This window comes from Schistocerca americana, chromosome 9 (assembly GCF_021461395.2).
Source record: "Schistocerca americana isolate TAMUIC-IGC-003095 chromosome 9, iqSchAmer2.1, whole genome shotgun sequence".
In the NCBI taxonomy this organism is placed as follows: Eukaryota; Metazoa; Arthropoda; class Insecta; order Orthoptera; family Acrididae; genus Schistocerca; species Schistocerca americana.
The window spans coordinates 38,519,437-38,663,615 of NC_060127.1; the positions used below are offsets into that span (position 1 = coordinate 38,519,437).

Consider the following 144,179-nt stretch of genomic DNA (forward strand, 5'->3'; position numbering starts at 1 on the left):
CTGATTGTGTCCCAGATAGAAAAGCTATTTAACTGTGGGTGTCAAACTTTAGAAAGACAGGCTCAGCACTGAAAAGTAAACCTACTGGCCGTCCTTGGACTGCAACAGCGCCGGAAAATGTGGCACATGTAAGAGTGTCTGTGCAACAGTCACCAGTGCATTCAGCACTTAAAAATGCAGCTGCCCCGAGATTATGTGTGAGGAGTGTTAAGAAGAATTCTTCATAGAGAACTTCATACGCACCCCTTCAAAATGATGGTTACCCAGGAATTAAGTGAAAGAGATTTTTAAATGTGCAGAGCTGCATGTGAGGAAATTCTTTGAAACAAACATTCCACCTGGTGCTTTGTTTATTTATTTGAATGAGACCCATTTCCACTTATCACGAACTGTAAACAAACAGAATTTCTGCTACTGGGCTGCAGAAAACCCTCCTGAAATTCATCAGTGACCACTACACAACTCTCAGCTGACAGTTTGGTGCGCCATTGCTGTATGTTTCGTGTGGGGAATGTATGAAATGTGGCAATATTGTTAAAAGTTCGCTCACATGAACAAACTGTTATTTTCACATGCTAGAGACCTTCCTCAAACCTAGGCTAAACTAGTTTATTGCAGATCACGAAGATCAAGAAGTGTTGTTCCAGCAAGACGGAGCAACATCCCACACCTCTTGGCATTCTATGGAAATGTTGCGCGAGTTGGTTCGTGGTCATCTTGTCTCTTTGCGACAAGACATCGCGTGCTCCTCGAGGTCGCCCGATTTACCGCCATGTAATTTTTTTCTTTGGGGCCATTTAAAGGCTCTAGTGTACAAACAGCATCCCACAACACTTGAAGCACTTTAAGAGGCCATTACCCAAGAAGTGGCAGCCATTCCAAGAGAAATGACATGAAGATGTACAGAAAACTTTTTGACAGACTTCGTCAATGTGTTAACGATGGTGGACATTGTTTAGCGGATATAATTTTTAAAACCAAATAATCCAAAATATGTATTTTTCATAAATAAAAGTAATTTTTCTCTATCACATTTACTTTTTCTGTGAAAACCTATATATATCAGGAAAGTTTTATTGCTGGACCCTGTAAATGTCCATTCAGGCTCTGCTGGGGATGACAGTAGATAAGTTCTGATGCTGCCTTGAGGCATAATTGTTACACGCTCACTGTGAAACTGGTCAGATGCTGTGTGACTCAGTGCAGATACTGGCTGAGTGGAACTGTGTGTCCACTTAGTACATAGATGAGCATTCATTTGAGAACTATTTGTGTGATGTCAGATGTAAGCAGGGTACAGTCCGTGTTTGGCATGCCCTCTACGGCACTGGACCATAACTGTGGCAGGTAGAGAGGACTATTTTAGTGATGTATGCTAGAAGCATAACACAGTCCATGTCTTGTTTGTCCTTTATGGTGATTGACCATAACTGTCTTCTACCACAACAGATGATGGCATTGCCGTGTGGCATCCTCTTTGTGTATGGCTGTGTACCGTCTCTACTGGTGAACACACATCAAAACCATTATTTATGAAAAATAGGATTTCCATTGTTTGATTGTGGCACTTTTACATTTATATGTTTATTGGCAGAAACACAAATTTTAACTATTAAGTAATGACTAGTTTTGTAAACTCCCAGGTGACAGTTTATTATGACTTTAACCCTTCCACACTAGCACTAACCATACAGTGTGGCTTCACATGGCACAGAATCGTCTGCACCACACATGAGCTCTGCCATTTTTCCTTCCCCCTCCCCCCCCCCCCCTCCTTCCTCTCTCTCTCTCTCTCTCTCTCTCTCTCTCTCTCTCTCTCTCTCTCTCTCTCCTCCCTGTCCCTCCCCCACTCCCTCTCTCTGTCCTCCCCTCCATTAGTCATCTGACTAGTTTGATGAGACCCACCGCAACTTTTTCTCCTGTGCCAGCCTTTTCGTATCAGAGTAGCACTTGTATCCTATGTCCTCAATTATTTGTTGGATTTATCCCAATCTCCTCCTCCTACAGTTTTTACTGTCTACAGCTCTCTCTGGTACCATGGACATTATTTCATGATGTCTTAACATATGTCCTGTCATCCTGACCTTTATTCTTGTTAATGTTTTCCACATATTTCTGTCCTTTCAAATACTGCAGAGAACCTCTCATTCCTTATCTTATTAGTCTCACTAATGTGCAGCACTGTTCTATATCACCAAATCTCAAACATTTTTGATTCTCTTGTTTTCCAACATTATCGTAGTTCATGATTCACTACCACACAATTCTGTGCTACAAATGGCTTTCCCACTGCCTGCTATACACAGAAGTAATGTATCAGCAAAAAGATGCAATGAAATAAAGTACATACACTCTCAGACAAAAAAAAAAGCACCACGAAGGAGTTATGCAAATTGGTCACAAATTGATATGGGTATTGACAATAAATGCAAATTTGTAAACTTTGGTGGGCAATGGATGGGTGCATGATGCTGCAGCACAATTTCACCATACAGCTGCTGAGCATAGTAAATAGGGGACTTGCCAATACCATGGCATAACATCTTTGTGAATCTTATTCCGTCTACTCAACTGGACAGTAACTGTGCCTCACAGACAGGCACATAAGTAACATAAGCAGATGTCAGCACTTAAGAGAGGACATGTAGGAGGGCTCATAGCGGCCAGTTGGTGTACTAAGTGAATTGCTTGAGATTTGAATAGGAGCGTTGCCACTATTTGACAATGTTGGCAGGAATAGATGAACTATGGCCAAACACAGTGTCAAAAAGGATGCAGTCATCCTAGATGGACGACAGTACATGAGGACCAAGCAGTCATCAGAGAGTCAATCATTAGCATCGATCCAGCATGCAACGGGTGCTTCAGTGACTACAAGGGGCATTAATAAATGGCTCACAGAAAGGGGGCTGAGCTCATGATGCCTTTTATGCTGACTACCATTGACCTCCATACACCGACAAGTGCATTTGCTGTGGTGTGGGGCACATTCAGCCTGGAGTCTCATTCACTGGAGTAGAATTGTCTTCAGTGCTGTTTCCCGCCTCAAACTGAGCCTCATGACCAGTAAAGATATGTCTGTCCATTGGCCAGAAGTGGTGGTATGGAGTGCCATTTCATTTCATAGCAGGGATCCTTTGACGGTCATCTACAGCACCCTTACAACACAGTAGTACGTCAGTGATATTCTACACCCTGTTTCATTGCTCTTCATGGCAAGCCATATTGGGCCTACATTTCAGCAAGATAATGCCTATCTGCACACAGTGAGAGTTTCCCCAGCTAGGCTTCATGCTTGCCAAACCTTGGCCAGCTAGGTTGCCGGATCTCTCCCCAGTTCAGAATGTTAGGAGCATTATGAGTGAGGTCCTTCAACCAGTTCAGTATTTTGACTAGCTTACGCATCAGTTGGACAGAATTCGGCATGGTATCACTCAGGGGGACATACAACAACTGTATCAATCAATGCCAAGCCAAATAACTGCTTGCATAAAGGCCAGAGGTGAACCAATGTGTTACTGACTTGCTCAATTTATGAAGTTCTTTTTCTTGAGTAAATCATCCAATTTTTCTGAAATTGTAATCATTTGTTTGTTTGTACATGTAGATCCCATCTACCGATCTCCATCCCGTTCAGATATTTCTTTCATCGTACGTCCGTTATTTTCCCCCTTAAGAGTGTAGTTCGCAAGCTCCTTTTCGATCTGAGCTTTCACTCAGCACTGGCTACATTATAAGTAAACATTTATACTAATTCTTATATTTTAACTTCTCACATAAAACAGTCAATTTTATATAACAAGGGTAAATACATTTTACTACATCTTCATTTAGATCAATTCAGAAAAATTGTGTGTGTAGAGTGATTCAGCTGCCTCTGTCTGTGGGTTTTATGCAACTTGCAATGCCTTCAAGTGCCGTATACAAGATTTTCATGTTCTCTCTCTTGCTACACGCAAACTATTAGTCCTATAGAAAAAAACTAACAGAACCTTCTAGTAGGAAATTCAATGTAGTTCAATTTTGTACTGGGATACATTTTCACTAGAGGCTGTAGTTTTTTAATTATTCAAGAAAAAGTTAGCTTAAAACATATTTTTCTTGAATAACTCGAAAACCATGACCTACAACAAAAATGTATCACAGTACAAAATTTACTACGTGAAATTTCCTACAAAAAGGCCTTGTTCATTTTTTCTGTAGGACTAATAGTTTGCATGTAGCGAGTGAGAGAATATGAAATTTCACATGTGGTTTTTGAAGGCATTGCAAGTTGCATAAAACTTATTGGTAGGGGCAGCTGAATCATCCTGTATATTACTCTGTTTGTAACACATCACCAATGGTTGTCTGGGTTACATTGTATAAACTGATAATACTGAACATCGTTAAAATTGTGTTTTGTCTCATAGTGATAACGCAGTTTTGGTCAGTCATATGGTGCACCTCGTAGCAAGTGCATGCTCTTGGTCCATTTTATGAAAGGCCTTGGTGTTAAAGTTTTACACTTATAGACACCTCTCTTCTTCAGAGAGGGCAGTCTGCTACTTGGCCTCACAATCAGTGAAGAATAAACTACAGCTGCACTCTTTTCTTCAAGAAAACTCTCACATGAAATAAATAATCAGGAATAATGAATGGACATAAAAACTGTCTCTTTGCCCTGAGGAGTTTGCTAATTTTTGTTGAACCTATGCTTCTTTGGGCGCTGTCAGAGAATATTTGTGGACATAAACTATTAACTGTTAAACAATTTGAAAGCTTTGAGGCATTCTATTATCTCATGCTAGTCTCCCTATATTTGTTAGTAACTGTTCCATTGCTGATTTCAGGGAAGTCAGGCTTTTTTCTGAGAGTTATAGTACTTATTAATGTAACAGTACTATGAAAAGGATAGTTGCTACTCACCATATAGCAAAGATGCTGAGCCACAGATAGGCACAACAAGAAGACTGTCACAAAATGAGCTTTCGGCCACAAGACCGTTGTAAAAAATAGATGACACACACAAACTCAAGCAAATACAAGTCAAACACATGACTACAATCTCTGGCAGCTGAAGCCAGAAGTTGGGTATTTTGTGACAGTCTTTTCGTTGTGCCTATCTGCGACTCAGCATCTGTGCTATATGGTGAGTAGCAACTATCCTTTTCATAATACTGTTACATTCCAGCCTGGATTTTCCATGTTTGACATACTAATGTAATTATGTTAATGGAAAAAAACAAATTTTTGAAAACACTTATGAAGAGCTGATTCAGAAAAGGAAATTCCTGTTTAGAGCAATAAGTAAAATAAGGGAAAGGCAACCACTCACCTGTAGTGGACCAATGTATGGAGCACAGAAATATGGCCCAGGGAACAGAATTCACACAAACTTTCCAGCTCTTGCTCTTTTTTTGCAAAAGTACACACATTCACTCACACAACCACACAGACATCCAAACACACACTTCCTTGGCCACATGAGTCTTGTCATGGCCACAAGAGTGTGTGTTTGGGTGTCTGTGAGGTTGTGTGTGTGAATGCGTGTACTTTTGCTATAAAAAGAGCAAGAGCTTGAAACCTACTGTGAATGCTGTTTCCTGTTACACGTTTCTGTGCTCCAAGCATTGGTCTGCGATAGATGAGTGGTTGCCTTTCCCTTATTTTAGGTATTGATTCAGGAAAAGTAATGATTAAAAGCACCATGTGGGAACAAAGTAGAAATCCCATGTTATTGTTGTTGTTGTTTTCTTCAGTCCAGTCCAGTCCAGTCTGAAGACTGGTCTGATGCAGGTCTCCATGCTACTCTATCCTGTGCAAGCATCTTCATCTCTGATTAACTACTGCAACCTCCATCTTTCTGAGTCTGCTTACTGTATTCATCTCCTACTATGATTTTTACGCTCAAATGCTAAACTGGTGATCCCTTGATGTCGCAAATGTGCCCTATCAACTGATCCCATCTTTTAGTCAAGTTGTGCCACAAATTTATTGTCTCCCAAATTGTACTCAGTACGTCCTCATTAGTTACCTGATCATCCTATCTAATCTTCAACATTCTTCTGTAGCACCACATTTCAAAAGCTCCTGTTCTCTTTTTGTCTAACATTTCATCGTCTGTGTTTCACTTCCATACATGTGTGGTGCCGATGTGATCGACACCAGTATCGATCTTAGTATCATCTTTGGACTAAGCAAAACATTATCTTTGTGTAGTTCCGCCATCCAGTTCTGTGTAATCCTTTCTTGTGTGAAGATGTGAATAAATGAACTTCTAATTATAAGGTGTTGATTGGTGTATCTCACCTGAGCATCCACCTCACTGGTGACCTGGAGTTGTAACGTCTTCCGTTTTCGCCGTTTTACTGTGTCCACGGCCTCCGTGTCAGTTATTTTCGCGTGTATTACATCAACACAACATTCGAACAATGGCTTCGGCCCAACACCTAACGCCGGATTTTGTGATCGACATGCATGGTGTTGCAGCCGATGTACACCCGCCAGGACTGCAACACAATGCCTCTCACTCGTTGATTACGCCGATTTCGCCGGACGTTTTCATGCCTGCAATAATAAGTGAGGTTAGGAGTGTGCACGACTCTGGCTATCAGACGCCTCTGTTCCCGCAACATCCCTCTGCCTGCCAGCCATTCCCGCCCTAAGGTTCACGTCCCGAAATCTCTGAACAATTGCGAGGGCATCATGCTCCGAGATGACACTGTCCGTGTTCCCCTCCAACCCCCATATACTGGCCCATGCCGAGTCCTCTGGCGCTCAGCCAACACCTATGAAAACCAGATAAAAGATTCAGCTGTTACAGTCTCTCTCAACAGACTTAAGCCTGCTCATTGTTGTGGCTCACCGACGCTCCGACCACTCCCTCCACGTTGGACTTACTCTCTCAGTCGAGTGACATCCAGCTCCAATTGTCGAGCTCTTCTCCGAACTCGCCCTCTACTCTGGTCTCACGCACTCTGTTGAGTGATCACATGCTCCCCACATTGAGCTTACCTACGATCACAGCCTCGCTGCCGGGCCCTTCTCCGGTCCCTTCGTCCTCTCCCCCATCGCCGTTCTGGACACGAGTGTGCATGCGCGACGAGCATCATGTGTTCTCGAACTGACGGTTCCTACCCATCCCCGTGGGCAGCACCTCAAACTATGCAACTCCGGCTCCTGCGTGCCACCGTGAGACCGCCACTGACAACACAAACAGTGCACTCGCGCCTATCGCTTCACCCGTGACAGTGCTGTCACAGGCCACACCCTCAGACAACGGACTCACTAACGCTTCACGAGCTCTACCGAGCTCACCCGACCACAGTGCCGCTGCTTCGGGCCGGCGGCCATCTTGTCACGTTGACTCCTGGGACACTTCGCCGCCTCGGCTCCCATTGGATCCACCGAGTGGCTCCGAACACCACAACCTCGCCTTGCCTGCCCCGCCCGCCGCACATTGTAAACAAACCGCCCCCCGTGCTGCTGGCAATATTTCCGTCATCACCAAAGGCACAATTCACAAGCTTCGCCTCACACCAGGCTCCCCGATCTCCAGTAAACCACGTCGACTTTGTCCCGAGCACCTCTCCGACCTTAAAAATTGGATTTCTGAACTTCTAAGCTCTGGCGTCATCGAACCCTCTGCCAGCAGCTGGTCTACGCCCATTCATATGACACCCAAGAAAGACGGGTCCTGGCGCATGTGCAGAGACTACCATTGACTAAACGCACGAACAATCACGGACACCTACCCCATACCCAACATTGTTGACTTTACCAGTTCCCTCGCAGGTGACACCACATTCTCTGTCATTGATTGCAAACGGGCCTACCACCAGATCCCCATGGCTCCTGAAGACATCGAGAAGACAGCAATCACCACCCCAATTGGGTTATTTCAATTTCGATTCATGCCCTTCGGTCTGAAAAACGCAACCCAGACCTGGCAACGCTTCATCAATGAAGTGCTATTCGAACTAAAATTCTGTTTGCATATCTTGATGACATTCTTGTGTTCAGCTCCTCCGTCGAGGACAACATTCAGCATGTGCAAACTGTTTTGGACACTCTCGCGGCAGCAGGCATTGAGACCAACCAGGACAAATTGCAGCTATATCAACCCACTGTCACTTTTCTAGGTTTTCGGGTCTCTGCCGACAGCATTTCACCACCCCCTGACAAAGTACAAACAATACTAAACTTACCCAGACCTTCATCATTCAAAGAACTCTGGTGCTTTCTGGGGACGGTTAATTATTATCGCTGTCATCTACCTCGGGCTGCGGATATTCAGGCTCCACTGATGGATGCTTTGGCAGGCAACAAGACTTCTTGATCTCGGCCCTTTCCATGGACCCCTGCTATGACTGACTCTTTCGCTGTCCTCAAAAATCTTCTTGCCAAGGCCTGCACCATCGCGCATCCTCATCCCAATGCGCAGCTTTTCATCACCACAGATGCGAGTGATACTGCCATTGGCATTGTCCTTAGCCAGACAGTCAATGGCCAAACTTCGCCTCTGAAGCTCTTCTCGCGCAAGTTGACCAATGCACAACGGAAATATTCCGTGTTTGCCAGGGGGTTGCTCGCGGTCTACGAAGCGATCAAGCATTTTAAGACCGATGGTGAGGGACACCCTTTCTATGTTTTAACAGACCACAAGCCCCTGGCTGCAGCCATTTCAAACCCGCCAGCTGACCCGCCTCCTCGCCATTTCAGATTCATGGATTTCATATCTCAGTTCACCACTGATGTCAGACACATAAAGGGTGCCGACAATATAGTTGCTGATTTCCTTTCACATGTCGACGCCATTCATTCACTGTTAGACCTCTCTGAACTGCCTAACCTCCAACCCGCTGACGAGGACACACAAAATCTGTTTTCAGACTCTACCTCTTCACTACACTTTGTCCGCACAAACTTGCCTGGCATTTGTGGTGAGATCTGGTGCGACGACAGTACGGGCACGTTACAGCCCCTCATCCCAACCACGCTCCGTTGAGCTGTCTTCAACGCACTGCATAATTTAGCCCACCCTGGTGTTCATGCATCTGCCTGCCTCGTAGCGGAGCACTTTGTGTGGAGAAATGCCAACAGGGACTGTCAACAATGGGGGCACACTCCTGCATCGCGTGCCAACGCTTCAAAGTACACAAGAACACTTCACCCCCCCTCGGCACCTTTTTGATCCCTCCTGGGCATTTCCAGCATATTCACATTGACATTGTCGGCCCTCTGCCCCCCCCCCCCCCCTCTAACCGCTTTCATTATGTTCTCTCGTCTATCGACTGAACAACTCGCTGGGTCGAGGCTGTCCCCCTCCCCAATATCACGGCAGAAACTGTTGCTCGAGCATTCGTCAAGTCATGGGTATCGCATTTCGGATGTCCAGCTGTCGTCATGACTGACCAGGGCAGACAATTTGAGTCGGCCCTGTTCAACAAGATTTGTAACATTTGGCGCATCCATACCATAGCATATCACCCGCAAAGTAACAGGCTAGTTGAGTGATGGCACCGCTCTTTCAAGGCGACTCTTCGATGCCACGACTCTCTTTGGACAGAGGCCCTTCCCCTTGTGCTACTCGGCATTCGTGCGATCTATAAGGAAGACCTCAAAGGCACAATAGCCGAGTTCGTATACAGCCAGAACATTGTTCTCCCTGGCGAACTGCTTCTCTCCCTCAGTCTGACTTACCTTCCTTCGTGGACCGCGTCAGACGCCACTTCATCAATCTCCACATCCCTCCGCCCTCCAGCCATTCCTGCCCTAAGGTTCACGTCCCGAAATCTCTGAACAATTGCGAGTACGTCATGCTTCGAGATGACACTGTCCGTGGTCCCTTCCAACCCCCATATACCGGCCTGTATCAAGTTCTCTGGCAGTCAGCCAACACCTATGACATCCAGATAAAAGATGCAGCTGTTACAGTCTCTCTCAAGCCTGCTCATGTCGAGCCCGCTTCTACCCCACTTCAGGCCATGACCATGCCACTCACTGTTGTGGTTCACAACGCTCCGACGACTCCCTCCACGTTGGACTTACTCACTCAGTCGAGTGACTTCCAGCTCCAATTGTCGAGCTCTTCTCCAGCCTCGCCCTCTACTCCGGTCTGACGCACTCCATCGAGTGATCACATGCTCCCCACGTCGAGCTTCCCTATGATCATGCCCTCACCGCTGGGCCCCTCTCTGGTCCCTTCGACCTCTCCCCTGTCGCCTGCCTCGCCCTGTCGAGGTTTCTCACCCCCCCCCCCCCCCCCCAATCTTGAACGTGCCCTCCCTCGAGCTCGAGGTGTTTGTGCCTGTACCCCCGGACATAATCCACGAGTTCTCTACAATACTACGCGATGACACACTGTTCGTCGTGTGTTTCCCTTCATCCGGTGCTCATGACACAACCTCCGCCATTCCCTGCCATGGTGAAGTGTGTTACCCTCTTGCCTGATGTCATCCTCCCCCCCCCCCCCCCCCCGGTTTCTCAGAAGTACTCCGCACTGCGGGGGGGGGGGGGGGGGGGGGGGCTATGTGGCGCCAATAAAATCAACACCAGTATCGATCTTAGTATCATCTTTGGACTAAGCAAAACATTATCTTTATGTAGTTCCACCATCCAGTTCTATGTAATCCTTTCTTGAGTGAAGATGTGAATAAATGAACTCCTCATTATAAGGTGTTGTTTGGTGTATCTCACCCGAGCGTCCACCTCACATGGCTACACTCCAGACAAATACCTTCAAAAAAGACTTCCTAACATTTACATCTATATTCGATGTTGATAAATTTCTCTTCTACAGAAATGTTTTTCTTGCAATTGGCAGTCTACTTTTGATATCCTCTCTAGTATGGCCATCATCAGTTATTTTGATATCCAAATAGCAAAACTCATGTACTTCGTTCAAGTCTCTCATTTCCTAATCTTATTCCCGCAGCATCGCCTGATTTAATTCAGCTATGTTCCATTATCCTTGTTTTGCTTTCGTTGATGTTCATCTTACATCTTCCCTTCAAGACACTGTCCATTCTATTCAACTGCTCTTCCAAGTCTTTTGCTGTCTCTGACAGAATTACAATGTGATTGGCAATCCTCAAAGTTTTTATTTATTCTCTTTGAACTTTAATTCCTTCACAAATTATTTCTTTTGCTTACTTTACTGTTTGTTCAATGTGCATAGTGAGTAACATTAGGAATAGGATACAAATCTGTCTCACTCCATTCTCAACTACTGCTCCCCTTTCATGCCCCTCAACTCTGATAACAACCGTATGGTTTATATACAAAGTTGTAAATAGCCCTTTGCTCCCTGTATTTTATCCATGCTATCTTCAGAATTTCAAAGAGAATATCCCAGTCAACATTGTCAAAAGCCGTCTCCAAGTCTAAAAATATTATAAATGTAGGTTTGCCTTTCCTTAACCTATCTTCTAAGATAAGTCATAGGATCAGTGTTGCCTCGTGTGTTCCTACATTTCTCCAGAATCCAAACTGATCTTCCCCAAGGTCAGCTTTTACCAATTTTTCCATTCTTCTGTAAAGAATTTATTGCTAGTATTATGCAACTGTGACTTATTAAACTGATAGTTTGGTAATTTTCTCAATTGTCAGCACCTGCTTTCTTTGGAATTGGAATTACTACATTCTTCTTGAAGTCTGAGGGTACTCTGCCTGTCTCATACATCTTGCACACCAGATGGAAGAGCTTTCTCATGGCTGGCTCTTCCAAGACTATCAATAGTTCTGACAGTGTGTCATCTACTCCCTTGTTTCAAAAATGTTTTTGCAAAACATAACCTCAAAAACAGGCAGAATGATATAGTTATTAGCTCAAACAAATGAGGCTGCTGTACATAAGAAAGAAACTCGTATGGAAGTCGCAAGAACCAAAAATAAATACAAGGGGACAAGTGTAACTTACAGTAAACAAATTCAAAATGTCTCACTAATGAAAAATAGAGTGAAAAAAATGAATTCCTTGTTATAGGTGATTTTCTGCTGAAAAATGTGGTAGTGCCAAATTCCACAATAGATGTTCATCCAGGAATCAAGAACCACCAGTTGAGGAAACGCTTTAGCAACGTATGTAGCTCACAGGATGGTTCAGCAGAGGCATCTCAGAAGAATTACAAAGGACAAAGGAGTCTTCATCCACATAGGTAGAAATTTTCTTAGAAGCAGCACTGATGAGTAAACTGTAAGTGAAACAAAAAATTTAATTCGATCGGCCAGTAACCTCTACAAAATCAGGGTGAGCGGTATTTATCTACAGACCAGTCAGTGATCAATATGTTGAGAGAATAAACCATGATTTAAACAAAAACTGTAATAATCTAGGAGCTGTGTTTATAAATCTGAACAAATTCTTAGGCAATACATGCTTGGCTAAAGACGGTCTGCATTTAAATAGGTTAGGATCCAAAATTTTTTGTAAAATGTTCACTGATACATATAAAATTCTGCAAAATAGGGGAAACATATACCAAATGATGGGGACAAGAAACAGTGTTTGGTAACGAAAACAGCAAGGCTGAAATGGTACCCAAGAAAGAGTATGCTTGAGACAATAAATAGAAAAAAATGACACTACATAATGCACTTGAACTTAAATGGTCCAAGTGCTGCCTTTTCAAATAGAGTCGTAAAGTGGACAAACTACAAATTATTCTATCTGAATGTAGAAATATCAAAGTTATTTGCCTCAATGAATATTGGCTTACATCTAACAACATTAAAATTCTTAATAAAATTTAAAGTTTCGAATTAGCCAACCGCTTTCGTAGATGAGAGAAATCACATGGAGTCTCTTACATACTTACTCATTCTGATATAAAATATGAAAAAAGAAATGATTTTAAATCATTTGAATGAAGAGTGTATATTTGAAAGCTGCTGTATCGAGTTGAGGGATCTAAATGTCGCAGTAATTTCTATTTATAGAGTACCAGAGAAAGCTACAATTAAAGATTTTCTGGTGAAATTTCATTGGCTGTTTGAAAAAGTCAGTAAAAAAAAAAAGCAAAAAGATAGTAATAGCTGCTGACTTTAATATTAATATCATAGTTGAAAGCAATGCACAGTCGCGGCACTCCTCCAGAAATTCAAATGGGAGGTTCTCAGCTATCCTCCATACAGTCCGGACCTCTCTCCCTGTGATTATGCCATTCTTGGCCCCCTTAAAAAGGTTCTGAGGGGCAAACAATTCACCTCAGACGATGACGTGCCAAACTGGTTAACATCGCAGCCCCAGGAATTTTATGAGACAGCCATTCACTGCCTTGTGTCACAGTGGGACAAGTGTCTCAACAGCCAGGGGTCAATATTTCTAACACACAGGTAATGGTTTCTGTAATTACACCTCTGGCTCGTTTCTTTTTGAATGGCCCTTATAGTACGCACATAAAGTTTCTGTGATTTGCTTGTGCCCACTCACATCTATTGTGGTGTTACCTGCAAGAGTAAGCAAATGTTGTTCAGTTAAACTGAACAACAACAAAAAAAGTGTCTGCTATCTTCCCAATAGCTACGTGCAACTACTTATTGAACTATATTGTTAGGTTAATGATAGTTGGTGTTAGTGCACTTTACAGAAGTATCAGGGTGTGGTTGCGTGTCGTTCCACACCCCTGAAGGCTCTCTTGCATGGTGGGATATAGGAAACAGGATATGTGAATGACTCTGGCTTTTAATCAATGTATTAGTGTCAGACCATTTTTATTCATGAAATCATTGACAGTTTTTGCCAGCAGTCATCAAACTGATCACTTTTGCAAACATAAAAGGTACATATACAATGTTCCCATACTGCTTGAATAAAAATGTTTGTGAAAAAAAGCTGAAGCATTAGTTGCACTATTCTTCTAACTAGGTTTTAAATGAATGAAAGGATTTGCTTAGTGTGAAACAATGAATTAACAGTAACACCCAATGAAATTCTTTAATGAACACAGGCAGGGTCTTTTTGAAAACAACAAATAAATAAGAAGGCTTAGTTTGCTCAATTACACTTACTTAATGCCTGTTCGACTTACACACTGGCTGTTGTTCACCTTTTACTTCTGTCACTCTTGAATATGTTATGTTATTTCTGTAATTTGTAGAGCAGAATGTATTTGGGCTTCTGCTCTAGCTACTGGTATAAATACGGTATGGTAAGATAGTAAGCGAATGATGGTACCCCTTAGGGAAACGGCAGCAAGGGACAGGAAAGGACAGCAGGTGCACTCATATGCCTGGGGGCCTCATTTAACATGCTTAAGAGGTTATTCCAGTAGCCACTGAGGGAACGGGGTACAACCAACTGCAGATTGTGGCGCACGTTGGAACAAATGACGCGCATTGTCTGGGCGCCAAGGTCACACTTGGGTCATTCCAGCAACTGACAGAAAAGGTTGAGAAGACGAGCCTTGTGCACAGAGTGTCAATGAAGCTCACAATTTGCAGCATTGTCCCCAGAACTGATTGTGGCCCTTTGGTTCTGAGTTGAGGGGAAGGAATGTTTGGATGGTTCTGTGCTAAGTTAAGCTGCGACTTCCTGCACTGGTGCCATAGGGTTAAGAACTGTAGTGTTCCCGTAAATAGGTGAGGTGTGCACCACACACCAGAGGCTGCTACTCAGAAAGCTGACTCTGTGTGGGGTGCACACAAGGTTTGTTTTTGGATTAGGTGACCCTTCGTCCAATCCAGATGACGATGGCTGTAGGAAACCCACAGGCGAGAGTATTAAAAGTCTATTTGTTACAGGTTGAAGCACTTCCAACAAATTGTCAGAGTTTGAAGTGCTTCTGAAAAGCACTGAAGCAAACGTAATACTGGGTACAGGAAGCTGATTGAAACCTGAAACTGATAGCAGTGAGATTTTTGGGAAAAACGTAAGTGTGTGTAAAAAGGATAAGCAAATGTGAAATGGAGGTGGTGCATTTGCCGCAGTAGACAAGAAACTCAAATCCACAGAGATAGAAATTGAAACTGCATGTGTGATTGTTTGAGTAACACTCAGTATTAGAGGTGTGTATAAAATGATACCTGGATCCTTCTGTCACCCACCAGACTCATCTTTTGATGTAACTGAAAACTTTAGAGAAAACTTCAGTTCATTTGTACATAAATTCCCCAGTCATACTGTAATCATCAGTGGAGACATTAATCATCCAACAATAGGGAAAATTACAATTTTGTTAGTGGTGGGCGTGATAAAACATCCTGTGAAACTTTACTAAATGTCTTCTCTGAAAACTACTTAGAAGAGATGGAAATATGTTGACCTCTTTGAGGACGTCCACATCAAAATCAGTGACTATGACTTGGTTGTGGCAACAATGGTTGCCAAAGTACTAAGGTACTAAGGACAACTAAGCCAAGTGTGTGTGTGTGGGTGGGTGTGTGTGTGTGTGTTTTCAGTAAACTAGATAAAAAAAATCAGTAATGTCATCTCTCAGCACATGTCAGGTGGATGTAGAGGAAGTCTCGCTCAGGCCTAAAAGAATAACTGACCAGGCACTGGTTAGATATGCGCCCAGTAGAACAGTTCATATGTGAATGACCCATCATGGTATACATCACTGTTAAGAAACTTCTGTAAAGAAACAGAGATTACTGCATAATAGGTGTAAAACAAAGCAGGGGGCTGTAGATAGGGAAACGCTGAATGAAGTGCATCTGGCTGTCAAGGGAGTGATGTCTGAAGTCTTCAGTGACTACCGTAGCAACAAATTCTCAAATGATCTTTCACAGAACCGAAAGAAATTCTGGTTGTTGTAAAGGCTGTTAGTGACACCACAGTTAGTGTCAGGTCCCTAGTGAAAGGGCAGCAGAAGTGATCCACTAAACTACTGTCCAATACCCTTGACACTGATTTGTTGCAGAACCTTATAACATAAAGAGGTATCTAGAACAGAATGACCTCCTTCATGCCAACCAGCATGGATTCCAAAAACACTTGTCATGTGAAACCCTGCACACACTTTTCTCACACTCGCACTTTTCTCACATGACATACTGAAAGCTTTGGAACAAGGCAACCAGATAGATGCAGTATTTCTTGATTTCAGAAAAGTGTTTGACTCAGTACCATATCTATGCTTATTGTCAAAAGTATGATAATGTGGGGTCTCAAGTGAAATTTCTGACTGGACTGAGGACTTTTTGATAGGGAGGATGCACCATGTTATTTTGGATGGAGAGTCATTGTCAGATGTAGAAGTAACTTTGGGTGTGCCTCAGGGAAGTGCGTTGGGACCCTTGCTGTTCATGGGATCATAAGGATAAGATTACAATAATTACAGCATGCACAATCAATCATTCTTCCCACGTTCCATATGAAAACGGAACGGGATGAAACCCAAACAACTGGGACAGTGGGACGTACCCTCTGCCATGTACTTCACATGATTTGCAGTGTAGGTGCAGATGCAGGTTTCCTCAAGGGGGCGGGCAAGGGGAGCACTTGCCGCCCATCTCCCCCTTTCCCGACGAATCTTGAGTACTAATTTTTTTTTCTATTGCGTTATGGCCATCAATTGTCTGCATATAGAGAGTTTTTTGTGCCATCAATAAAATTTAGTTCTTATGGCTTGACATGTCACGAAATTGGCCAAGACATACAAAAAATGGCAGTTCCCCCCCCCCTCCTCCCCGCTTGGAAAAATTTCTGCGCACACCCGTTAAGTAACACGACATTCCGAGAACCGAGTGACAAATTCCTTGCGGTATGTTCCTGTTACTTATATTAACATGAGATTAAGCGAGCGTGACAGTACGAACACTGCTGTCAAATTTTGTTACGGCGTCTACTGTGTGCAAGCGTTCTTATACTGGAACAGAATTTTCGGCTCGATGAATGATTCCGGCTTTGAAAATTATCCAAAGAAATATATTCCACTATAGTGTGATGGCATATGTCGCAATAGTGCAAAAAATGAGCGTAAAATCGGATCTGAGAGACCATTCTACCAAAATGCACTAGAAATAACTCGAGTTACAAATTACACGAAATAACACTTTGAGGAATAGTGTACAGCGACAATGCTACGCATTTCACTCATTTCCATACACGAGACAGTAAGGACATCCGAAGAGGACAAATGGGAGAATTCTCGTACAATCTAACTTTTCCGCAACCATCTTCCACTAGCTTCGTTTCGCTCTTTTTTTCACCAGATGTCTTTTTTGCAGGTTATGTTGGCTATGCTGCAAAAGTATGTTACTTCTGCTTTCGAAGTACAAACGAGTTTCGTTGAAAGCATTGTTGGATAACGCAACAGGTTATTACATTCTTGTCGGTCAATAATTGATAGAGGAAAGTTTTATTAAAATGACTTGATAACTTTGACCCTGAAATGTGTGTTGGTCTCAGTAATGGAAAAGAAATGACTGGCCGCAGGTGTGAATGCTCGACGTTTCTATATACATATATTTTTGTGTCGTGTTTTTGTTCAGTTTTTGTGAAGTTGACAGTTTTACTAATGCAGCTAAGACGAAGAATCTTTATACTTATATTACAACACATAACCTGTATAGTTGTATTGCTCTCGAAAATTTGTGGAAAACGCACCCAATGTATTTTATTCCATAGTGTAAGAAACACACCTTTACATTTTAAGGAACTTTAAGTTAGCGAAAACGCGTCAGAACCTGATGGATGCCTTGTTGTTTCCAGATAACTCAAATTTTGAGGCTGCAAACGAACGCGCTATGTACAATGGCATCGCCTGTAAAAAGAGTAAGTTACTCCATGTTAAAATAACGGTGGAGGATATAGTCTAATGTGTGATTGCACTGCAACACTTCAGTAATATCTAATTAATTCTGCGGATCTTCTAACTAAAGAACAGATATTTGTTGTAAATCATAACAAATACCATGATCTGTATAATTGTCTTTCCATTGCTTTATAATCTGAGCAGTTACGTTTGTGTAAGCCCCTTTCATATTTAGTTTTAATCGTTGTTTTCATCTTGTAAGATACAGGAGTTCTTAAAAATTTAGTTAACGGGAACCTATCAATTGTTGGTGTCCACACCGATGAGCTTCTCTAGGAGAATTCCCTTGTCCCTTTGAAATCTGAACTTAATAGCCTATGTACTCACACGTACTGGACATACTATCGTTATTAGCCCTACAAGCTGAGTGGGGTCGTAATCATGTTACTTTCAGTGGAATGAATTGAAGTTTGTTGTAATAAATAGATACTGTTATGTCACATTTCTGGGAGCTGTATGCTCATTTTGATATGTGTAGTTCGAACTTGATTGTGCATCATTCTGTAGCTCTGCAAAGACTGCAGATATTCACCTTGATGATTTATCCAGTCAGTGACATGACTCCTTTCTTAGCTCTGTTCTAAGTGCCGTTTCACTTTATGTCAGATAATGGCACATTGTTTCAAAGTAAAGAGTTCCCTGTGAATGTCAGAAAGAGAAAGTGTCCTGGAATTGTATGGAAAAGGGTCACACTGAATAATAACACTGATGTTACAGCATGTTGTGTTGTTTTTTCTGTCATTCCTCCCAGAAGTTTATGATGAATGTTCTGAACATAATTAATAATGAAACAAAATTATGCAATTTAAAACTGATCATGACTTGTTAGTATTAAGGTTTTTATTTTCCACAATGAAATTAAATTATAAACATTGTAAAATAGCTTGCAGCAGTGCATTGGTTGGCAGAACATCTATTTATAATGTTAAGGTATCAACTGTCATTTGACAGAAGTAATGGCATGGTGTTTCTCACCATATCATCTTAAGGTCCTCACTTTTTCTTGTGTAGTAAGTACTTGCAGCTCAGAATCAGTGTAAAGGCTTCCGAGTAGCCTATGCATAAAATATAAAAGGACACAAAACAGAACAGGTTGACAGCCACATTGTCATGGGATTATAACTTTTAAAATCCTGACACACACACACACACACACTCTCTTTCTGTCGATAATGTTGTAAACATCAACTTTTGGATTACGTCTCAAAGCATGTAATGTATGTGTGTATTCAAACCCATTACCTGTTTAAAAAGTTACGAGTAATAACTGTGGCTTCCCAGTATATTTTTAATGAAACTTGTAAACAGTGTGTGCTCCTTTTGAACCAACAACTTGACGTTCATAGACTCAATACCAGGAAAATAGTTTCCTTTATTCAGAAGCACACGTTTTTAGTAATTTGTCAGAAAGCATGAAAAGTTCAGAAACTATTAAAAGTAGAGTTAAAAACAAGCTTGAAGAATTTCTTGGTGTCTGCCTCCATTTACAAGTTGCGTAACAGGATTGATTGGTGTTTTAATACAAATACGTTGACAGGTGTGGGGCCACTGGCGGGCACAGCGGGTGACAGATCCGCCACGAGTGGATTCGTGACAGTCAACGAGTTAATAACAAAATAATGTAATGTGAAATCCATATGATGTTCAGCTGCCACACAGCTTAGGGTTAGCTGCGTTATTGGTAACACTACGCTGATGACATGTAGATTCTAGACTGCTATAAATCTTTCATTCTGACACCATTTGAGAGGCTTTTGTTTATCACTTTCAATACTAAACTTGCGAGGCAGCTTCATAATTTGGACTCAACTGAGCTTTGCAGAACTCCCCAACCTGGAAACATCCGTGGTGGTCACTGGAGATTAGATTCAAGAACTTCCCATTAGCAGGTACTGACAATAACTAGTAGATCACAGAGGCAGTAGACAGTGTCAGTAAATGGTAGGCATAAATTGTGCTGGAATATCAGTAAAACTGAAAACTCGTGCATCTGGTGATACACATTTGTGTAATGGTTACATTGCATAAAATAAATAATTGACGCTTTAATTGGTACAGGTGAATGATACCATCATCACATTTAGCATTAAGTTACTTATTAGTACAGAGTTGGCGGGAGAGTTATGTTTGCAACATGTGACTCACTAACATTCCCAATTTTAATGATCACTTTCAGCACATGATGCAGAAAATTGAGGTGCATGTAAACTTGTAATTTGTTTGGATTACTTTTCTTGTTACTGTGCATACTTGTTCCTCATAAATGGAAGTACAAGCAGTGCAGAGAGATCCCATTCCAAACATCTACATCTATCGTGCGCAAAAACACAGAGAAGGGTATGGTGGCATTTTGTTCCATTCGTATATGGAGCAGGAAAGAATAATCGTATAAAAGCCTCAGTGAATGCTGTAATTAGTGTCTGACAAGTAGCATGTAATACCATGTGACTATTATATTCATTCTTCTATGATCCCACGTCACTTAATTACACGGTTTTGCTCACGTGTTGTGGCACATAATAGTCCATTCACTGCTGTGAGCCTTGTCGAGAGAGTTTAAGAAACGTGATAGGTGTATTTGTATATATTAAACCAAATGATATGTTATTGCACATTGCTCATCGTCAGTGTTTTGTCTGAGAGGAGAGCAATGACTGTATTTTCACTGAAATTTCTCCTTCTATCCCTATATGGGATAGAAAGGAAACTTTACTGCAAGAGTAAGCTAACTTCTGTTTTTGAAGCGTGAATGAGTTTTGTTGATAGCGCATTTGGTTAATTATTACATGCTTGCTCATCAGTATTTGGTAGAGGAACCTGATGAATCATTTTATTTGTTCGGTTTTTCGCTTTTCATGTACTCTGTTGGCCAAAATCCCCAGGAATTTAACATATTTTGTTGTTAAGCTGTGTATGCAAGGGCATTTAAGTGTAGGTAGATTACATCAATATTGAGAACCTTTTAACTTTCAGACTGAGTCAACATAGAGAACTGAGTGAGTTTGTACTTAGACTTGAATACAGATTTCAACTAATTTGGGAAATCAGTTACAGATATCTTACAGGAATTGTATGTTACTAAGTCAACGTTAGAGATGATACAGTTGACTGGAATGCCAAGGTAGGCTGATGAAGTTGACTAGCAGAGTCTGCTAAAACTGTAAAATACAGTGTATGAAGCAATAGCCAAAAATGCTTGTCATCTTTTTCACAGGACTTCTATTGTCACGAAGGCACAGAGAAAGAATGATCACTAGAGAGACATTTACATTATCTAAAGCAGGTAAATTTCCTCATGATGCTTTCCTCTGTGGAATGGTGATTTATACACATCAGCCATTTGACATTGACTGCTGGATAAATGTCTTTTCTACACTTTTCCATGCATTACAATCTTTTTAAATATTCAAAAAACAAAGATGATGTGACCCACCAAACAAAAGCGCTGGCAGGTCGATAGACACACAAACATACACACAAAATTCAAGCCTTCGCAACAAACGGCCGCCCCATCAGGAAAGACGGAAGGAGAGGGAAAGACGAACGGATGTGGGTTTCAAGGGAGAGGGCAAGGAGTCAAAGGAGCCACCCCAATCCCGGGAGCAGAAAGACCCACGCTAGGGGGGAAAAAAAAGGACAGGTACACACACACACACACACACACACACACACACACACACACATATCCATCCGCACACACACAGACACAAGCAGACATCTTGTTACAACATTGTTTTTTAATGCCATCTACATACCTTCCATTAGATCGTGGTCTCTTGTCTTTCCTTATCTCAGCACAATGGACTCGCATGATGGTTCAAATCTGTGTCCGGCCATCCAGATTTAGGTTTTCTGTGATTTTACTAAATGGCTCCAGGCAAATGCTGGGATGGTTCCTTTGAAAGGATATGGCTGATTTCCTTCCCTACCCTTGCCACTCTCCAACCGTGTGCTCTGTCTCTAATGATCATGATGTCGAAGTGATTTAAACCCAATCTTCCTTTCCTTTCCACTGTGCATCTCTCAATTGCACACCCACAACAATGGAGCCCCTCCATGCCTTCACTTGTGTGGTGACCATGATAAAAAGTTCTTCTATCACCTCCACGACAGGGTTAGTTTTCTGTTGGATTCAGTGGATGCAGGTCTCTGTCGATGGACCTGGTTCTGTATGTTCATTAATGTGGTACTGTCTAGGAGGTGGTAGACAAGAAGATTTTTGAAGGTAGTGGTTTCGGGTGCGATATCCTGCTTGCCCTTAACTGTGATATCAGGTGGTGAAGTAAAGACTGATCAGGAGCTAAGACTTCCTATTAGTCGATCATGCTTACCTTATTATTTCCGCACATTTGCCAATATCTTTTGATTGAACTCAATTTCTCAAAGTTCTACAGTTGCTGCTGGAAGTTAAGAGTATAAATCCAACATCCAATTCTCAAAATACAGTGCTTCTCATAAACATTGTATCATGTATTATACTTTTGTTTACAGTTACCCATGCATTGCATAGTTCCTTCATTATTCAGGACATCATGAGTGCACTGATAAGGTCTAAGTTCATAAATGGTCTTACTTATTTAATAGATTCCAACTGAGTAAGTATGTATGTTTTCTTTTATCCCCATGTCGTCTCCTACGCATTTTCACAGCCAGTGCTTCTCCATGGCTTGCACCATATCTCCAAGGGAGGGCCCATCAACACCCAACCAGCATGTACCGCGAACATGATAATGATGTTTATTATTGTCCCAGCTTACAGGTACACTACGTTCATCCATTTCATAATACATATACATAAATGAAGAAACATGCATCCAAAGAGTAGCTTACAGCTAAATCATTACAAAAATAAACTTTTTCTGGTGGTGATATTGATTACGAAAATAATTTTTTCTGTTGGCGATCATCATTTGTCAGTTTTGAAAAATGCTAGTGGATCATTCCATCCCAAGTGATCACATTTTTCAAACGTTTCCCACCCTTCCATTTCTGATTTTGTTTAAATTTACCATGGGTTCACATGTACCATAAAAATTAACTCATGCAAAATTTGAGCTCATAATACCCAATATGTTGGAAACTGCGGCCCTATGTTTGAGAAGCTCTTTGACAATGGTGTGGTGAAAGCAAGCAAATCCCAAAGTTTGAACCTTACTTAATACATTTACGTCTGTACTCTGCAAACAAGTGTGAAGTGCATAGCAGAGGGTTCACCCTATTGTACCGGTTATCATGGTTTCTTCACGTTCCATTCATGCATGGAGCATGGGAAGAATGATTGTCTCTGTGTATGCTGTAATTATTCTAATATTATCCACACGATCCCTGTGTGAGCAATATGTAGGGGGTTGTTGCATATTCCTAGAGCAATCACTTAAAGCAATTTCTCGAAACAGTGTTAGCAGACTTTCTCCGGATAGTTTACGTCTATCTTCAAGAGGCTGCCAGTTCAGTTTCTTCAGTATCTCTCTGACACTCTCCCATGGATTAAACAAACGTGTCCATTCTTGCTGCCCTTCTTTGCATACGTTCAATATCCCCTGCTAGTCCTACCTGGTACGAGTCCCACACAGTTGAGCAATATTCTCGAACCAGTCACACGAGTGATTTGTAAGCAATATCCTTTGTAGACTGATTGTACTTCCCCAGTATTCCACCAGTAAACCGAAGTTTACCACCTGCTTTACCCACGACTGAACCTGTGCGATCATTCCATTTCATATCCCTACAAAGTGTCAAAGCCAGGTATTTGTATGAGTTGGCTGATTCCAACAGTGATTCATTGATATTATAGTCATACAATATCACTTTTTTTTTTTTTTTTTTTTTTTTTTTTTCATTTTTCAAAATTTTACATTTCTGAATATTTAGAGCAAGTTGCCAACCTCTTGCACCCTGTTGAAATCTTATCAAGATCTGACTCAGTACTTATGCAGCTTCTTTCAGATAGTACTTCATTGTAGACAACTGCATCATCTGCAAAAAAAAAAAGCCTGATTTTACTATTAATATTTTCTGCAAGGTCGTTAATGTACAACATGAACAGCAAGGGTCCCAACAGACTTCCCTGGGGGACACCTGAAGTTACTTCTACATCTGATGATGGCTCTCCATCCAAGATAACATGCTATGCCCTCCCTACCAAAAAGGCCTCAATGAACTCACAAGTTCTGGCTCAAGTTTAAAAGAATAGTTGACAATGCACTGGATAGATATGTACCCAGTAGAACAGTTCATAATGGGAGGAACCTCCATGGTATAAAGTCACTGTGGAGAAACTTCTAAAGAAACAGAGAGTACTTCATAATAGGTATAAAAGAAAGCATAGGGGTACAGATAGAGCGATGCTGAATGAAATGCATTTGGCCATCAACACAGCAACGCACGATGCCTTCAATGACTACTGTAGAGAATATTATCACATGATGTTTCACAGAACCAAAAGAAATTCTGGTAATACATAATGGCTGTTAGTGGCACCACAGTTAGTGGCACCTCCTGTGATCGTTCTTTTGACAATAAGTGTAGGTGTGGTACTGAGTCAAATGCTTTTTGGAAATCAAGAAATACTGCATCTACCTGGTTGCCCTGATCCAAAGCTTGCAGTATGTCATGAGGAAAGTGCGAGTTGAATTTCACATGGCCACTGGCATGGAGGAGGTAAGTCTGTTCTACATACCTCATTATGTTATGCTCAGAATATCTTATAAGATTCTACAACAAATTGATGTCAAGGATATTGGATGGTAGTTTTGTGAATCACTTCTACTGCTCTTCTTGTAGGTGGGTTTGACTTGTGCCTTTGTCGAAGAACTGGGCACAGTTTTTTGTTGAGTGAGCTACAATACAATAGATTATAGTTAGAAGAGGGGCTAACTCAGCTGAAAATTCAGTGTAGAATCTGACAGGGATTCCATCAGGCACTGGAGCTGTGTTCAATTTTAATGATTTCAGCTATTTCTTAACACCACTAACACTAATACTTATTTCATCCATCTTTTCAGTGGTATGAGGATTAAACTGGGACAACTCTTGTGGGTTCCCTCTGTAAATGAACGTTTGAAAATGGAGTTGAGCATTTCAGCTTTTGCTGTGCTACCCTCAATTTCAGTTCCTGTCTCATTTGCTAGGAACTGAAAATAACTGTGGTGCCACTAACAGCCTTTATGTATGACCAGAATTTCTTTTGGTTCTGTGAAATATCGTGATATTATTTTCTACAGTAGTCATTGAAGGCATTGTGCATTGCTGTCGTGGTGGCCAAATGCGTTTCTTACAGCATCGCTCTATCTGTACCCCTATGCTTTGTTTATGATGTAATATCTATTTCTTTAGAAGTTTCTCTACAGTGACTTTATACCAGGGAGGTTCCTCCCATTATGAACTGTTCTATTGGGTACGTATCTATCCAGTACATTGTCAACTATTCTTTTAAACTTGATCCATAATTGCTCTACGTGCTCCTCCCTTGTGCTGAAAGTTTCAAATTCATCATTGAGATGCGACGCTAGTGATATTTTATCTAATTTGCGGAACATATGTATCTCTTTGCTTATTTTAATTGTCCTTTGTGCTGTGCCAGTCATTGTCACTACAACCATGTCATGGTCATTTTGTTGTGGACATCCTCAAAGAAGTCAGGTCTATTTGTTGCCATTAGAGGCAGTATATTTCCATCATGAGTGGGCTTCCTAACTCTCTGTCCTAGTTAGTTTTCAGAGATGGCATTTAGCAGAGTTTCACAGGATGTCTTATTTCGACCCACCACTAACAAAACTGTAATGTTCCAAATTAATTGTTGGATGATTAAAATATTAACTGATGATTACAGATGATTGGGGAACTTACAGACAAGTGAACTGAGATTTTCTCTAAAGTTTTCAGCTACATCAGGAGATGAGGCTTGTGGGTGATAAAAGGATCCAATTATCGTTTTATACTGAACTTGGCTCATTTATTGTAATTTTAAATTCAATGCCCTGTTTGTGATTGAGTATAATCAAAAATAATGGACTAAGCAGGAAGATATGCCAATAGAATCGCATCCCAGGCATTGTCAACAAATGTGCCAAGTTGTAGTTCCTTTGCATTTTATCTTCCTGAGATATCTGACTCCAAAGAGGATAAAAAAATCTGTGAATTTTTCTCTGCAGGTTTTTTGGGTCACTTTATTGCATTATGCTGGTTCAAAAAATTCTTTACATTCTATCGCACTGTAGTTTTTTGATTCATATCCAAAAGTTACCCTGGACCTGAAGGTAAGAGTTTCATACATGCTTTTGTCTTGTAATGAAAGAGATTCAAACAGTGGGTTTTGTTCATTTTCATGCACGTTTTTCGAAAAGCCATCCAAACAGAAGACCACTGTTTCTCATATACTTAAGCTAATGATTTAAAATTTTGCACAGATTCATTTTTAGGATAAATCTACCCCTGCAGCAAATTTCAGGAAAATTGAAACTCAAGGAGTGAGAGGTCTATCATTGTATAGTGACCATTGCATTTAGGCACTGACGATATCTCTTGAGCCAACTGCAACATCCTCATTCCATGTAACAAACCAAGATCATCACTAGAGAGGTCAGTTTGATTATAAAATGGTGTAGAAAGTCATGTGGGTTTTGTTTGCATTTAGGTGTGTTTGACTTTTCTGTCAAAGCCAGGTGGTAAACTAAGCGCAGCTGGCGGTGCAAGTCAGATTTTCTGTGATAAGACGACTACACCATATTGCGTCGTCTGCATGCTCAGTTTAAGCTCCTCGTAGACATTTACCAATCCCTAAGGAAAAGTGTTCTTGGCCTTTTAGGCTTCCGCCTGTGGTTACGATTGTAGTTCCCCAGATTGAAGATGAAGGGGTCGTTCAAATGTCTCAACTTTCTATCCAGTTATGTTGTGAGTTTCTCAAATACCTCCACAAAGGTCTCAAAGTGGAATCCATTGTGCACTTCAATATTGTATGTGTATTATGAAGTGTCTCATATTATTTGTAGGACCTTCTTCTGTATGGCCTGCAGGCCACGCAGATGTATTAGGGCTGTGTGTGTCATCATCGGTCTAATGAGAGTGATGTTACATAGACTCTTTACATCCAGGTCATTCTATACCAAGTGATCCAGGAAAAAAAAAAAAATTGGTTGTTCGACCATGTCAGAAAAATTTCATATTTGTTGGGTGAATTCCCTAATGTTTAGTGGGCTCAAAAACATTTTTAAATTTTTTTTATTGTTTGTCATTTAAAAACTGACCATTTTTGTTTCAGTCTGCAACTAGTTTTTTTGCATTTACAAGCATCTGCAGTTTTTTAAATTATTCAAATTATTGAATAATTTAAAAAATTTCCCCAGACCTTACAAATAAAGAAGTATTTAGTTCAGTACACACTGGACTATAAATTAAAACCATGGTCACCTATCTGCATTTGTTCCTTAATATATTTTGATGGCTCAAAGTTATTGGTTACAGATTAAAAAACTCATTTTTGAACTGTATTTTTCTAAAGAAGGAGTAATTTCTCAGCCTTAATATTTTTTTGTGCTATTGCTCTACGCAGTATAGTTGCTTTTTTGTAGAGTATCAATGGTGAGAAGCTTACACTTTTTTCCATCTTTGCATCTTTTTTTTTGGGGGGGGGGGGGGGGGGGGTCAGATAAAAATCTGAAAATTACACATTTAATAGACCTTTATGATATCAAACTTCAGTATAAAGTAAAACTTCGAGATTCGATGGGACTAATGAAAAAAGTATATCAATTATATAATTTAAACACATGAAAAAATACATGAAACTAAAGTAATGAATGATTATTTATTGAAATAGTCCTCTGCAGAATGTTTCAGCAGGCTAGCGGATAGTATCTGCAACTCTGTATAGGCTTACAGACAAGTTGGTACAAGTCTGTGCATTGTCTTTCCCCTTCCACCAACATCTGTTAACAATGAGCTCTTGAAGTGTGCAGTTTAACAGTGGAGTCTCAGTGTTCTACAGGTGTTCTTATTAATAAAGCCTGCCATAAAAGTGTGTGGAGTGTTTCCTTAAGACATTGCTTTATTTAGAGATTACAGTGAAGAAGAAAGAGTGTTTTATTTACGAGTTAGCTCAGAGGTTAACTCAACTTTCAAGTACAGTGAATTTAAATACTTAAAGAAATTTCAAAACCTTTTTAGCCTGTCTTGCTTGGACCCTTTCAAGAAACATAAGAAGCCAATAACAGAAGTTCTGAAAGAAATAACATTTGATCATTATTTTGAAAATAAAAGCCTTTTTATCAATAAAATACCAGGAAAGTCATTGTGTCCAACATGTTATTCAAAGATATTTGTCATTAACAAAGGAGGGGATGGTGATAGTTTAGATAAAGAATTTTGTGACTCAAGAGAAACTATGAAAAAAGTAGATTTACCTTGTAAAATCCTAGGTGCATCACCTACCAGTAAAACAAGAAAACTAAGTGAAGAAAAAAGTACATTTGCATTGATTGCAAAAATTGAAAAAGTGGCAACTGTTGTCAGAAGAAAAGTTGCATGAAACCAGATGGAAGTTCTAAAAATTCTCGGAGCGAATATAATGATTTGATAGAAAAGCTAAAAACTAAATGTCATATTTCAAACAAAGAGAAAAAAGTTAAAATTACCAGTTTACTACCAAATTCTTGGAGTTGAGCAAAAGTTAGTGACATTTAATGAGTCAGAACATTGGTCAAATTAACAGTGCAGTTAGTAAGTAAAGCTGCAGAGAGTTTCACCAGTGCTACAAAAGAAAACTGCATCTAATGTCATAGATGCAAACAGGATTGAAAAAGTTATTAGGTTTTATGAAGATGACAATAACAGCCATTTGATGCCTGGAAGAAAAGATTGTGTTTCTGTGGAAGAAAATGGTACTAAGAAGCAGAGACAAAAAAGATAAATATTGCGCAATTTAAATGAACTGTTCACTGAGAATTCAAAAAAGAAAATTGTGACATTAAAGTTGGAAGGTCGAAATTTTGTGAGTTGATACTGACATGGTGTATTGTTGCTGGGGTATCTAGCTCCCATAATGTTTATGTTTGTTTGTATCGCCAGAATATAAAGTTGGTGAAAATATTGGACCTATCTTAGAGTTGACTACAAAGACCTTTTGGAAGTTCTGGTTTGCAATATTGACAGTTATAGTTGTTTGATCATGGAGAAATGTCAAGATTGTCCAGACAAACAGGCTTTACTTGACATATTTGTAGAATCAGAAGACAGTTTGATGCCTGACAGTATAGAATAAAAGCAATGGGTTACACAAGGCAGAACGGAAATTGTGACAATTACAAAACAACAAGAATAGTTTTTTTTGAAGTGTTGGTACCTAACCTTGAAAATCTGAAAATCCATTATTTTACTGTCAAAGCTCATGGTAAATTTCTGCTAAAAGCTAAAAGCAAACTTTGGCAGTTGATGAATACTTAGTTCTTGCCAACTTTTCTGAAAACTATTCCTTTGTTGTTCAAGATGTTAGAATAGTTAGGAAGTATGTGATAATGGAGGGTTTTTGTATTTTTGACATGTCCTATATTACATGCACGTTCACTGTACACCATGTAATCATACAGGATCAAATAAAATTCAATTATAATTCAAGATCAAGTACAAGGGCACCATGGGATAAACAAACAGGCCACAGCTCATCCATTTGTGTTCTAATATAAAGATCAAGGTAAACTAAAGATCCACAGTTTTTGTTTCAGAGGAGACTACATTGACCACAATGTGACAGCAGTGCATACTTTTCAGCTGCAATTAAGAAACTACATAAAACAGCACCACTCTTCTATAAACAAACAGATCTACTTCTGCGATGGTGCTGCGAGCCAATATACAAACAAAAAATTTTTTAACTTCTCCTTTCACAAAGAAGACTGTCGACTTCATGCAGAATGGCACTTTTTTGCATCATGCCATGGGAAGAATGCGTGTGGATGGTGTCAGTGGTACAAAAAAGTTAGCTGTCATAAAAGCTAGTCTGCAGAAGACCTATGAGAACCAGATCTTGACACTTCAAGAAATGTTTAAATTCTGTAAAGAACTGGTAAAAGGGATTGCAAATGTTTTTGTAAATTGTGAGGAAATACAAGAACTCACTGCCATTGTCTTGGAAGAAAGATCCAACACTTGTCAGAAGATTAAAGGCACCCTGTCTTTTCTTTGTTTTGTACACTATGCGATCAAAAGTATCCGGACACCTGGCTGAAAATGACTTAAAAGTTCGTGGCACCCTCCATCAGTAATTCTGGAATTCACAGTGGTGTTGGCCCACCCTTAGCCTTGATGACAGCTTCCACTCTTGCAGGCATATGTTCAATTAGGTGCTGGGAGATTTCTTGGTGAATGGCAGCCCATTCTTCACGGAGGAAAGGTATCGATGTTGGTCGGTTAGCCCTGGCACGAAGTTGGCAGTCAAAAACATCCCAAAGGTGTTCTATAGGATTCAGGTCAGGACTCTGTGCACGCAGTCCATTACAGGGATATTATTTTTGTGTAACCACCCCGTCATAGGCCATGCATTATGAACAGGTGCTCGATCGTGTTGAAAGATGTAATCGCCATCCCCGAATTGCTCTTCAACAGTGGGAAGCAAGAAGGTGCTTAAAACATAAATCTAGGTCTGTACTGTGATAGTGCCATTCAAAACAACAATGTTACTGTTGGCACTACACATGCTGGTAGGTGACATTCACTGGGCATTTGCCATACCCACACCCTGCCATCAGATTGCCACATTGTGTACCATGATTCGCCAGTGCACACAACGCTTTTCCACTGTTCAGTCGTCCAATGTTTACGCTCCTTACATCAAGTGAGGCGTCGTTTGGCATTTGCTGGTGTGATGTGTGGCTTATGAGCAGCCCCACGACCATGAAATCGAAGTTTTCTGACCTCCCACCTAACTGTCATAGTACTTGCAGTGGATCCTGATGCAGTTTGGAATTCCTGTGTGATGGTGTGCATAGATGTCTGTCTGTTACACGTTACGACCCTCTTCAACTGTCGGCAGTCTGTGTTTCAACAGACAAGGTCAGCCTGTACACTTTTGTGCTGTACATGCCCCTTCACATTTCCACTTCACTATCACCTCGGAAGCAGTGGACCTAGGAGTGTTTAGGAATGTGGAAATCTTGCGTACAGATGTATGACACAAGTGACACCCAATCACCTGACCACATTTGAAGTCCGTGAGTTCCGCAGAGCGCCCCCTTGCGCTCTCTCATGTTGTCTAATGATTACCGAGGCCGCTGATATACAATGCACCTGATATGAAAAATATATGTTTTTGGGGTTGTCTGCATACTTATGACCACATAGTGTTCCTCAGTCACATATCTTGCTCATGTGTAAGTTCATGTCAGCATCCCCTTATAGTGAACTTCATCGATGTGGAAAACTTGCAGCACTGACACTTGAAAATAAGGACATAGTGGCTTATATTTATGGTGGACAGTGGCGGAGTGCTGAAGTTGATAATATTGATTGTAAAACCAAGACGTGCTTGTTACATTTTACCACCCACAAGAACTGAAGACCTAGTTTAAAAAATCTGAAAAGGATCAAGTCTGGATGCAGGTTAAAAATGTACTGAAGAAGCTGTCTCCCCTGGAATTTACAGCTGCAACTGGGTAAACTTTTAATGTAATGCCCAAACGGAGCGAAGGAATTTCTCTGTTGTTCAGTGAACAATGTACGAGGGTCAGTCAAAAAGTAATGCCTCCTATTTTTTTTTCTACGTTTAATTGTCAGGAAATTTAAATGCAATTACATAGGTTGAAAACCACAACATTGAGGATCATTTTGTCATTTTTCAATGTAATCTCCGCCCATCTCTACAGTTTTGGTCCATCTTTGAACAAGGGCATGTATCCCAGCACGGTAAAAATCACAGCTCTGCTTCCTAAGCCATTGACGCACGGATGTTTTGACGGCCTCCTCATCTTCAAAATGAATCCCACGATGAGCTTCTTTTAGTGGCCCGAACAGATGGAAGTCTGATGGTGCCAGGTCAGGGCTGTATGGGGGATGAGGCAAAACTTCCCATCCAATTTTGACAATCTCGTCAGAGGTGTGACGACTGGTGTGTGGTCTTGCATTGTCATGCAAAAGAAGAACATCTGCCATTGATTTTGTTGGGCGAACTCGCTGAAGACGTGCTTTAAGTTTGTTGAGGGTTGTGACGTATTGAACAGAATTTATTGTGCATCCCTGCTCCAAAAAATCAACCAGAATCACACCCTCTGTATCCCAGAAAACTGTTGCCATAACTTTCCCTGCCGATCGCACAGTTTTGAATTTTTTCTTCCTCGGCGAGCTTGTGTGACGCCACTCCATTGACTGCCTCTTTGATTCGGGTTCAAAAAAATGCACCCATGTTTTGTCCCCGGTCACAATTTTTTTCAGAAACTCATCTCCCTCCAAACGGAAGCGCTGCAAGTGTTGGGAGGCTATTGTTTTCCTTGCCTCTTTATTCTGATCGGTTAACATTCTTGGAACCCACCGTGCACAAACTTTTGAGTACCCCAATTGTTTAATAATCGTGATCACACTGCCTTTACTAAGAGAAATAATGCGACACACTTCATCTGCAGTCACCCGACGGTCACCACGAATGATGTCATCAACTTGCTGAATGTTGTGTGGAGTCACTGCACTCACCGGCCTGCCGCTCCGCTTTTCGTCAGTCAACGGTGTTTGCCCTTCAGCTTCCTTACAACGACGAACCCATCGTCTAACAGTGCTGACATCCACTGTCACAACACCATACACCTTCTTCAGTCTTTCATGAATGCGTATGGGCGTTTCACCTTCTGCATTCAAGAATTCAATCACACAACGCTGTCTCAAACGAACATCGATGTCGGCCATCTTACAAACTTCTGCTGTGCTGCCACCTGTTGACACAGAAAGTTACTACTGCAGTGGATTGCAGAAGAAGGTTTGAGGAATGGCGCCAAATTCAAATTTTTCACTTAACTTAATTTCTTTAAGTAGAAAAAAAATGGGAGGCATTACTTTTTGACCGACCCTCGTAGTAAAAACAAATAAGGTGAGAACAAGATATTGTAATGAATTGTCTCTCTCTCTTCTTCTTCTTCTTCTTTTTCTTCTCCTTTTTTTAAGTGAACATAGATATGTTTAAATTATGTAACTGATACACTTTATCCATTACTCCTGGTATTGCAGATGCTAAAAAATCTTTTTGATTCATATTTGTAACTTTTTTATAACTTCCCATTGAATCTCAAGAGTTGAAATTTATACTGAAGTTTGATATCAAAAAGGCATGTTGAGTGTGTAATTTTCAGATATTTCTGTGGCATGATTCTAAAAGGGCCAATGTCAAGAATCTTTGTTTTAAGTTATAAGCGTCTTAATATTTTCTGTATATCTAAAAACAAAGATGATGTGACTTACCAAAGCGCTGGCACGTCGATAGACACACAAACAAACACAAACATACACACAAAATTCAAGCTTTCGCAACAGACTGTTGCCTCATCAGGAAAGAGGGAAGGAGAGGGAAAGACGAAAGGATTTGGGTTTTAAGGGAGAGGGTAAGGAGTCATTCCAATCCCGGGAGCGGAAAGACTTACCTCGGGGGGAAAAAAGGACGGGTATACACTCGCGCGCACACACACACATATCCATCCACACATATACAGACACAAGCAGACATATACAGAGGCAAAGAGTTTCCTTTTTTCCCCCTGAGGTAAGTCTTTCGCTCCCGGGATTGGAATGACTCCTTACCCTCTCCCTTAAAACCCAAATCCTTTCGTCTTTCCCTCTCCTTCCCTCTTTCCTGATGAGGCAACAGTTTGTTGCGAAAGCTTGAATTTTGTGTGTATGTTTGTGTTTGTTTGTGTGTCTATCGACGTGCCAGCGTTTTGGTAAGTCACATCATCTTTGTTTTTAGATATATTTTTTTCCCCACGTGGAATGTTTCCTTCTATTATATTCATATCATTAATATTTTCTGTCATTTTCTGACAACTATTGACAGTATATTTTGGGTTGTTTGTTACTATCATTATAGTAAATCATCTTAACTAATGCTTATTTTGAAATAATAAATTTCTAGAACTTTAAGCCTCAAAATTAAAGGACTTAAGACATTGGCCTTTTTTAAAATCAAGAACTCTCTTAAATTATTTGAAATTGGCCCTTTGGACATGAGGGTCAGGTACACTGAATAACCAGAAACAGGTAATTTTAAGATAAATATGTCCTTGTACTCATTAATTAAATCACTTTATTCATTCCTCTAGAATTTAATAACTGATAGCAACTCTTACATGTTCCCAAAATCACATTTTATCACCGTAAATCATGAAAACACTGTGTGGTCTCGTAATCATGGGGGAAAATTTATTCACAATTCTTAATATCATACAAATTATTTGCATTACACTACGGTTGATACTGTAAAAGGGGAGAGAAAAAAATATATCACCCGTTTCCGTCATCACCATCCTCATACTTCCCTTTGTAGGATATCTGTTTATCTCTTTCATCTGTCTCTGTATTGGCTCTCAGGTGATTGATGAACTGCATGTAGAATGGACAACTGCTTACATTGATGTGTGGAAGGAGATCCCTTAAGTCCTTTAATTTCTTTTCTGAATTATGTACACGTCTAAGTGAATCGGGGTTGGCAGAAACCGTATTTCCTCTAGCCTTAACTTTGAAAGGGGGGAGGAGGAGGTAAGTGCCCCCTTGCCCCTCCCATCCACTGATGGGGTAACACAAATGGATTGCTAACCATAAAGCACATTAATGACTTTTCTTTCTTTCCTCTCAGTTGAGGTACACCAACCATAAACAATAAACTGCAGTTTAACACAGATAATTTATGTGGAATAATATTCATATAATTAACACACTTTGAAATATTAAGTATTCTAAAATTTGTGATTTACAAAAGTCAATAAAATTAAATTTCAATGCTTCATGACAAACACAGAATTCTGCAAAATTTTATGAAATTCCTAAAAGTTCGTAGATTTCTCTTATTTTTTTCAGGTAAAATGTAATTCCTCGAGAATTCCAGATTTTCCTGAAGAATCACCCTGATTACGTACACTGATTCAAGTTTATATGTTACATTCATGGCTATTCAATACCTATTGAGATCCAAAATAAAAAAATTAAAAGTAATAAGAAGAGTGCTCATGGTAAAATGAATAGGTGTTTCAAAGCCAAAATTACAATGTCCTACAAAAAGAGAAGTTAACAATCAGTATTTATTACCAGTCTTAGCTTATATCAGTATGGCATGGGTTTTAAATTTGAAAACTATTTAAAAACATAGACTGTAACAACTGCACAAACATCAACACTGCAGATAAATTATGTTACAAACATTACAATTCCACCACCTCAGTGTCTGGTTCGACTGGACACTAAGGGGGACGATTCAGAATACACTGCCAACAGAGCAGATACAAGGCTTGAACAATTCTACCCAATGCTTAACCAGCAGAATACACAAACATGAGGATGGGTCAATCCATTCCAAGTGGACCAGCTACTGGTTGCTTGACCATCTCACAAAAAATTGATATTCGTTGGGTGAATTCCCTCATGTTTGGTAGACTCAAAAATATTTTTATTGGTTATCATTTAGAAACAGCCACAAGCATTTTTTTGCATTTACAATCATCTGCGGTTTTTAAATTATTCAGTAATGAGTTGCTCCAGACCTTTCAGACAAGAAGCACATAGTTACGCACACAATGGACTATAAATTAAAACCATGATCACCTAACTGATTGTATTCCTTAATATATTTTTAATGGTTCAAAGTTATTGGTTCCAAAGGTATTTTTCCAAAGTTACTTTTTAGAGTATCAATGGCGAGAAGCTTGCACTTACAAAATACGTTATTAAAAAAACAGATTTTTTGAATTTTTTTCATTTTTTGGTTTGCAATATCTTTGTTAGGGGACCAGATAAATCTGTGGCTTGGTTCTAAAAGGGCCAATGTCAATATTTGTCAGCACTGGTTTTATTGGTGTACACCATATGCTCTTCATTATATTAAAATGGTCAATGTCTAAGCCACATAGGATGAGAGATACTGGGGTTTTAAGTTGTAAGCCCCAAAGTGTTTTATCAAGTTTCCAATTGGCCTTTTACTAACAGATGGTTTCAACAACTGAAACAGTGCTGTGACATTGGACCTAAATCTGGTGGGAATACACAATAATAAGAGTTGTTCCTTTAAAAATTCCTGTTACCATTCGGCTCATTGTTAGTGAGGAGTCTAGACAGTCTCGGTGGGCACAAACATGTTTCACAGAGGCGATAAGGAAGAGCTTGAGGAACAAACTGCATCTGAAATATCACCGCTAAAGCCATCACTTTGCCTTGAAGGTAAGTTTGCTAAAATAAACTGGTATCACGAGCATTTATCTCTAATTTTTCCAGTACAAGACCGTAAATTGACTGGTATCTCTACTTAATGCCGATCTAAAATATCATCTACTGCCTTTTAAATTTATTTCATTTTTATTTGCTTTAAGATCATCCCAGTACCAGTACAGAAGGAAATGCATGTTCATCATTATTGGTAGACGTGATTTCAAGTTCTGATGAAGATTTATTTGAAGATTCTGATGAATATGTTCCAAATGGTAGCAAAAGTAGTGATGAAAGCAATGATGGAGGGAATATAGCTGTACAAAAGACAGTTAAGAAATCTTCAAGGATTGAAGGAATTGATCTAATTCAACAGCAGCCTGGCAATGAAACAAGGAAGTTCAGTGGAAGGGGAGGAAGAATTGTGATCCACAGGATTCATCCAGAATTAATTGCATCAGAAATAGGTGCAAGTTTGGGCATAGACAAGCATCGAGTTTTCTTTCTGTTCAGATCTATCATCTAGAATGGTTCTTCTGAGGAGCAACTGTGTTTGTAGGAGACAATTCCCGACATACCTGAGTGATACTTCATCCATTTTATCTTGTTCCAAGCAATAGGATTCCTTTCTGTGTTAATTTTCTTGAATTCTCATCAGGTCTTTAAAGTTGTAGAAGTCCTTTTGCTCCAGCTCTATTGCAGTTATGGGTGGCTTTCGGGGAACCTTGCATAATTTGGCCCAGTCTCTTGGCAGTTCTACTTCAACAGTTGTTGTTTTCTTTGTCTTCTCAATGGCTGTGTGAATTGAGTCAGCTTCCAGCTGAGTATGTCCAACTTTAAGAAACTTATGGTTGATTTCCAAAAGTCTTCCCTGAATCATGAATTCTTCCACTACTCTCAGAAACATGATGGCAATAAAATATTTCTGTTTTGTCCGGTACATGAATCGCTGTACAGGTGTACCTCAACAATTTCATTGGCCAGTTTCATCAAATAATCATATAGATAAGAAGCTATTTCTTGGTCACCTCTTCCTGCCATTGTTTCATTCCAAATGTAACATACTGGAGAACATTGTTTATGTGTCTTTACATAGATGGTTGAAGGTCCAAAGTTATCTTATGTAAAATCCCACGCCACATTGCTGTGCTGGTACTGCGAACGGCTGAAAGCAAGGGGAAACTACAGCCGTAATTTTTCCCGAGGACATGCAGCTTTACTGTATGATTAAATGATGATGGCGTCCTCTTGGGTAAAATATTCCGGAGGTAAAATAGTCCCCCATTCGGATCTCCGGGTGGGGACTACTCAAGAGGACGTCGTTATCAGGAGAAAGAAAACTGGCATTCTACGGATCAGAGCGTGGAATGTCAGATCCCTTAATCGGGCAGGTAGGTTAGAAAATTTAAAAAGGGAAATGGATAGGTTAAAGTTAGATATAGTGGGAATTAGTGAAGTTCGGTGGCAGGAGGAACAAGACTTTTGGTCAGGTGATTACAGGGTTATAAATACAAAATCAAATAGGGGTAATGCAGGAGTAGGTTTAATAATTAATAAAAAAAAATAGGAGTGCGAGTTAGCTACTACAAACAGCATAGTGAACGCATTATTGTGGCCAAGATAGACACAAGGCCCATGCCTACTACAGTAGTACAAGTTTATATGCCAACTAGCTCTGCAGATGATGAAGAAATTGATGAAATGTATGACGAGATAAAAGAAATTATTCAGGTAGTGAAGGGAGACGAAAATTTAATAGTCATGGGTGACTGGGATTCGTCAGTAGGAAAAGGGAGAGAAGGAAATATAGTAGGTGAATATGGATTGGGGGGAAGAAATGAAAGAGGAAGCCGCCTTGTAGAATTTTGCACAGAGCATAACTTAATCATAGCTAACACTTGGTTCAAGAATCATGAAAGAAGGTTGTATACCTGGAAGAATCCTGGAGATACTAAAAGGTATCAGATAGATTACATAATGGTAAGACAGAGATTTAGGAACCAGGTTTTAAATTGTAAGACATTTCCAGGGGCAGATGTGGATTCTGACCACAATCTAGTGGTTATGAACTGCAGATTGAAACTGAAGAAACTGCAAAAAGGCGGGAATTTAAGGAGATGGAACCTGGCTAAACTGAAAGAACCAGAGGTTGTAGAGAGTTTCAGGGAGAGCATAAGGGAACAATTGACAGGAATGGGGGAAAGAAATACAGTAGAAGAAGAATGGGTAGCTCTGAGGGATGAAGTAGTGAAGGCAGCAGAGGATCAAGTAGGTAAAAAGACGAGGGCTAATAGAAATCCTTGGGTAATAGAAGAAATATTGAATTTAATTGATGAAAGGAGAAAATATAAAAATGCAGTAAATGAAGCAGGCAAAAAGGAATACAAACGTCTCAAAAATGAGATTGACAGGAAGTGCAAAATGGCTAAGCAGGGATGGCTAGAGTACAAATGTAAGGATGTAGAGGCTTGTCTCACTAGGGGTAAGATAGATACTGCCTACAGGAAAATTAAAGAGACCTTTGGAGAGAAGAGAACCACTTGTATGAATATCAAGAGCTCAGATGGCAACCCAGTTCTAAGCAAAGAAGGGAAGGCAGAAAGGTGGAAGGAGTATATAGAGGGTTTATACAAGGGCGATGTACTTGAGGACAATATTATGGAAATGGAAGAGGATGTAGATGAAGATGAAATGGGAGATAAGAAACTGCGTGAAGAGTTTGACAGAGCACTGAAAGACCTGAGTCGAAACAAGGCCCCGGGAGTAGACAACATTCCATTAGAACTACTGATGGCCTTGGGAGAGCCAGTCATGACAAAACTCTACCATCTGGTGCGCAAGATGTATGAGACAGGCGAAATACCCACAGACTTCAAGAAGAATATAATAATTCCAATCCCAAAGAAAGCAGGTGTTGACAGATGTGAAAATTACCGAACTATCAGTTTAATAAGTCACAGCTGCAAAATACTAACGCGAATTCTTTACAGACGAATGGAAACACTGGTAGAAGCGGACCTCGGGGAGGATCAGTTTGGATTCCGTAGAAATGTTGGAACACGTGAGGCAATACTAACCTTACGACTTATCTTAGAAGAAAGATTAAGAAAAGGCAAACCTACGTTTCTAGCATTTGTAGACTTAGAGAAAGCTTTTGACAACGTTAACTGGAATACTCTCTTTCAAATTCTGAAGGTGGCAGGGGTAAAATACAGGGACCGAAAGGCTATTTACAATTTGTACAGAAACCAGATGGCAGTTATAAGAGTCGAGGGGCATGAAAGGGAAGCAGTGGTTGGGAAAGGAGTGAGACAGGGTTGTAGCCTCTCCCTGATGTTATTCAATCTGTATATTGAGCAAGCAGTAGAGGAAACAAAAGAAAAATTCGGAGTAGGTATTAAAATTCATGGAGAAGAAGTAAAAACTTTGAGGTTTGCCGATGACATTGTAATTCTGTCAGAGACAGCAAAGGACTTGGAAGAGCAGTTGAACGGAATGGACAGTGTCTTGAAAGGAGGATATAAGATGAACATCAACAAAAGCAAAACGAGGATAATGGAATGTAGTCAAATTAAATCGGGTGATGCTGAGGGGATTAGATTAGGAAATGAGACACTTAAAGTAGTAAAGGAGTGTTGCTATTTAGGGAGTAAAATAACTGATGATGGTCGAAGTAGAGAGGATATAAAATGTAGACTGGCAATGGCAAGGAAATCGTTTCTGAAGAAGAGAAATTTGTTAACATCGAGTATAGATTTAAGTGTCAGGAAGTCGTTTCTGAAAGTATTTGTGTGGAGTGTAGCCATGTATGGAAGTGAAACATGGGCGATAACCAGTTTGGACAAGAAGAGAATAGAAGCTTTCGAAATGTGGTGCTACAGAAGAATGCTGAAGATAAGGTGGGTAGATCACGTAACTAATGAGGAGGTATTGAATAGGATTGGGGAGAAGAGAAGTTTGTGGCACAACTTGACTAGAAGAAGGGATCGGTTGGTAGGACATGTTTTGAGGCATCAAGGGATCACAAATTTAGCATTGGAGGGCAGTGTGGAGGGTAAAAATCGTAGAGGGAGACCAAGAGATCAATACACTAAGCAGATTCAGAAGGATGTAGGTTGCAGTAGGTACTGGGAGATGAAGAAGCTTGCACAGGATAGAGTAGCATGGAGAGCTGCATCAAACCAGTCTCAGGACTGAAGACCACAACAACAACAATGTCGTCATAGCAACTATGGTTACGAAAGTTAATAAACGAGTCAAGAGGGCTAGGAGAGTGTTTCTGCTAGAAAGAGCAAATAAACAGTGTTGGCATCTCACTTAGACAATGAACTGCTTCATTTAGTTCCAGAATGGTGGCCATAATGAATTATGAGCAAAGCACAAACAGATTGAAAATCGTGCTGTGGACAAGTATGTGATTAGTAAGTGGGTGGAGGACGGAAAAGACCCAGTGTGGTTTAATAACGATATTTGGAAAATGCTGCGGAAGCAAAGGCTGTTGCACTTTCTGTTCAAAAGAGGATGTGTGAATGATGACAGGCAAAGATTAGCTTAGATTTGTGTGTCAGTGAAAAGATCTATGCGTGAAGCATGCAACAGCTACCACCGTCTTACCTTGGCTAAAGATCTGGCAGAGAACCCAAAAACATTCTGGTCCTAAGTAAAATCACGAAGCAAGTCGCTAAGGCTTCCGTCCAGTCACTTGTTGACCAGTATGGATCGGCAGTAGAAGATAGCAAAAGGCAGGCTGAAGTTTTGAATTCCACATTTAAGAAATTGTTCATGCAGGAAAATTGTACAAACATACTGTTGTTTGACCATTGCACGGAATCCCATATGAATGACATAGTAATAAGTATCCATGGCATAGACAAACAGCTGAAAGAGTTGAAAATAAATAAGTCTCCAGGTCCAAATGGAATCCCAGTTCTGTTTTACAAAGATTACTCTACATCATAGGCCCCTTATTTAATTTGCATTTATCGCAAATCTCTCGACCAGCACAAAGTGCCAAGTGACTAGGAAAAAGTACAGGTGCCAGCTGTATGTAATAAGGGTAAAAAAACGGACTCATAAAAGTACAGACCAATATCCTTAACATTGGTTTGCTGCGGAATTGTAGAGCATGTTCTGAGTTTGAATATAATAAATTTTCTAGAGACCGCAAATCTCATGTCCACAAACCATTATTGCTTTAGAAAGCATCACTTGTGTGAAACCCAGCTTGCTCTTTTCTCACATAATGTTTGCAAACTATTGATGAAGAGCAACAAGCAATCCATATTTATAGATTTCCAAAATGCATTCGACACTATCCCACTGCAGACTGTTAACAAAGTTACATGCATATGGAATAGGCTCCCAGCTATGTGAGTGGCTCAAAGACTTATTATGTAATAGAACCCAGTATGTTGTCCTCAGTGGCGAGCGTTCATCGGAGAGATGGGTAACACCAGGAGTGCCACAGGGAAGTGTGATAAGACAGTTGCTATTTTCTGTATACATAAATAATCTGCCAGTCAAGGTTGGTAGCAATCTGTAGTTGTTCGCTGATGACGTTGTGGTTTACAGGAAGGTGTCAAAGATAAATAACTATAGGTTGATACAAGATGACCTAGACAAAATTTCTAGACGGTGCGAGAATGGTAGCTGTTTCTTGATGTAGAAAACTGTGAGGTAATGCGGATGAGTAGAAAAACAGACCTGTAGTGTTCGCGTACAGCATGAGTAGTGTCCTGCTTGACACAGTCACGTTGTTTAAATATCTGGTTGTAATGACGTGAAGCGATATGAAATGGAACGAACATTGAGGGTTGTGGTAGGGAAGGCGAATGGTCGACTTTGGTTTATTGGGAAAATTTTAGTAAAGTGTTGTTCATTTGTAAAGGAGGCTTCATATAGGATGCTAGTGCGATCTATTCTTGAGTACTGCTCAAGTGTTTGGGATCTGCACCAGGTCAGATTGGAAGAAGACATCAAAGCATTTTAAGGCAAGCTGCTAGTTGTGATACCGGTAGGCTTGATCAGCATACAAGTGTTATGGATTTGCTTCAGGTGCTCAAGTGGAAGGCCTTGGAGTGATGAAGACATTAATTTCGATAAACACTTCTGAGAAAATTCAGAGAATCGACGTTTGAAGCAGACTGCAGAACAATCCTACTGCCACCAACATACATTTCACATAGGGACCACGCAGATAAGAGGCAAGAAATGAGGGCTCATCTCATACAGAGGCATATAGACAGTCGTTTTTCCCTCACTTTGTCTGCAAGTGGAAAGGAAACAACTAGTTGTGGTAAAGGGTAAGCTCCACCACACACTGTACGGTATCTTGCAGAGTATGTATGTGTATGTAGATGTAAATAGCTATAAGCACCATACTGGTAAATATCAGTTCACTGAGGTTCATGGGTTGAACTAAGAGGTCATGAAACGATCACTGGAAACGTCATAATTCAGTTCATCGGAGACATTGTGCAGCAAATAAAAGGTTCTCCACGTTATGGAATTACGCCAGATTCTATGAGAGACATGACTAGTCAGGAGCAGTTCACTCTTCATGTATGGTGCTTCAACCCAGAAATGCTCAAAGTAAGAGAATATTTTCTAGGGTTATACAGTCTACTGGACTTGGGGGCAGAATTGCTTTCAAAAAATAATCTTTCTAAGTGAGAGTAGAGTTTCTACATACCCATTGTTTAGCTGGTGCAGCCAACATGTCTGTGCAGAACAAGGGTATGAAGGAAATCTTTTCTTCAAGACCAGCCAAAGAGCTGTTGTACCTACTGCAGTAATCATTGTTTGGATCTTGCTCTACTGGAGGTTTCAAAAATCTGTGATCCATTGTGTGATGTCTTGGTAACTGTCAAAGACATCTCAGATTTAGTTATTTAATCCCCAAAAATGAAAAATATGTACGCTGTCGTTGTGCTACCATCTGGTGCCGCTAAGATGAATCCAGATCCACAACTTCAGTGGCTAATTACGATGTTACCGACTCAGAGAGCTGTAAGGCTAAAATTTTTGAAATATTTTAGGATAAACTATAACCAGGACTAGGAAACAGTAACTGACATATTGAATGGAGAGAAATGACAGTCAGTCCTGCGGGGTAGGTGAATTGGCTTGGGAAGTGTAAGTTAAATTTTTTAAATGAGAGTCACTGTTGACGCGTTTGGTCCATGCTAAGAACCGGCCAGATGTGCATAGAATCCAATTTTTAGTGCAGTAAGACAGAGCTCTTGCAAATCTTAGAACTGCATAAGCGTTTGGTGTGCTATTAGAAAAAGCCACAGATTATTCTAAGTACCTAGATCTGAAAGACGTAAATACCCCATCAATTCAAAAAGTTTTAAGACTGGATTAATAAAAATTATAAGGAAGTTTAAAAAGGCTGTTTTAATGCTTCAGGTGCTCCACATAGCCTCCTCCCTCCCCAATCCTCTACACACACACACACACACACACACACACACACACACACACACACACAAAATTAAGTACAAAGCACATAACATTAATACAATCATGTGAAACTGTCTCTTTGTGGAATGTTGTCACATGTCACACTGGTTTGAATGACAATTACATCGTCAGATTGTTGACCCATTGTGTGAATTTCTGCACTTTGCCATTTTGTGTTAGATTTGTGTTGATAACACTTAGTCTCAGCACCTGTGGTGATTTTTTACAGAAAAGCATGTCCTCAAGTTGTGGCAGGCATCCACGCATTGCTTTTGTTTGGTAGTTAAGGCGTACAGGACAACTTTTTACACAGTTTTGTCTTCTTCAAAACCCTCTGGAGAATGTTTTGAACTCTTAATTTAGGGGTGTTGCCATATTGAGATTTGTCACACAACAGTATTGACACACTATGGCCACACGCTCACTGCTTCACACAAGTCCATACCTGTTGTTTACAGTTGTTAGCTCAAGTAAGCAGTGTACTTAACTGTGCTGACATTGCTTGTACGCCAAGAAGGAAATCAGTCTTGGAACTTTTTGGGTGGACTGTGTATCTCACAGCTAAGAAACATACTAGTGGGATTGAAACACACGGAAACATCTTCTGTTCTTGAAGAATTGTTTCATGGATATCGTTTTATGGAAAATGTGTTTAAAATTCTAGATCTGATTCTGAAAGGGATTGAGCGAAGATTCAACCGAGAGGATCGAAAGCGACTATCCCACTTTGAAGAGATACTTGTTAGGCCCTCCCACACAACTTCTCCATATGCAAGACATTTAGAAGAGTTGCGTGGAGAACACACACAACAGATTTTAACCTCTACAGGCTTCATACACAATTTTAAATGCTGTCAACCATTATGACTGGTGTAACACCACGCAATGTCTCATCTGCTGGAAAACAATTTAGTCTTGAATGGGTTAAGGAACTGTTTCAAGAATCTGTTTGCTCAGTTATTCTGATTAAGGCTGTTGATAACATATCGATATTGACAGTTTTTCCAAAAAATATCGATATTTATCGGTGATATTTTTCCCCGATATATTGATATCAAAATGGAAATATCGAGTGCTGATATTTTTATTTTATATATATATTTTTTTCAGTATTTTCATTTAATATTTGGAGTTATGCTTTTGAAACCGCAGTAAAACATAATTTTAATTTCACTGTTTGAAAGGGTCTTACCATTTTTTGAGCTTCCATCACATCCAATCTATTTCTTTGACTCAACAATATTATGAAAAGGAAAGTTGCTCCTCACAATATAGCGGAGATGCTAAGTCACAGATCACAAACAAGCTTTCCACCAGCAAGGGCTTTGAAAAATAGACCACACACACACACACAAACACACACACACACACACACACACACACACACGCAATTCACCCACACACGACTGCAGTCTCTGGTAACTGAAGCAACACTGCAAGCAGCAGCACCAGAGCATGATGGAAGTGGTGGTGGGGGGGGGGGGGGGGGGGTTACCATGGTGAATGGAATAACATTATTTCCAATATGAAGAAATAACACACCAGTTGCATTAAAAACAGTTTTTAATGCAACTAGTGTGCTATTTCTTCACATCGGCATTCTTCAAAAACAGCTGCTAAAAATGATGAACAAAACTCTAAATGATAAGATTGATTTTTATGGTGGGTGGAGACATGTCAGGGGAAATGCTGATGTAATTGGCACTCGGCGCTACCAACAGGAACTGCAGTGTTTAGGATCACCACACAATTTTGACACAACAACTGCTAGGTCACTGGCATTTGCAGAAATGAAGAAACAGGGAAGTCAACATGAACTGTTATGGACAAATCCGATGCGTGACAAAACCAAACGACGGACCCATCAGACACCTTTTGTTGTATCACTTAATGCAGTTACCATTGTTATCAAAGTGATTATCATCAAGTGTGAATGTGCATTGTTTTCCTTTCAGTTCCTGCTCTAAGGGGGATTGGCAGGCTGTTAGCTTGTTGATGCACAGAGTATCTAATAATAATACGTAAATATACAGCTCTAAAACTAGCAGTACATTTACAATGTGCAGTTGATATTTTTATAGTCAGGTATGTCGAATTTTTTTCTGTCAGTATACTGATACATCAGATCCCCGATATTTTTAAAAATATCAACAGTTCTAATTCTGACCCACCCAGCTATGAGTCCTTCATCTTCGTCAAGGCAGGACTGGGTTAACTTGACCATATGGATGTCCTGAAAGAGTTTGTTCACCATGTTGTGGGAAGGAAAGCTATGTTCAGAATTATTATTATTCTGGATTTACAATGTGAGTACATTTTTTCCAGCACCTATTCTAGATTACAGTAAGTCACTAATTATTGTTCTCCACTCTTCTCTATTTGTCCATAAATCTTCAGGAATGTTGTTCTTCCTCATTGCTGACTAAACTCCCTGTATCCATGTATCAGGTGGTCGTCCCCTTTTTCTTCTTCCAATTGGTACCCAGTCAATTATGCATTTTGGTAGCCTTTCCTGTTCCATTCGTCTGATGTGTCCATACCATTTAAGTTGTTTGTGCTCGATGAAATCAATAATTGAATTTTTAACTTTCATCTTGTCTCTGATTACTTCATTTCTTATTCTTTCTCGTCTTGATATTCTTGCTGAACGTCTCCAGAAATCCATTTCTGTGGCTAATAATTTTGATTTCAGCTGCCATTTTGTTGTCCACACTTCTGAATCATATGTAATAATGCTCCTAACTATTGTTTTAAAAATCCTTATTTTGTTATCAGTTGTTATGTGTTTGTCCCAGAGAATTCCATTCAATAAAGAGAATGTCGTCTTTCCAGAATTTATTCTTGATCTAATTTCTTTGTCCTGTTTCCCATCATTTGTAATTTTCACACCTAAATATTTATATTCCTCCGTAGCTGTTATTGTTCCCATCCCTTCTTCTAATATTAAGTCTCCATTCACTCCACCAATTACCATGTACTTTGTTTTATTCATGTTTACATTTAGACCTGATTTTTTTATATTCTTGAATCAATTTTCTGGTCATATACTCTATGTCCTCACAGTCTTGGGCTATAATCAGTTGGTCATCTGCAAATTGTAACGAGTATATTGTTCTATCATTTATTGGTATTCCCATAGCGTGACATTTTTTCTTCCAATTCTGTAAAGTTACTTCTGTATATATTTTATACACTGTAGGTGAGATGCTACATCCTTGACGTAATCCTTTTGTGACTTGGAATCCATGTGATAGATATTTACCAATTTTTATTTTTGAAATAGAATTTTTATATACATTTTGAATTGCTTTAATTATTCTTGGATTTATTCCTATTGATATTAAAGCTTTCCATAAACTGGATAAAGGCACACTATGTTCAGAAATTCTATATAAAATTTTTTGCGTCTAAAAAGAATCAAAATAAGTACCTTCTTCATTTTCAAAGAAATTATGATTTTCTTCCAATAAGACAACACACAGTGTTTCTGATAGTGTAGTAGTAGTAGCAGTAGTAGTAGCAACAACAACAATAAAGTTATCGACAGCTGATTGTTATGGTGGTCTACAGTAATTCTGAACTACTGTTTGTAAGAGGTCTCAGAGAAGCAGAATTAATGATTTCCCACTATGTGATGTCTTTTTGAAAATTAAGTGAATGAAATTTTTTCTGTGCAGCAGGACTTATAAAATTGGGTCTGTATTTTCTTCATAGAACAACATAGCCTTGCCTACCTAGTATCTTCTCACACTATTAGTACACGTGTTTGATTAACAGTTGTTAATTAAACAGAAACAGTGCATAGGTTTGACCACCTCCTCCCCCTTCCCAAATAAAATAATAGTTGGTACTCCACTCCCCTACACACACACACACACACACACACACACACACACAAACATTATACAATGGTTATCAGTGTCAGCTTAAAAAAGTTAAATACAGTTGCATCACATTATAAGGTGACAAGTCTGTTACGTATAGAGGCATGGCCATTGAAGCCAACAGAGGGCAGCCAATGTTGACAAGATGTTGCAGAAGTTGACTTGCAGTATCCTGTCTATTCAGGGAGGCAATTGCATAATGGGGATGTCACCAAGCCAATGTGATGGTGTTTCCTGTAGCAACTGTGGTTGGGCATGAGATTTGTTCTAGTGTTCTAGTGGAGCACTGATGTGTCTCTTTTCAGAATTTAGTCAGCAGTACCACAGTAATCCTGGAACAATCTGTATGTATTGTGTTTGTATGATTCTTGCTATTCTGTGTCCACTTCTCTGTTTTTACTAGATTGATGATGTTTAAAAAATTTGCAAAAAGATTTGCAGCTGGTACTCCTGCACATTCCCTCTCTCCATCCTAGACGGCTGCTTTATCGATCTTGCCTGTCAGTTCATTTTCAGGAATGACATAATGAGCTTTTACTCTGTACATGTTTCCTAGTTGTGAGTTCTAACATCAAGTTCTCGATGTCATAAGCCACAGGATTGTGCACTGTAAACATTGTGCACTGTAAACATATTTCAGTAATTGAAGTGGAAGGTTGGAATCACAGAGGATAGCAACCTAATCATGCATATGCTTATCAGTGTTCAGAGAGTAAGCGTTGTTTATTTGTGGGCTCAGCTTTTTATGTTCTTGATCTTGATATCATGTAAGGATATTTTTGGACTCATACTCTGACAGCACTTTTATTGCTGTTAAGAGAATCTGTACCACAGTTCTAACCTCTGTAGAATAACAAAGAAGTCGTTTGTGTCAATAATCCATATACTGAAGTTACAGAAATAGATGTAGGTACACACGTCATTCTTCTGGAGTGTTATGTCTACAAGCTGCGTTTGCAGTAAGTGCAACCATGTCCACCTTGTCATGCCCACACAGGCGCTTTCAGCTGTCCTAAACACAAAAACATATCAGCTGGACCTATGACTTGGCTGTGAATTTGTATTACTATTTTTTCGATGTGTTCATTCTTATTTAAGTTGAATTTCAGGCCTACTTACAGGCTTGTTCTATTAAGTACTTCTATTTGTTGTCCCACCACCATAGCTGAGGTCACTGATGCACATCTTTGCAGTGACGCTCGACTCTGAGGTAAACCGGTTTGGATCCTGATGGTGGAAAATTTTCACTACCAGTATTTGTCCGGCAAGAGGAGGAGGGATGATGGCGTAAAGTTCCTAATCACCAGACTTTGTGCGGATGTCTGGATTAAATTCCAATCCTCTCCATCGTTTCTCATGAGATGGGGGAATGTGACACTGTTGATGGTGATCTATCTGCTACACAGGTATGTTTAGTTTGGCAGCTCCCTCTGGGCTAACCAAGAGGAGTAGGATAGGTCTGGGCACTGGGTTTCATCCTCTCCCTTCCCTTCATTCACAACAACACAAACCCAACACTACACTATACAAGCCTCATCACAGTCATCCACAAGAGGACGACGGTTCAAAGCCGCATCCGGCCATCCAGATCTAGGTTTTCCGCAGTTTCCCTAAATCGCTCCAGGCAGATGCTGGGATGGTTCCTTTGAAAGGGGGTGGCCAATTTTCTTCCCCGTTCTTGGCACAATCTGAGCTTGCTCTCAGTCTCTAATGATCTCGATGTCGACGGTACATTAAACCCAATCTTTCTTCCTTTCCATCATCTGCAAGACACAATACACACTTGGCGCTTCATATCAGGCCAGGGGAAGGGTATGGCAAGCTACCTGCACTAAAGCCTCACTTAGAGTGATGATGCTGGATTCCTGCACCATGCCCATTCCCTGGATGTGGTACAGCTTCTACTTTTTGGGTTTATTTTTGAAGTCTATCTATGCAAGAGGCAAACAGTACAGTGCCAATAGCAAAGTTGAAGTGATTGATTAAGATTTGATATATTGTCAAATGGAAACATGTGGCCGTATGAATGTTCATATGATTAGTTCATATAATTGTTAATTACTTTAGGATTGCCTAATTACAACCAATAGTCACATTACTGGTTCAGCATTTTATTGCCTTATTCAGATATGATCATAAACTACAAACGGATTCTTCATGATATACAGATTGTAGTTATAAATGTAGTGAACTTCTTGAAAAATGGTATAACATATGTCAATAAAATATGCACCATTTCATTACTTTGTGTAAGAGACTCTTTTATCATGTCACAGCGAGATGCGTGCTCAATTGATGTGTTTTATATCATTGTCACTATGTTCGTACATATAGCTGTAAAACATGGTGAAACAGTTGGTGGATTTTTGTTGCATCTGAAAATGGCAATAAATTTCCGAAAATCATGATTTCAGTGTTTACAGTAATGTGGTGATGTATACATACTAAATTATTATACAAAAGTGGTTAGTATACTATGCAATAAGACAGAATATGCCTTCATTTCTCAATTTGTGCATCTAAAACTTTCTCTAGAGATGTTGAGAATAGTTTTGGTGATAAGGAATCTCCTCACGTCTCCTCTTTCAGTTACGATTTCCTTACTATCGTGGTGTAAATTAATGGAAGTTACAGCATTGACATATGCATTCTTTAGTATATCTTGCTAGTATACCCATATTGCAATGGAAGTCTCAAGGTTTTGGTTTATGTAACTTTTCTTAGTATTTTTATTTCGAAGATATAAAGATGGACATTTGAGAATAGGTGAGAATGGATACATTCATGACAGACTTACACATAGAGGTGAACACACAATAAACTATGTAAAGATAATGGACTAAATTGATACACAGATAGGAAGATGAAGATGATCAAAGTATGAGAGCCCCTCAGTATTTAGTTTTGTTTATTGTATACCAGAATAACTGGCAACTACAACAATAATAAACAAGCAAAGAAATCAGTGGGAAATCGTGCCAGTTCTGTAAATTTTCACAATAGTGTTTTGTGCAAAGATCGTGTTCTTCGCTCCAAGGATTCCTGTTAGTTCATTGAGAAATTCCGAAATACTTTCTTATTGATTGAACCTACTGGTAACAAATTTAGCAGCACGCCTGTGATTGCTTCAACATCTTCCTTTAATTTAATCTGATAGTGTACCCTAACACTCGAGCAGCACTCAACTATGGCTTGCAGTAGGTTTCTGTACACAGACACCTGTGGAAATGAACTACACTTCTGTAGATTTTCCCCAACAAACTGAAGAGTTGACCATTCGCTTTCTCTATTATCGACCTTATATGCTCACTCCATTTTTTGTCACTTTGCAACATTACACCTGGATATTTAATTAACGTGACTGTCAAGCAGCACATCACTAATACTGTTTTAAAAACGACAGGATTGTTTTTCTTATTCATTTCCATTATCTTACATTTTTCTGTATTTTGAGGAAGCTGCCATCCATCACACCAAATAACAATTCTGTGGAAATCATCCTGAGTTGTCCTACAATCACTCAGTGATGACACTTTTCCATACACTTAGCATCATCAGCAAACAGTTTCAGAGTGCTGCTCAGCCCATCCATCTGATTGTTCATATACAGGGTGTTTATACATTAGTTATACAAAAGTAACCTGTGATTGTGAAAATGTAAATAACTTACAGAAATGTCTGATGTAGACTGAATGCAGTATATCGTCAAGTTTTATTTACAAATGGTAATGTGGTTACCTTTTGTAATGCATGAAATGTCCTATCTGTAATGAATTTGATGCCAAATCCTATGAAGCCAGTCTTAATGTATGGTGGCAGTTGTTACCCATTGACACAGCTCGTTTTCTGGAAGTGGAGAAACAAACCCTCTGTCTTTAATGTAACACCATACACATAAGTCCATTATGGTTAAATGAGGTAATCATGGTGGCCATGCTCTGCATTGTTATACAACTCCATGATGAATGCTGGAATAACTCATTTGTGCATGCCACCTAACAAGAACATTGGGAACTAACAGTTAGGCGGGAATAAAACTTTAAAGTATATTGCATTCAGTGCTGTATCTAACATTTATATAAATGGAAACTCCAGGTAGGAATATCAACAGTATAAGGAAAGAAATAGAGTGCTACTCATCATAAAGATGATACATTGAGTTGCAGATAGGCACAATGAAAAGACTTTTACATGTTTAGCTTTTGGCCAAAGCCTGCTTCAGAAAAGTAAACACAAACACACAATGGACCAGAATGCCAGTCCAAGCTGCCAGAGATGCCACTTGTGTGTGCATAAGGTGTGCTTATTTGTGTGAATGTGTCTGTGTTTTCTTTTCTGAAGAAGGCTTTGGCCAAAACTAAATGTGTAAAAATCTTTTTGCTGTGCCTGTTTGCAACTCTGCATGCGAGTAGCAATCTGTCCTTTTCCTTGTATTGTAAACATTTCTATAAGTTATTTACCCTTTTCAAAATTAAAGATTACTCTTTTGTAAGTAATTTATAAACACCCTCTATATAGAATCAATGTTCCCTCAGTTGACACTACTTAAGGAGATCACTGAGGATGTGGAACATGTTACATTAGGATAGATCTAAAGATTCTAAGTGAAATGCTCCTGAACGGTGTGGAATACTATTGCCCTGAAATACATGTAGGTCATTAAAAAACTGAAATACAGGCAGTTGGTGATTTTGTATTAATAATTTTTGTATTTTGTTCACTTTCATTCAGATAAAGGATTTGATTTGCTTAAAAATATTGTTTTCCTTGGTTTGTTTACTAATATTGAATATATTGTAATTGATTTGTCTTTATTTTATTTTTTATTTGTCTGTTGATACAGGAAATGGTATACATTGAGGACCCCCTTGCACTTACTCAAGCTGATGTAAAACAAGAGAATTCGTTCGATGTTAGTATTACGCATGTTTCATTGTCTATTATGGACAATTTACTTTATAAATAACATAGTTCGGCTCATGTCTGTCATAGAGCTCATTATATTTTCTTTATATATTTGTAGATAACAACAGAATGCAGCATAGAAGACAACAGTTCACAAGATTGGCAAAACTCAGTCCTGATAAAGGAGGAGATTGAGGTACCGTGTTTAGAATACATTTCCGTGTAATGACTCATTTTAAGAAGAGTAACATGTTGAGCTTCTGAGTTTGTAGAGCATTATTTTCCTGTATTTTCCTAGTAAAACTGTATTAAATGGCTGTTGCTTAATTTCATTGCAATCTCTTTCAGATTGCAGAGGGCTGGGAACTAGCTGGAGAAGAAGCAAGTATATATTTCGAACCAGAGATGTGCATTACAGTGAGTTTTTGAAAACTCAGCATCCTTAAATTTTTGTTGTCTCAAATTACATGATACATATGTCCTTCAGATTTGTAGCTGCCTGAAAACAATGTTGTGGGATTTATGTGATCAAAGTCAGTGAGAAAAAAACTGTATGTGTAGTAGTAGTAGTAGTAGTAGTAGTAGTAGTAATTTTGGAAGTGGATCAAATTGTTTGACAAGATTGGATCCAACTTATTTAATTTTTTTGTGTCCAGAAAATTTCCTCTGAAGTTTTTCAGCCAAATATCGGGACATAGCCAGTGCTTCTTTCTTGTCAAGCCATGGGTTGTCAAGGGCACATCTTGTTAGACAACTGGGACATTGCAGATGATGTTCCATGTCCTGGACTTGACCACAGGCATGTTTGTTGTCTGCTTCATCTTTAAGGCTCCTTTTAATTAGATTTGTTTTGAGTGGTGCTACACTCATTCTGATGTGATTCAGCATTCTCCAAATCTTTCAGCTTGATATATTGTCACTGGACATCTTTTTGTGAGCCTGGATAATCCTTTGCGGGTTTCTTTAGGTCAGTATTATAAGGGATCTCTTGTGGAATTTAAGCCTGCCAAGTCTGCACGTAGCACTGTGTGTGCGGTGGCAGTCATTGAAAGTCTGTTTAAATTATTCTGTATGCTCATGTACAGTTCTTCTCAATTCAGAATCAGAGAATCTGGTTGCTTACATAGCTTCCCAAGCTGCGCAATTCAATTGGTTAGATAAAAAATATACTCACCAAGTGGTGGCATGAGAAAACACACATAAAAGTTAAGGAAGTGTGCAAGCTTTCAGAGTCAGTAGCTCTTTCTTCTGGCAGAAAAGTTGAAACGGAAAGAAGAGGAATGAAGGAAAAGAACTGACAAATTTTAGGAAGTGGGGACTGTTGTGTTCTGCCTACTCATCTGATATAGGGTGCCTAGGAAAGTTGCTTTTTCGGATCGCTAGACAACAGTTAAAGAAAAAATTAATAAAGTTTATTACAGTAAGATAAATGACAATACTTAACTTTGTGTATCCACAAAGGTGTGTCGCAAGCAAGTGGCAATATGCAATTAATCAATGTTCTTTGGTATATACAAATCCAATGCAAGCAAATCAATACAGTTCATAAGTCACTGCTGTAGCGTTCGGAGGACAGCTCGTTTTCAACTCGGGCCGCGGCCAGGCGTAGCAGCGCTTACCTTCTCTTCGTGTAGAGGTTGCTCCTGTCTCAGTGTCATCCTAGAGAGGGGCCCCATCAGTGTACTGTTGGGTGACGTCGTCTCAAAGCCCTCTCTACTGTAATGTTCCAGGCTGACGTGCCAGCACTGGATGTTTCACTGGAACAGGGGAGTGGTGGAAAAGTTGCACAGATCTGTGGGTAAGGGGAGACTTACCGGATAGAACGAGAAGGAAAGTCTTATTGTTGGGGACTGCACTGGGCAAGATTTGAAAACCTGAGAGCTTAAACTTTGAATTCAGTAATTTCTGTATTGCTTAATATCCTGTCTTCCACCTGTAAGCTCTCAGATTTTGAAATCTCTTGGTGCAGTCGCCAACAATCAGTCTGTCCTTCCCATCTCACCCAGCAAATCACCACTGATCTGGGCAACTTTTTCATAACTTTCCCATTTCCTAACCTTGCCAGTACTTTTCCTTCATCTCTCTTCCTTCCTATTCAAATCTTCCACTAGCCCTGAAAGCTTGCACATTTCCTTAACTTCTATGTGTGTTTTCTCCTGCCACCGCATGATGACTAGATTTTTTTATCAATCCAAATATATTTTCAAAAACTGATTGTTCTTGTTGATCCCAAAGAGGTTTGAGTTTCACGCATGCTGTTGTTAGCCTATGTATGTCTTATTAAACTTGTATCGACCTTTATGGCATGTGCGAATCTGGACCATATGGTGCATGCATATTCTGCCATGGAGAAGCAAAGTGTTATTGATAATATTCAGATGAGATGTTAATGAGTTTTCTAGTTCCATTCTACTTCTTCAAAGATGTTTCTTTGTGTGGTAATAGCCAGATCATTTGCACACAAAGAAATAGGTAGTATGGACTGGTGTTGGTTGATTGTTTGCCTATAGGTTAAATAAAAGAAGAATACAACCTGAAACACAGTATCAATGTTAGTACATAGTATCAATGTTAGTACAGCAAACCACATTAAGGTGTGTGGTGGAATATACTTTTTGTACCATTATCGGCATCTAGTACCCCCACCCCTTTTCATATTTTATTCACGACTGGTGTTTGGAGAGGACAACAGTCAGTAAGCCTTTGTATGAGTACTGATCTCTCGACTCTTCTGGGAATGGATACTCTCAGAATTTTGACAGTAAACCTTTTCATGATGCACAACACCTCTCTTGTAAGGTCCGCACTGGAGTTTGTCGAAAATCTCTGTGTTGCTCTCACACTTAGTAAATGATCTTGTTTTCTAATCTTCATTATCATACCTGTTAAACCGCCCTGGTAAGGACGCAAACTGAGGAGGAATATTCAAATATCGGTCAAACTGCCTTGATGCTGTTGTATCAGTAGTTCATATGAGGTGGTGTGTTCATCTAAATTAGTCCAAACATTTATTAAGTAGATAAAACACAAGCATATTTATTTACACATGTACGAGGCAGTTGAAAATATATGTAATTTTGATATCCTTGGTTGTATTTGTTCCACACTGGTTCTGGTACAGTAAAGTTGATCACTTGCTGGCTGTTTCAGTATACTGTTACTTGCTAGCTGTTACAATATTAGGAGTGTCATACTTGGTACATAGTAGTTATCTCATTGCCAGTCTTCCAAAATTGGGTGGAGCTCTGAGTGCGGCATGTTAAAATGACACACGGACAGATACACTTCCTTGGAGTGAGTAGAAGCAAAGAACAGAAGGGAGAACCGATAGAAGTACTCAAGGTACCCCGCACCACACACTGCCAGGTGGCTGCGGAGTATGGATGTAGATGTAGATGGTGTGCTCTGATGACGTTCATAGCCCACTACATAGGAAGGCAGCTAGCTAGCCCTGGAGAGAGCTTTGCTCGTGGTAGTACAATGGTGGCCTATTTAAATTTATCTTCTTCCACAGAGATGTGAGCCGTGTACCATGTTAGGTCGCAAAGACACCGTTGATACTGCAGTAATGAAGTATTGTCTGGAAAAAGGTGCTGAAATATTCAGTCAGATCTTTGATAACACCGTGCAGTGGTGTGAAGATTGTCAGCTTGCTTTAAATGAGCAGAAACGTAAAATTATGTACTACACAAAACGAAAATACTTAATATCCTGTGACTACAATATGAATAATTCACAATTAGAATCAGTCAACTTGTACAAATACCTGTGCTTAACAATTTGTAGATATATTAAATGGAATTTTCACCTAGGCCCAGTTACAGGAAGGTGGCAGGCTTTGGTTCATTGACAGGATGTTGGGAAGATGCAGTCAGTCTACAAGGACATTTGTGTACAGATCTCTTGTTTGTCCCATCTTAGAATACTGCTAGAGTGTGTGGGACCCGTCCTAAAAAGTACAGGGAATACAGAAGGTTTACAAAGAAGGGAGCACGAATAATCACAGGTTTGTTTGACTCACGGGCAAGCATTATTGAAATGTTGAAAAATCTAAATTGGTGTACTCTTGGAGGTGAAAGAAAATTATCCTGCAGAAGCCTATTTGCAGAATTTAAAAAACTGGTATTAAATGAAGAATCTAGATATATTCTTCACTCGCCTACATATCACTACTGTGAGGATCGTGAGGACAAGATTAGACTAATTAGGACATGCCCAGAGGCATTTTAGCAGGCATTCTTCTATGCTCCGTACACAGTTGGAACAGGAAGAAACCCCAACATATTGTTTCGTGGTAAGTAACCTGTTTTACTTTGTTTTTCAGAGTAGATATCCAGATGTAGAGCTAGTGTTTTGTAAGCAATTTTTTTCATAAATGAATTGCAGTGTGTGCAGCTTCTTTCATTGAGTCTTGGCCTGGCAGCTACTTTTCCTGTATTAGTTTTTGCACTTTAGGTTGCTCTAAATGGTAAGTCCTAATCCATGTACTGACCAAGCCTGGTAGCATTGCTCTAAATGGCTACTAATCCGTGTACTGACCGAGTGTGTCTGCCACGTGTAGCAGTTTGTATGCAGCAAACCTGTGCATGCTCATGACTGACAGCCTCACTTTGTTGAAATGTGGCAGGTGCCCACTGCTGATTGCTAGTTGTTCATTGCGTGCAAGAACACTCTCAATACCAAACATGTATCAGCTGCCTACATACTGATGTATAACATCAAAACCAATAGGAAACCAAAATGAAAATTGCATTGGTGGATGAGAGAATTCTATTGCCAAAGAATACAGAATGAAAACAGACTTATGCAAGATACGAATTTTGAAGTGATAAAGTTTACTCAGTTGTCCTTACATGATTTTGAACAATTAAATGCGGTGATAGGGGGAGGGGGGTGGGGGGGAGGGGAAGCAGTAATCTGAGGGAGAGGTTCTTCTCTCTTCTCGAAGAAGCCAGTAAAAAATATTTTCTTTTTTAGTTCCTGAATTGGCATCTTCATTTAGTTGCTTATCCTTTTCCACCCTGGCCTGCACTATTGTGCAGGTTTTGTTATAAATTTGCTGCAGCTCAACTACATCACTTTTTTGCATCACTCCAGGCTGCAATGGTCGTGCGAGTTCCTGGCTTTTGTTTGGCAGCTGTTTGCCTTCATATTGTGACCACCAGAGTGCAACAGATCATTTCAAACTTCAATGAAAAGACGAAGTCATGGGTACCAAAGATAAACCAATATATTATCTTACATTTCATTAGTTTGAGGCAATTCCTGGATTATTTTAGAGTGATAATGTTTCATTTAATGTATGTAATGTGTCTAAACAAATGTGTGAAGTGCTAGTTGGATTTTAGGTGTATTTGTATTTTGACTTTTTGAACAAACTATCACCACGAAAATTTTTTTGTATGATGTACAGATCATAATATATGGAAATTGGCACATTTTGGATAAAGCTTTAAAAATTTTTCCCCTCAGGGAGGAAAGGGGTATGTCCATCTGTGCATCCTCAAGCTTATTTTTGTTGTGGTTGTTTCTGTCCTTTGGATTGTGTGACACCTCTTGTTTTATAGAGCTGTGTCAGGACAGAACCATATCTTGATTTTCATTTTTGTCATGCGTGAACAGCAGAACTACCGTCTCAACTGCACAAGTGGAGCACTCTGAACTCTCTGTACTGTAGGATGATAGACCTCTGTGATTCATATCAGTGTGCCGCAAGTTTGACTGTGGAAGCCACGGGCTGCAACACGGTATCAACTGCGTGAGGCACAGCTGCAAATACTGCTGCGAGTTGCTGCGCTGTGAATCGCTGCCCCACTCAGCAGATATGCGGATACATGCGTTTTATGATAGATTATATTTCCAGCACTTTATGGTTAATAGTGCAATCAAATAATAATGGCCCCCCTCTGTATATTTCTGCACAGAATTGCATTTATTTACATTGAGTGTCAGCTATCACGTCCAACATCAAGGATCCTCAGCATGTCCTCCTGAATTTTGGTACAGTTATCTGGCATTGTTGCTTCCCTGTATGCAACAGCATCATCTGTGAGTAACCTCGAGAAGCTTCCTATGTTATCTACCAACTCATTTATGTGTATAATGAACAGTTTGATAAATATGCCTAATCCGTTCCCACTACTTTACTCACGCCAGATTTATGCTCTTCCTTGTTATTACAGGAGGACCAGTGGACACTAGAGAATTTGCAGGACAAATTTCCTAATGGAGAAAATAGGTTAGCTGCTCAAAGTAATCAGAAGGAGAGCTGTGGTGATGATATTGAAGTCATTGACTTGGCCTCTGATGATAATGTTGAGGAAACAACAATGGATGTTAAACCTAAAACTGGTAATAATAAACTGACAAATAGCCAGTATTTAGCTAGTTGTATTTTAATATATCATTAAAGAGTTAAAATATTTTTTGGAGTGCTGTTTCTGTGGATCACGCACATGTTATAATAATAACATTGAAATGTGCTAAGAGAAAGGGGGTGAGGGAGGCTACCAGTGCATTTCTGTTTGATATATTTTATTCAATCATCATTGCATTGTCCTTGATGCTTAACCCTTTCACTGCTGTGGATGTGTATACACACCCTGCTCCACCATTCCCCAGGCACTGTTCACATGCATATGCATGCCGCTTAGGTTTTCCTACAGTGCTGTTGAAGTCTGTATGTGTCCTGAGCCACTGACATCTCACTGTTGCTGGTGCGTTACTTCCACATCTCAGTGATTAAAAAAGTTGTGAGAATTTATCATAAAACATATGTGCCTCTTTGTGTGGTATTATTTGCAAAAAACCTTGTTCTGATATCTTGAACCATTTATGAAATATGATAATTGTTGTGACCATATAATTCCCGATGTGCAGGGATGGAAATCTAAAAATCAATAACTCAATAATGTAATGATATATCTTCCTGCTCTCAGTTCTAAATAAAATTTTGATATCTTACTTACAATTTACTTACTGCAATGTATGAGCTAAAATCAACCATACAACACCATGTTATTTCACATTGTCATGCCATTAAGGAATAACCAACAACATTTTTTAGACTTTATGTGATTAGCAGTAATTGTATTAAAATGAGTACACCTTCACCATCCAAAGAAGACATGATATAACTTTACAAATGCCGAATCAATTCTCTTACATCAAGGTACAAAGGATACTTCTCCCACACACATTTTGTGAACAAGTGGCAGTAATGGCATAGATTCTGTGTCTTCACAAGAGTTAAGCCACGTGATTGCCTCAGACAATTATGTTATTGGGAAGAGAACATTAAATAAACCATATTCAGTAAGCACTCAGTGGATTGTTGTATGATGGGAGAAAGAGTTAGCAATTGTGGATTAGCTTGTTTTATGTTTCAGATCAACTTACAAATACAGCTACCATAATAGCACAATGAAATTAATGAAATTGTACATTTAAAGGGAAATGCAAATGGCAGCTATTATTCTGCCTCAGAATTTGCTTGCCCACCAAGGCATTTTACCAGCCTCCCTTACAACCATAGACCATATATAACATATACCATGCAGTTTCGTATCTCTCCCGTGTTAAGGCTTGAAACCAACATCTAAGTCACGTGACATGGGGCAGAAAGCCAAGTTCCTGTCATTATGCATTGTGTGAAGTGGAGCTGACAGTTACAGTTTTCCCCATTTATAGCTGAAATCAAGCATTGGTTTTGACAATCTAATAAACTATATTACTACTGTTACACATGTAGTAGTGCAGTTAACCTAGTTTCTCCAAAATCCCTGATAATGAAGTAGTGGTTATCGATTATACATGCAGTCAAGTCGAAACATATTGACTATTCTTTTTAACAGGTGACAGATTCACTGTTCTTCAGTGAATACATTCTCTCTCTCTCTCTCTCTCTCTCTCTCTCTCTCTCTCTCTCTCTCTCTCATTCCCCCTCACCCCCACCCCCCAGCCCCCCACCCCCCACCCCCTCCTCACTGTGAATTCCTGTAGTTCACCACTTCCACAGGAGTGGAAGACAAAATAACAATTTCACACACAGCATTAGTTTTCTAACGATTCCACAAGAATATGAACGAATTGTTTTAGTATGCTTTTGTAAGAAAGGAAATTCGTTTATGTGCATAATATCAGGTTTTACACAAAATAAGTGCATATATTTTCTGACTTTTGCTTAATCCAATGCAGATATGTTAACGATAGGAAGATAGGAAGTGTAATGTATAACAAAATGTTGATTATACTTGTGTATTGAGCAAGATATTAACAATATGTCGTCTCAAAATATTAGTTATTCATCAAGTTTTACATCCAAGGATCAGTATCCATCCGAACTTTCAACACATGGAAATACCTCTGCGCGGATTTTGAAATAGTTTCCTTTCACAGTTTAGATTTTCATCTGTTTGTGAATTGTGTAGACTCAAAAGAAAAATTCTCTTCATATATGAAGGTCATTAATTATGCTGCTAATACCTGTAACGAAATTACACTATAGATAGAGAACCTTCAGGGATTTGGAATGAATCAGTATCTACAGTAACAAGAAGCAGATTGTAGACAGTCTGTATTAACATTAGTATACCTACCCCTATACTGCATAGTTATATTCATAACTACAGCAGCTAATTAATTTAAGTAAAAAGGAAGCTACTATTTTGAAAAAAGCTGCTGCGTCCACAGTTACACTAAATACTTGCTCTTTGCCTTCCACTGGTGGTTTAATACTAACTTGATTACACTTGAATTTTTCAAACAAAAAAAGTTACTTATTTCTGCAAAAACTGAGTCTTGCAGTGCATTACTATTTAACTTACAGCTTTACAACACAATTCGTACCTACCAATTAGCCATCAGAACATTTTAATTATTGAATCTAGATCTTCAAGTAATAAAAAGAGTGACTAATTTAAGTATGGTTTTCTTTTGAATTAGTAGAAATTGTTGTCAGCAAGACAAACCATAAAGGAATACTGGTGTTGGGGAGTAAGAATTCCAAGAGCCTTAAAAAAGGATATTGTGCACAGTATGTGGTTATCTGCTTTACACAATCATCTTGCTGCTCACTTCTGGTGAATAGACACTATTAACTACGCATGCTTGAACACTTTATTTATTTAAAGTGACTTGCCGCAGAGGTTTCATTTATAGCAGAGTGAAAATATGCCAACAGCAATGACTGTGAGGTAGATGAAATGAAGGAACTCTGCTAATGTGGAATAAAAATAATACATGACAGATGATGCAAGAAGGACATAAAAAAAAGGAAACTAGCACAAGCAAAGAGGGCATTCATGTGTGAAGGAAGTGTACTAGTATCAGACACAATCTACTAGTATTAGACACAGGCCTTTAAGGAAGAAATTTCTAAGAGTGTATGAGTGGAGCACAGCATTGTATGGTAGTGAAACATGGATTGTGGGACAACCGGAACAGAAGATAATCAAAGTGTTATAGACATGGAGCTGTAGGAGGATGTTGCAAATTAGATGGACTGATAAGAAATGAAGAGGTTCTCCACAGAACTGGCAAGTGGAAGAATGTGTGGAAAACACTGACAAAAAGAAGGGACAGGAGGGATAGGAATTGCGTTTGTACATCAGAGAATAACTTCCATGGTATTAGAGGAAGCTTAGAGAGTAAAAACTATAGGGTAAGAAAAAGACTTGGATACATCCAACAGAGTTGACAACATAGGATGTAAGTACTACTCTGAGATGAAGCCTCTCCCTCTCCTTCCTGCCCCCTCCCCCTCTCCCTCTCCCTTTTCCCTCCACTTATAAATTGACGATTCCTTGATGCCTCAGGATGTGGCTTAGCAACTGAGCTGTTTGTGCCACAAATTTCTGTTCTCCCCAATTTGAATCTTCCATAGTTATCCAGTCTATCTACTCAATCTTCAACATTCTTCTGTAGTACTGGTTGCTTCTTGTCTCAAATACTTATTGTCCATGTTTCACTGCCATGTCCGCCCCTGTAGTGTCTGACTGCCGTGGGGTGGACCTGGGTTCGATTCCTGGTTGGGTTAGAGATTTTCTCTGCTTGGGGTCTGGTTCCTCCTCATCATTGACATGCAAGTCGCCCAATGTGGTGTTAACAGAAGAGACTTGCAACTTGGCAGCCGAACTTCCCCAGGTGGGGTCTCCCGGCCATCAGTGCCATACAATCATTTCATTTCACTGCTGTACAAAACTACATTCCAGACAGATATCTGCAGGAAAGGTTTTCTAACATTTAAAATCTTATTTGATGTTTACAAATTCCTCTTATTCATAAACATTTTTTGTGCTGTTGTCAGCCTGCATTTTTAAATTTTCTCTACTTTGGTCATCATCACATATTTTGCCATCCAAACAGAAAAACCCATCTACTACTTTTAGGGTTTTTTTTCCTAATCTAATTCCCATGTCACCTTGTTCAGCTCGACAATGTTCCAGTACCTATGTTTTACTTTTCTGTAGGTTCATTTTATAACCTCTTTACAAGATACTACCATTCTGTTCAACTGCTCTTTTTAGGTCCTTTGCCATCTTTGAGAGAACTACAGTTTCATTGTCAAATTCATTGATTTCCTCCACAACTTGTTCCGTGTACAGATTGAATAATGTTGGGGAGAGGCCACAGCCCTGTCTGACTCCATTCTCATATACTGCTTCTTTTCCAGGCCCTTCCACCCTTACTACTGTAGTCTGGCATCTCTACAAGATGTAGATGACTTTAACTGTTTTTTATCCCAGCTACCTTTGAAGTTTGAAAATGTGTATTCCAGTGTAATGCATCCTTGTTACATCAGTGGGAATAAGACTGATAGGCCTATGCTTATCATAATCTCTCCACTGTTTCATGTCACTCCCTGCCATGAATGCAAATGTATATTTAATGTTAGATCAACATTTTTATTACGCATTTGGAGGAGTTGCACAGAAAATTATAACCATGACATAAAAGAAATAACAATTATTCTGTATAACTTTATAAACTGTTAATTACACAAATGAATAAGAAAGCCCCATGCTCTGAGGGTCACTCAAAGTAGGTCAGCTGCAGGGAAGTGCATTCCGCTGTTTGGTATGTGTAAGGAATGCTGTCACTATGGAGGTTGCCATTCGAGTCTTCCGTCCAGCTGTGGCTCACTAACTAAACATTATACCTGCACTCTGCCAAACTGGGTTTATAGCCTCTGATGCGCAGCCATTGTGCTCAAGAGTTGGGTGCCAGCTGTACCCTTCAACTCACTTTCAAGGCCTCAAACGATAAACTCATCCAAGTCATGACTTATCCAGAAATCTCACTTTCCAAGAGCATATAAAATTTCTGTTTCCTCTTCCATTCCTCACCTAAGGCCTGTGCTTTGGTTAGCATTGATGTGACTGTCATAGTTCTCGTTCTGCAACGTGAGATCTCTTGAACCATGGATGAGGGCAACAGGCAGATTCCATATTCCTAGGTTTCTGCAAAGCATTTGGCACAGTGCCATACTGCTGACTGTTAATGATAGTAGAAGCCTACAGAATAGGTTCTCATGTATGTGAGTGATTCGTATTGCCAGGAGTGCAGCAGTGAAGTGTGATAGGACCGCTGTTATTTTCTATATGTGTAAATGATCTGGCAGACAGTATACATAAACGATCTGGTGGACAGGGTAAGTAGCAGTCTGTGATTATTTGCTGATGATCCTGTGGAGTATGACAAGGTGTTGTCAGTGAGTGACTATAGGAGGATACAATATAACTTAGGCAACATGTCTAGTTCGTGTGATGATTGGCAGCTAGCTCTAAATGTAGAACAACGTAAATTGATGCAGGTGAGTATGAGAAAAAAAAAAAAAACCGAGCTGTTCGAGTCTCACATTAGTAGTGTGCTGCTTTACACAGTTATGTCAATTAAAGCAACATAAAATGGAATGCGCATGTAAGGACTGTATAATAGGGAAGATGAATGATTGACTTCAGTTTTTTGGGAGAATTTGAGGAAAGTGTTGTTCATCTATAAAGGAGACCACATATACACACATCAAAAAAGTTTTGCATCAACCCGGTTCCCAGACTCCAGAAGATAGATGTTGGCTTTGTATATTGTATCACAGACACAGTCCCTTTGACTGTCAGAGATGTCACTAAACCCACCCAAAGATGTAAACAACCATGCATGAGCAGCATCTATTAGACGCAGGAGGTCCAACAGCTGATCAGTTCCAGTCATTCCACCAGGAAGGAGGTACACAGCTCATGTTGTCTGTAATTCAACAATGCCTAGACAGTCAATACCGCGATTTGGTCGCGTCTGCATTGTTACTTTGTGCCAGGAAGGGCTCTCAACAAGGGAAGTGTCCAGGAATCTCGGAGTGAACCAAAGTGATGGTGTTCGGACATGAGGGAGATACAGTGAGACAGGAACTGTCGATGACATGCCTCGCTTGGGCTGCCCGAGGGCTACTATTACAGTGGATGACCACTACCTAAGGATTATTGCTCGGAGGAACCCTGACAGCAACGCCACCATGTTGAATAATGCTTTTTGTGCAGCCACAGGATGTCATGTTACGACTCGAACTGTGTGCAGTAGGCTGCATGATACGCAACTTCACTCCCGACGTTCGTGGCAAGGTCCATCTTTGAACCACGACACCATGCAGCACTGTACAGATGGGCCCATTAACGTGCCGAATGGACTGTTCAGGATTGGCATCACATTCTCTTCACCGATGAGTGTTGCATATACCTTCAACCAGACAGTTGTCGGAGACATGTTTGGAGGCAACACCATCATGCTGACTGCCTTATACACACTGTCCAGCAAGTGCAGCTAGGTGGAGATTCCCTGCTGTTTTGGGGTGGCATTATGTAGAGCCGACATACGCCATTGGTGGTCATGGAAGGTACTGTAACAGCTGTACGATACCTGAATGCCATCCTCTGACCGATAGTGCAACCATATCAGCAGCAAATTGGCGAGGTGTTTGTCTTCATGGACAACAATTTGCGCCCCCATCGTGCACACCATGTAAATGACTTCCTTCAGGATAACGACATCGCTAGACTAGAGTGGCCAGCATGTTCTCCAGACATGAGCCCTATTGAACATGCCTGGGATAGATTGAAGAGGGCTGTTTATGGACGACCACCAACCACTCTGAGGGATGTACACCGAATTGCCATTGAGGAGTGGGACAATCTGGACCAACAGTGCCTTGATGAACTTGTGTATAGTATGCCACGATGAATGCAGACATGCATTAATGCGAGAGGACGTGCTGCTGGGTATTAGAGGTACTGGTGTGTACAGCAATCTGTACCACCCCCTCTGAAGATCTCGCTGTATGGTGGTACAACATGCAATGTGTGGTTTTCATTAGCAATAAAAAGGTCAGAAATGATGTTTATCTTGATCTCTATTCCAATTTTCTGTACAGGTTCTGGAACCCTTGGAACCGAGGTGATGCAAAACTTTTTTGATGTGTGTAATACACTACTACCTATTGTTGAGTACTATTTGAGTTTCTGGGATCTGCATCATGTCAGATTAAAGGATGACATTGTAGCATTCAGAGGCGGGCTGCTAGATTTTTTTACTGATAGGTTTGAACAACATGCAGGTATTACAGAAATGCTTCAGGAACTCAAATGGGAATAACTGGAAGGAAGGCGACATTATTTTTGAGGAGCGCTATTAAGAAAATTTAGAGAGCTGTCATTTGAGGCTGACACCAGAGCGATGCTACTGCAGCTAACGTACATTTTGCATAAGATGAGGACCATGAAGATAAGATTAGAGTAATTAGGACTCACAGAGGCACGTAGGCAGTAATTTGTTCCTCACTCTGTGAGTGGAACAAGAAAGGAAGTAACTAGTAGTGGTACAGGGCACCCTTTCTATGCACCATACGGTGGCTTGCAGAGTATATATGTAGATGTACAATAATCCCCACCATTGTAACAAGAACATCTCTCCATCTTATTTCTCCTTACTAGTAAAAGTTTTGTCCTTGGAGCCATGGAAGCATCCTCCTTTACATTTACTTCATAACTAGCATTTCTTCCCACTGTCTCCTGCCATGGCATAACGAATTGTATAGTCATCAGTTTGTCATGCTCTGTACGTTGCACAATGGTGTTTACTTGAAACTGCATGCAACCACATTAAAGCATGGCCGAGAGGAACTTGGTGTTTGTCCTAAACTATTCATTCTCAAGTGTTGGAAGTCACCAGCAGCATAACGGATAGAGTCTGGACCTGAGTGACAGAGGCTCCGGTGATGCAAATGCTAATGGTAGTCTCCCACAGAAAGCTTATTTCCATACATTACATCAAGTCGTCAATGCTAAAGTTTCATCTAAATCTACAAATGCTGTTGTTTAGGCAGTTGCACACCAGCTGATGAGACTCGATTTGTTTTCCGGCAGCTCCGATACTGCGCCGACTATTGGAACAGGGCCCGGCATGGGACGAACCTGGGCCAGAGGAGGAGCCCGCATTCTCCTGCAAGCAGTGTGGTGTGGCTGCTGAGAGTGCCTCGGAGCTGGCGACGCTGTGCGCGTGGCACACTGGCGAGCGGCCCTTTTCGTGCACGACCTGCGAAAAGCGGTTCGCTACACGGGTGCAGCTCTGCATACACAGCATCGCGCACTCGCGGGGGCAGCCCTTCCCCTGCCTCGTATGCGGCGAGGAGATATCGCGGATGGCCCACTTCCGCCACCACATGGTGCTGCACGACGACTCCAGGAACCGCCCGCCCCGGCGCTGCCTCCACTGCCGCCGCACTTTCCGCGGGGACCGTGAGTGGCAACGGCACCTGCTGCGCGCGCACCGCATCAACCGCCGCTCTTCTGTGAGCCGAGCACAACCCGGCAGTCCGAAAACACCTGTTGGGAGCTGCTGCCACTGTGGGCGGGAATTCACAAACAGGTGATCCATTAATATGTCACATGGTATTGTGTTTATACTACCGAAGATAGAAGCTCTTGTGATCATTTGGAAGGAAATAGGGAAGTGTGTGTGTTGGCAAAAATGAGTAGAGATCCTGCAATAGTTGCATGCTACAAAAACTACTCAAAGTTACTAAGGAGGTTATATATAAAAAAAAAAAAAATAAATAAATAAATAAATAAAAAAAAAATAAAATCGAAGAACATACACATAATGTCAGAAATCAGTACTTCTGACAATGGAATGTAGTAAAGGGTAAAGTGCAGGAGTGTCCAGCCTACGGGCCTCATGTGACCCAAAATCAGTGCATTTCAAGAAGTAACATCTACCACATACTCAGTAAAAGAAATTCCATGAAATTCTGTATGTGTTAAGTTATGAAATCTCACATAAAAAATCTCAAATGAATTTCACTTTGCTTCTTAAAAATGAATAATTGTAAATTGATCTAAATTACTTCAATGTGTTAACTATATACCTCCCACTGCCCCTCCCCCTCCAACCCTTCTTTTACCCTCAGCAGTTATTGTTAGTGTCAGGTATACGACTTGTGGCCAGAAAATGTTGGTCTTCTTCCAACTGGCCCACATAAGCTGAAAAGCTTAACACCCCTGGTACATGAAATTTAATGAAATGAAAGACGGGACAACCAGCCACAGAACAGGATAGCATCACTAATGAACTGAGTGGAAGGATTATAAATGATGTGTCACAGATAGTAAATATATTTAATAATCATTTATTAACCAGGCTATAATAGAAAGTATAGGGGCAATCAGATCAAGAGAAAAATCACAACGGTATGTTGAAAAAGCAACTCTCATAAAATTCAGTCTTAAGAATGTATCACCAACTTCTCTTCCTGAAATTAGGAAAATTATATGTTCTCAAAACTAAAAGCTCATCTGGTTTTTCTCGTATTTCCAATAAAGTACTAAAGATTTGCTCCCATATAATAAGACTTGTGTTACCTGAAATATGTAATGCACCACTAACTCAAGACATTTTTCCTGGAAGACTGAAATATTCCATTTCTAAACCGCTCTTTAAGATAGGTGATAAGAGAGATGTTGATAACTAACAGCCTACCCCACTGATGACATCATTTTCCAACATTTATGAGAAGTTGATGTATTCTTAGAATAGCATCTCACTGAAGCAACATTAATATCCTAAACAAATCACAGTTAGTGTTTCAGGAGAATCACTCTTCTGAGAATACCATTTTCATGTTTATTCACCATATTTTACAAGCATTAAATAATAATATAGCTCTAGTTGGTATTTTCTGTGATCTATCTAAGCCATTTGACTGTATAAATCTCAGTATTCTTCTAGTGCTATTGTAATCAGTCCAAGCATACAAACAGCAATGAAAGAAATGTTAAACAATGTTCTTGACACTATCATTGATTGGTTTTATGTGAATGGTCTCATTCTCAGTTTTAAAAGTACACAACATATTCAATTCTGCTAATCTAGCAGTACTGCACCAATGATGAGTGTAACACATGTTGAGGAAGGGTCATTCCATGCCAAGTGGTCTAGAGGCTCCCACATGACCCTCATGGATTTTGATGAAATTTTGTATGAACATTCACACTTGTTCTCAATGAACACTGGTAAAGTTTCAGTTTCAGAAATTCAATACTTTCGGAGATACAGTCACTTGTTTAAGACCATAGCACAGTTTTCGATAGTGCGTCCTTGAATTTTCAGCAACTTTGAGATGAGATATCTCTGTAAGTATTTGCATGAAAGAAGCAAAACTTGGCCATCTTATACAACTTTTAGAGCTCTTTAAAGTAAAATATTAAGAAAAGGATTTCTGAGCAATTTTCATATAGATAATTTGAAGCAAAGTTGGGCGAAAAAATAGCTGTTTAAAAAAAATGCGAACTTTAGTTTTTTATATCTCCAAAAGTAATTGTGGGATGTACATGAAACTTTGCACACCATAACTCACCAACACAAGGTCTTAGAATATAAAATTTCATTCTCCTATTGCTTTCCATTATTTCACAAATCTAGGGTAAAGTTGATGATTTTTCAAAAAAGTGCTAAAAATGGGTATTTTTGGTCAAAGTTTTCAAAAAAGTGTTTTCTCCAAACTCTTCTAAACTATGGTCATTAGAAAGAGCATATTCTAAACTATCTAGAAAAGTGGATTTGGTTTTGCAATGCAAGCATATAAGGCCCTAAAAAGTAGCATCATCAAAGAGGCGCACTGGAAGTTTGAACACATTTTTCTGGCACTCAAATTATACCTGAAATCTTTTATTTTGCCTTATACATGTTTATTAATGTCTGGGATAAGTGAAATAAGAAGTCCTGATGAATAGGACCTAGCTTAAGTTCGAATAGCAAAAGAATAAAAATAGAAACAATGTTATTTCTTAATTGTCACCCCCCCCCCCCCCCTACACTCACTCTCTCTCTCTCTCTCTCTCTCTCTCTCTCTCTCTCTCTCTCTCTCTCTCTCACACACACACACACACACACACACACACACACACACAATTATTATTAAGAATGAATGTAAATCGTAAAATTTATTTGCATAATCATCTAATTATTAGTTGCCTGTTTAATGAACAACACCAGCTTACCGATGGAAAAGAAGTGTATAAATGAGTTGCTGTGGTCCATGGTGGCTTAACCACTGCTAGTTTCATTGCACCTGAGAAAACCAGCATTCCCATTGCCATAGGGGCCACGCCCGATAGCGTAGCAACAACAGCCATGGGTGGGTTTCCTCACCACAGGATCCCAAGCCTGATAGCAAAATTATTTAAGTGCCCTGTGTAAAATTAGAAGGCACTCTTGGGTTCCTTAGATTGTTTCCTCTAACCTATTTCAATTTTTGATATGCTACATTAATTTTCTGATGAATATCAAGAGGAATGGTGTATTGCCGGCCAGACGAATTTGCTGACGGAGCTGGAATAACTGCAATAATGTGGTGTTCCGGAACCCAGCAGTTGTCACTTCTTGGTGGCCAATAAAATGAATTTGCTGGACCATGTGGGTGCATAAAGTTTATTAATGCATCCCTTTGCTCTGTGGAGGTCTCACAGATATTCCCAATCCACGACACGTTTTCGTAGATGTATGCAACATATTGTCCTGGTTGGAGAGCACACATTAATATGCCTCCTTCATTACTGTGACCCATTTTAGCTAGAAAAGATGAACAATCATTTGAAACTCTGCTGACCTGAATTGTTGTTTCATCAATAGGTATAAAGTGATGATTTTCTCTAGTGCCTGCTACAGTTTGTCCGAGTTTAAACCTCTCTTCTTGTGACACAATATTCTTTTGAATTTCATCTTTACCGACAAGAACAAATTTAATTCCATTAATGTTTTCAGAGCAGAAGTGAAACAGATCCAGGGGAGTAAGAATTTGTCCATTAAGTGGCCGTTGCAAGCTTGCTCTTGCTGCTAACCGCTTTGTTGTACCTCCAATCCCATCACAAGGTGATTTCCCATGACTAGTAGTAAAAAAATTCCATTCGGCTGTCATTCCAAAATCACTCTTATGATAGTACAAATTTAGGAAATTCTTGAAATTTTTATATTGAACACTGGAGCCATCACTAAAATAATGAATGTGGGATACCTGTGCAAACTGTACTTTTATATATTTGATGAGCTCCTTGATAAAAACGTGAACTGTAATAGTGTCATGCCGCAAACAATTACTGATAATGCAAAAACTTAAAGATTCTACTTCTCATTTTGATGAAAGTAGATAACAAATGGATAAATTGTTGCTTGACTATTGTCCCAGTGGAAGCCTTGCACAGCATCCTGAATGATAAAAGAATAATTTTCTGCAAAATCCATTAGGACAACAAGCTCTTCGTCTTTCAGATGACATTAAAGTCCTTTAAGATTTAAGTTTTGATGCTTGGCAATGTTATGAGGGCATGACAGACTCCATATTTTATTTTTTACATCTTCAATAAATTCATCCACTGCCATTTGCTTTGTGTCCAGTGTGGCCCGATCGGTATGTATCCATTGCTTAAACACAATAACTTCCTGTGGCTCATGATCTAGGAAATAGCTGGCAATTTCAGATGCTATAGCTTCGGGCCCAGGACACCTTTCGCAGTGATGTAGCATGTACTGATTAGAGTTCAAACTGCGTTGCTGAGAATCTCCTTATAATTTTCATGTATACCAGCTCCGCTAAGCATAAGCTTAACATTTTGGTGAATTGCACAGACGCAAACTGCATGCATTCCAGCTGATCCTACTGTTACACACCATTTGGGTCTAAGTTCACAAAACTTTGAGAACCCTATTTCTGGACCATTTGTATTCTTATAGATAACATACATTTCCCGTAAATTGCAAAGTAACAATCTTTTCTGCATGTATGTCTTTCTATCTAAAAGTCTAACTGAAATACTATCTTTTTTTCCAGGGCACACCCTACTATACTCATCATCTTCAAAAAAAATTTGCACTCTACTAGCAACTTCTGCTGATAATTTCCTGCTTTGCCTATTTTCGGGAAGTGCCAGAATGCCCTTCTCTGCCTTAAGCTTCCGAGCATTCTTCACCATTCTTTCGGACACGCCGAACTGAGCTGCTGTTTGTCTGACTGTTCAACTTACAGGTTAAAATTTGCATCTGTTCTTTATGAATTGCATTCTGCATCTTGGCTTTCAGTTCAGTTAGCAAATGTGCATAGTCAGCACAGTTTCCACATTCCTTAATTTCACTAGCATCTTCAATTTGTCGGTTTACTCCCATTGCATTTACAATTCTGTTTTTAATCACATTTGAGCCTTTTGAATTTTCTTCTTCACATATTGGGGCTTATCTCTGTAGCTTACTGTTCTCTTCAGGGGTGAAATACCGATAGACAATAAGCTACTATTTAATTCTTCTTTTAGTGTAAAGTCCTCATCAGAATGTGATGATGAGGCTGATAAAGCTTTGTCCAAGTGTTTATTTAATGTAGTCCTGCAAGCCGGACAAATTTTCTGACCTGGCTTCATGTTATTAACAAGCTGCTTCTTCAACATATCAGAAGCCTTATTAGCTGTTTCAGTATCAAGAGTGCGAATTCCTGCCTTAATATTATGATTCACCTTCCAAAAGGGATTGAAGCATTTTTTTTTTTTGTAACCTCTCATATTGTGTCAATAACAGGGCTTCATGGTGTAGGCAAACTTGAGAGGTATTGTCCAGCTTTGCTTCACAACTTCAGACCAACAACTCTTTTTCCTCATCACTAAAATCCACAAACCATTTTAAAGCAGCTTTTTTGGCAAAGAAACTTGACATGACGCTTTGCTCCACTATCTCCTTGCCCAATTGAGCAGGAAGGTATGCTGTTCCCTTCTGCATCCATCTCTAATCAGTAACCAAATAATGTATTTGGCCTCTAAGTGCAAATTATAATCTGCTTAAATTTCAGACAAATTGCTACTGGATGAAATTATACACAATGTATAATACCAATGAAAAAATCTAATAAGAGATATATGCTATAAAATACACAATCAAAACGATTTTTTGTAAATTAGATTACAAACTTTGATGGTCTTATGAATCAACAAGCCACACTCAGTCAAGAGAACCCACTCACTATGCTGGAAACACACCACTGAAATACTGATTGTTCAAACAAGGCTCACAATAATGAAACAATCTGATTGATAAAGTAATTGTTGCCATTATATTTTCTATAAACAGTTTCATGTACATCCCACAATTACTTTTGGAGATATAAAAATCTAAAGTTCGCATTTTTTTAAACAGCTATTTTTTCACCCAACTTTGCTTCAAATTATCTATATGAAACTTGTTCAGAAATCCTTTTCTTAATATTTTACTTTAAAGAGCTCTAAAAGTTGTATAAGATGGCCAAGTTTTGTTTCTTTCATGCAAATACTTACAGAGATATCTCATCTCAAAGTTGCTGAAAATTCAAGGATGCACTTTTGGAAGCTGTGCTATGGTTTCAAACAAGTGACTACATCTCTGCAAGTATTGAATTTCTGAAACTGAAGCTTTACCAGTGTTCATTGATAACATCAATCCCAAAGAAAGCAGGTGTTGACAGATGTGAAAATTACCGAACTATCAGCTTAATAAGTCACAGCTGCAAAATACTAACACGAATTCTTTACAGACGAATGGAAAAACTAGTAGAAGCCAACCTCGGGGAAGATCAGTTTGGATTCCGTAGAAACACTGGAACACGTGAGTCAATACTGACCTTACGACTTATCTTAGAAGAAAGATTAAGGAAAGGCAAACCTACGTTTCTAGCATTTGTAGACTTAGAGAAAGCTTTTGACAATGTTGACTGGAATACTCTCTTTCAAATTCTGAAGGTGGCAGGGGTAAAATACAGGGAGCGAAAGGCTATTTACAATTTGTACAGAAACCAGATGGCAGTTATAAGAGTCGAGGGACATGAAAGGGAAGCAGTGGTTGGGAAGGGAGTAAGACAGGGTTGTAGCCTCTCCCCGATGTTGTTCAATCTGTATATTGAGCAAGCAGTAAAGGAAACAAAAGAAAAATTCGGGGTAGGTATTAAAATTCATGGAGACGAAATAAAAACTTTGAGGTTCGCCGATGACATTGTAATTCTGTCAGAGACAGCAAAGGACTTGGAAGAGCAGTTGAATGGAATGGACAGTGTCTTGAAAGGAGGATATAAGATGAACATCAACAAAAGCAAAACAAGGATAATGGAATGTAGTCTAATTAAGTCGGGTGATGCTGAGGGAATTAGATTAGGAAATGAGGCACTTAAAGTAGTAAAGGAGTTTTGCTATTTGGGGAGCAAAATAACTGATGATGGTCGAAGTAGAGAGGATATAAAATGTAGGCTGGCAATGGCAAGGAAAGCGTTTCTGAAGAAGAGAAATTTGTTAACATCGAGTATAGATTTAAGTGTCAGGAAGTCATTTCTGAAAGTATTCGTATGGAGTGTAGCCATGTATGGAAGTGAAACATGGACGATAAATAGTTTGGACAAGAAGAGAATAGAAGCTTTCGAAATGTGGTGCTACAGAAGAATGCTGAAGATTAGATGGGTAGATCACATAACTAATGAGGAAGTATTGAATAGGATTGGGGAGAAGAGAAGTTTGTGGCACAACTTGACCAGATGAAGGGATCGGTTGGTAGGACATGTTCTGAGGCATCAAGGGATCACCAATTTAGTATTGGAGGGCAGCGTGGAGGGTAAAAATCGTAGAGGGAGACCAAGAAACGAATACACTAAGCAGATTCAGAAGGATGTAGGTTGCAGTAGGTACTGGGAGATGAAAAAGCTTGCACAGGATAGAGTAGCATGGAGAGCTGCATCAAACCAGTCTCAGAACTGAAGACCACAACAACAATAACAACAACAACATTGATAACATGTGTGAATGTTCATACAAAAGTTCATCAAAATCCATGATGGTCATGTGGGAACATTTCTCGATATTAGACCACTTGGCACGGAGTGGCCGGGAAATAATAAATAGGTGAAAACTTAAAAAATTGTAAGTGTTAATATTGATGAGAATTTAAACTGGAAAAAGCGCATTTAGGAATTCCTAAAACATTTTAGTTCAACCACATTTCCACTTAGAATAGTTGAAAATCTTGTGCAGAGAAATCATAAGTAAACATGGTTTGCATATTTTTGTTCAATAATGTTGCAAGGAATAATGGTCTGGAGTAACCCCACTTTGAGAAAGAAAGTATTCATTGCTCAAAAATATGCTGTAAGAATAAAATGTGGTGCTCACCCATGATTATCTTGTAGACATCTGTTTGAGGAGTTGGGCATTCTGACTACATCTTCACAGTATATTTATTCCCTCATGAAGTTTATGTAAATAATCCACTGCAGTTTGAAAGGAGCAATGATTTAGATAATTACAATACCAGAAGGAAAAATGATATTTTTTACTCCACATTATGGTTGTCTTTAGCACAAAAAGGGCTGCACAATGCTTTTTGATCACCTATCCAATGGTATAAAATGTCTGACAGACAGCAAAGTAAAATTTGAAAACAAACTGAAAAAGTTTCTCATTGACAATTCCTTCTACCCCATAGAAGAATTTCCATTATTGTATTGTATTGTATTTTATTATTGTAATGTGTGAATGCTGGTGGGTAGGAATTGTTAACTCAGAAAGCTTATAAACAAGCAGCATGTTGTCATATTTACAAATTAGAATAATTCATCATGTGACTCTAAAATGACTCGTTCCACATCATCATGATTTACCATGCAAATTATCTGTGGAACATGAAACTAACTAACTAGCTCATGCTGTGCTAGTCACCTATTTCAGTGAATTTATAGGTCATTCAGTACCACTTCCTTTCTTTCTTTTTCAACTGCTCATATACAAAACAAGCCAAAACTTTATCATCACTGCCCACTGTGAGACTAGATGACACCTAGTGGCGCTGTGCTCGTATGGTGGAGTAATGGGAGTATAGAAGGAAAGCAGAGACAATCGAGGACTCATTCTAGTGACAGTGGGTTCTGCAAATAGAGAAATCCACTGACATAAGCAACTGTGACAGAGGGCAGATTGATATGAACTGGTGCCTTGGAACCAGCTTTTCAGAAATGTCGAAGCTAGTTTGTTATTTGCATGCCACTGTTGTGAGCACCTTTGGACATTGGTTGAAAAACAGTGAAATAACGAGTAGGTGACAAGGTGTCAGACACCACACCTTATTATAGAACGTAGAGGTCAGAGGCTTGCCTGGTTATAAAGCAAGATAGGTGGCAATTCATGGCAGCTGTAACGACAGAATCCAGTGTCGATATGAACCCGAGTGTTCCGGAACACACTGTTCAGCGCACATTGTTGAACGTAGGGCTCTGCAGCTGGTGACTGCTGTGTGTTCCCATGTTGCTCCAATGACATTGTTAATTACAACTGCACTGGACATAGGATCGTTAAGGCTGGACTGTAGATCAGTTGAAACATTTTTCCTGGTTGGAAGAATCTTGTTTCTTGTTACACCTGGTCGACTGTTGTGTCTGGGAATGCCATCAACTAGGGGAATGGTTTTGTGCAAAGTGTTGTCTGTGGTGGACATTCACCTGGGCTTCCACTGGACGTGTGGTACCAATCGAAGTCACGATGTCAGCTATGTACCGTAGGTTCATCTTGATGTTACTGCATTGCCACTCAGGAATAAGCTCCAGGAATTCATGTTCTCAACGAGTTTAATTTTGCACGCCAGATGTTCGGCGGCGAACTACATGTAAAATTGACTTAAGACTGTCTCATGACTGACGTCAAACTGAACTCCAACTTTTTACATACATCTTCCTAGATCACTTAGAAATGTACATGAAATAAAAGTGCATAATTTCATACAAAGACAGGAAAGACTCTGTTTCTATTAAGACTGTAAATTAGATGTTGTATCATTACAAAAATATATTTTGTATATTTCATTAATTTGCATACATCATTTTATTTACGTAAAGGATAATCATCCTATCATTTTCAGGTGACCCGAGGGATTGGTTTTATTGAATGAAAGGTCAAGATTCAATTAATTAAATTTTGTACAAGTAAAACTTTGCATTTCTATAGAGTCGAACTTACAATTCCATTAAGTAACACCAATTAAAAGAGTATGCTTAATTCTCACATGAAAAATTATCATGTAATGTTTCTATTCTGGATATAATTTGTTTTTTAGTTTGTAAACATGAAAATAGCTGTTTTTCAATGACTAGAAATATTGGAACTTTAATTGATAATTACTCCATAATTGCAACAGCAATTTTATCCTTACCATGTGCCTGAAGTTTGTATAATGTGCAAATTGTGATGGTACATCAGCTCAGCTTTTAACCCAACAAGTTTCTTTCATTCTGCATGTTGGTGAGGCCCAATGTAAATAATGTCAAAACAATAGCTTAAATTAATGCAAATTATTAATTTGCTGCAAAAGAAAATCTTCAGTGTATTCAAATACAGATAACCAGAAAAGACCAAATCAAAGTGGCATACTGATATTACACATATTCCCTCTTCGGGAAAGTGGGGATGAGACTGGTAAAAGGATATAGGGTCACAAAGGGTTGTGGTATTACAGAAGCTATTTTCGAGCATGATAACTGTCCGTCTCATGAGACCAGATTCCTTCTACAGTGTTTCCAGGAATGAGATAGTGAACTTACCTCTGACATCTTGGCTACCAAATTCAATTGATCAGAAACTTGTGGAACACATTAGGAACAATATCAGATGCCAGCCCAGTGCCCACAAATCAGAGGCCCTTAATTTACAGGAATTACATGAGCTGCTCTTAGATATCTGGTGTAACAAACCTCTGGAAGCCTACCAAGGGCTTGTTGAATCCATTCTACACAGAAGTGCTGCTTATTATGTTCAAAAGGTGGATCAACACTTTTATTAAGGGAGTGGTCATTGTGTTTTGACATATCATTGTGTTTTATAACATCATCCAGCAACAGCTAATTAAGCTGTATTCAGTGAGTAAAATATAATGTTACTGCCTTTATTGCAGCAAATAATGCACCATGATGTTTCACCAACTCAAAAAGATGTAGAGAAGTCACAATTTTCCTTTATTGCAGCAAATAATGCACCATGATGTTCCACCAACTCAAAAAGATGTAGAGAAGTCACAATTTTATCTTGTTCATTGCTCAGATTTTCACCTTCCCTTGAAAATGTATAAGTTATGCAAGGACCCTTGACAGGGCTATATGTTCCCCACAGTTGCTACATATAAATGCACTGGGTTTAACTTCTCTTGAAGCATTGGTTACAACATATGATGGTCATTTTTTGACATGAAATAAAAAGGGAGGGGGAGGAGCTTCGTGATCCGGGCAGTGAAAAACTGTTGTAAATTTGAGGATCACAGATCCCAAGAGACTATGTCACTGTTTAAAAAGTCACCTGAATTTGTTGTGCTGTCCATGGTGTTTCACTGCATGATGAATAAAATTAAATATTGACACACTAAAAGGATTCAAAGCTAAGCTGAATTAGATATCTTTTATTTTTTAATAAATATTTCCATACACATAAAAATATTTTTTTCTTTTATTTCCAGAGCAGATAATCCAATAGTTTGTCAGTTGTACAGTCCATATTATGCAAACTGCCATTTTCATTTTTCTTATTTACTTTTTTTTCTGTTTATTCATCTCGTTGGTTCTCTCAAATTCCATTCGACAGCTGTAATGAATTTTTGGAAGATCAAAACCATTTTGTCCACCATAGCCTGGTAAGTTTATTGGAACCAGTTGCACCTTTTTGCTTCAGAATGTATATTGCATTATGGCCTAGTTTTGGCAGGAGACCATTTTCAAATGCTTATTTACAGCAATTATTTGTCAGATTTCTTAGTATATAAACTGAGTAATCAAATTCACTGCCATTCAGCATGCACTGCAATGTGTGCTCATAATTATATTCAGGAAAATTTGATTTGAGTGTGGGAATAAATTCCTGTTTCCCTTGTGAGACAAAGTGGTTATAGGTATGATGATAAAGGTCGTTGGTGTAAAATTTTCATGGGCTGAAACTAGCCAGTAATGTAAAACATAAAACTTTGAGGTAAAAGGTCAACTTGTTTCAGTAAATTAAACAACCTTTAATGGACAGCTGCTTTTGAGCTTCAGAAAATTTATTTGATTGTTTTTCTGCAACCTGTGTTGCACTAGTAAAGACACATTACTGTTGTCAACAGGGGAGGCTTGCGTCGGCACGAGCTGGCTTGCAGCAATGGCAACATGCTGCTTAAACAAGAGGAATGTAGCACAGAGGGACTAAGAATCGACATAGACAGGATTATTCACCAGCAGGATTTGTCTCTGGCGTGACAAGAGTCCATGTCCTGTGTTCCTCGGCCGACTGTCGCAGAGCAGTCTACGTCGTTGCCAGTTCCTACAGGTGTGGCTGTGGCAGCACTGAGGAGGAAACTACAGGATAAGAGTAGAAATTTCTCTGGTGATCAGACAACTTGACTCTCTGTAATAAACTCAAACACTTGCCTCATCAGCTCAGATCTCAAAAGGCTTATTGCTTAGTCTTGTGTGTCTTTGTTCTTTGATTGCCATATTCACATCATTTCTTCAAGAAATGATAATGATTGTGTCTTGTGTAAAGACAGTATTTTTTAGCTTGGGTTTTTCCTGGATTTTATACAAGGGAGGAGATTATGTCTGTGTTGAAGAGAGTAGTTTACTTGTCAAGTGCCTTGCTTTAGCCAAAATATTTGCCAGGTGGTTTGAGAGAAAGAAGCTGTTGACTGTTAATGTTGAACAAGTGTTTTGTTATAATGCAAATAGTAGTGTAAAATAATGTGCAGTTGTAAATTTAAAATCATTCATTGTTCTTATTGTTTTTGTGGAAAGACCAAATGAACGGATGCATTGGGAAGATACAAATTACATTTGAGAGGAAGAAGGTTCAAATCTCTGTACAACTATCCAGATTTAGATTTTCCACAGTTTCCATAAATTGTTTAAGTAAAATCTTGAGATTGCTATGTGAAGAGGACATGGCCAATTTCCTTCTCCGACTTGAATTTTCGCTTCATTTCTAATAACCTCACTGTTGGTAGGACATTAAAACCCAATCTTCATCTCACACTGTGGAAAGCAATGTGTGAAATACTAATATGAAAGGGCAGCAAGCTCGTTAGTTGCTCATGACCTTTGTTGCTGCTCAGGGATAGTGAGTAACTTGTGGATTGCGCACAAATGCTCGCGAGTGAGGCAGCTTGGTGATACTCGTAGTGGTAGCGAAATCAGTGAAGTATAATAAATGATGTGCAATGAAAACTGCATGCATTATGTTACTTTCTTCTTTGCATCTTTACAAATATCATAGTATCATAAACTAGCCATAGTTTCCATTCGTAAGCATTGCTTAGAAAGAAAATTTTTGACTACCACAATCATACTCAATTTATGAAATACTTCATGATTTCAGTGAGTACTCCAAAGATATTATGATGTGTGTAATGCTTCTTGTCCCTCTCTTTGACACTGAACATAACCCAGAGAGTCACAAGTATCCCTTTCACCCACTATTTGAAACTAAAAATAGCATTAATAACAGTGTATTCTGTTGAATACAGGTCCTACTTCTTTCTCTTATCTCTACAAAATAATGAAGGAAATTTTTTCAAAACTAGAGGGCAAGAAGAAAAAGCAGAGAGGAAAATATTATGTTTATTCCTGTAACAGTTGCAAGCTGAAACGTTGTGGGCAGTTGCTTCAGTAAGCAAGAATCATTATTCAGATTTCTTTTATGAAAATGAATGAATACTTTTTCTAAAAACATTCTCAAAATTTATTTTACATTAGTTTCTGTTTTAACTTTTGTTGTCTCTAGACAAGACAGCCTAGACACAATGAGAGGAAGTAGCCGAAAGGCACGCGTTACCTCACGCAGGTTAGAGATAGGTCTGAAACAGGATACGTAATGAATGCTATAAAGAAAAGTACGTAGCTTCTGGAATACTTAACTTTAATCCATCATTGTGGTACATCGTTCTTGATGATACAAGTGAGACTCTGTAGATACATGCAATGTTACTAATGGCGCCTTGCTAGGTCATAGCCATTGACTTAGCTGAAGGCTATTCTAACTATCTGCTCTGTAAATGAGCGAGGCTTTGTCAGTGTGCATCGCTAGCTACGTCGTCCGTACCAACTGGGGCAAGTGCTAGTACGTCTCTGTAGACCTGCCGTGTGGTGGCGCTCGGTCTGCTATCACTGAAAGTGGCGACACGCGGGTCCGACATGTACTAATGGACCGCGGCCGATTTAAAGCTACCACCTAGCAAGTGTGGTGTCTGGCGGTGTCACCACAACTTTCTTCAGTGCGAGGAGTGGCAGTAATCCAGACCCGTCTTCCGTGATTGAACTCTTTCAGCTTGATATGGAATGGAGAGACTTTAGTGATTTTCTCACATGACTGATTTTAAACTGTAAGACTTGTGATAACAGGTTACAAGAAGTACTGCATACGGTGCCTGAACATGGATAAACTCTGCCAGCATGTTCTTGTGTAATTGCTTTTGGTCAAAAGGTAGTAATTATAAAACAAGCGTACACACCACCTTTTCATGACATTATTTTTATACAGGAAGTAGTGTTTCATTCATTTGAAATTCCAACAAAGCTAGTAAGCTTATACATTTTGATCTGTGATCTTCTGTTACTGTATCATGGTTTTCTAAGACGCTTCCTCAGTTGGCCAGTCTAAAAGTGAACCAGTCACAAACTAATGCATTCTGGATAAATTGACATAAATACCAGTCCGTGGTCACCATGAACCTCGCCAAACTTAGTTTTCATCTTTGTGGCTGCCCATCTACACAAATGAAAGTGTTTAACTGGATTTGGAAATGTGTTGTAAGTTCCTATGGGACCAAACTGCGGAGGTCATCGGTCCCAAGGCTTACACACTACTTAATCTAACTTAAACTAACTTACACTAAGTACAACACACACACCCAAGCCCGAGGGAGGACTCAAACCTCCGACGGAATTGGATTTGATTTAACCAGGGAGACAAAACAATAATGGTCATAAACCCTGTTGCTCCCACCGAAACTAAGTTTACTGTGCAGATTCTTTCCCTGTCATTCTAGTAAAGCCAGTCAGTATCCTTGAAGAGCAGCAGGAGACTTTTTACTAGTTATTTGTTAGGAATTAATGACCCAAATATATTGTGTCTTTTAGTCTCTAGTGCTTCGCATTGGAAGATTAAATATGGTGTGCTTTCATCTCCCACACCTGGTAAATTTTATCGTAGTAACGCAAGACCCTTTCCTTTTTACACCTTGCCTCTTCAAAAGGGTTTGCCATTAATAACTACACGGTGCATCTGTTTGAATCTCAACAAAACCATTTGTGAATCATGCTTAACCACCCCAATGTATTGTACCAAAATTTCACACTTTTTTTATTGAAATTTATCAGACTTTACAAAGATTACAGGAGTTTTGCCATTTCACGTTTGGCAATAAAGCTTGTTATTTATTTTTCAGAATAAAATTCAGTTATTTGTTGCAAGTATGTTTTTATTACACTGAGAAATTAATTCGTCATCTTCATAAGCTTAGTATCTTCTTCATGAAAGCATGATGCTATGGCAGGTCCACAAATGTACAAATTGTATGTGATTATGTAAACACAAATTGGCAATTTACAGTAACAGAATCCCATCTATGTGTCTGTTGTTTGTTAAGTCTTTAACAATGTTGAGTCCTGGTGTGTGTGCGTGTGTGCGTGTGTGTGTGTGTGTGTGTGTGTGTGTGTGTGTGTGTCTCTTTGCAAATTGTTATTCAAGAAACAAAATTATGTTGCTAATTTGTTTGTGTGTGCATGTGGAGGGAGAGCAAGTTTGGATATGTGCACATGCCTGAATGAAAGCGGAGTTACTTGGCTGTGGATTAAATTTATACTTAGAAATTTTGAGTACCAGAAATTTTGTGATGAAGTTGTTGGCTAATGTGATACTACAGGGGTATTTTGAACACAAATTTGAATTCTTGGCACTTTTACTGTATGCAAATGGTTTTCACCTCCACACACATACTCCATAAACTGCTGTTCATTACATGGTAATGAGTATGATACCAGTATTAGCCACAGTAAAATTGGGGAGTCAAGAGTTTTTTTGTCTCCTCTCATCCTCACTACAGGTGGATGCCTCTCATCATGGGTTTTGAGTGATCCACCCCTCCTTTCTGACGTACCCAAGCTATGTCTTTGGCCTCCCTGACAAAAATGTGGTTTTACCTTCTAATTTTTTCAAGTTGAGAGATTCAGTATGGGGTTACAGCAGTTCAAATACATTTCCAGCCCTCGAGATTTACATGGGGAACTTATAGTTTGGCCCTCTTTGATTTGCTTCATACTTATGTGATTTGAAGGCCATTGCCTGGTCATTGGTTTCCCACAGCAGTATGGTACAATTTAAAAACATTGCTTTTAAAGATTAGATGATTTTTAATTGCCATTAAGTAGGAAACATTTGGTGAATGTGTTCTGCAAAAATCTTAAAATCTCTCAGTAACAATATCTCTCTTTTTTTGATTTCTGTGTGTATTAACAAATAGAATTTTTAATTAACCAATGTTGAATCATAATCCATACATGTTATAAAAATGTGTGTGTGTGTAAGTATGCATTTTCCAAATTTCCGCCTGCACTACTGGATCGATTTCCCTTTTTAAAAGGCAAAGGAATGATGATAAGTAAAATGTGTTCCAATTTACTCAATTTTACCACTACAATTTAATAGAACACCTAGGTTGCAGGGATTTATCAACTGTTTCTTAAACTGATCAAAATATAGCTTATGTTTTATACATATTATTTTTCCTTGATGCTTCCCTATAGAAAAAGGTTTAGGACGTAATCGATAATAGTCGTACACACACTGTCAGTAAATATAAATTTTAATATCGTTTCACTTTTTAAACTCGATAATCACAAAATAAATTTTAATCCAGGCGTAAGTTGGCAAGTTTTAAGAGTATTAAGCGCCATTGAAATATATGGTCTGAAGTGTTCAGAATGCTCCAAAATGTGGTTTTACCTCCTAATTTTTTCAATGGGTTCTCTCATTTAGATCCCCTTGTGGTCTATAATGTATCTAGTGAGTCATCCCCTCCAATAATTAAGTTCTGGTGATGCATGTGGCAGCTGGGACAGGAAACTAAATAAATAACAAAATACAGTTGCTGGTTGTTTATGCCATCACAGCATTTGAATTACACATGTATAATGTTTTTACTTTAACAGAAATGCATTTTAATAAATATGTATCACATTTTAATTCATTTTCATGCTGCCAGTAATTAAAAAGTTGTTATTTTTATTAAAAAATTATGATTCAACATTTGTTAACTGGCACTTCTATTTGATGATAAATGTGAAATTAAAATAATAATAATCATAAAAGTAAGTTGCTCCTAACAAGATCTGAACCAGCAATCATATAATTACCAAACTTTTACATAGTGCACTCACCTATTCTCGATGACTATTTTAGTAACTACAAATCTTTTGCACTTAACAGCACTTGGAAATTATCTAACCTTCAAAAGCAATTTTTATGACATTTTTGAGAGTTGCATCATACTGCTTTAGGAAGTTGGCCTCCGGGCATTGCCCATCAAATCATATAAGTGTGAATAAGGAAGGAAGACTGTTTAATGTTCTGTTGACATCGGTGTCACTAGAGATGGAGCACACGTTTGGATTGTTTCAAGGCTGGGGAAGGAAATCTGCTGTGCCCTTTCAAAGGAACCATCCCAGCATTTGCCTGGAGCAGTTTAAGGAAATAAGTGAAAACCTAAAATTGGGAGGCTGGACATGGGTTGAACATTTGCTCTCTCAACGTGAAGTTGACTGCAGAAATGGAGAAGTTGTAGGTCAGTTGTCAGTGTGACACCCAGTGTATCGTAAATCAACCCACACAGACCGTTATCTCAGTGGGCACATTTTCCATTGTCCTGCCTCAAAGAGGGCTATGATGAACATGCAGAAATGTAGAACTAGAAACACATTGGCCTCAAAATAAATCTCCAACCTCTGCGTTCCGAGAAAATGTGTATCAGTCACATGAAATAAAGTTAGCTCCCTCCAGAAAATGCAAATCCAAGTAGTTGAGTGACATGACAAGATTAGCACACAGTGTTCAGTCCATTCTGTGAAGCAACATCGATTGAAATAGGGGGAATCCCATGTCTGGGATTTAAACCATCTTTAGCTACATGGGACAGTCTATTCGAACTGTCTCCCATTTCTATACGCAACATCAGCAGCACATCGAGAATAGGAACCTGGAAGAATTATCCGTTGTTGAACACAGCCTTATGAATAAGCACAAAATCTTGTTTGAACGGACACAGATTATGACCCAAACTTCAAGCTACTGGGACTCAGTATGGACCTATGTCCACTCTGCAAATTACTGTGAAACACATGGCAGAGAGTACTTCCTATTGTACCAGTTATTAGGGTCCTGTATGGAGTGTGGGAACAACTGTTCAAATGCTTCTGTGCACACTGATTAATCTAATCTTGTCTTCATGATCCCTGTGGGAGTGATACCTGGCAAAGTGTAGTATATTCCCAGATTCATCACTTAAAGCTGGTTTCTGTGCCTAATAAGTACACTTCCTCAGGATAGTTCTCAACTGTCTTCAAGTATCTGCCAGTTCATTTCTTCAGCACGTCTGTAACACTCTTGCACAGACCAAGCAAACAGGTGACCATTTGTGCTGCCTTTCTCTTTTTATGTTCAATATCCCCTGTTATTTGGCACGGGTCCCACATACCTCAGCAATATTCTAGAATGAGATGCACTAGGATTTTGTAAGCAGTTTCCTTTGTAAACTGATTACATTTCCCTAATATTCTACAAATAAACTGAAGTCTGGCCCCTGCTTTACAGGGGCCAGACTTGATATTGTAGTCATAGGATACAACACTTTTTTGTCTTGTGAAGTGCACAATTTTACATTGTAGAACATTAGAAGCACGTTGGCAATCTTTCCACCACTTTTATATCTTATCAGCACGTGTCTAAATATTTGAGCAACTTTTTCCAGAGAGTACTTCATCATAGATAACTGAATCGTCTGTGCAAAATCTGAAGTTACTATTAATATTGTCTCTAAGGTCATTCATATACAAGAGGAAGAGAAAGGTCCATACACACCTCCCTGACACACACCTGAAGTTACTTTTCCATTTTTCTGTGACTCTCCATCCAAGATAACACGCTGTGTTCTCCCTACCAAGAAACCTTCAGACCAGTACAAGTTTCGCACCGAGCAGTTTGTGGAAGTAGCCACTTGGCACTGAGAGAATGTATAGAAATGTGTACCAAATTGTACACCATGATGGAAACAAAGGTGTTCCAAGGGCTGTTTCATCAATGAAGCCAGTGTAACCTCTGGTCGATATAGGCTCTACTACATCCGAGTGATTCAGTTACTTCTAAGACATCGTCTTACTTTTCTGATGAAAACAATATTGGTTACTATCGAATGCTTAGATTTTTATTGAGAATTAATGTGATAAATGCACCGAGCACAGTTTATACGATAAATCAGTTGCAAAAGACTTTGTGGCTACATTCTGATTTAGGTTTTTCATGATTAACCTAAACTCTCTAGGCAGATGACAGTGTGGTTCCTTTGTAAAATTGTGGCAGATTTCCTTATCCAGTCCAAGTTGGGTACCTGTAAAGACCTTGTCAAAGGAGCATTTTACCTTGTCTTCCTTCTTTCCTTTTGAGGAAGGAACTAACAGGCATAGTTCTTTCTTACTTTAAAATGTTTTTGTCAGTAATATTTGAAATTGTCACACACACATATACACACACACACACACACACACTTCGTCCTATTTCATTCACATGTGGTGACATAACAATAAACATTTATGCCTTTGTATGTCGCTGATTGTAGCACATACCAAAAGCACTCCGTGTTCAGGCCACAAGGGGCCCATCGGCACCATCTGACCACCACGTCATTCTCAGCTCAGGATGCGGATAGGAGGGGCGTGTGGTCAGCACACCGCTCTCCTGGTCATTATGATGGTTTTCTTTGACCGGAGCCACTACTATTCAGTCGAGTAGCCCCTCAATTGGCATCATGAGGCTGAGTGCACCCTGAAAAATGGCAACAGTGCATGGCGGCCCGGATAAAGTCACCCATCCAAGTGCCGGCCAAGCGCGACAGCGCGTAACTTTGGTGATCTGACGGTTCCTTCATTCAAACATTCATTATGTTCAAGAAACGCACAATAATATCCAAAAGTGTTGGAATTCCAGCTTAATAACTAATTCAACTGGGCTGAACACACCCCACAACCGCTGTAAATTCGTTTCCACACATGTATTCACATTTAGCCTTCACGTTACCATGCATCCTCTGAGGTACAACTGCAAAGATTGATATAGCACATACCAAGGCAGAACCTTATTCACACAACCCCTCTGTGAGTTATACAATAGAAACATCAGAAATATTCCACAGCCATCCATCAATACCAGTTCTCTAAACTTATTCAGTACTGTTTTGCAACAACAATGCCGGGCTTCAAAAGATTCTCAAGTGAGTTCCCAGAACATCTCTGTTATACTTTCTTGTGAGCTAGCTCATTCTGTTGTAATTCCACTAGAAGTCTCTGAATTTCTGTGACATTTTTCATCAGTCTGCCTTGACAAAAACTCCAAACAGTTAAATGGTACTCAAGAATCAGTTACATTCGAGTCTTGTATGCTGTTTCCCAAACATGGGCATTTTACTTTCCCAGTGCTCTTGTGACGAGTCTTGAGTCTTCTATTTTACTTCCCCAGAATAGTACACATTTCTTTTTCTGGTCTTGTATGAGTTGAAGATAATTTTTCACAGGCAGGTGCTGTTTTCTGGTGTGAGCATGCACATAGATGTTTTAGAAAAGAAATGATTCACCAGTAACTTGTTCAGAACTTGTTTATTAATATTGTGGTACAAACTCTAATATATTTCTAAGTTATCCTGTTTTACTTTCTTTTTAATTTTATGATGTTTACAGAGCACTGTGTGCTATAAACCTTTGACAAAAGTACAATGTTTCTGTATTAGTTGTATAAAATTTTTATGTAAATTTGAAAATTATCATAACTAACAACATGTTATGCTAATGAAATGAATATTGGGCAGCTACTATATATCAGCCTACATTTAACACAATACTACTGCTAATTCTTTTCTGAGAAATAAGTTTTGTGTTGAGAATATTGTTAGTGTTGCATAACAGTCAGTTTAACACTATCATTCATTTATCTTCTGTGTTGTTGCAAACAGGTAATGAAATCCTGCTGTATATTGTATTTTGATAACATAGTATTTTTTATGCATGTTGCTGATTTGCGTTTTATATGGTTGTCTTTCTACAAAGAAGGAACCCGGCATTTTGAATGTCACTGTTATCCTCTTCCAGACGAGAATTCCTTGTAAGTTGTGTCCTCACAGATGTGATATTTGTTGTGATTGATTGCGAGAGAATATTTGTAAAATAATGCTATTAATTGTTGACTGTGTTGTTCATTGTTTACAAAAGTTTATTTAATAAAGTAATGTACAATTTTTCAAAAACATTCTGTTTGTGTCTCATCATATTCTATAAATTTCATCTTGGATGAGAAGATTCAGGAAGGAGCCAAGATGTACATTAAGAAACACAAGCAGCTGTTTGAAAGTGCATGAAGAATTGCACAGACCAAATAAATAAATTACTTTTTGTTATGTTTGAAGCGTGATCTCATGGCTTTTTGAGCAATGAATCCATATCTGACATGGTTTAAAACTTGCAACAGATCCACATGTATGAGCTTTTAGCTGATGAGTTGTAAAAGATAAATTACAAGTTGACATTAATTATTCTTAATTTCAACTTTTTCGAGAATGAGATGCTAGAAGCTTAAGAACAGCAGTTAAATAAGTCGTACAACTTTCTTGGAATGATGAAAAATGGTGTCAACAAAATCTGTTCAGTTCATCATAACGGGACACATTAGGCCACCTAAGTTACTAAATATTCTTAGTTTCTTATTCTAGACTAGAAAATAAGTAGGAACTAGACTGATCTCTTTACACACCTAAGAATGGATTAAGCACAGCAAAATTGATTAGTTTCTTCCTTATTGCTAAATGATAAAAAGAGCAGGAGATTTACTACTTACAGATCCTCCTCTGAATACTAATACTTCTCAAGAAATCAGTCATGAGAAAAAGCAAGATATGGGCTTTTCAATAAAGGGGCATCATTGGGAAGCACATGGATGCAGAAAAAAGTATTTAGTTATATCAGTGTTATGTGAATATGGAACACAGTAGAATATTTTCATATGCCTGTATTTAAGAATGAGATGCATACAACATCTCATAAGGTAAATATGATGTAAAGAAACTGGCATGAGTAAGGGAGAGTCGGGAATAGTAGATAACACGATGCAAACATGTTCTCCAGCGAGGTAGCACAAGGTACAGCAAATATAGCGCTGCACAGTTTAGTCTGTAATACATTTTTATGTGTTATGGGAAAAATTCATAAAATAAAATATTCAGGAAAAATGTATATTTCAAGTACAACTAACATACACAGTACAAATTGAAATTTGGTGCCATACTTTCCAAATCTCTTTCTTACACTTTAATAATTGACATAAACCTTAAAAATATTAGATTAATTATATGTAGTTAAACACTGAATCTGTTGATCATTGGGGACTATAACTTCTGTCTGTGTGAAATGGGCAGGGCAGCATCTGGAGAAGAGGGCTGTGTCAGTCTAAAATAACCCTTTGTATACAATGCAGTTGTAATTGAGGTTCCATATAACTCTGGTTATGTAGTGTAACATGTCACATCATTAGTAAATGCCATGGCACGCTCATAGGCCCTTCAAGAAATGAAAGATATGTTCATGAATGTGGAGAGAAAAAAAACTATTATTTTAAGTTAATTCAACTAGACTGGATCAAAACACAGTCACTGTCCTTCTGTTTATGCAGAGCCAAGAATATATGCGGGAGTTGCACCTCTCATGGGCATAAGTGGTGAACGGAAGTCGTCACTTGCTGCGGTGGACATGTTATTCTGTGCAGCCACTGATGGAAGGTGTTATGGTTGACCGACAAGGAATAACCAATGAGCCTGCATTAGCAATGAAGGTTATGTAAAATGTTATGCAATTGTTTTACTGTATTGTATGGAGACCAGAGGGAAGGAGCAGCCTGTTGCTCATTGTTATGTACATTGTATGTATTGTTAATCTGAAAGATGTGGTTGAAATGATGGAACTCTGGTTAGGAGTGCTTTACGTTATTTGAGGACAGAAACTGTACAAGATAAATTTATAAGCGACCATAGTATTCAGAAATTTTAGCAAACAAATCGAATCTACAGAAGTCGTGTGCTATTTCAGGAGGATGTATGTAACAGCGGCTGTTCACGTGGTCAGACAGCTTGTTAGTTGTCATGCCCACATAGAAAGCAACACATTGGTTGCAACTTAGTTTGTAGATCACAGGACTGTTTTCACAGGTAACCCTGCCGTTGATGGGATAGAAGATACCTGTGACCAGAGTGGAATAGATGGCGGTGGGAGGATGTCTGGGACACATCTTGCATGGAGGTCTATTTCAGGGATATGAAGCATGGGGTTGAGCACAGTAGTAGAATAGGGATGGGCAAGGATACGGTGTGGGTTTAGTTGTTGGCAGAATGCCGCTGTTGGAGGGCTCTGAAGGATAGTGGGTAGGATATTCCTCATTTCAGGGCACGACGAGAGTTAGTCAAAACCCAGATGGAGAATGAGATTCAGTTGCTTTACTTCTGTGTAGTACTGATTCACAAGGGGAATGCACCTTTGTGACCAGATGGTGGGGATGTGGAAGGTGGTAGGTAACTGGAGAGATATAAGACATGTGAAATCTGTTTCTGTGCAAGGTTGTGTGGGTAATTTCTATCTCTGAAGGTGTCGGTGAGATCCCTGGTATAATTGGAGAGGGATTACTTGTCACTACGAGTGATGGCCAGAACTGTATAGGCTGCATGGATTGGTGGATGGGTGGCAGGTGTCGAAGTGGAGATATTGCTGGTGGTTGGTAGGTTTGATATGGAGAGAGGCATTCTTAACCTCAAACCTGGCCTCACTGTCATTCTCCAAATTCCTCTACATGGAAACAAACCTTACATCTGCCGAAAGAACTGCAATCTTTGTCTAAAAACTAATCCCAGCTTTATACTCCTACGTACTGAGAAAGGTTCCACCACTGTGGCTTTGAACTGTATGGATTATCTAGCAGAGGTTTTCTGCTAGCAGTCAGATTCATCCACTCCAAACCCTGCCACAGTGGCCCAATTGCAGAAATCTGTCAGGATCTGCCGTACCTCCCAAATTGTAAGGCCCAGCGCAGAACCTCTACCCTAAGTCAACTGCTTTCCTAACCCCCATCACTCCTACCTTCTGAGTGATTCCTAAAGTCCATAAACCCAACCACCCAGGACACCCCATTGTGCCCAGTTACGGAGAGAATTCTTGCTCTCGTGGACAAATGCCTTCAGTCCATTAACCATAATCTACCCTCTTATATAAAAAGACACTAAACAAGTCCTCCACTAAGTCTCCACCACTCCTGTTCCTTTTCCTCAAAGCACCCTTCTCGTCACTGTTGATCCCAAAGTCCTCCACACTAACATCCCCACTGCCCATGGCCTTGATGCTATTGAACATTACCTTTCCCAATGCCTGAATGACTCCAAACCTACACCCTCCTTCCTCATCACCATGACCAACAATATACCTTTATCCATAATTACTTTTCTTTTCAAGTTAACACTTACAAACAAATCCATACTACAGAAATGAGCACTCGCTTTGATCCATCCTGTGCTAACTTATTCATGGGTCACCTAGAGGAATCCTTCCTAGCCACCCAGAATCTCAACCCTCCCTCCTTTCTCCCTGTCATATTTCATTGACAACATCTTCCTGATCAGGACTGAGGGTGAGGACATCCTATTCACATTCCTCCAGAACCTCAATACATTCTCCCCCATTCGTTTCACTTGGTCTTCCTCAACCCAACAAGCCACCTTCCTGGATGTTTACCTGCACCTCAAGGGTGGCTACCTTAGCACCTCCAGCCATATCAAACCTACCAACCACCAGCAGTACCTTCAACTCCTGCCAACCATTCCATACAAAATATTCCCATCTATACAGCCTACCCAACCATGCTCGTTGCTTCTGCAGTGACAAGCAGACTATCTCCAAACATATCAGGATCTCACTGAGACCTTCACAGACTGAAACTATATACACAACCTTGTGTGGAAACTGATTTCCCATACCTACTGTTCAGCCACAAAGGAGTACACCCTCATGCATCAGTACCACCCGGGACTGCAGCAATTGAGTCACACTCTCCACCAGGGTTTCAACTACCTCTAATCATGCCCTGAAATGAGGAAAATCCCACCCACTGTCCTTCCCACCCCTGTCACAGTGGTATTCCAGTGTCCACCCAACCTACACAACATCCTCATCCATCCGTACTCAGCCCCTGCTCAGAACTCCATACCTCATGGCTCATATCTTGGTAATAGACCTAAATGCGATAAGTGTCCCATACATCCTCCCAACACCATTTATTCCAGTCTTAGGCATCTCATATCCTATCAGAGGCAGGGCAACATGTGAAAGCAATCATGTGATCTACAAACCGCTGCAACCACTGCTGCTTTCTACATGGGCAGACAGCTAACAAGCTGGCTGTCCCCATGACTTTCCATTGTTAAACTGTGGCTAAAAGTCCACTGGACCACCTAGTTGCTGAAAATGCTGACCAACACAATGTGTTTCACTTCAGTCACTGCTTCACAGCGTGCAGCAGGTTTGTAGATGGTGGCAGGTTGTAGGTGGACAAATCTGACTGCTGGTAGAGACCCTGCACAAGCTTATCCCTGTAGTTCAAAGCCAGAGTGGTGGAACTTTAGTTGGCAGGTATTATTATAAGGATGGGATTAGTTTTTAAGTGGTGGATTGCAGTTCTTTCTGCAGATGTAAAGCTCATTTCCATGTAGAGGAATTTGGGGAATGATGGTGAGGCAAGATTTGAGGTTAAGAATACCTCTGTCCGTATCAAACCTCCCAACCACCAGCAATACCTCCACTTCAACAGCTGCGACCATTTCATACCATATAGCCTACCCAACTGCGGCAGTCGCTTCTGCAGGAGTCCCTCTCCAAATATACCAGTGGTCTCACTGAGGCCTCCAGAGATCGAAATTACTCACTCAAACTTGTACAGAAGCAGATCTTCTGTGACTTGTCTCTCCAGCCACCTACCACCCCAAACATACCCAGCATCTGGCCACAAAGGTGCATTTCCTTTGTGAATCAGTACCGCCCAGGAGTGGAACAACTGAATTACATTCTCCAATAGGGTTCCGACTACCTCTCGTACCCTGAAAAGAGGAATATCCCACCTATTATCCTTCTGACCCCTCCCACAGTGCCACTCTGCCAACAACTAAACCCACACCATATCCTTTTCCATCTGTACTCCACCCTTGCCTCCAACCCAATGCTTCATATCCCTACAATAGACTTTGATGCATGACATGTCCCAATATCTTCGCATCACCTACTCCACTTGGGTCACAGGCATCTCAGCTGTATGTCTGCATGACTTGCCATTGACAAACTGTGATTAAAAGTCAACTGGACCACCCAGATGCTGAAAATGCTGCCCAACACCGTCCTTCACTTCAGTGACTGCTTCACTTCAGTGGCTGCTTCACAGCCTTTGTCATCTGGTTCCTTCCTACCAACTCCAGCTTCTCTTAACTGCACAAGTGGGAACTCTCCCTGCAGTATATGCTATATTGCCGTAATCCCCCTTGCCTCAACCTTCATTGGTTCCTGCCTTGCACTTACCTTGCTCCCAGACTAGTAAAACACAGTCTTCTACTTCTGCAACTCACTCACTAGTCGTTTTCCTCTTCTCTAATTCTCTCCTTTTCCACTTCCCTTCCACCTTCCTCCCTACCCTTACAACTGCACCTAGCAGCCCTACCCAGACACCACCATGTCCTTATACACTACCAGAACCAGCATTACACTTTCCCCCACCCCGCCCTACTATCCCCCCCCCCCCCCTCTCTGCCCCAACCCTCTTCTTTACCCCAACCATCAGATTGCTGCTTCCCTCAGGTACTGTTATGACTTACTCCACCCACAGCTGCCATAGACTGTGGCCATGCGTGTGTGAGGAGCATAGTCATCAAACTTAAACCATTAAAATATATTACCACTCTTAAATTATCTTACCACTGAGTGAGGCTAACAGACACATTTTTAACATTTCATTCAGTAAACACAAAAATACCTGAGTGTCTTCACTGTATCTGGTAAAAAGTGAATAACATACGAATTACATGAGGATGAACATTTCTTGGACAAAATCATCTTTTCTGACAAGTCGACTTTTTACTTAAGTGGCACGGTTAACACACGTAACTGTAGGATTTGGGGCAGTGAAAATCCACATCAAACATTGCAATATGTTCGTGATAGCCCTAAACTGAACGTTTTTTGTGCATTGAGTAAGAACAAAGTGTACGATCCCTTTTTTTCCGTGAGAGAACCATCAACGGGATAGTGTACCTGGATATGGTGCAGATCGATGAGGATGACAAAGAACGAAATGTTTACTTCATACGAGATGGTGCACCATCCCACGACCAGACTGTCATCCGGGATTTTCTCAGTGACAGCTTTCTGGGTCAATGGATTGACTGTGATGCGCCAATTGCATGGCACTCGGGTTCCCCAAACCTGACACCACTCGATTTTTTTTTAATGGGGTTTATCAAGGATATCGTGTTTGTACCTCCTGTGCCGGCTCCTTTACCTAAACTTAGAGCCAGAATTTACGCCGCCACTGAGCAAGTTACAGCTGCAATGTTACAGTGAGCTTGGGAAGAAACTGACTTCCGATGGGATGAGTGCAGAATAACCGACGGAAGCCACAGACATCTGTAGTTTAAGGTAAAAAAAACTTGATGTGTTTCCCTACAAAATAACACCAAACCCAACTCTATATCTTCTTTCAATAAATCTATATGAATTTTTAAAGTTGTAAAGTCCTTTTTGAAGCACCCTGTAGTTGGGGAACAGCTTGGATCCAGAAACTGGGGTTGGACGGAGTCAAACTCATCCCTCTCTCTAGTTCACATGGAACGATCGCCGCTCCAGACAAAATATTCTACCGATTTTCGCGGCTGCAGCCAGGGTCGCGGAAGAAAATGTATGTACACGAGCTGTACAGCAATAAAAGCTTTCGAGGACAAACTGCACTAAAGTTACTCTTCAACGATTTGACAGAAGATTATGAGGATATTCTATGTAATAATTATATACAACAGCTTATTTAATGTTCAACAGAGACTGTGGTATTTTAGTTGTACATATGATGATTGTAAATTATTATAAAGGCAGTAATTGTTGACTAATTCTACAACAATTCCTAATTCATGAGAAATGATTTCGATTACACACCAAACAAAAAACTGTATAGCAGAAATGTTCTGAATCAGTAAATATCAGTTTTAAAAAGAATTTAGCTCTCTCTTGGACTTTCTGATTTTTCATTTGATGTAGGTTGGAACCAAAATAGTGGCAACACTGCTGTGGAGACACTATGCAATGGAATCTACTATTGTCGCTGATAGCACACGTTCTTGACGTACCTACCTTACATCCGAGCAAATGGACTCGCCCGTCCAACGTCACCGGCGTGCGCACAATCGAGGGAAGCACAGTCACTTGTGAGCGAGCGGTCTAACGTATAACGGTGTGACTATGTTTTCGAAACAGGAACAACGGAATTGGATCAAGATTGAATGTGCCAGAGGTCGTACAGCATGACAGTGTCATCAAAAGCAAGAGGCGTGCGGGGAATCGGTATTGCCGTACAGAACAGTGGCACGTTGGGTAAAAGCCTTCAACGAAGGTCGGCAAACAGTGGCAGATATGCATCGGGAAGGACGTCCTAGCGTCTCTGAAGAAGAAGTGCATGTTGGTGCCGCGATAGTGGACAGTGATCGACGCCATACGATTCGTGAACTCGCCCACAAAAGCGGATTTGCGCATATGACGGTGCTTCACATCCTGAAGGAACGCCTGGGCATGCGAAAAATCGTATCACGATGTGTTCCGCATTAAACTGACTGAAATGGAGAAATGGATGCGTTTCGACGCTGCTCAGACGCACTTGGAGCGCGAAGGAGAGGCTATCTTACGCCGTATCGTAACGCTGGATGAGACTTGGGCCACATCCTACGAGCCAAAACTGAAAAGCCAATCAAACGAATGGCGTCATTAAGGGTCGCCGCAAAAGTCGAAAGTGTGTCAGAGCCCCAGTATGGTGAAAGTTATGGTGATTCTCGTGTACAACTGTGATGGTGTTATCCAAACGCATTACGTTCCTCCACGGCAGACCATCAATGCACAGTATTACTGTTCGTTTTTGGAGCAGCACCTGCGACCAGCTTTGCGAAAGAATCGCCGACACTTTCTGCGCAACCCACCCATCATTTTGCACGACAAAGCGCGAGAGCATACAGCGCAAGCTGCGGCTGCTCTGTTCGGTTGTGGGACTGCGAAGTACTGTACCAGCCACCATACTCCCCGGTCTTAAGTCCTTGTGACTTTGATTCCGAAGATGAAGGAACCACTTCATGGCATTCGCTTCAGAACTGTTCCAGAGACTAGACAGGCAGTAGACCACTCCATTCGCACCATCAACAGAACAGGCTCTGCTAACGGTATACTACGCCTTCCACATCGCTGACAACGGGTTCTACACAACGCTGGTGACTACTTTGAAGGAAAGTAACAGCTGCAAATATGTAAATCTTTTGTATCGGTTGTGAATAAATAGTTGTCACTATTTAAGTTCCAACCCTCGTAGTACTAAGTTTTGTCTTTATAAAAGACAAGTAGTTGTGGAGGAATAGAAGAAAGGTTAACCTGAATTAAAATCGAAGCTGAAAATTCTGCCAACCTTGCTGGCTAATAAATTTTCAGTCTGCCGCATAGAATGTTTTAGAAACTGGCTATGATGATTAAAACGTACATATGACCTGCCCTGAACAGGATTTCATTAGAAATATCCTTTGTCATAAAAGACATCTTCGAAAAATGAACTCTTTTTCGTAAAAAAATTGAAAAAGTTAAAAAAATTATATTATGGAGGGCGATGCTCGCTCTTCATGGGAGGGAAATTTTCTCTTTCTTACTAATAAATCCCCTATGTTTTCCCAAAGTTTCAAACCTTAATGAATTATTTCTCCCATTTTTCCTAATTTGCCTTGGGTAAAAGTGGAGAGATTGGACTTCACGGCAAGGGAAGATAATGACGAGATGGGCTCATGTTATGTGGTGGAACTGCTCATATGTTGGCACATCGGTGACGACAGACATGGATTGGGAGCGACTGCATAACTGATCTTTTAACAACGAGATGTTGGCGGTTTTATACGAGGGACATTCAATAAGTAATACAACACTTTTTTTCTGAGAGCAGGTTGATTTTATTCAGGAATCCAATACACCATATTATTCCGTACTCTTCTGGCTAAAAAACCCAATTTTTGAACATAATCTCTGTTCAATGTGATGGCCTTACGCCGCCTTACTGGGCGGGCCTGTATGTCCGCATGGTACCCCCTAGTGGTCGACGCCAGACCCAACATCTTGTTTGCATCAATAACTTCAGAAGGAAGTAGGTTGCAGTAGGTACTGGGAGATGAAGAAGCTTGCACAGGATGGAGTAGCATGGAGAGCTGCATCAAACCAGTCTCAGGACTGAAGACCACAACAACAACAACAACTGCCCATCATCCATGAACTGCTTTTCACGGAGTGCATCCTCCGTTGGGCCAAGCAGATAGTATAAGCGGAAGGTGCAAGATCCGGGTTGTAGTCTGTATGAGCGAGAACAGTTCAATTAAGTTTGCTGAGCTCCTATCGGGTGCACAGACTTGCATGAGGCCTTGGAGGAGGAGAAGGTGGTTTTCATTTTTGTGCCGACGAACGCACTGAAGTCGTTTCTCCGATTTCCTGGGGTTAGCACAATACATATCAGAGTTGATTGTTGCACCACAAGGGAGGACATAAAGCAGACTCCTAAAAGACCGTTGCCATGACTTTACTGGCTTAGGGTGTGGCTTTGAACTGTTTCTTCAGAGGAGAGCTGGTGTGGCGCCACTTCATGTTTTGCCAATTTATTTCCATTTCAAAGTGATGAACCCATGTTTCATTACCCATGACAATGTTCGAACAAAAATTGTCACTTTCACCTTCGTAACACGCAAGCAATTCCACGCAAATCGTCTTTCATTGCTTTTTACGGTCTTCTGTTTGGCAGGAAGGAATCCTACAGGCACACAACATTGAATACCCCATCTGGTGGACGACTGTGCCAGCACTGCCATCAGAGACGTTCAGTTGAGCACCGAGGGTTTTTATTATAATCCGTCGATCGCCTGGAATGAGAGTGTCCGCACTTTCCAACATTCCAGGAGCCACAGCTGTGAGCGGCCGGTTGGCACGCAGCAGATCAGACAGATTTGCACGACATTGTTGTGATGATGACCTCGGCCAACGACTCTCCGTGCTTTTGTTCACTGCCAGGTCTCCGTAGACATTCTGCAAGCGCCTGTGAACATATGCAATACTCTGGTTTTCCACCAAAAGAAACTCAAGTGACAGCTCTCTGCATGAAACGCACCTCTGTGACAGGCTGCATTTTGAAGGCCACGTATAGCACCACCAGTTATGGGAATTTTATGAAACTATAGGGCTGAAGCAGGAATGCAGGGTGTATCAAAAAGAATCATCCGATTTTAAAAAATCAAAACTATTATGTTATTTCAGATATGTGCGTGAACGACAGACTGTTGGAAAGAGAAAGGTCTCGAGTTTTACATGGCTCCCGCTAGGTAGCAGCAGTTTGCGCCCACTTCAGTTCTAGTAAAAATGGAGTCGGGACAACAGAGAGCATTTTGTGTTCGATGTTTTGCGCAGTGCGGGTCAGCAATAACTGTTCAGCGTGGTGTGGATCCTCCTACAGCACAGAGCATTAGACGAAGGCGTGAACAATTCGGAGAAACGGGTTGTTTTTGTATAGGCAAATCGTCGGACCGTACCCGAGTGCCTGACACAGACGTCGAACGCATCCGCCATAGTTTCACAAGGAGTGCGCAGAAATCCGTTCGCCGTGCAGCTCAGCTCAACATGCGCCCGCCGTCCACTTCACTTGGCGTGTGTTGTGTCGACATTACACTTGAAACCATACAAAATTCTGCTACTGCAACCTCTTCGGGAAGATGACAAACAACAATGTGTGCAGTTCTGGAATTTCGGTCTTGGCAAAATGGAGGATGACAGTTTTCCTTGACACCTAATGTTTAGTGACGAGGCAACATTCCATGTAACTGTCCGCCCCTGGTAGCTGAGTGGTCAGCGCGACGGAATGTCATATCTCACGGCCCGGGTTCGATTCTCGGCAGGGTTGGAGATTTTCTTCGCTCAGGGACTGGGTGCTGTGTTGTCCTTATCATCGTCATTTCATCCCCATCGACATGCAAGTCGCTGGAGTGGCGTCAACTCGAAAGACTTGCACCAGGCGAATGGTCTACCCAACGGGAGGTCCTAGCCACACGGCATTTCTATTTCCAATGGAAAGGTGAATCGTCATAATGTGATAATATGTGATATGCAACATCCACATGAAGACACGCTCGCTGCAGTGTGGGAACAATTTGAATACTGCATTGACATATGTAATGCGTCTCAAGGGGGCCCTATGAAAAGGTGTGAAAAAAACTTTTTGACTCTCCAGTCCATCAAAAAACAAAATTCATTGTATATGTTTATTTGTTTCAGAAATATAGACGTGCCAAATCGGATGATTCTTTTTGAGACACCCTGTATTTCACGATGTCCTACAACAAGTTCCTCATTTTTCAACTGAAACTGGCGAGAAAAATTTAATAATTACTAGCTGAAAAAGACTCGCTTCGCTTATACTTTATTTTCTTTTTTTTTGTGAGTACATTTCAGATCACTCGAGAACATTGTTAAAATCAACCGCTGATTACCCTTAAGTACTCTTAACACAATTTAACTGTGCTTTAGTGGCATCGTAACGGAATGCTACGTCTGTCATTGTGTAAACTCAGCTATGTCTGCTTTACACTTCTCGTATTAGTCTCACAGGAACATGACGCATTGTAACTTCACTCAGTTCGTTTGATAATCTTGTTTCTTCAGCAGTATCTCTCTATCTGCTTGCTGAGTGTATCATTGGATCTTATTCTCTAATTTCAACTCGTCGTTCACCTCTTAACTTTCCTTTCACTACATGCGTTCTCTTCTTTTGCGAAGATAAACACACTGTTCACTCATGATCTGTTTTATTTCTTCGCTGTTCTTCCTGTTACATCCCTTTGGGTTCGCCAGACCGCTCCTCCCCTTCTTTTACCTTTCAGAAGCCTGTTAAATGTTAATGTTACTTAACGCTGTATTAGTCCTCTTAATACACTGCTCACTTCCTTAAGCAATTCACTTTTACTTAAATTTATTGTACTTTCTATCACTTTCATTTGTCCTTGATCCCCTATAATCGAGTCCAAAAGTATACTGAAGCGTAGTCCCCTCGTCAACAATACGCTGTTTGATTTAAAGTATCTGGACACCTATTAGTGGACATTCATATAGCCACCTTTATGGTGTCTTTAACTCTGCTGGAAGCACTTCAAATGACGGGTCTGAAAATCGTGGAGGAGCAGCAGCCCTTTCCTCCTCAAGTGCCGTAACCAGAGGAGTTAATAGTGTAGGGAGCTGGAGCCTGGAGCGAAGCTGACCATCTAAAAGGTGTAGCACTGGATTCATGTTATAGCTTTGTTCAATCCAGTCCATTTCAGGAATGTTATTGTCCACAAACTGCTGCCTCATAGACACTGCTTTATGATGGGGTGCATGGTCGTGCAGGTACAAAGTCAACTTCTCCGAACTGTTACTCTACTGAAACTTCCTGGCAGATTAAAGCTGTGTGCCCGACCGAGACTCGAACTCGGGACTTTTGCCTTTCGCGGGCAAGTGGTTCGCAGAGGAGCTTCTGTAAAGTTTGGAAGGTAGGAGACGAGGTACTGGCGGAAGTAAAGCTGTGAGTACCGGACGTGAGTCGTGCTTCGGTAGCTCAGGTGGTAGAGCACTTGCCCGCGAAAGGCAAAAGTCCCGAGTTCGAGTCTCGGTCGGGCACACAGCTTTAATCTGCCAGGAAGTTTCATATCAGCGCACACTCCGCTGCAGAGTGAAAAATCTCATTCTGGAAACATCCCCCAGGCTGTGGCTAAGCCATGTCTCCGCAATATCCTTTCTTTCAGGAGTGCTAGTTCTGCGAGGTTCGCAGAGGAGCTTCTGTAAAGTTTGGAAGGTAGGAGACGAGGTACTGGCGGAAGTAAAGCTGTGAGTACCGGACGTGAGTCGTGCTTCGGTAGCTCAGTTGGTAAAGCACTTGCCCGCGAAAGGCAAAGGTCCCGAGTTCGAGTCTCGGTCGGGCACACAGTTTTAATCTGCCAGGAAGTTTCATATCAGCGCACACTCCGCTGCAGAGTGAAAATCTCATTCTGGAAACATCCCCCAGGCTGTGGCTAAGCCATGTCTCCGCAATATCCTTTCTTTCAGGAGTGCTAGTTCTGCCAGGTTCGCAGAGGAGCTTCTGTAAAGTTTGGAAGGTAGGAGACGAGGTACTGGCGGAAGTAAAGCTGTGAGTACCGGACGTGAGTCGTGCTTCGGTAGCTCAGTTGGTAGAGCACTTGCCCGCGAAAGGCAAAAGTCCCGAGTTCGAGTCTCGGTCGGGCACACAGCTTTAATCTGCCAGGAAGTTTCATATCAGCGCACACTCCGCTGCAGAGTGAAAAATCTCATTCTGGAAACATCCCCCAGGCTGTGGCTAAGCCATGTCTCCGCAATATCCTTTCTTTCAGGAGTGCTAGTTCTGCGAGGTTCGCAGAGGAGCTTCTGTAAAGTTTGGAAGGTAGGAGACGAGGTACTGGCGGAAGTAAAGCTGTGAGTACCGGACGTGAGTCGTGCTTCGGTAGCTCAGTTGGTAGAGCACTTGCCCGCGAAAGGCAAAGGTCCCGAGTTCGAGTCTCGGTCGGGCACACAGTTTTAATCTGCCAGGAAGTTTCATATCAGCGCACACTCCGCTGCAGAGTGAAAATCTCATTCTGGAAACATCCCCCAGGCTGTGGCTAAGCCATGTCTCCGCAATATCCTTTCTTTCAGGAGTGCTAGTTCTGCAAGGTTCGCAGAGGAGCTTCTGTAAAGTTTGGAAGGTAGGAGACGAGGTACTGGCGGAAGTAAAGCTGTGAGTACCGGACGTGAGTCGTGCTTCGGTAGCTCAGTTGGTAGAGCACTTGCCCGCGAAAGGCAAAAGTCCCGAGTTCGAGTCTCGGTCGGGCACACAGCTTTAATCTGCCAGGAAGTTTCATATCAGCGCACACTCCGCTGCAGAGTGAAAAATCTCATTCTGTTACTCTACTGTACACAATACACAGTGCTTTCAAAATGTGCTCATATCCTCCGAGTTTACAGTTTTCTTCAGCACAGTGAGGGGATCACATTCTAACCACGAAAAACACCTCCTACCTTCACTATTGGCGCTAGACGTAATGGCATGTAACGTTCTTCAGGCATTCACCAAACCCAATGCCTTCCACCCGACTGTCGCAAGGTGTAGCGTGATTCATCAGTCCTCATCACTTGCTTCCAGTCATCCAGTATCAGTGGCGTCAGTCTTTACACCACCTCAAGTGTCGCTCAGCACTGCCTACAAAAATGTGTGGCTTGTCAAATGCTGCTCTACCATTATACTCCATTGGTTTTAACTTCCTCAGCACAGTCACTATGCTAGCTGGGTTGCTGGCGGGACCGGAATTCAAGAATGATTCATTATACTGATTTCATGCTGTTTTTACAACCACTTTCTGCAACACTTGGCGGTTTCTGTCCATCAGTACATGAGATCTTCCTGGTCTTGGTTTGTATGTACGGTATGTATTAAACCGGGGACCTAGAAACGACAGAGACGCTTCCTCCTGCCATAGCCCTCAGTAGTTCACAACCCCACAACAGGCCACAACAGTCCATCCACCCCACCGCCGCCGCACACCGAACCAAGGATTATTGTGCAGTTCGCCCCCCCCCCCCCCCCCCCCCCCCCCCCCCCCCCCCCCCGGGAACGTCTAATACCAGACGAGTGTAACCCCAAACGTTTTAGTGGTAGAATAATGAATAATTATGGTGTAAGCTTATGAGGAAACGTTGTTTTGCGCAGCAATCGCGGACACAGTGTATCTGAGGCGGAATAAGGGGAACCAGCCCGCATTCGCCGAGGTAGATAGTAAACCGCCTTAAAAACCATCCACAGGCTGGCTGGCACACCGAACCTCGGCACTAATCTGCCGGGTGGATTCGTGCCGGGGACCGGCACGCCTTCCCGCTCGGGAAGCAGCGCGTTAGGCAGCGCGGCTAGCCGGCCGGGCTGGTCTTGCTTAAGTTGTGGTTGTTCCTACCCGTTTCCACTTCAGAATCACGTCATCAACACGATGTGGGTAGATTTAGATATACTAAAATGTCTCTGATAGATTTTTTAATCAGATCTCATCTAATTGCTAGCCTACATTTGAAGTCAGTGAGCTCTGCTGACAACACAGTACTTCGCGCCTCCTTTTATACTGGTGGGTCCGCATCTCGTGACATCTAGCGGTGTCTGGATACTTTTGATCACATTGTGTGGTAGCAGTTATGTCTTTAACGACAGTAAGAGGTCCTGCGCAACATTACTAAAACAGAGACTGTTTTTCTAGAGTTCCGAACATGAGTAAATAAAAACGAAACCATTATAGGATCAGTATGTTGTCCATCTGTGCGTGTGTCTGTCTGTTCGGTTGGTTAGACCCCTTTTTCTCAGGAACAGGTAGACAGACGTATCAAGTTCAGATTCATGTCACATATTAAGGTCTATGGTCCCTTGGTGGTGTAAAGAATTTAAGCCTGCAAGTGAATGCAATCAATAGTCGCGGCCTATATCATATATTTTGATATTGGGAAAATCACTCCTCAGAACCTGTAGGGGTCGTTCCTAGTGGCGCAAAATCATGAAATTTGTCCACATACGAGGTTCCTCAGTGCAAGTGAAGGAAAAAATCCTAAAATTGGCAATTTGTAATTATATCACAAGAAAAAAACATTTTTTGTCATTTGTTATCTGTTTGTTAATGCCCCTTTTTCTCAGGAACAGGTAGAGCTGTCACGTTCAAATTTATGGTCTACATTCCCTTGGCACTGTAAAAAATTTAAACTTTAGAGTCAGTGCAATCAAAAGATACAGTCATTTACGTCGCATGTTCGAATACTCGCAAATTCACTCATTCAAGCCTGTTGCGTACTTCCCGTTGACGTAGAATCATGAAGTTTCGCAAGATGAACGGTTTCAGAGCACAAATAACGGAAAAAATCCGAAAAATCGCGCTGAAATTGATCTCGAAAATGTTGGAATTCCCAGAACCGATATCTTGCCAATATTGAAATCAATAACAGTTATCGACATTTTCGATTCTCAGGATGGATGAACTATCTACACACATAATTAAGTTTGCACCGAAACTTGGTGCTCAAGACCTAGTCGTTCTTATCCAGATTATATTTATATTAAATGTATGTAGTGCTGGTCTCTAGGCGCCATGTTTGTCGAGTCACTGCTGTGATGCGGCCACCAACGTGCCACTGGAAAGGGGAAGATTGCATTCAATTTACTAAGAGCAGAAGGGTTGCACTCAGTTACTGAGCCGTGGCGCCATTGAGTTAGTAGACTGTTCTGTCTGGCGCCACTGGCTCTGGTGTAGGATCGACTATCCCTCTTGCGGTCCCATTGCCAGTATCTATGAGGAAGAGTAGGTATCTGTTGATTGTGTCCTTAGAACGTCTTTGCTTGCTGATATACACTCCTGGAAATTGAAATAAGAACACCGTGAATTCATTGTCCCAGGAAGGGGAAACTTTATTGACACATTCCTGGGGTCAGATACATCACATGATCACACTGACAGAACCACAGGCACATAGACACAGGCAACAGAGCATGCACAATGTCGGCACTAGTACAGTGTATATCCACCTTTCGCAGCAATGCAGGCTGCTATTCTCCCATGGAGACGATCGTAGAGATGCTGGATGTAGTCCTGTGGAACGGCTTGCCATGCCATTTCCACCTGGCGCCTCAGTTGGACCAGCGTTCGTGCTGGACGTGCAGACCGCGTGAGACAACGCTTCATCCAGTCCCAAACATGCTCAATGGGGGACAGATCCGGAGATCTTGCTGGCCAGGGTAGTTGACTTACACCTTCTAGAGCACGTTGGGTGGCACGGGATACATGCGGACGTGCATTGTCCTGTTGGAACAGCAAGTTCCCTTGCCGGTCTAGGAATGGTAGAACGATGGGTTCGATGACGGTTTGGATGTACCGTGCACTATTCAGTGTTCCCTCGACGATCACCAGTGGTGTACGGCCAGTGTAGGAGATCGCTCCCCACACCATGATGCCGGGTGTTGGCCCTGTGTGCCTCGGTCGTATGCAGTCCTGATTGTGGCGCTCACCTGCACGGCGCCAAACACGCATACGACCATCATTGGCACCAAGGCAGAAGCGACTCTCATCGCTGAAGACGACACGTCTCCATTCGTCCCTCCATTCACGCCTGTCGCGACACCACTGGAGGCAGGCTGCACTATGTTGGGGCGTGAGCGGAAGACGGCCTAACGGTGTGCGGGACCGTAGCCCAGCTTCATGGAGACGGTTGCGAATGGTCCTCGCCGATACCCCAGGAGCAACAGTGTCCCTAATTTGCTGGGAAGTGGCGGTGCGGTCCCCTACGGCACTGCGTAGGATCCTACGGTCTTGGCGTGCATCCGTGCGTCGCTGCGGTCCGGTCCCAGGTCGACGGGCACGTGCACCTTCCGCCGACCACTGGCGACAACATCGATGTACTGTGGAGACCTCACGCCCCACGTGTTGAGCAATTCGGCGGTACGTCCACCCGGCCTCCCGCATGCCCACTATGCGCCCTCGCTCAAAGTCCGTCAACTGCACATACGGTTCACGTCCACGCTGTCGTGGCATGCTACCAGTGTTAAAGACTGCGATGGAGCTCCGTATGGCACGGCAAACTGGCTGACACTGACGGCGGCGGTGCACAAATGCTGCGCAGCTAGCGCCATTCGACGGCCAACACCGCGGTTCCTGGTGTGTCCGCTGTGCCGTGCGTGTGATCATTGCTTGTACAGCCCTCTCGCAGTGTCCGGAGCAAGTATGGTGGGTCTGACACACCGGTGTCAATGTGTTCTTTTTTCCATTTCCAGGAGTGTATATACGAGGTTCGCTGGCCCGAGAGAGAGGCACGAAGTTTGGGGATTCGCGGTAGCGTCGCAACAAGAGGTGATCAGGAGGTCTGAGTGGCCGAAGCCACGCACTGCACAAGGAGGGCCTGCGCAGAGCGAAGACACCGGAGTACTTCACCGGGGTCAGCGTCGACTACAAGCAGCAGGCCGACATCCCGTCGGTCAGTTGACAACATTCGTGTCGGACAACCGCTCGTGGCTTGGCTGCCCTCTCCCACTTGGCTTTCATCAACACCACTCAGTAACCGCTGCGACGCACCGTGGATCCGTGGACCTGCTTGCTGATTAAGGGGAGCAACATTCTGTAAACATTGTGATGATTTGTGCCATCGTCCACCTGCTCTCCTTATTACTTTCTTGTTTGTACCCGGCCCTCAGAGCTTTACCCGCTCTGCTCTTTGGTCGTAAATATAGGCCACAGTATTCTACTAAGACAGTAGAGGTTGTTTGAAAATTTGTCCTGCTATTATATTGCTTTTCCTTTCTGGTTTGTACCCGATCACTAATGTTCTAATGAATCAGCTCCTGGTTGTAAATACAGTCGGAATGATTGTACGAGGGCAGTTCAATAAGTAATGCAACACATTTTTTTTCTGAAACAGGGGTTGTTTTATTCAGCATTGAAATACACCAGGTTATTCCCCAATCTTTTAGCTACACAACACTATTTTTCAACGTAATCTCCATTCAATGCTACGGCCTTACGCCACCTTGAAATGAGGTTCAAATGGCTCTGAGCACTATGGGACTCAACATCTTAGGTCATAAGTCCCCTAGAACTTAGAACTACTTAAACCTAACTAACCTAAGGACATCACACACACCCATGCCCGAGGCAGGATTCGAACCTGCGACCGTAGCAGTCCCGGGGTTCCGGACTGCAGCGCCAGAACTGCACGGCCACCGCGGCCGGCTTGAAATGAGGGCCTGTATGCCTGCACGGTACCATTCCACTGGTCGATGTCGGAGCCAACGTCGTACTGCATCAATAACTTCTTCATCATCCGCGTAGTGCCTCCCACGGATTGCGTCCTTCATTGGGCCAAACATATGGAAATCCGACGGTGCGAGATCGGGGCTGTAGGGTGCATGAGGAAGAACAGTCCACTGAAGTTTTGTTAGCTCCTCTCGGGTGCGAAGACTTGTGTGAGGTCTTGCGTTGTCACGAAGAAGGAGAAGTTCGTTCAGATTTTTGTGCCTACAAACACGCTGAAGTCGTTTCTTCAATTTCTGAAGAGTAGCACAATACACTTCAGAGTTGATCGTTTGACCATGGGGAAGGACATCGAACAGAATAACCCCTTCAGCGTCCCAGAAGACTGTAACCATGACTTTACCGGCTGAGGGTATGGCTTTAAACTTTTTCTTGGTAGGGGAGTGGGTGTGGCGCCACTTCATTGATTGCCGTTTTGTTTCAGGTTCGAAGTGATGAACCCATGTTTCATCGCCTGTAACAATCTTTGACAAGAAATTGTCACCCTCAGCCACATGACGAGCAAGCAATTCCGCACAGGTCGTTCTCCTTTGCTCTTTATGGTGTTCGGTTAGACAACGAGGGACCCAGCGGGAACAAACCTTTGAATATCCCAACTGGTGAACAATTGTGACAGCACTACCAACAGAGATGTCAAGTTGAGCACTGAGTTATTTGATGGTGATCCATCGATCATCTCGAGCGAGTGTGTTCGCACGCTCCGCCATTGCAGGAGTCACAGCTGTGCACGGCCGGCCCGCACGCAGGAGATCAGACAGTCTTGCTTGACCTTGCGGCGATGATGACACACGCTTTGCCCAACGACTCACCGTGCTTTTGTCCACTGCCAGATGACCGTAGACATTCTGCAAGCGCCTATGAATATCTGAGATGCCCTGGTTTTCCGCCAAAAGAAACTCGATCACTGCCCGTTGTTTGCAACGCACATCCGTTACAGACGCCATTTTAACAGCTCGTACAGCGCTGCCACCTGTCGGAAGTCAATGAAACTATACGAGACGAAGCGGGAATGTTTGAAAATATTCCACAAGAAATTTCCGGTTTTTTCAACCAAAATTGGCTGAGAAAAAAAATGTGTTGCATTACTTATTGAACTGCCCTCGTACTAAGGCACAGGTTGCTGTTAAGCAGAAGAGGGACATTGTGGTTAGATTTAGATTTTACCTGTTCGATTCATTAATTGTAATTGCATTTCTCAGTCATTAGTTACAATCTGAACAACCTATTGTACTAAGCTGTTTGTTGCTGTGTTTGAAAGACTGGGTGTATTTTAGCTGGATCTTGTGATTCCGCCGAGTGAGTTCTCTTGTAATAAATGTTTTAAGACGTTCGTTCAGAGCCGTCTTAATAACTGACAATCAGATTAACGTTGAAAATATTAACTGCTAACTGTCACCAGGGCTTTAGTCAAAACAAAATTGTCAGAGGGGACGGGTTGGGATCCAGTCGCACCTCGGTTGCCGATTGAAATTAAGAGGCTGGTTGAATGAGATTTTCAGTCTGCAGCGGAGTGTGCGCTGATATGAAACTTCGTGGCAGATTAAAACTGTGTGCCGGACCGAGACTCGAATTTGGGACCTTTGCCTTTCGCGAGCAAGTGCTCTACCAACTGAGTTACCCAAGCACGACTCACGCCCCGTCCTCACAGTTTGGAAGGTAGGAGACGAGGTACTGGCAGAAGCAAAGCTGTGAGGACGGGGCGTGAGTCGTGCTTCGGTAGCTCAGTTGGTAGAGCACTTGCCCGCGAAAGGCAAAGGTCCCGAGTTCGAGTCTCGGTCCGGCACACAGTTTTGATCTGCCAAGAAGTTTCAAGAGGTTGGTTGCTTTGAAGTAAGGCTTATCATTGTCATATTGTCTCCTAATCTGTTTAATCTTTAAGCACAGGTGCGCATTTTAACCCCGAACCTTTCGAAATACAACTTTCAAATTAAAAGTTACGTCATCTGTTTTGAGTAACTGAATCACTCTTGTCATCGGTGGTGCGTATATAGTTTTCATGTGTTGCAGAAGCGCATTAAATAAGACAGAATGTGTCCAGCCTGGTAGTAAACACCGCTGTTTCACCCGATAACAGGCGGGGTCCGGACTGGCCGTCTTGTAATCATTGTCATATTGTTTGATGTTATGCAATACAGGACTTCAGATTTCTTTTGCAAAGCTTATTCAGCTTAAGGTTTAAGGTCAAAAGAATTTTGCAACACTAGCGAATGCGTATTCGCAGACAGTTCGTCAGTGTTCATTACCATTCGCCTCTATCTACATTGAGAAGGGAAGAGGAGAGGGGACGGAAGAGAAAGCGACATGACAAATGTTGTCTACAAACGCTACGCCTTTATTTTTTGCGCCAATAATCAACACACAATTCAACACTATATACTCGGTCTGGTCACATTAATCGACGTGAAGTAACCGCTCACGGAAGGAAGCATTTCCGAAGCGGCTTCATTTGTAAACTGTTTGCGTGCCCCCGTGGTTGAAGTATACCGTGCATGGCAAAATGGTGCTGCCCAAAACCGGCACCGAGGCAGCCGCGATGCACCAGCATAATGGCGTAAGGGGGAAAAAATTACGCGTCTTTCTACGTGAATGTGAAATGCTTGGAGGCACTGTACTTACAAGGGAAACTCGCCACGCACCCTCAGATTTAGTGGTAAGAGGGCACAGTGGAGAGCCCGTCAAAAACTGAACACAGATCAAGCATGAAAGCAGGAAGAAGGTGTACTGAAATGTAAAAAAAAAAAAAGCGAAATAGAAACAGTTAACCGTCCAAGCTTAATAAGTGCTACATTGAGGAAGGAAGACAAGAGGCGTCTTGGTTAAGTGGTCATGGCGCAAAGCGGGCGGGCCATGTTCAAAGGCCGCTCGTGTCTTTTATTTATATATTTACATTTTATGGTATTCGTTGGAGCACTCTAGCCAACTTTATACAAAGAATTTTCCAGTTTTCTGTCAGCCCAGTACTTCTTCATTCTCTCGGATCTTATCCTTTTCTGTTAATCGGAAATCACCCTTCCTATTGTCTGTTTGTTGATTCTCGTTTGCGTTCTGTTTTGTTTGTCTGTGAGTTTACTGGTTTTGTCAGTTTTGTTTCTTAGGTCTTCCAATGTAACCTGTAGCTCATCCATATCTTCCTTGATTTCTGTAATCCACTTAATGTTGCCCTTACTATTCCACAATTTTTCTATTATTCTCCTGATGATCGTGTTCTCTGGTGTTATGATTAGCTGTCCGAAAAATGAAATGCGTTTCTTCTTGATTGTACTCATTACCGGTTCTATTTCCTTGTAGACTGTTTCATTTGTAGCTACTCTCCAATGTCCATCTTTCTCGTTCGATCTGTGTTGAACGTTTTGATGATTCTTCTCTCGTGTCTTTATTAAGCAATTTATTAATTAATTTTTTTCGCTGTTCGCTTTATTCAAATTTGTAACGTCTGTTTGCAAGAGCGAGGTGTAAGGTAGGGACCTATAATGGCAGTTGGTTTTGCACAACTACTCTATTAGCAGCCGAAAGGAAGAGGCTTTCGAATGGGAACCGCAAACGTTTGATGACAAGGCAGCAAGTCAACCGAATTCTCCACCGGAAAACAAGTCTGGTGTGTCATACACGGCATTAGTGACAGTACATGTGTCATATTATAGAAATCTCTTATCCACTCACCTAATTTGTACGCTTGGTAAGTTAGTGAGATATGCCTCGTTGCCCGATTTACGTGCTCGTATGAACGTGAATCTGATCACTCCCAAGGAAATGATGAAAACATAATAGTTTGTCACGTAAGCTGCCACAATTGAAGGCAACAGTTTCACAACCACACAGTTTCTCTGTCCTCTGTCAAATAATATGTTTTTAACGTTGCATTCCGTTTTAGAAGTTTTTATTGTAACATAGTTCACACCCATTTATTTGGTGGTTTCATTTCTGTGAGATGCCTATGTGCTACCTCGCCTGCTCTCACTGTTCGTCACATTTACTTGCGATGGTAACGTATTCTTGCCACATGACGCAGTCTATAACCAATGTACACTACTGGCCATTAAAATTGCTACACCACGAAGATCACGTGCTACAGACGCGAAATTTAACCGACAGGAAGAAGATGCTGTGATATGCAAATGATTAGCTTTTCAAAGCATTCACACAGGGTTAGCGCCGGTGGCGACGCCTACAACGGGCTGACATGAGGAAAGTTTCCAACCGATTTCTCATACACAAACAGCAATTGACCGGCGTTACCTACTGAAACGTTGTTCTGATGCCTCGTGTAAGGAGGAGAAATGCGTACCATCACGTTTCCGACTTTGATAAAGATCGGATTGTAGCCTATCGCGATTGCGGTTTATCGTATCGCGACATTGCTGCTCGCGTTGATCGAGATCCGATGACTGTTAGCAGAATATGGAATCGGTGGGTCCAGGAGAGTAATACGGAACGCCGTGCTGGATCCCAACGGCCTCGTATCACTAGCAGTCGGGCTGACAGGCATCTTATCCGCATGGCTGTAACGGATCGTGCAGCCACGTCTCGATCCCTGAGTCAACAGATGGGGACGTTTGCAAGACAACTACCATCTGCACGAACAGTTCGATGACGTTTGCAGCAGCATGGACTATCAGCTCGGAGACCATGGCTGCGGTTACTCTTGACGCTGCATCACAGACAGGAGCGCCTGCGATGGTGTACTCAACGACGAACCTGGGTGCACGAGTGGCAAAACGTCATTTTTTCGAATGAATCCAGGTTCTGTTTACAGCTTCATGATGGTCGCATCTGAGTGAACGCACACTGGAAGCGTGTATTCGTCATCGACATACTGGCGTATCACCCGGCGTGATGGTATCTACATCTACATCTACATTGATACTCCGCAAGCCACCCAACGGTGTGTGGCGGAGGGCACTTTACGTGCCACTGTCATTACCTCCCTTTCCTGTTCCAGTCGCGTATGGTTCGCGGGAAGAACGACTGTCTGAAAGCCTCCGTGCGCGCTCTAATCTCTCTAATTTTACATTCGTGATCTCCTCGGGAAGTATAAGTAGGGGGAAGCAATATATTCGATACCTCATCCAGAAACGCACCCTCTCGAAACCTGGCGAGCAAGCTACACCGCGATGCAGAGCGCCTCTCTTGCAGAGTCTGCCACTTGAGTTTATTAAACATCTCCGTAACGCTATCACGGTTACCAAATAACCCAGTGACGAAACGCGCCGCTCTTCTTTGGATCTTCTCTATCTCCTCCGTCAACCCGACCTGGTACGGATCCCACACTGATGAGCAATACTCAAGTATAGGTCGAACGAGTGTTTTGTAAGCCACCTCCTTTGTTGATGGACTACATTTTCTAAGCACTCTCCCAATGAATCTCAACCTGGTACCCGCCTTACCAACAATTAGTTTTATATGATCATTCCACTTCAAATCGTTCCGTACGCATACTCCCAGATATTTTACAGAAGTAACTGCTACCAGTGTTTGTTCCGCTATCATATAATCATACAATAAAGGATCCTTCTTTCTATATATTCGCAATACATTACATTTGTCTATGTTAAGGGTCAGTTGCCACTCCCTGCACCAAGTGCCTATCCGCTGCAGATCTTCCTGTATTTCGCTACAATTTTCTAATGCAGCAACTTCTCTGTATACTACAGCATCATCCGCGAAAAGCCACATGGAACTTCCGACACTATCTACTAAGTCATTTATATATATTGTGAAAAGCAATGGTCCCATAACACTCCCCTGTGGGACGCCAGAGGTTACTTTAACGTCCGTAGACGTCTCTCCATTGATAACAACATGCTGTGTTCTGTTTGCTAAAAACTCTTCAATCCAGCCACACAGCTGGTCTGATATTCCGTAGGCTCTTACTTTGTTTATCAGGCGACAGTGCGGAACTGTATCGAACGCCTTCCGGAAGTCAAGAAAAATAGCATCTACCTGGGAGCCTGTATCTAATATTTTCTGGGTCTCATGAACAAATAAGGCGAGTTGGGTCTCACACGATCGCTGTTTCCGGAATCCATGTTGATTCCTACATAGTAGATTCTGGGTTTCCAGAAATGACATGATACGCGAGCAAAAAACATGTTCTAAAATTCTACAAGAGATCGACGTAAGAGATATAGGTCTATAGTTTTGCGCATCTGCTCGACGACCCTTCTTGAAGACTGGGACTATCTGTGCTCTTTTCCAATCATTTGGAACCCTCCGTTCCTCTAGAGACTTGCGGTACACGGCTGTTAGAAGGGGGGCAAGTTCTTTCGCGTACTCTGTGTAGAATCGAATTGGTATCCCGTCAGGTCCAGTGGACTTTCCTCTATTGAGTGATTCCAGTTGCTTTTCTATTCCTTGGACACTTATTTCGATGTCAGCCATTTTTTCGTTTGTGCGAGGATTTAGAGAAGGAACTGCAGTGCGGTCTTCCTCTGTGAAACAGCTTTGGAAAAAGGTGTTTAGTATTTCAGCTTTACGCGTGTCAACCTCTGTTTCAATGCCATCATCATCCCGGAGTGTCTGGATATGCTGTTTCGAGCCACTTACTGATTTAACGTAAGACCAGAACTTCCTAGGATTTTCTGTCAAGTCGGTACATAGAATTTTACTTTCGAATTCAATGAACGCTTCACGCATAGCCCTCCTTACGCTAACTTTGACATCGTTTAGCTTCAGTTTGTCTGAGAGGTTTTGGCTGCGTTTAAACTTGGAGTGGAGCTCTCTTTGCTTTCGCAGTAGTTTCCTAACTTTGTTGTTGTACCACGGTGGGTTTTTCCCGTCCCTCACAGTTTTACTCGGCACGTACCTGTCTAAAACGCATTTTACGATTGCCTTGAACTTTTTCCATAAACACTCAACATTGTCAGTGTCGGAACAGAAATTTTCGTTTTGATCTGTTAGGTAGTCTGAAATCTGCCTTCTATTACTCTTGCTAAACAGATAAACCTTCCTCCCTTTTTTTATATTCCTATTAACTTCCATATTCAGGGATGCTGCAACGGCCTTATGATCACTGATTCCCTGTTCTGTACATACAGATTCGAAAAGTTCGGGTCTGTTTGTTATCAGTAGGTCCAAGATGTTATCTCCACGAGTCGGTTCTCTGTTTAATTGCTCGAGGTAATTTTCGGATAGTGCACTCAGTATAATGTCACTCGATGCTCTGTCCCTACCACCCGTCCTAAACATCTGAGTGTCCCAGTCTATATCTGGTAAATTGAAATCTCCACCTAAGACTATAACATGCTGAGAAAATTTATGTGAAATGTATTCCAAATTTTCTCTCAGTTGTTCTGCCACTAATGCTGCTGAGTCGGGAGGTCGGTAAAAGGAGCCAATTATTAACCTAGTTCGGTTGTTTAGTGTAACCTCCACCCATAATAATTCACAGGAACTATCCACTTCTACTTCACTACAGGATAAACTACTACTAACAGCGATGAACACTCCACCACCGGTTGCATGCAATCTATCCTTTCTAAACACCGTCTGTACCTTTGTAAAAATTTCGGCAGAATTTATCTCTGGCTTAAGCCAGCTTTCTGTACCTATAACGATTTCAGCTTCGGTGCTTTCTATCAGCGCTTGAAGTTCCGGTACTTTACCAACGCAGCTTCGACAGTTGACAATTACAATACCGATTGCTGCTTGGTCCCCGCATGTCCTGACTTTGCCCCGCACCCGTTGAGGCTGTTGCCCTTTCTGTACTTGCCCGAGGCCATCTAACCTAAAAAACCGCCCAGCCCACGCCACACAACCCCTGCTACCCGTGTAGCCGCTTGTTGCGTGTAGTGGACTCCTGACCTATCCAGCGGAACCCGAAACCCCACCACCCTATGGCGCAAGTCAAGGAATCTGCAGCCCACACGGTCGCAGAACCGTCTCAGCCTCTGATTCAGACCCTCCACTCGGCTCTGTACCAAAGGTCCGCAGTCAGTCCTGTCGACGATGCTGCAGATGGTGAGCTCTGCTTTCATCCCGCTAGCGAGACTGGCAGTCTTCACCAAATCAGATAGCCGCCGGAAGCCAGAGAGGATTTCCTCCGATCCATAGCGACACACATCATTGGTGCCGACATGAGCGACCACCTGCAGATGGGTGCACCCTGTACCCTTCATGGCATCCGGAAGGACCCTTTCCACATCTGGAATGACTCCCCCCGGTATGCACACGGAGTGTGGTGCCATTGGTTACACGGCTCGGTCACCTCTTGTTCGCATTGATGGCACTTTGAACAGCGGAAATTACATTTCAGATGTGTTACGACCCGTGGCTCTACCCTTCATTCGATCCCTGCGAAACCCTACATTTCAGCAGGATAATACACGACCACGTGTTGCAGGTCCTGTACGGGCCTTTCTGGATACAGAAAATGTTCGACTGCTGCCCTGCCCATCTCATTCTCCGGTTCTCTCACCAACTGAAAACGTTTGGTCAATGGTGGCCGAGCAACTGGCTCGTCACAATACGCCAGTCACTACCCTTGAAGAACTATGGTATAGTGTTGAAGCCACATGGGCAGCTGTACCTGTACACGTCATCCAAGCTCTGTTTGACTCAGTGCCCAGGCGTATCAAGGTCGTTATTACGGTCAGAGGTGGTTGTTCTGGGTACTGATTTCTCAGGATCTATGCACCCAAATTGCGTGAAAATTAATCACATGTCAGTTCTAGTGTAATATATTTGTCCAATGAATACCCGTTTATCATCTGCATTTCTTCATGGTGTTGCAATTTTAATGGCCAGTAGTGTATAAACTGGAAATTTGTGGTAAGTTCCTATGAGGTCATTGCTCCCTACACTTACACACTACACTACACACTAACGTAAACTAAATTACGCCAAGGACAACACGTACACCCATGCCCGAGGGAGGACTCGAACCTCCGACGGGAGAGAGCCTCGCGAACCGTGGGAGGCGCCTCAGACCGTACGGCACCAATGTACAGGGTGTTCCACTCAAACCTCCCTAATTTCAAGGATCCAAGGGAGAAAACCCACAGTAGATACTACAATGCGAAATGCACCACATTGTAGGGCATCTCAAAGAATTTATATTCCCATGTCAGAAGTGCCAAGTATCGCCGCCAGAGTGCAGCATGGTCTGCCACATTGGTTAACGGCTGTTCGCCAGTTCCTGGATAGGAAATTTGCGAATCGTTGGATCGGATGTGGAGGACCCATTGCCTGGCCACCATGTTCACCCGTCATTATGCCACTTGATTTCTTCATGTGAGGATTTGTGAAGGACCGCATGTATGCGACCAAAGTGGACGATATTCTTATGTTGCGACATGGTATCACTAATGTTATTGCAAAAATAACAGAGTAAATATTACAAAGAACTTAGCAAGAAATTGGATACAAACTCGATATACTTCGTGCTACAAATGATTCACATGTAAAGGTGTGTTGATGATAAATAAATAAATTCTTTGCGACGCTCTACAAAATGGCGCATTTTTCATTGTCGGATCTACTGTGTTTTTTTTCCCTGGTCTTTGAAATCAGAAAAGTTTAACCCAGATAGACCTGAATTATTTGTTTTTCAAAATTGATTTATATCTCATCTACAATGATTGACAAGGTTGCAAGGAAGAAAGTAAAAACAATTTTGAGTATTTATTTTTATTTAGTATTTCCAAAAATGGGCGTCCTTCCAGAAGGACGTCAGGACAATAAGGGAACATGTTTTAAAGTATATGACATTGCACAATTAACTTGTTTTGGTTTTTATACTTTCAAATGAACGTAAATAAATTTGAATTATGGGCTAAAACAGCTAATAAATACAAAAAACAAAGAAAATAACCTATACACATATTTTATGCACTAGTATGATAAGACAAAAAGTAACAAACATAAAGTGGTTCCTCACATTTTACGCACATAGTAGTAGTTTTTTTTTTGGCAACTTCGACATTTCAGTTGCTTCTTCTTTTTGGTTATCTCTTCCGTTGGTAATTCAGCAGCCTCATGTTCTCTTCCATCAAATCTAGAATCTAGTTTTGCCCTCTTACTAGGACGTCCTCTGCTAGTAGTGATTCTTCTGTTACTTTCAAGAATTGCAGTGACAATTCGACGACAACATTGTTTTCATTCCAACGTACAATGGAAATCCCAGATGCTGAGTCAGAACAAACTTCATATGATCCTCTATTTTCTTTTATCATTTTACCTACAGATGTTAGAGTACAATTCTTAGCTGTTTCCTCTTATTGTTCCTGTTGCTTCCACGCCCCTCTCTTTTAGCTCAACGCTGCCAAAGAGGTTATCAAAATATATTCGATATGGAACATGTGGAAATAACTGGTCAACATAACTCATTACCACACCGTACCCCAATACCTTTCGTTTCATAATCCTTACTACACGTGCCAGCGTTAGCTATTTCCTCATCTTTTGATGTCCAAAAGTTCCATCAGTGTACATCATTTTCTGTGAATACAAAATGACAACATATTACCCTGACGTCCTTCTGGAAGGACGGTTGAAAACAGTATTGAATTACAACTAACGAAAACATTCAATCGTAATATGAATCCGTAAATAATATAGGTTAATTCTTGAAGATATTATATGACAAGTTTCAGAATTATTGATGCAATATGAAAGAAAATATACATACACATCGATGACAAGGTCGGTCAGTTCGTCCATGGTAAAATTTTTCAAGACGCAGTTTCTCACTCACTATGAACGACAGCGTCAAACTGACTGTCGCAGCGCGCAACTGACTCAGCCTACTTCATATAACAATGCGTCACAGTCCGTTGCAACAATGCGTTATTCGCAAAAATAAATAATGTTAACAGTGAGTGACGCCGTTCTTCCAGAAGGACGTCAGGGTTATCTGGGTTAAGTGGGGCACCCTGTATAACATGACAACTGCTGCCAATCCTACAGAAAGAAAACAAACATTTCAATGACGAGATAGACTGTTCATAAAAAAATGAATAAAAGTAAGTGGTACAAAAGTGTTAATGCTCGTTCGCCTTGCAGTACAACACTGTGACCATTTAACCATGACGCCGTCGCTCTTAGGCTGCTGCTCTCGATGTTGTACTTGTTAATCTTGCACCGTCCACTGTTCCTATTTTGCCTTTTTTCACAGTTCGGTACATGTTCTTGCTGTCTTCATGCTTGATCTGTATTCAGTTTGTGACGGGTTATCCACTGGCCCATCTTACCTCTACATCTGAGTGGGGTGTGATGGAGAGTTTCCCTGGTTAGCACTGAACTTCAGGTCCAAATGTATTCCAAAACTTTGCACATCTGTCGCTTGGCGCTTTTCTTTGGCTTCGCGTTACAATTCAGGCAGAAATTTTAAAAGCAGAATGCTAATTACCGACAACAAACGTAACCTGAATAAAGCCTAGCATTTACAGTCTTGTCGTTAGCAATCGGAATCTACGTTAGCGACTGTTTCACTTTTAAATAGCTATTATACACAGAGGTGAAAAAAGTCATAGGATACATCCTGATATTGTGTTGGACCACCTTCTGCCCAGCGCAGTGCTGCAGCTCGATGGATCATGTCGCTGAAAGTGCCTTGCAAAAATACTGAGCCATACTGCCCTTGTAATACACTCCTGGAAATTGAAATAAGAACACCGTGAATTCATTGTCCCAGGAAGGGGAACTTTATTGACACATTCCTGGGGTCAGATACATCACATGATCACACTGACAGAACCACAGGCACATAGACACAGGCAACAGAGCATGCACAATGTCGGCACTAGTACAGTGTATATCCACCTTTCGCAGCAATGCAGGCTGCTATTCTCCCATGGAGACGATCGTAGAGATGCTGGATGTAGTCCTGTGGAACGGCTGGCCATGCCATTTCCACCTGGCGCCTCAGTTGGACCAGCGTTCGTGCTGGACGTGCAGACCGCGTGAGACGACGCTTCATCCAGTCCCAAACATGCTCAATGGGGGACAGATCCAGAGATCTTGCTGGCCAGGGTAGTTGACTTACACCTTCTAGAGCACGTTGGGTGGCACGGGATACATGCGGACGTACATTGTCCTGTTGGAACAGCAAGTTCCCTTGCCGGTCTAGGAATGGTAGAACGATGGGTTCGATGACGGTTTGGATGTACCGTGCACTATTCAGTGTCCCCTCGACGTTCACCAGTGGTGTACGGCCAGTGTAGGAGATCGCTCCCCACACCATGATGCCGGGTGTTGGCCCTGTGTGCCTCGGTCGTATGCAGTCCTGATTGTGGCGCTCACCTGCACGGCGCCAAACACGCATACGACCATCATTGGCACCAAGGCAGAAGCGACTCTCATCGCTGAAGACGACACGTCTCCATTCGTCCCTCCATTCACGCCTGTCGCGACACCACTGGAGGCGGGCTGCACGATGTTGGGGCGTGAGCGGAAGACGGCCTAACGGTGTACGGGACCGTAGCCCAGCTTCATGGAGACGGTTGCGAATGGTCCTCGCCGATACCCCAGGAGCAACAGTGTCCCTAATTTGCTGGGAAGTGGCGGTGCGGTCCCCTACGGCACTGCGTAGGATCCTACGGTCTTGGCGTGCATCCGTGCGTCGCTGCGGTCCGGTCCCAGGTCGATGGGCACGTGCACCTTCCGCCGACCACTGGCGACAACATCGATGTACTGTGGAGACCTCACGCCCCACGTGTTGAGCAATTCGGCGGTACGTCCACCCGGCCTCCCGCATGCCCACTATACGCCCTCGCTCAAAGTCCGTCAACTGCACATACGGTTCACGTCCACGCTGTCGCGGCATGCTACCAGTGTTAAAGACTGCGATGGAGCTCCGTATGCCACGGCAAACTGGCTGACACTGACGGCGGCGGTGCACAAATGCTGCGCAGCTAGCGCCATTCGACGGCCAACACCGCGGTTCCTGGTGTGTCCGCTGTGCCGTGCGTGTGATCATTGCTTGTACAGCCCTCTCGCAGTGTCCGGAGCAAGTATGGTGGGTCTGACACACCGGTGTCAATGTGTTCTTTTTTCCATTTCCAGGAGTGTAGTCCATAATTGAGAAAGTGTTGCCGGTGCAGGATCTTGTGCACCAAAGGACCTTTTGATTATGTCCCATGTCGAGAGCTCTGAGTCGTCAAATCATTCTCTTCAATTGTCCAGAATGTTCTTCAAACCAATCCCGAACAATTGTGGTCTGATGACATGATGCATTGTCATCCATAAAAATTATATCGTTGTTTAGGAACATGAAGTCCATGAATGACTGCAAACGGTCTCCAAGTAGCCCAGTATAACCATTTCCAGTCAATGATCAATTCAGTTGGACCAGAGGACCCAGTCCATTCCACGTAAGCACAGTCCACACCATTATGGAGCCACCACCAGCTTGCACAGTGCCTTGTTCACAGCTTGGGCCCATGGCTTCGTGAGGTCTGGGCCACTCTCAAACCCTGCCATCAGCTCTTACCAACCGGAATCGCGACGCATCTGACCTGGCCACTGTTTTCCAGTCGTCTACGGTCCAACCAATATGATCACGAATCCAGGAGAGGTGCTGCATGCGATGTCGTGCTGTTAGCAAAGGCATTCGCGTAGGTAGTCTGCTGCCGTAGCCCATTAACGCCAAATTTTGCCGCAGTATCCTAATGGACACGTTCGTCATAGACCGACATCGATATCTGAGGTTATTCCACTCTTCTGCTAGTACTGATAACTCTACGCAAACGTCGCTGCTCTCGGTCATTAAGTAAGAGAGGTAAAGCCTGGAATTTGGTATTCTCGAAACACTCTTCTCGCTGTGGATCTCGGAACACTGAATTCCCTAACGATTTCCAAAATGGAATGTCCCACGCGTCTAGCTCCAACTACCACTGCGCGTTCAAAGTCCTGTGGTGCAGTCATAATCACGTCAGACATCTTTTCACGTGAATCACCTGTGTACTCCGGCAACGCGCTAACGCCATCTGTATTTGTGCAGACCGCTAACTCAGGACTTTTGTTACCTCAGTGCATCTCGTATGGTTCCTGATGTCTAATGTAAGATGTGGAAAGCAGTACGTATAAGCATTATAATGTCAATAAAATACCATTAATGAAATTCGAAATACAGTACATTCTGCTTTCACATAGGGCTGCTTATCCCGCGACCAGGCCCTGAAGACCACATAAGTGTCGACCGCCCGCCGTGTCATCTTCAGATGCAGTTTACAGGGCGTAGGATCAACACGCTGCATTCCCTGCCGTTGTCGACGTTTTGACTTTGGAGCCGCTACTGTTCCTCAATTGGCAATACGAGGCTGAGTGCACCCTGGCAGCATCGGAAATCGAACCCAGGTCCCCCACATGAGGGTCTGTCACGTGGACCACTCGGCTATGGACCTCAGACTGCCTACATGATACAAGCTGTTTTGGGTATACAGGGTGTTCCGTAAGAGCGTGCAGAAATTTAACAGGACATAAAAACTGCCCCACTGAACAAAGGGTCGGAGAAGCCAGCTGAAGGGGATTTGGAAGTAAACTTGTCTACCGCTTTGTCTACCATTACTGTTTTCCAGCTTATTTACAGCTGACATACGTACAAGTTTACCCGTACTGTGCTGTTTATTTACATGTACATTCTTTATTTCCTGCAAGGAAACAAGGAGGACGAGCATGATTTCCAGGAAGTCATGATGAAGGTTTTATTTACTTTACTTGTCCATAAGATGGCTCTGTTGTATCGTTGATTCAGAGTACGTTCTGTCATGGGACAATGTAAATACGATACAACATGATATTTGTGAATTCCTAAGGGAGCAAACTGGTGAGGTCATCGGTCCCTAGTCCGGCCCCGCCGAAGTGGCGTCAAATCGAAAGACCTCCACCAGGCGAACGGTCTATCCGACGGGAGGCCCTAGCCACACGACATTTCATTTCATTTCTTACACACTACTTAAAATAAACTAATGTATGCTAACAAGGGAACCTCCCCATCGCACCCCCCTCAGATTTAGTTGTAAGTTGGCGCAGTGGATAGGCCTTGAAAAACTGAACACAGATCAATCGAGAAAACAGAAAGAAGTTGTGTGGAACTATGAAAAATATAAGAAAATATACAGACTGAGTAGTCCATGCGCAAGATCAGCAACATCAAGGGGAGTGCGGGCTCAGGAGCGCCGTGTTTCCGTGGTTAGCGTGAGCAGCTGCGGAATGAGAGGTCCTTGGTTCAGGTCTTCCTTCGTGTGAAAAGTTTACTTTTTTTATTTTCGCAAAGTTATGATCTGTCCGTTCGTTCATTGGCGTCTCTGTTCACTGTAATAAGTTTAGTGTCTCTGTTTTGCGATCGCACCGCAAAACCGTGCAATTAGTAGACGAGAGGACGTGCCTTTCCAATGGGAACCGAAAACATTTGATCGCAAGGTCATAGGTCAACCGATTCCTTCACAGGAAAACACGTCTGATATATTCTATACGACACTGGTGACGGCATGTGCGTCACATGACAGGAATATGTTGTCGACCCACCTAACTTGTACACTTGGCGAATGGATAAAAAGATTCTTCTACCTTGCCCGATTTAGGTTTTCTTGTGGATGTGATAATCACTCCAAAAAAAGCGATGAAAACATAAGAGTTTGCCAGATAATAATCGTCTGACAATAAAAAATTAAAAGTTTCACTAGAGGGAAGACTTGAACCAAGGACCTCTAGTTCCACAGTTGCTCACGCAAACCACGAGACCACGGCGCTCCTGAGCTCACATTCTCATTGATGTTGCCTATCTTACGCATGGACTACTCAGTTTGTATATTTTCTTATTTTTTTCATAGTTCCACACAACTTCTTCCTGTTTCCTCGATTGATCTGTGTTCAGTTTTTCAAGGCCTATCCACTGTGCCAACTTATAACTAAATCTGAGGGGGGTCCGATGGGGAGGTTCCCTTGTAAGAACAACACACAAACCCATGCCTGAGGGAGGACTCGAACCTCCAGTAGGAGGGGCCGCGCAGTCCATGACATGGCGCCTCAAACCACGCGGCCACCCCGCGCGGCATATGCAACACAATGGTGCACAGTCTCACTTCAGTTTGGATGCCCCCAACCATCTCAGTGCTGTATTATCTGGTCGCTGGATTGGAAAGGGGGTCTTATTCCATAGCATGTGAGGTCACATGATCTGAATCCCCTTCATTATTTCCTACTGGGATATCTTAAGCCACTTGCGTATGAGACCCCACTGGATACAGGGATGGAATTAGTTGCCAGAATTGTAGCTGCCTGAACTGCGTAATAGGAGATGAACAATTTGGTTTCAGGCGAGGAGTGGGAACTAGAGATGCCATTGGGCTACTGAGAGTGATAGGGGAGAGGTACATGGAGAACAAAAGGAGGGTGTATGTTGTGTTCATTGATCTTGAGAAGGCTTTTGACTGTGTCAGATGGGACAAACTGATGTAAATCCTAAGGAAACATGTAGTTGACTGGAGGGATAGATGGCTAATTAGAAATTTATATTTGAGCCAGATAGCAAGAGTAAGAATAGGAGGTGTGATGAGTGAAGAAATTGAACTGGGAAGAGGTGTAAGACAAGGTTGTTGTTTATCACCAACACTGTTCAATATCTATCTGGAGGAAATTATTAATGAAAGTTTTGCTGGAAGGAGAGGAGTTTGTATAGGGAGTCGGAGAGTGGAGTGTATAAGATTTGCAGACGACATGGTTGTGATGGCAGAGAGTGCAAGAGAGATGAAACAAATGTTAAAGGATCTAAACACTAAATTAGAAGAATATGAAATGAATATTAACAAGAAGAAAACGAAAAGCATGGTAACTGGAGGAAAGGGGAGAAAATGCTGTATGGAAATAGAGGGAGAGGAAATAGAGCAAGTGAATAACTTCAGTTACTTGGGTAGTGTAATAATGGGTGACATGTATTGCTCAATAGAAATTATGAAAAGAATTTCAACGGTAAAAAAAGGATTCAAGAGGAAACAGAAATTACTTTGCAGACCACTAAACAAAGATCTGAGAAAAAGACTTGCCAAATGTTACATCTGGAGCGTTGCACTGTATGATGCGGAGACGTAGACAGTGTTGAAGGAAGATGAAAGAAGACTGGAGGCACTAGAGATGTGGATATGGAGAAGAATGGAAAAAGTGAAATGGGAGGACCGAAAAAGGAAATAAGAAGTATTAAGAAGAGTTGGAGAAGAAAGAAACATGCTGAAAGTCATCAGAAAGAGAAAACAGAACTGGATTGGGCATTGTTTAAGGAGGGACTTTTTATTGAAGGAAGGAATAGTAGGAATGGTAGAGGGAAAAAGGGGAAGAGGAAAAAGAAGATATCAAATGCTGGACGATATTGAAGGGGACAAATATTCAGAAATGAAAAGACTGTCTATGGACAGACAAACGTGGAAGAGGCGTAACCCATAACAAGACCTACCTTAAGGCAAAATACCATACTACTACTATTACTGTGATGTGATTCGAAACATACTGGGATCCTTTGTCAAGGTGGAATTTTCTTCACTGATGTCATGCTTGCATTGAGGTTGATGGCTGTCAGTTTCAGCACATTTTGTAAGACGCAGTACAAATGGTACGTTCATTGTGTCAGTGATGGGTATTTTCAGTTAACTGTAACTCACGTAAACAAAAAGGTACACAGTAATATGATTTTATTCCTATTAGCTTGTGAGATGCCTTCTCTGACCTCAGATTCCCTACATCAAATTGTTCAGCGCAGTATCCTTTAGTCTCTGTTAAATTATTGCACGCTCTTATGGAAACACCCAGATAGCAATGTATTGTAAAACACAGTTTGTTAGAGAGCAGATAATGTGATCCCAAGTGTAATATGATAGAGATATATCAGGTATGCAATTACAGATACGATGAACATAAGCAAATAAAATGATCAGATACCGAGGGAGGTGGCGCAGTGGTTAGCATTCGGGAGGACGATTTTGAAACCCGATTTAGATTTTCCATGATTTCCCTAAATCACTTCAGGCAAATGGCGGGATGGTTCCTTTGAAAGGGCATGGCCGACTTCCTTCCCCATCCTTCCCTAATCCGATGGGACCGATGACCCCGCTGTTTGGTCTCCTCCCCTTCGCCCCCCCCCCCCCCACCTCCCCACCCCAATCAGCCAACCAACCAACCAATGATCATATCTTTTGTACATTTTTAATTTTAAACAGCCACAAATTTGTGCTTGTTTATTTTCAAGGAAATTTAGGGAGATTTTCCTTTTTTATAACAAAATACAGTGATTGTGCTTATTTACTACGTTCCTGCACAATGGAAGCATCTAATGAATTTATCGTCAATCTCATATCCCCCGTAGGACCTTTGATTGTTCAGCAAGTCTCTACCAATCACATTTGTGTTGTGGATCTCTTGGATCTCAGAAAGATGTACACTGAGGTGGCAAAAGTAGTGGTATATATCCTAATATGCGTTTGACCAGCAACTCGAGGCGGCATGGACTAAACAACTCGTTGGACGTCCTCTGCCGAGATATTAGGCCACACTGCCTTTATAGCCGTCCATAATCGCGAAAGTATTACCGGTGCGGGATTTTGTGCACGAACTGACCTCTCGAGTATGCCCCACAAATGTTCGATGGGATTCATGTCAGGCAATCTGGACAGTCATTTCATTTGCTCGAATTTTCCAGAATGTTGTTCAAACCAATCGCGAACAGTTGTAGCCCAGTGACATGGTGCACTGCCATCTATAAAAAAATCCATCGCTGTTTCGGAACTTCATGAATGGCTGCAGATGGTCTCCAAGTAGCTACCTCACTTTCCAGTCACTGATCGGTTCAGTTGGACCAGAGGACCCAGTCCATTTCATGCAAACACAGCGGACACCATTATGGAGCCACCACCAGTTTGCGAAATGCCTTGTTGACAACTTTGTCCCATGGTTTCGTGGAGTCTGCACCACACTCGTACCCTACCATCAGCTCTTACCAACTGAAACAGACTCCTCTGACCCGGCCACGGTTTTCCAGCCGTCTATGGTCTAACAGATAGGGTCACGGGTCAAGGAGAGGTACTGCAGGCGATGTTGTGCTGTTAGCAAAGGAACTCGCGTCGGTCGTCGGCTGCCATAGCCCATTTAACCCCAAATGTGGCCCCACTGTTCTAACGGATACGTTAGTCGTACGTCCCACTTTGATCTGCGGTTATTTCATGCACTGTTGCTTGTCTGCTAGCACTGACAGACGCCGCTGCTCTCGGTCGTTAAGTGAAGGCCGTCGGCCACTGTGTTTTCCGTGGTGAGAGGTAATGCCTGAAATGTGGTACTCTCGGCGCACTCTGTGGATCTCGGAATATTGAACTCTCTAACGAACTCCTGTAGGGAATGTCCTGTGCATCTATCTCCAACTACCATTCCACGTTCAAAGTCCGTTTTTCCTATCGTGTGGCCATAATCACGTCGGAAACCTTTTCACATGAATCACCTGAGTATACACGACAGCTCCATCAATGCACAGCCCTTTTATAGCTTGTTTACTAAATACTACCGACATCTGAATGTGTGCATATCGCTGTCCCACGACTTTTGTCACGTCAGTTGATAATATGTATGTTCTTCTGTCAGCAAGATTACATTTTCTTCAGATCACTCCATCGATCACGCAGCCAAACCATTTCAACAGCACAAGTAGACCAGACAGGACACAGCAGTTTTCTGTACTGCTAGCGCTGAAGCAGAGAGGACGCGATCCTCGCTTGATGCTTTGCTAAAGACACAGACAACGAGGGGAACACGAGCGAACGTTAGCGACTGCGAACCGAACGTGACCGAATCCAGTTGGCACCCGATCGGCTATCGCTTGCACCTACTGATGTTGGTTCGCTTGTGATAACCGATCGTTGAATAGAAAACAGAGTAAAATCAGTTTTTAGTGGAAAGGGGGTCAGGACTAGCTGAGATGTCTGTAAAATTCTATGAAGATAACGCGAAAGAACTTGCTCCTCTTCTAGTAGTAGTTTATCATAGGTCGCTGGAGCAACGAAGGGTACCTAGCGATTGGAAAAAAAGCGCAGGTATTAGTCGCTTCAAAGAAGACTCGTAGGACGCATGCACATAATTACAGGCCTATATCGGTGAAGTCAATCTGTTGTAGAATTATAGAACATGTTTTATGCTCATATGTTTTTGGAGAACGAAAATTTCTTCTACAAAAATCAACGTTGATTCTACAAACAGAGATCTTGCGAAACATAGCTCGCTCTGTTCCTTCGTAAGGTCCATGGGCTTCAGACATCGGTGCTCACATGTACCTCGATTTCAGAAAGGCATTAGATACCGTCCCGCACTCCCGTTTAGTGAAAAAAAAGAGCTTACCGAGTATCGGACCAAATTTGCGAGTGAATTCAAAGCTTACTTGCAGACAGAACCGAACACGTCGCTCTTAACGGAACAAAAGCGACACATGTAATTTCGGGAAAAATGGTTCAAATGGCTCCGAGCACTATAGGATTTAACATCTGGGGTCAACAGTCCCCCTTAGAACTACTTAAACCTAACTAAGAACATCACACACATCCATGGCCGAGGCAGGATTCGAACCTGCGATCATAGCGGTCGCGCAGTTCCAGACTGAAGCGCCTAGAATAATTTCGGGAGTACAGCAAGGAAATGCGTCAAGGACCGTTACTGCTTACGTTGTATATAAAAGACCTAGTAGAACGCTTCGGAGGTTCTTTAAGGCTGTTCGCAGATGATGCGCTTGTCTGTAAGAATGTAGAAACACCAGAAGACAGTAGCGATATGCAGAACGAACAATAGAGGGTTGTTGAATGGTACAGGGCCCGGCAGTTGATCCTGAACACAAATAAATGTTACATATTGCGCGTACATATGAAAAGAAATCCACTACTGTACAACTGTGGTTAGCGGTTCTAGGCGCTTCAGTCCGGAACCACAAGACTGCTACTGTCGCAGGTTCGAATCCTACCTCGGGCATGGATGTGTGTGATATCCTTAGGTTAGTTACGTTTAGTAGTTCTAAGTCTAGGGGACTGATGACCTCAGGTATTAAGTCCCATCGTGCTTAGAGCAATTTGAACCAATTTTTTTGACAGGTGCCTCCATTGCAGGCTGTTAACGAAGGTACGAGCATATGGAATAAGTTCACAGATGTGTGAGTGGTTCAAAGACTTCTTAAATAGTAGAACCCAGTATGTTGTCCTCGATGGAGAGTGCTCATCAGAGATAAGGGTGTCTCTAGGAGTGCCCCAGGGAAGTGTGACAGGACGGCTGTTGTTCTCTGTATACATAAATGATTTGGCGGACGGGTGGGCAGTAATCTGCGGTTGTTTGCTGATGACGCCGAGGTGTACGGTAAGTTGAGTGACTGTAGGAAGATACAAGACGAGTTAGACAAAATATCCAGTTGGTGTGATGAATGGCAGCTAGCCCTGAATGTGTAACAATGTAAGTTGATGCGGATGAGTAGGAAGATCAAACCTGTTGTGTTTGGATACAGCATTGCTAATGCCCTACTTGGAACAGTCAAGTCGTTCAGATATCTGGACGTAACGTTGCAAAGGGATATGGGATGGAACCAGCATGTGAGAACTGTGGCAGGGAAGGCGAATGGCCGACTTCGCATTATTGGAAGAATTTTGTGAAAGAGTGGTCCACCTATAAAGAAAACTGCATATAGGACGCTGGTGCGACCTGTTTCTGAGTACTGCTCGAATGTTTGGGATCCGTACCCGGTCGGACTGAAGGAAGACATCGAAGTTGTGACATTATTGTTCATATTTAAAAAAAAATTGTAAATATTTTATTGAAACTGTTAAAGCAGAAGTAGAGACATCTTGTTTGAAGTGAAATCGATACTGAAACTCTTTGATAAGGCTAAAGTGAATGTACATATTAAGAAAAAGGGTGTAATATTTACTTTAAAATATTGTAAAGATATCTATTTGTTATAATTATTAAATGTAAAAAGGTGTCATAATGTAATTATGTATGTAATAGTTACTGGCACTCACTTAGGGCTGTATGAGATATGTGTAGTATAAAAGATGGAGTAGTTCCGTCAGGAGCGGAAAGCTGTGTAAGCGTAAGAAAAGTGTTGGAGCGGAAACATTTGGCGCGCTTTGGCGGGCGCGAACAAAGTCAGTCGGTGGCCAGTGATCTTAGAGGCAGCACGTACAGCGCCAGCATAGTGTGGCGTGCGCCATATTGTTGCATCTTACCTCGGTTGGAAACTGCAATTTATCACGGCCTGGTATGGGGAGAAATACGGGCTATCGATTATAAGATGTATCATCGCTATGAAGAGGAAATAAGTGCGACAACTGTTCTTGGGCGTTCTGATATTAATGCAGTTGTTGCTACCAACGCCACCGTCGATGATCACAGCTTACAGGGTACGATATTTCAGCAATGTATTACAGTGTATGCCAGGAAGTTTAAATGTGCTTTAAGAATAATAACCATCATCCAAATTAACAGTGGTGGCCACCTGGTAATTTATCCCGCTCATAAACCAAGCAGGATCCTAACCTGGTAAATGAAAATTCCGGGTTATCTGTATTCAGCCAAGACTGTGAGCTCTTTAATATATTGTTGGCAAATCAGTGATTAATCAGTGAAATAATTGATGGAAAGAATAACTGAGAATTTCATAATTAACATTGCTATTATTTTTTTTGTTAAAATGATGAGGCCTACGTAAGGTTATGCCAGATTCAGAGACCACATTAGATAAATTTTTTGCTGTTTTCACATTACATATTAATGAAAGGAAATACTAAGTTGATGATTAATGGTGATCAATAGTAGCGTTAAACAGTTTATAGTGAATCAATGAAATGTTGAGTACCAAATATGTTGATGTAGAAACCCCCACTGTCCTAATTTACTTTTGTTTTAATGAAATCAGTCTGTTTGATTAAGCAATTGGGTGCTGTAGTTTTGTTTCGAGTGGTTAAACTTTTCTTGTATTTCTGAGTCATCTTTTATCTAAATCTAAAGTGAAGTCTGTTAGGTAAGTAGGGAGTTGCAATCTTTCTGCTGTCCTACTCAGTTCCATTACATGTGCCTAAATAGACTGGCGAATAATAGTGTACCACCAACCGCATATATTGTTATCGATGCAGAATAGTAGTCTAACTACTATTATTTGCCATACCTCTGAACTAATGACTTATTTGAAGAAACGAGTTAAAGTCTGATGCTTATTCCTTAGGTTAACACACACGGTTATTACATTTGTTTTTGTGGTTTTGCTGTACGGATAGGTAACTGTATTTCTGTTTGTTACATTGCATATTATTAACAGTATAGTATAAGAATATTACGGTTGGCTTTGCATGACAGTATGTTTTGTAAACCAATTCAGAGAATACATCTGGTTCTACATATCAGGACAGTAAATAACACACACAAGTCACATGGAGAAATATTTCAAAGTGATTTAGAGGCGGGCTGCTAGATTTGTTACCGGTAGGTTCGAACAATACGTAAGTGGGAAGCCCTGGAGGGAAGGCTACGTTTTTTTTTCGAGTAACACTATTGAGAAAGTTTAGAGAACCGGCATTTGAAGGTGACTGATAACGATCCTATTGCCGCCAACATACATTGCGCATAAGGACCACGAAGAAAAAATATGAGAAACTAGGGCTCATACAGAGGCATATAGATTGTCGTTTTTCCCTCGTTCTGTTTACTGGTGGAACAGGAAAGGAAGTGTCTAGTAGTAGTACAGGGTACCCTCCGCCATGCACCATACGGCGGCTTGCGGAGTATTGATGTAGATGTAGATAGCGGGAAAAGCAGACACCAAACTGACAATGAAATTCATAGGAAGAATCTTAAGGAAATGTAATTCATCCACGACAGAAGTGGCTTACAAGGCTCTTGTTCGACCGATTCGTGAGTATTTCAATCTGGGACCCTTACCATACAGGATTGATTGAAAAGATAGAGAAGATCCAACAAAGAGCGATGCGTTTCGTCACGGGAGCGTTTAGTCCGCGCGAGAGCGTTACAGCATTGACCATATGCTCAGCAAGTTTCAGCGGCGGACGCTATAAGAGAAGTATTGTCCATCACAGAGAAGTTTACTATTGAAATTTCGACAGAGTGCTTGTCAGGAAGAGTTGGACGACATATTACTTCCTCCCACATAAGTCTCGCGAACACAACGAGAAAATTATAGAAATAGGAGCAGATACAGAGGCTTACCAACAATCATTCCTCCAACGCGCCATTATCGAATGGAACAGGGAAGGGGGAATCAGTTAGGAATCTTGCGGAGTATTGATTTACACTGCAGAGCCAAAGCAACTGGTACACCTGCCTAATATCGTGTAGGGCCCCCGCGAGCAGGCAGAAGTGCCGCAACACGACGAGGTATCGACTTGACTAATGCCTGAAGTAGTGCCGGAGGGGATTGAGAACATGAATCCTGCAAGGCTGTCCACAAATCCGTAAGAGTACGTGGGCGTGCCGATCTCAACAGCACTTTGCAAGTCGTCCCGATATGCGCAATAATGTTCATGTCTCGCGAGTTCGGTGGCCAGCAGAAGTGTTTCAACTAAGAAGAGTGTTCCTGGAGCCACTCTGTAACAATTCTGGACGTATGAGGTGTCGTATTATACTGGTGAAATTGCCCAAGTCAGTCGGAATGTACAATGGATATGAATGGATGCGGGTGATCGGACAGAATGCTTACGTACGTGTCACCTGTCAGAGTCATATCTAGAAGAATCAGGGGTTCTATAGCACTCCAACTGCACACGCCCCACGAGGATACAGAGCCTCCACCAGCTCGAACAGTCCCCTACTACCATGCGGGGTCCATGGATTCATGAGGTTGTGGACATACCCGTACACGTCCATCCGCTCGATACAATTTGAAACGAGACTCGTCCGACGAGGCAACATGTTTCTAGTCCAATATCGGTGTTGAAGGTGCCAGGCGAGGCGTAAAGCTTTGTGTCGTGCAGTCGTCTAGGGCACACGAGTGAGCCTTCGGCTCCGAAAGCCCATATCGATGATATTTCGTCGAACGGTTCGCACGCTGACACTTGTTAATGGCCGAGCATTGAAATCTGCAGCAATTTACGGATGGGTTGCACTTTTGTCTCGCTGAACGATTCTCTTCAGTCGTCGTTGGCCCCGTTCTTGCAGGATCTTTTTCCGGCCACAGCGATGATGGGGCATTTGATGTTTTACCAGACTTCTGATATTCACAGTACACTCGTGAAATAGTCGTACGGGAAAATTCCCACTTCAGCGCTGCCTCGGAGATGCTGTGCCCCTTCGCTCGTGCGTTATCAAGCTCACTTAAATTTTGATAACCTGCCATTGTAGCATCACTAACCGATCTAACAACTGCGTCAGACACATGTATTATATAGGCGTTGCCGACGGCAGCGGCGTATTCTGCCTGTTTACATACACTACTGGCCATTAAAATTGCTACACCACTAAGGTGACGTGCTACAGACGCGAAATTTAACCGACAGGAAGAAGATGCTGTGATATGCTTTTCAGAGCATTCACACAAGGTTGGCGCCGGTAGCGACACCTAAAACGTGCTGACATGAGGAAAGTTTCCAACCGATTTCTCATACACAAACAGCACTTGACCGGCGTTGCCTGGTGAAACGTTGTTGTGATACCTCGTGTAAGGAGGAGAAATGCGTACCATCACGTTTCCGACTTTGATAAGGTCGTATTGCAGCCTATCGCGATTGCGGTTTATCGTACCGCGACATTGCTGCTCGCGTTGGTCGAGATCCAATGACTGTTAGGAGAATATGAAATCGGTGGGTTCAGGAGGGTAATACGGAACGCCGTGCTGGATACCAACGGCCTCGTATCACTAGCGGTCGATACGACAGGCATCTTATCCGCATTGCTGTAACGGATCGTGCAGCCACATCTCGATCCCTGAGTCAACAGATGGGGACATTTGCAAGACAACAACCATCTGCAGGAACAGTTCGACGACGTTTGCAGCAGCATGGACTATCAGCTCGGAGACCATGGCTGCGGTTACCCTTGACGCTGCACCACAGACAGGAGCGCCTGCGATGGTGTACTCAACGACGAACCTGGGTGCATGATTGGCAAAACATCATTTTTTCGGATGAATCCAGGATCTGTTTACAGCATCACGATGGTCGCATCCGTATTTGGTGACATCGCGGTGAACGCACATTGGAAGTGTGTATTCGTCATCGCCATACTGGCGTATCACCCGGCGTGATGGTATGGGGTGCCATTGGTTACACGTCTCGATCACCTTTTGTTCGCATTGACGGCACTTTGAACAGTGGACGTTACATTTCAGATGTGTTACGACCCGTGGCTCTACCCTTCATTCGATCCCTGCGAAACCCTACATTTCAGCAGGGTAATGCACGACCGCATGTTGCAGGTCCTGTACGGGCCTTTCTTTATACAGAAAATGTTCGACTGCTGTCCCGACCAGCACATTCTCCAGATCTCTCACCAATTGAAAACGTCTGGTCAATGGTGTCCGAGCAACTGGCTCGTCATAATACGCCAGTCACTACTCTTGATGAACTGTGGTATCGTGGTGAAGCTGCATGGGCTGCTGTACCTGTACACGCCATCCAAGCTCTGTTTGACTCAATGCCCAGGCGTATCAACACCGTTATTACAGCCAGAGGTGGTTGTTCTGGGTACTGATTTCACAGGATCTATGCACCCAAATTGTGTGAAAATGTGATCACATGTCAGTTATAGAATAATATATTTGTCCAATGAATAGCCGTTTATCATCTGCATTTCTTCTTGGTGTAGCAATTTTAATGGCTAGTAGTCTATGTCTGCGTTTGAATACGCATGCCTATATCAATTTCTTTGGCGCTTCAGTGCAGATTTAGATGCAGATGTGTTCCGGTGTGAACTCGAGATTCAGGCGCTTCAGTGTAGATTTAGATACAGATGTGTTCCGGTGTGAACTCGAGATTCAGGCGCTGTTTTGGAATAGCACCTATAGTCGTGAGCGAGTGCACGGTATCGGATCTCCATCGTCTGGGTGTGTGGGGGGCTATCAGCGCTCCAGATGACAGCCGATGCGATAACGGCGCCTGCAGAAAAAGACAGTCATGGACGGTTAGGCCGCAGAATCGGCAGTGTGAGTTCGCCCACACGCGGGGGCGCTTCGGTCCGGAGCGCTATCACCTACCTGTCCCTGCTGCTGCTACCACCAACTGCCGCGGGAGGTCAGTCTCAACTGGGCGTCTGGCTATCACATTACATCAGTCGCATTCCGTGCATACCACGGAGAACGCTCTGAGGAAACCCGGCAAAGACGCATCTTTTATTCAAGTGCAGTAACAGCGAAAAGGGAACGTTGTAGAATCATTACTGTTCACTGCACACGAGGGCTGTTCAAAAACTAAGGTGACTTTTCAAATTGCGCGGGCAACGTGCATTCGATTATCGGTTTACCGATCGTTTTTTGTTGTTATATTGGTACACATGTCCCGAACATACGTTCACAGTGTCAAGCGTACAGCATACTCCGTTTGTTTTTGAAAGATAGAAAGATTAGACGTCTTTAAGTGTGCTCGGTGATTTTCGATGATTAAAAAAATGGAGCAAATAATTTGCATCAAATTTTGTGTGAAAAATGGAATCAAATGCTCTAAAACACTTGAAATGTTGACGGTGGTTCTGCGAGTCTGCTCTAAGCAAAAAAAAAAGTTTACAAATGGTACAAGCTCTTCCAAGATGGCCGAGAAGGTGGCAATAACGAATCCCGCTCTGGACGCCCCAGCACATCAACAACAGATGATAACGTCGATGCTGTGAAGAAAGTTGTTTTGGGAAATCGTCGAATTACCGTAAGAGAAGTTGCTGAGGATGTTGGCGTATCGGCCGGCTCCTGTCATGCAATTTTTTCGGGTGTTTTGGGCGTGAGACGTGTGCCAGCGAAGTTTGTCCAAAAACTTCTCAATTTTGATCAGAGGAAGCGTGCATGAGCATCGCTCAGGAGCTCTTGAATGACGCCAGTGATGATAGTGATTTACTCAAAAGGATCATAACTGGTGGCGAAAAAAGGGTTTACGGTTATGACGTCGAACACAAAGCCCAATAGTCTCAATGGAAGCATCCGAGAGCCAAGACCGTAAAATACACGCAAAGTTCCGTTAAACGTCAAAGTTTAGCTCACTGTTTTTTTTTTTTTTTTTTTTTAATTTCCGGGGCATTGTGCATCATGAATTTTTGCCTCAAGGTCGTGCGATCAATGAGTATTACCTTGACGTAATGCGCCGTTTGCAAGAAGCAATACACAAAAAACGAAAGGAATTGTGCAAAAACAATTCATGGCTATTGCATCACGACAATGCACCTGCTCATTCATCGATGCTTGTTAGAGTTTTTTGGCCAACAACAATGCGACAATCCTGCCTCAGTCACCATATTCACCGGATTTGGCCCCCTGCGACTTTCTCCTGTTCCCAAAACTGAAGACACCTATGAAAGGACGAAAATTTTCAACGACTGAGGAAATAAAAAGTGCATCGCTGAAAGAAATCAAGGCTGTACCAAAAAGTGCCTCTGAAAAGTGCTTTGAGGATTGAAAGAAGCGTTGGCACAAGTGTATGGTATCTGGGGGGGATTACTTTGAAGGCGAAAACATGAATATTGATGGATAAATAAATATTTTTTCATAAAAATATAAAGTCACCTTACTTCTTGAACACAACTCGTATATTAGTGGTGTAACAGACAACGTCGGAAGTTACACGAGAGTTTTCGCGCAATATTTTATTTGATGTGATTTAGCCAGGCAGACGAAACAACAGTGCCCACTCTGAGATTAACAAGGCGTTTGAATGTGTAGCACGTGTTGCACTCTTAGAGCAATTGAAGTTTTACGGAACTAGTCGCTTTACACACAGTTGGTTTGAATCATACTTAACAAACAGAATGCAAAAACTCATGCTGAATACTTCAGTTTTGGAAGGGTACAAAATTTTAGTGTCTGGGGAAAAATCACAAAGGGAGTCCTACAGGGTTCAATTTTGGGCCCATTCCTATTTCTTACGTATATAAATGACCTTCCACTTAACATTCAATAAGCAGAATTGGTACTTTTTACAGATGATACTAGTGTTATAATAAATCCCAGTAAAGAGAAAGCAACAGAAGAGTTGGTAAATCATATTTTCCATAGAATTATTTAGTGGTTTTCTGAAAATGGACTCTCCCAAAATTTTTAGAAAACCCACTATACTCATTTCTGTACAACAAATAAAGAGTCTACTTTCGCTCTTCGTATAGTTGCTAGTCTTGGAAAGAAACGAATTTACCTACTGATACATTTTGCGTATTTCCATTCAATAATATCTCATGGAATAATTTTGAGGGGTAACTCATCACTTATAAAGAAAGTATTGATTCTGCAAAAGCGGGCAGTAAGAATAATAAGTGATGTTCACCCACATTCCTCTTCAAGGAGTTTGGCAACTTAACTGAACAGTCGCGGAACATATATCAGCAGTGAAATTCATTGTAAATAATCCATCTCTGTTAGAAAAGAAGAGTGATGTACATACCTACAATACTAGATGTAGAAATAATGACCTTTATTACCCGCTACTAAAGCTGTCAGAAGCCCAGAAAGGAGTCCAGTATAAGACAACAAAAACAATGATCATTTGCTTAATACCACAAAATATCTAACAAGCAGCAAAGCATATTTTAAATCTAACTTAAAATCGCCTCTTCTGGAAATATTGATTGGTAACTGTTAAAAACCATTCAAAAGCGAAGAATGCAAAAAATATTTTTTATTCAAGACAACCGGTTTCAACAGTCTTAGCTGTCTTCGTCAGGTCTTGAACATTTTTGTAGTAAAACATGTTCATTTTATGCTGTACCTCATGCACAAGATGTAAAGTGGATAAAACTCAGTACATTTGGACAAAGAGCTGTGTGTCTTTTAATATTTTAGGGATGACAAACGTTATAATGTGCTGAGTTTTATCCACTTGACATCTTGTGCATGAAGTTCAGTGTAAAATGAACATGTTTTACTCCAAAAAAATGTTGAAGACCTACAGCTGACAGCTAAGGCTGCTGAAACCGGTTGTCTTGAATAAAAAATATTTTGTGCGAACTTGGCTTTTGAATGGTTTTTAACAATCTAGACAAATCCTTCTATTCCTGGGACGAATTTCTATTTTAAATCTTACACTCTGAAAAGAATCTGGACTTCGAATGTAGTTTGAAGAATAGGACTAAATATAAAATAATGTCTCGGTTAATGTTAAAACCTAATCATGTACAAGTGTCTTGTCAACCGACTCATTCCACATAACTGCGACAGAAGACTCGTTCAAATAATTTATGGAACACGTAACTTACTAACTAATAAGTTTGTAGTGCGATATCTCCCTCTGTCATTCTAGAAAATCCAACCAGTACCCTTAAAGAGTAGCAGGAGTTCCCTTTCTAGATCTCCATTCCCCACAGTTTCGTCAGGAATTAATGACCCTAACGTTTTGTGTCTTTTGGCTGCGAATGCTTTGCGCTGGACGATTAAATGTGGTGTGTGCATTCATCTCCCGTAGCACACAATCTGCTCTCAGGGGCCTCTTTTTGTTATATTTTGACCAAAGTTCAGTCTTGATCACGTCATGTATGTTTTAATGATGCAGGTAACCGGTTTCGGTTCTTTCTACAAAACCATCATCAGACCCATGGCTCCCTTAGGATGGTAGGCGAAGCTCTCCTCGTTGCTACGCGGTCAACTGATTGTATTCCCATTGTCTGTAGGTGCTTCCTGGAGTTCCCTTGACCAGGCATTACACATATCATGAGTTAATCTGCCTCCTGTTTAAGCCCAGGAGAACACAGGGGAACTCGTGTCGAAATGATTAAAAATTCTTGTAAAATAAAGGAGCACAAGAAAATGCTTCTTAAAGGTGAAAAAATCACCTTTTAGTATAATCTAACGTACCTTACTTAAAAATCGCTTACAATTCTACGTTTGGAATGTTTTACATTTTTTTTCAAACAAATGCTTGCATATTTCCCGTTCTGTCCCACCTACCGGGCAAAATGGGATAAGGGAATTTCTTGCAAAATTCTTGCATACAAGTTGAAATTATCAGAAAAAACTATCTTAAAATTAGAACATGAAGTTGTTTAGTGAACAATTTTTATTCAAGAATATGGAATCTTTAAAACATCGTTAAGAAAAAGAAAATATTTTAGTGTCAGTCCTTAAAATGTATAATCATTTTTAATGCTTAGTACCAAGTTACTATTACTGTTCCTATTACGTTATTGAATCCCATCGGTCGTGCACCAGATACTCGTACATTTTCTGGCATCCGAATAGGCAACGTAGGGTGCCTAGTAATAAATACTGTATACGATTCCTGCACAGCTAGGCAAATTTCTTTGTCAGGTCTGTGAGATACGACATTAATTCTGCTAGCTGATTGGCTAATGATCTGACAATGAGATGTTTCATAGTTGGACAAAAAAATCTACTCTCCATTGACTTCAGGTATGCTATCAGCTCGTCTTTTTGTTCTGCAGTGAACACACTTTTACATTTCCCATTATTCTTAGTTTTATGAACATACAGGGCGCCATTATTGAACTATATGAAATAAAATCGCCATAACTTCTGAACAGTTTGCGTTAGGACACTGAAACTGCACGGTTGGCCGCGGGGCATGATGGGAATTAGTATGCACACGCATGGTTTTGTTTAGCGAAGAAACCCACTTTCATTTGGGGGACTTAGAAAAGGCATTTCGCGATTGAGAAGTCTTTCCACCCTCAGCATGTGACTGTGTGGTGCGCAATGTAAAGTCAAGGAATAATCGGTGTGATGTTCCTTGATGGCACAGTGACTACCGAACGGTACGTGAAGGTTTTGGACGATGTCATCCCCATTATCCAAAGTGACTCTCATTTCGACAGGATGTGGTTCATGCAAGACGGAGCTCGACCCCATAGAAGTAGGAGAGTGTTTGGTGTCCTGGAGGAGCCATTTGGGAACCGCATTATTGCTCTGCGGTACCCGGAGACATACGACTCCTTTTTGTGGGGCTGTATTAGAGACAAGGTGTACAGCAATAATCCCAAAACTATTGCTGAGCTGAAAAAAGCCATTCAGGAGGTCATCGACAGCATGGATGTTCCGACATTTCAGCGGGTCAAGCAGATTTCGAGGCACATCTTCGACAATGATGGCAGGCATATCGAAACTGTCATAACCTAAACCCGAATATCTGCAGGGACGTTTATGTGTTGAATAAAGTGTGTGCACGCCGTAGTTTGTAACTAACTTACGTTTTTCTCGTAAAGTGCAATAGTACCCTGTATCTTTCAAACTTTCATTTGGGTGCATCAACTTCTTAGATGGTTTTAAAACTCCTATTTCATGAGATAAAACGGCTGAAACTGTCATTACGTTGATTTAATATTTAGTTGCTGTCTATAAGTCTTTCTAATGTAATCTGAAAAAACAAAGAAAAAAAACAAATATATTTTTTGAAATGTACTTGTATCAGGAAATGAGCGGAGAGAACGGTGAATAATCACTTTCTGCCCCGTCCCATTTCCGCCGTAATAACACAGTTCAGATTAAAAACTTTTATGGGGCTTAATAAAATGGTTCAAATGGCTCTGAGCACTATGGGACTTAACATCTGAGGTCATCACTCTCCTAGAACTTAGAACTACTTAAACCTAACTAACCTAAGGACACCACACACATCCATGCCCGAGGCAGGATTCGAACCTGCGACTGCAACGGTCGCGCGGTTCCAGACTGAAGCGCCTAGAACCGCACGGCCACACCGGCCGGCATATGGGGCTTAATAACTGACAGGTTTAAACGTAACTAACATGTAGCGAATGGTATGCATTTTAAGAGTACACGTCATTTAAGGATGTACAATTAACAATTAACGGATTATCTTGCGATTAAAATCGCCAAAAACTATAAAAACACAACAGTAAAAGTTAAGGTCAACCGTTCACTTACAAGTCGCACTCCAAACCAATTCAAAATGTTTGTGACACCTTCCCTACCATTCAGAGACATAGCTACGTGTCGCTGCAGTGGGTTCCAGCACTCTCCAGTCCATAGAACAGCACAACCTCGCTGTTCCCCGCTATCCATTTCTTCCCCGAGTTCCTAAACTTCTCTTTAATCACAGTTTCAGCATCATTAGCTTGCCAAGTCTTTCTTTTTGGATTTTAGTTCAATATTCCACGTGTTGCCTCTTAATCCAGCTGTGTAGTTTAGATTTTACCCTCGCCTTGCTAATGGATGGGACAGATTCTGTTCCAGCAAATGGAGTCATCACCTCAGCCCTGGCGAGTCTCTTAGCTTATTCTTCACCACAGGCTTACTCTGTTGCTTTCCCCTATGTGACGTCCCCTCTCCCCTTTTGTTGTCGCTGTTGATGTTGTGCCGCTACTGCTACGGCTCGGTCGGTGGAATGGAGACGCGACGCGCAGTGATGGTTGTCCCCGTCGGATAACGTGGAACATCACCTGAAAACCTCTAAAGAAAATTGCTCCTCGCGTAATGTATGAAAGTGCGTTTGCGAGTTCGCACAGTCTTCTCAGCGATGCGAACTGCTGATTTTAATTGTCTGTTATGGTTTTTTGATGATTTGCTATGCTCGGTTAGTTAGTTACTGCAGTACTGAGTGAATCATTCATCACCGGCGTCGTTTCACACCACTGAAGCGAGGAAAAATTCATTTGCGGTTCAGTATCAGTAGTTGTTGTTACGTTGCTAGGCAGAATTGTTCACTAAGCAAATCCAGAGATACTCTATAATGCTATCTTGCTTTCGTGCGTCGTGATATTATTTCGCCTAAACACTCCTTTCAATGCTCAATGTTCCTCAAGTCACTCTTTCAATTAAAATGTTCACAGTTAATTAATTTTGATCATCAACTATCACACAGTTCAATTAATGATGGAGCCAACACGTGAGATTTTCATTTCTGACGAACAATTTTATTGTTCCTTTTTAGCAGTTATTTTATAATCATCACACCACGCGCACACCGATGGATCAGATCAATTACGATTCTTTTAAATTCGGTGATCGTGACAATTACGACAACTTTTACAATCGGAGTATATGTATTATCTTCGTGTGGTCGTATTAATGTTTCCTACTCCAGGCTAGTCAGGTATTGCAGTCTTCGATACTACGTCCATTCTTCGTTGCAACTGTTCACTTTGATGATGGTTGAGTCCAACAATAATATCTCCAATAATTAAAGTTCATTAACTCGTCGTACACTCTCAGAATATCACTTCAGTTCAAGTTCTCAAGTCAGAATAACTGAGAACAAAGTCCGCGCATCTCTATCACACAATATTACTTTTTTTTTTAATAGATACAATCTCGTAGCGTTCCGTTTGTAATACTATAACAAACGGTGCTCTGTCTGGACTTAATAGCAAGCAACTAGCAAGCGACTAACTTTTCCATGATCGAGCAATGTAGACGCATTGAATTTCATTTTTGCCGCGTTTACAACTCTCTTTCACAATAAATGTTATCTATGACCGACATATTACTTTGGACTTAACTTTCGTCGCACTGATTTGCAATTATTACTAAGATGTTTAATAGCTAATTAAAAATAACCTTTCTTTCTTTCTAGCTTTACATCATGACATACTCAGTAATTATTGAAATTCGTGTTCATCAAAACTTTAAAGTGTTATATTAATGTCAAAGTTGTCGTATCTGTCAGGATAACACTGTTCCCTACTTTAAATTATCATGACATTCTTATTTGGGTTTTCGGGTTTCTTGGGGTGTTACACCTAGCCTTACTAGGGTTTCATGGAATTTTGCAACGACCTTTGAGTTCGCTGCATTGTCTGATAGAGATTTCATATCTGCTGCCTGTCTGAATGAATGTCGATACCACGAAGCTTGTATGCAAACTGCACAAGAGTCCGATAATAATGAAATAAGAAGTATGTAATACGCATTGATCTAGTGGATAAGTCGAGTGCTTTACAAGGTTTTTCGCTGATGATGTCATATAAAGAGCAGTGCAACGCTACAAACTGAAGGAAAATACAGGAAGACAAAACAGTTTGCTGATCTAACATACAGGATGAGGGAGGACGTCAAACAGAATAACTCCTTCAGAGTTCCTTAAGACCATCGCCATAACTTTACCAGCTGAGGGTACAGCTTTGAACTTTCTCTTCGAAGGAGAAGTGGTGTAGCGCCACCTCACGGTTTGCCTGTGATGATGTTTGGCAGAAAATTGCTACGATCAGCCTCGTAAGGCGCAAGCAATTCGCTGGTTCTTCGTTGCTCTGTATGGTCTTCTGTTAGGAGGCGAGGAACCCAGCGGAAACACACCTTCGGGCTCCTCAGCTGGTGGACGAGTGTGTCAGCACTGTTGAATTGACCAGCGAGGTGTTTGTCGATCACCTCGAATGAGAGTGTCCGCACGTTCCCACATTGCAGGAGTCACAGCTGTGTGCGACCGGCCGGCGCTTGGTACATCGGACTGGTTCCCGCCTTTTTGTTACGATGATGACAGATGCCTCACCCAACGACTCACCGTGCTTTTGTTCCCTGCCAGGTCTCCGCAGACACTCTGGAAGCGCCTATGAATATCTGGGATACTCTGGTTTTGCGACAAAATAAATTCAGTCACAGTTCTCTGCTTTGAACACTCGCCCGTTACAGACGCCATTTTTAAGGCTACATATACCGCCTCCACCTATCGGAACTTCATTAAACTATAGGGGTTGAAGAGGTAATATTTCAGCATTTTTCCAGCCGGACTTTGTCGGGAAAAAATGTGTTGTATTGCTTATTGACCTCCCCTCATATGATTGCACGACTGTAGAAGAAGTGCTGGAAGCAGTCACACCCATAAATCTGTGGGAGTATGAGCACAGAATGATGTAAAGTAGAACGATCACATAAAGCTAATCGATGGAAATATAGATGCCAGACTGAGATGCATTAGATGAATGCTCAGGCAGTATACACTGATGCACCAATGAAACTGTTATAGCTATGAGTAATCAAATGCAGAGATATACACTATCGGCCATTAAAATTGCTATACCAATAATAAATGCAGATGATAAACGGGTATTCATTGGACAAATATATTATACTAGAACTGACATGTGATTAGATTTTCACGCAATTTGGGTTCATAGATCCTGAGAAATCAGTACCCAGAACAACCACCTCTGGCCGTAAAACGGCCTTGATACGCCTGGGCATTGAGTCAAACAGAGCTTGGATGGCGTGTACAGGTACAGCTGCCCATGCAGCTTCAACACGATACCACAGTTCATCAAGAGTAGTGACTGGCGTATTGTGACGAGCCAGTTGCTCGGCCACCATTGACCAGACGTTTTCAATTGATGAGAGATCTGGACAATGTGCAGGCCAGGGCAGCAGTCAAACATTTTCTGGATTCAGAAAGGCCCGTACAGGACCAGCAACATGCGGTCATGCATTATCCTGCTAAAATGTAGGTTTTAGCAGGGATCGAATGAAGGGCGGAGCCACGTGTCGTAACACATCTGAAATGTAACGTCCACTGTTCAAAGTGCCGTCAGTGCGAACAAGAGGTGACCGAGACGTGTAACCAATGGCACCCCATACCATCACGCCGGGTGATACGCCAGTATGGCGATGACGAATACACACTTCCAATGTGCATTCACCGCGATGTCGCCAAACACGGATGCGACCATCATGATGCTGTAAACAGAACCTGAATTCATCCGAAAAAATCACTTTTTGCCATTCGTGCACCCA

The 144,179-nt window shown here is 41.4% G+C and overlaps 1 protein-coding gene across 3 annotated transcripts; it reads left to right on the forward strand.

The window, feature by feature from the left end:
* The first annotated feature begins 17,160 nt into the window (after positions 1–17,160).
* Positions 17,161–80,605, forward strand: LOC124551078 (zinc finger protein 490-like). Of its 3 annotated transcripts, XM_047126002.1 has the most exons (9): positions 17,166–17,362; positions 17,639–17,701; positions 48,661–48,873; positions 52,311–52,379; positions 52,491–52,568; positions 52,721–52,789; positions 58,555–58,723; positions 66,784–67,285; positions 79,040–80,605. In XM_047126002.1, exons 3-9 carry the CDS (start codon positions 48,829–48,831, stop codon positions 79,170–79,172), a joined length of 1,065 nt encoding a protein of 354 aa, XP_046981958.1. In that variant the 5' UTR covers positions 17,166–17,362; positions 17,639–17,701; positions 48,661–48,828; the 3' UTR covers positions 79,173–80,605. The 3 variants fall into 3 exon arrangements, with proteins under 3 accessions (XP_046981960.1, XP_046981958.1, XP_046981959.1); XM_047126004.1 differs by lacking the exon at positions 48,661–48,873 and having other exon boundaries at positions 17,161–17,243; positions 79,040–80,604; XM_047126003.1 differs by lacking the exon at positions 48,661–48,873 and having other exon boundaries at positions 79,040–80,603.
* The last annotated feature ends 63,574 nt before the right edge of the window (positions 80,606–144,179 follow it).

Bases quoted from the DNA above. Each gene is read 5' to 3' on its own strand.
- LOC124551078 (XM_047126002.1), top strand. From the start codon at position 48,829: ATGGGGGAATGTGACACTGTTGATGGTGATCTATCTGCTACACAG. The intron at 52,569-52,720 runs GTACCGTGTTTA...AATCTCTTTCAG, and splicing joins TGATAAAGGAGGAGATTGAG to ATTGCAGAGGGCTGGGAACT. The intron at 58,724-66,783 runs GTAATAATAAAC...GTTTTCCGGCAG, and splicing joins GGATGTTAAACCTAAAACTG to CTCCGATACTGCGCCGACTA.